This window comes from Pogoniulus pusillus, chromosome 3, assembly GCF_015220805.1.
Source record: "Pogoniulus pusillus isolate bPogPus1 chromosome 3, bPogPus1.pri, whole genome shotgun sequence".
Lineage (NCBI taxonomy): Eukaryota > Metazoa > Chordata > Aves > Piciformes > Lybiidae > Pogoniulus > Pogoniulus pusillus.
This window is the reverse complement of record NC_087266.1, coordinates 22,109,668-22,253,846: the sequence shown is the minus strand read 5'-3', so window position 1 is coordinate 22,253,846 and position 144,179 is coordinate 22,109,668. Positions and strand designations below refer to the sequence as shown.

The 144,179-nt window shown below is 42.5% G+C and overlaps 2 protein-coding genes across 6 annotated transcripts; one reads left to right on the top strand and one right to left on the bottom strand.

The window, feature by feature from the left end:
• Nucleotides 1-29,474: 29,474 nt before the first annotated feature.
• On the bottom strand, nt 29,475-119,483 carry CDK8 (cyclin dependent kinase 8). Of its 5 annotated transcripts, XM_064172266.1 has the most exons (14): nt 119,437-119,483; nt 118,879-118,988; nt 91,402-91,477; nt 79,895-80,005; nt 76,800-76,940; nt 51,365-51,422; nt 48,489-48,620; nt 45,993-46,136; nt 44,028-44,097; nt 42,938-43,010; nt 37,572-37,669; nt 36,152-36,230; nt 35,874-36,032; nt 29,475-30,845 (listed from the first exon to the last, which is right to left on the bottom strand). In XM_064172266.1, exons 3-14 carry the CDS (start codon nt 91,423-91,425, stop codon nt 30,720-30,722), a joined length of 1,215 nt encoding a protein of 404 aa, XP_064028336.1. In that variant the 5' UTR covers nt 91,426-91,477; nt 118,879-118,988; nt 119,437-119,483; the 3' UTR covers nt 29,475-30,719. The 5 variants fall into 5 exon arrangements, with proteins under 5 accessions (XP_064028336.1, XP_064028308.1, XP_064028317.1 ...); XM_064172238.1 differs by lacking the exon at nt 119,437-119,483 and having other exon boundaries at nt 118,879-119,419; XM_064172247.1 differs by lacking the exon at nt 119,437-119,483 and having other exon boundaries at nt 35,874-36,029; nt 118,879-119,419.
• Nucleotides 119,484-130,801: 11,318 nt separating this feature from the next.
• Nucleotides 130,802-136,201, top strand: RNF6 (ring finger protein 6). Its single transcript, XM_064172194.1, has 3 exons — nt 130,802-131,484; nt 132,028-132,135; nt 133,343-136,201. Exons 1-3 carry the CDS (start codon nt 131,292-131,294, stop codon nt 135,052-135,054), a joined length of 2,013 nt encoding a protein of 670 aa, XP_064028264.1. The 5' UTR covers nt 130,802-131,291; the 3' UTR covers nt 135,055-136,201.
• Nucleotides 136,202-144,179: the final 7,978 nt, after the last annotated feature.

Genomic DNA, 144,179 nt, shown 5'->3' with positions numbered 1-144,179 from the left:
GTATTCCATCTCTCAAGGAATGATATAAAGAGAAGAAAGCAAGAAAAAACGGAGACCTGCAATTTAGTGTTTCAAAATGCACTTTTCCGTTCCCGACCTCTGATCTTCTTCCTGATAAAACTGTCTGAAGATGATTTGGATTAAATGGATGGGCTTTACCCAAAGCAATCTGAGGCTTGGCTAAGAGTGTGTAATCTTGTACCAGCCCTGAATGGACTGGGAAAGCATTCCCCTGCCCAACAATAGGCCATTTCTCTGCTACAGAATTTGCACTTTACTGCTTTCGCAGACAAGATATGCATCATCGCTTACCTCTGAGGAGGGATGGGGATGTGCACAGGGAATCACTGAATGGAATCATGCATGCAGGATTCAAAGCAGATAGATTTGCTGTTTCTTTATGCTAAAGGCTGAAGTCTGGCTCTAATTCTGATACTGGTCAAATCCACCTGAGAATCAGATTTGTGAAATCCACAGGGTTTGCTTGTTTGGTTTTTTTTAATACTTATTTTAATTTGCAGTATTGGTCTGACTGACCTTTGCTATCAGTGATGCCTTCCAGAAATGTTAGTGCCACCAAGGGACTCCTGAGGAAGGGGGAGCACTCAGCTCTGCTGCAGAGCTATTATTCACGGAGCACATGTGATTGCTCAGGATCTGTGACACTGTCCTTGGATCCCAGACTATTACTGTACTTGAGAGTTGTGTCAGTACCCAGTGATTAAGCTTTGCCTCTTTTGTGTTCCAGTATGCTTGCTTCTTTTCACCAGCTGAGATACACCTTTCCACTAGAGAAATAATGTTCAGTGTCTCAGTATTTTCTTGTGCTGTGGAAATATATGCTGCTTCCTTTTTGAAGAGTCTCTGTTTTACCCTAAAATATGATTTTACCCCCTGGATTTAGAAACCAACTTTATACTATAGCCTAAACTCTGCTGCTTTATATCCCACATCGTTCTCCTCCCCTCAGTATGATGGGAAAGAGGAAGCCATCAAGACTTGATCACTCATCTACTTCATGGAGAACTGACCCAACCTGGTAGCTGATGGCTTGTACTCTTAAACATGACCTCTGTTGAGCAGATAAAAGGTTTTCTAACTCTAGTAACATATATATATATATATATATATATATATATATATATATATATATATAAAAGAACAGGGCTTCTGGGAGATTGCCTTAGCAGACTCTGCATCACTTGATAAAACAGAAACACAATCTACCTTTTTCATGCCAATCTTTAGCTATATTTAACTGAATATCAGGTTAATAAAGGTTTATGATGTGACATTGTCATTAACCAGAATGAATTCAGACCAGGCAGTCAAGCTGATACAGCATTTGTGAGTGTGGATTTATTTTTCAGAAACTATGTTGTAAAGCTAATGTGACCCTAATGCTGTTAAATATAGAGGGGATAAAACTAGAGAGTAGTTCATAGTTCACACATTCACAGATTACTTTGGGTTGGAAAGAGCCTTCAAAAGTTGTCTTGTTCAATGCCCCCAGAGTGAGCAGAGACACCTCCAGCTAGACCTGGCTGCCCAGGGCCACATCAAGTCCAAAGAAGATGATCAGAGGGCTGGAGCACCTCTGCTTTCAGGACAGGCTACAAGAGCTGGGGCTCTTCAGCCTGGAGAAGAGAAGGCTTCAAGGAAACCTTGTAGTAGCCTTCCAGTATCTGAAGGGGACCTAGAGGAAGTCTGGGGAGGGACTATTTACAAGCTCTTGTAATGACAGGCCGAGGGGTAATGGGTTTAAAGTGGCAGAGGGGAGATTCAAACTAGATGTTAGGAAAGGGCTCTTTACAGTGAGGGTGGTGAGACACTGGAACAGGTTGCCCAGGGAGTTGTGAATATTCCCTCCCTGAAGGTGTTCAAGGCCAGGTTGGATGAGGCCTTGAGCGACCTGTTCCAGTGGGAGGTGTCCCTGCCTGTGATGGGAGGTTGGAACTGGATGATCTTTGAGGTGCCTTTCAACCTAGAAAAAATAAGAAAAAGGAAGAGTCTGACCTTGGATGTCTTCAGGGGCAGTGCCTCAACCACACTCCTGGGCAACCCGTCCCAGTATTTTACCACTCTCATGGTAAGAACTTCCTCAGTATGTTCAAACTAAATTTACCCTGCTCCAGTTTAAAATTGTCGCCCCTCATCCTGTCACTACAAGCCCTTCTAAACAGCCTTCCTGTAGATCCATTTCAGATATTGAATTGTAGCTGAAAGGTCTCCATGGAGCCTTCTATTCTCCAGGCTGAACAGCCCCAATTCTTTCAGCCTGTCTTCATATGAGAGAGGTGCTCCAGTCCTCTGATGATCTTTGTGGCCCTCCTCAGGAGTAAACCTAGCAGAAGTCTTACCCAGACCTTATCTCATGACAATGTACCAGAAGAGTCTGGTGTGTGATTTTATTTTCTTTTTCACTATAATTATTTACATCTTAAAGGCATTTAATAAATACAGCATGCTTTGTTGTGCTTCTGCCATACCCCAAAACAGAACTTTTCTTTTGGTTTCTTCGGGGAGCAGTATCACAGCATCACAGTATCACAGTATCACCAAGGTTGGAAGAGACCTCACAGATCATCAAGTCCAACCCTTTACCACAGAGCTCAAGGCTAGACCATGGCACCAAGTGCCACGTCCAATCTTGCCTTGAACAGCCCCAGGGACGGCGACTCCACCACCTCCCCGGGCAGCCCATTCCAGTGTCCAATGACTCTCTCAGTGAAGAACTTTCTCCTCACCTCCAGCCTAAATTTCCCCTGGCGAGCCTGAGGCTGTGTCCTCTCGTTCTGGTGCTGGCTGCCAGAACAGTGCCTGTAATTTTCAGGGGTTTGTGACACTTGCAGCTGTGTAGGTATAAGGTGTCTCTGGGCAGCAGGGTCTGTTCTGGCAGCCCTTATGTTCTAGCTATTGCCCAGCCTTCTTCAGTTAGCAAGGTGAAAGTGGCAGCAGGGAAGCCCAGAAGCCATCATGGGACTAGTACAAGCAATATGCCTGCTGACTTGACTTTGCATGACTGGTCACATGCAGGCTCCTTCTAGTGACTAGCAAGATGAGAATTCCATCTCCCATGTGAATGCAGACTGCAGATCTAGGATGAGATGTGAGCTCTTGGTGGAACAGACTGACCCCCAGAATGGCAACATGCATACTTCTGGGATTGGGCTGCACGTGGGAGAGGTTTTGGGAGACCTTGCTTCACAAGGCTGCTGACTTGTGGGAGCATGACTGAACATGTGGCATGACTTGATTGTATGGAGCAGTACTTCAGGTTTGCTATTAACAGAGATATCTCTGCCACTACTCCCTAGAGGACAAGAAAGTCTGTAAAAGATATTGTTTCTATTCACTGAGGACAGATTCCCACCAGCATTAAGAGATATCAGCCCTAAGAAAAGCCTTTTCCAGATATTTTCTGAGTCCTTAGGGACCTGATTGTATATCAGGATGAAATCTGCCTCACATCTCTTTGTCGTTTTCCATACCTACAGATTAGCACCTGGCCAGGATCATCTGAGCCCACCTCAAGAGTAAACACAGACACTGCTGGTAAGGCAACCTCATCTACCAGCTAAGAGATAAAGTCAGGTTTCTGTTAGAAGATTGCAAACTAAATTGACAGTAAAGCATAAATACAGTTTTAATCTCAGCCCTGCAACACAATGTGTCTGTTTGCTTAGACTCTTTTACCTAGGACATATCTCTGCCCTCAGATGAAAGGGCTGAAGGTCCCTTCCCATCACCAGAATGTCACCTTCTGCTGTCCAGGAGCAGACCTCTTCCCCAGCATGGAGCTGGTTTATAGACATTAGGACTGGAGCCAGAGGTATAAAGGCAAATGCTCAGGAGTGTAGTTAGAAGCCAGCCTGGAATTAAGAACCACTTTGAGTGTCTACACATCACCTTTGGTCTGGGCTGTCAATGAGACAAGGTGATGGTTTGTTGTCATAAACATTTCCTGTAGCTGATCACACACAAAAAAAGTCACGTGAAGCCCATATGGTTTGTTGCCTGCTTGCAGCTCAGATGCCATATTTCCATCCTTCTCCCTCCAGCAAATGTCACAATCAGCACAACAGAGTTTCTGAAGGTCTTGTTTTCCTCTGATAGCATGAAGCAAAACAAATATCAGTGGGTGATGGCTAGAAAGCTTCACTAGGGAGCAGAATTAATGCAGTTGAATAAACATGGGTTGGCTTTGACACCTCAGGGTGAAATCTCTAGGTCATGTTGGCTGAAAATGCCGTATGAAATGGATCAGGCATCCAGGCCTCAGCTCCCCCTGTTTTCCACCCTCTAAAGTCAGCCTTCATAGGCCAAGCAAGCAGGGAGTATTTCCCTCTGACCCAGTGGGGTTAATGGGCTTTGGGAAAGCACAGAGGAGTGCTGTAGTGTGCGTAAGAGAAGGATGGAGATAACTGTCCTCAGGGAGGACAGAACAGTGGAGAGCAGGCAGACAGGAAGCAGAGCCTTGCTGCAACAATGGTGAGCTTCTGTAGCGCTATGCAACTACCCCCCAGTTCTCTGCAGAGTTGATAGAGAAGAGTAATCGTGTTTTGAAAAAGCTGGTCTTAAAAGACACAATAAATTTCCTGTCTGATAGATACCTCCATGGTAAATGTGTATAAATTCCCTTGGATGACACGCTGCTTGGAGAATTACAGGCTCTGAGTGCCTGGGTAAGTTTTACTGCTTTGATTTCCCTAGGCTGGCTAATGGCTGTGAAATTCCCTCCCAGCTCTTAGTTTGAACACTGCATCCACAATTTAAAAGCACTCTCATGTTTACCCCTATGTTATATAAAGAGGCTGCATGGGCTGTGTGGCATGTTATAGCCCTTGATGCAGCTTGAGGGATACCAAAAAGCCTGATCCATCAGCAAGGGTGTAACCTTAAGTGAATAAATGCACAGGACAGCTTCTCCATCAGAAAACCAGCTTTGAGTGCCAGGAAGAATGAAGTCCTAATTCTGCAAAGATATTATCAGCAGCCACTGCAGCACTTTTGTTTCTATTCATCAGCTCCCTCCTATATCTTTGCCTCTTTTACTACAGCGCTTTCAGTCTGCTGAGAAGCTCCTCGTTTCCCAAATCACGCTCGAGGTACTGTAACCCCTGGATGCACTTGAAAGCAGCTGATTCTGATTTGCCTTTTGCTCTATTATCTCGAATTTCCTCCCTTGACCTCTTGGAGAGATACCATTCAAACACTCTGAAAAGAACTCTGACTTGCTAGTTATATAAACTTTCAAACAAAAGGCATGCATAATTAGATCACCCCATTTCGTGCAGTAGCAGAAGCCTTATTAACAGACAGCAACCCTAGAAAAGAGGCTTTTTCTTAACCAAAGCAAAACAGCAGTGCTCTGAGGCTGTAATGCTGAGAAAACTTGGACAGCACTTATCTTCTGCAATCTTACAGATGACATAATGCTGTCAGTTAATGGACTCCAGAGAGTCTTCTTACTTGGTCTTTGTCTACAAGAAGATTTGAATAAAAACTGTTCTGTCTCTGTCCTGAAATCTCTTTGGGGGACTAATTCTACAATGCATTTGCTATGGAGACAAACTCCCAGCCTGTAAGTTGAGTAAAGTAGCTGTACAGCTAAACAGGGTCATGGAGAGTTTATTCAGCAGAGAGTAACACCTTGGTGTTGCTTTGTCTTAGCCATGGCAATGCACCACACGTTGCACTACAGCAGAGGCTGCACACATTTCACAAAGCGGTGTTAAAGCTCAGGCAACGATGGCCATGGTCCCTTTGTTGTGAGAGAGCTGCTGTTACAGCTAACAAGGGAGCACAAGCTCCAGGCAGATGTTGTTCAGTTACTGCAAAAGCCTGTGACCTGCTCCTCAACATGGGGCTGCCTGACTTCCTGGGATACACTGCCATTGTAGGCACTGAACAGCATCTCTTGATGTTCACAGAGCACTTTTTACCTTTATGACTCTCTACAACGAGACAATATCAAGAGAAGCAGATGCTGTCCACAGGAGATATGGACTCAGTTATTGTCTAGATGACAGCCACAATTTGGAGCTGTGAAAGGCTCAGACAGCTTCATTTAGAAGAATGTCCTCTCCCCATAGGAAATTAGGAGAATGGATTCAAGGAAAAACGTCCTGGGGACCTCAGAAAGAAACACAAAAAGAGAGGAGCTGGTGAGGTTCAATGCCATCTAATACAGGCTCTTACCCAACACTATTGCAATGGTTTGCTCATTTTTTTTTCTCAGGTGTCTGTGGAAAGGGGATATACACATCAAGTGACTATGAGCTAAAGATTTGTAACCTGATTCTGCCAGGTCATGGAGTGCCCAGATTTGTCTAGTTAACTAAATTGAGGAATTGTGTGAGCCATGGGACTAATAAATCCCTGTGTCTGTCTTCCACTTTAAGTATCTACTCTCTAATGAGGGGACAGTTGCTAGTTTTGCATTCAGAAAAGAAGGAAATTCACTCAAAGTGCTGGAAACCACTTAATCTCTGATTTCTGAGATCACCTGGGAGGAGCAGAACTTGCAATCTGCCCCAGGAGCTCCCCTGAGGAGCCAAGGGAAGCCAATGCACTGACTGCAGTAGTGCTGGAGTACCAATAAGGGAGCCTGGAAGCACTGTGATATGGGGATTTTTCCTTCCATCATTTTGTCTGGCCTAGAGCAACCACCAGCTCTTTGTAAAAGTGATTGTGCTTGTGTATAAAGTGTCTAACACAAAGGAATTCTGACCTAGGCAGATGCCACCCTTTGAGAAACTTTCTGACTGGCTGCTCATTCAGCCTCTTTCTCCAATGAAGTACTAGGAGTGGAGCTGCCTTGGTGATGATGGCTCTTAGCTCTAGAGAACAAGTGTTCACAAATCTGACTTCTTGGACATAAAGGGAAAGCAAATTCAGGTCTTTCCTTTGCTGATTTGTTTCCAGCATGATGAAGGAGACCTTCAGAGAGACAGCAACTGTCTGGAGAGTGATCTGATGAGCTGAGCAATTTAACATCGCATTCTGCAAAGGACGTGCGAGTGTCCTGGTAAGCTTCTTCTCTTTGAGAATCTTCCATTATCCTGTCTAGACCCTCCATTTTTAGCAAAATATAGTTATGGTTTCTGTTCCTTTGTCCTGACTTGAGAAAGAGCCAGGGGAAGCTGCTAGTTGCTCTTCCACAGCTCCAGGCATCCTACCTGATGTCCTGTCTGGTGAGTAGTCATTTCTACACCCAGCCAGGAGCTGCTCTGTTCCTGCTCTCTCAGAAGCAAGGGAGCAGCACTGAAGAACTGGTGTGAAAGTCTATCTTGACTGACAAGTCAATGAATTCTGAGCTACTTATCTTACCTGAGAGGTGACCACTTTTGAAAACCAAAGAGCTCGAGGAATACTCGTAGCTAATCTCAGGAGAGATTAGACTCGTCTCATTCTTACCTCAGGGAAAGTGAAAGCTGAGGCCAAGCTGCTGCTGGTTATTTCCATCTGTCCTTCTGCCCTGCTCAGCCTCATTTACTGTTTTCCTTCATTGTTCTTTTTTAAGGTGTAGCAGATGCAATGTGAAGTGGTCTGGGTGACATCATCTTCTCTCTGGCATGCTGCCACTTCCATTATGTCATGTGGGAGCTGCATGGTCTCAGTCTCATGAAGCCCCAGAAGAAATCTCTGAGTTTGTCTTAATCACCTTGAACAATCTTGCCACCAGCTGTGGTACAGCAGTCTCCACTTTGTGCTTCAGTGTGACACCCTCAGAGCTGGGAGAAGGAATCCTTCCCTCTTCTGCCAGTGCTCAGTGTTAAAACTGAAGGGCTGCAATGTTATTGCTGTTTTGTCTCCCACTGTCCAAGATTTACTGACACAAATTCCCTTGAGACAGGAATGTGGAGACCAAACCTATCAGAGACACTTTTCACCCTCTCCTCCCACTCCCATCCTCGAGTGCTTCTCTGCTCCCATCCCTCTCACTGCCGACCACTCTGCTGCCAAGAGACTTTCTTGCTTAGTGTTTGCCCACTGCCTTTCTCTAGCATCTCTTAAGTTCCCTTTGCTCTTTCCTCTCCCCTCAAATGTCTGGCAGCCCTGAACCCTTGCACAGCGGAGATGCTAAGGGGTTTCCACTGTAGTGCCTCATAGCAGTCTGCTCTTCTTCCCTCTGCCAATCTCTGTCATGGCCTGGGAGGCCACCAACACCACACTGAGTCAAGCAGCCAACAGCAAACTCAAGCAATTTTTTTGGTGGCTGTAAGCATTTGCTGTGAGCTTCATGGCACAGAGGGAGCAGTGGCATCCACCCTGTATTGGACAGTTCAGTGTGTTCTCAGTCCACCACAGAAGCTTCTGAACTTGGCCAAATTCAGACCCTTTCCAGCTTCAGAGATGCAAAAACATCTGCAGCTTGAGAGATTGATACAGACTGGAAGATAAAAGATGCTTGATGTAATTCTGCTCCTTAACTTCCTGCAACAAGACTTGAAGAGAAGGAAAAAAAATGTAAAGTGTGACAGGAAGAGGAGGAGGAGGTGAGAAATAGCTCAGCACCTTAATGAAGGCTTTTCAAAATGTCTCACACCTCGTCCCTGAATTTAAGCCTCTTTCAGTAATCAACAGCGAGGAGCAGGTGCCCTTCTTCAAGACAGTGAGGGATGACAGTGCAAGATACTAGCTCTGGTGCTTATTTTTGTGATTGATCTGATATTCCTCTTCTTGTGCTGAAGTTCAAGAAGCATGGTTCAAAAGGTGTAAGTATGCACTTCAGACCTTGGGAAAAGGTCTTCCTTAGAGGAGGAAGAATGATACTGTGACAAAGTTGTTTTTTTTTCTCTTCTGTGGGGCCATTAGAAAGTGGCTGCACAGAGAAGAATGCTTAAAATTGTTTGGTTGGAGGTATATATGCAACCTTTTTTTGTATAACAATGCACTGGAATACCAGAATTTCTCCTCTGGCTGTAGGAGACTTACCTAGACCCACTGTCAACCTCCTGGGATAAGTCCACAGGAAGAACCTCATGCTCCTGAGATCACAGCATCACAGGATGTTAAGGGCTGGAAGGGACCCAAACAGATCATCAAATCCAACAGCCCTGCCAGAGCAGAACCAAAAAATTAATCTCAGGTCACAGAGGGATACATCACAGAATCATAGAATCAACCAGGTTGGAAGAGACCTCCAAGATCATCCAGTCCAACCTAGCACCCCACCCTGTACAATCAACTAAGTGCCTCATCCAGCCTTTTCTTGAACACCTCCAGGGATAGCAACTCCACCACCTCCCTGGGCAGCCCATTCTCTCTGTGAAGAGCTCCCTCTTAATATCAGGCCTACATCTCCCCTGGCACAACTTGAGACTGTGTCCCCTTGTTCTGTTGCTGGTTGCCTGGGAGAAGAGACCAACTCCCACCTGGCTACAGCCTCCCTTCAGGTAGTTGTAGACAGCAGTGAGGTCACCCCTGAGCCTCCTCTTCTCTAGGCTAAACACCCCCAGCTCCCTCAACCTCTCCTCATAGGGTTTGTGTTCCAGGCCCCTCACCAGCTTTGCCGCCCTTCTCCGGACACCTTCCAGCACCTCAACATCTCTCTTGAATTGAGGGGCCCAGAACTGGACACAGTACTCAAGGTGTGGCCTGACCAGTGCTGAGTACAGGGGAAGAATAACCTCCCTCATCCTACTGGCCACACTGTTCCTGATACTGGCCACAGTGCTGTTGGCTCTCTTGGCCACCTGGGCACACTGCTGGCTCATCTTCATCTACTATCCACCAGTACTCCTAGGTCCCTTTCCTCCTGGATGCTTTCTAGCCACTCAGTCCCCAGCCTGTAGCGCTGCTTGGGGTTGTTGTGGCCAAAGTGCAGAACCCTGCACTTGGCCTTGTTAAATCTCATCCCATTGGCCTCTGCCCACCCATGCAGCCTGTCCAGGTCCCTCTGCAGGGCTCTCCTACCTTCCAACAGATCAACACCTGCTCCTAGCTTGGTGTCATCTGCAAACTTACTGATGCTCGACTCAATCCCCTCATACAGATCATCAATAAAGATATTGAACAGGACTGGGCCCAGCACTGATCCTTGGGGAACACCACTAGTGCCTGGCTGCCAACTGGATGTGGCACCATTCACCACCACTCTCTGGGCCTGGCCCTCCAGACAGTTCCTGACCCAGCACAGAGTGAATCTGTCCAAGCCATGAGCTGCCAGCTTGGCTAGGAGCTTGTTGTGGCAGACAGTGTCAAAGGCTTTGCTGAAGTCCAAGTAGACTACATCCACAGCCTGCCCCACACTCACCAGGCAGGTAACCTGATCATAAAAGGAGATCAGGTTGGTGAGACAGGACCTGCCCTTCCTAAACCCATGCTGGCTGGGCCTGATCCCTTGGCCATCCTGTAGGTGCTTTGTGATGGCACTCAAGATGACCTATTCCATGACCTTGCCTGGCACTGAGGTCAGGCTGACAGGTCTGTAGTTTTCTGGTTCCTCCTTACGACCCTTCTTGTGGATGGCATCACATTGGCAGCTTCCAGTCTTCGGGGATCTCTCTGGTGAGCCAGGACTGCTGATAAATGATGGAGAGAGGCCATCCAGTTGGGCCTTGAAAGTCTCCAGAGAAGGAGACTCCACAGCCTCTCTAGGGAGCCTGTTCCAGTGCTCTGGGACCCTTACAGTAAAGAAGTTTCCCTTTGTGTTGAGCTGGAACCTCCTGTGCTGCAGCTTACACTCATTGCTCCTTGTCCTATCCCCGGGAGCAGTGGACAGAGCCTGTCCCCCACCTCCTGATCCCCAGCTCTCAGATATTTATGGCCATTTATTAAATCCCCTCTCCATCTTCTCTTCTCCAGACTGAGCAGCCCCAGGTCCCTCAGCCTCTCCTCCTAAGGCATGTGCTCCAGCCCACTGACCATCCTGGTGGCCCTCCGTTGGCCTCTCTAGAGCAGATCCCTGTCCCTCTATAACTGGGGAGCCCGAAACTGAACGCAGATGAGGGACCTGAGATGTCTGGTTCTTCTTTTCTCTGCCAGACCTCTCTGCCCATCATGGTCCACCGTTTGCACTGGCACTCGCTGCTCAGGACAGGGCTCCGTGTCCCCCAGAAGATCCACAGGGAATCATCTCCCTCTTACGGTGCGATCCCGTACTGCACTTAGGCGCTCCCCGCCGGTCCCAGCGCTTCCCGCGCCAGCGCTCCGCGCCTGGAAGCGCCGAGCAGAGAGGTGGCAGCTCTCCTGCCCGTGGGAGCTGGCAAAAGGGCAAGCAGAAAACATGGCAGCTAAACCATCGCAAGAGTGAGAGGGTCTAAAGCGAGGGAGGAGTGGAAACCAGAAGAGGATGCAACTACTAGTGGAAGAAAATGAGGGCAGGAAGGTGATGACGAAGTTGTTCAGTTTGAGTGAACTAGGAGGCAGTGACTGTCTGCAGCTGTCAAGGACCTGAATTGGTGAGACAGAGCTCCCAGAAGGTTCTTTACACATCAAATCAAAAAGTCTCCCATTGCCCTGAAGCCACGTTGTCTGTGCCCATGCTGGGGCATGCAATCCCTCTTCTGGGAGAAGGATGCCAGAGGTGTGGGTGCCATAGGTCAATTTGTCCATCAGACAGGTGAGCACTAACCCATCCAGACTCAGTGCTAAGCCTGGAGGTGTTGCCTCCACCGCTTTTTCTAGTGTCTTACAAATTCCACACATCCCTCCTCAGCAGAGGTGCTCTGCCCGGTGGTGCTGGCATTAGCTGTAGGGCTGCAGCTGGGAAGCAGGGACTGCAAGAGTTGGGCAGCAGCCTGGCTCTACTCCCTTGTGATCATCACAGCAGACCTTGCAGATCTTCACCTACTGTCTATTCAGGAAAGAAGCTGGCAACCAAACTTGCTGAACCAATTCTTAGAGCCGAGGAAACAAACAGAAAAGAGCACTGGCCTCATCCTTTGAGACATGAGCTGGGAATTGTCCAGGAGTTGCTTCTGAGCAGCGCTGCTGGCTGGTGCCAGACTTCACCGCCTGCTCCTGTGCCTAGTCCTTGCCTGCACATTTTGCTCACAGATTAAATCCCTTTGATGTGACCCACAATCAGTAACAGTGAAAGGGAGCTGCCAAAAGCACTTGGAGACAGGTTTACATTTTAGCCATGCAATCCCAACCTGAAGAGTAGCTGAGTGCTCCAGTGCTGCTCATTTTGTTGAGTTACATCACAGAATCAGAAACTTAGAATGTCTTAGCTTGGAAGGGGCCTTAGAGATCAGCAACTCTAACCTTCCTGCCATGGGCAGGGATGCTTTAACTAGACTCAACTGCTCAAGGCCTTGTCCAACCTGGCCTTGAACACTCCCAGGGAGGAGGCATCCACAACCTTCCTGGGCAGCCTATTCCAGAGTCTTGTCATCCTCATACTGAAGAACTTCTTCCTAAGATCCAGTCTAAATTTACTCTCCCTCAGCTGAAAACCATTCCCTGCCATGTCCTATTGCTAGACACTGTTATGAGAAGTCCCTCTCCAGCCTTCTTGTAGGATCCCTTCAGGTCTTGGAAGGCAGCTATGAGGTCCCCACCAGAGTCTTTTCTTGGGCTGAACAACTCCATCTCCCTCAACCTATCCTCATGGCAGAGGTGTTAATTTTTGCAGTGAGAAGATTCCTGACCTTGCTCAAATCAGCAATAAAGCTAATGGATTTCAAAAGATATTCCAATACAGGTGAGGTCTTCTATTTACAAGTTTCCCCTAAATACTTCCCTTTCTGCAGTTCTCATATAGAATTGTAGAATTGTTTTGGCTGAAAAAGACCTCTAAGATCATCGAGTCCAACTGCCAACCTAACACCACCAGAGGCATTAAACCATGCCTCAAAGTGCCATGTTCACACGTTCCTTGAACATCGCCAGGGACAGTGACTCCACTACCTTCCTGGGCAATCTGTTCCAATGCCTGACCACTCTTTCCATAGTTTTTTTCCTAATATCCAGTCTAAATCATCAGCCCTGGCTCAGTTTCAGGCCATAAAGTAATGACATGAATATATGGGATAGGAGAAGCAGCCTAGCTCCTGAATTCCCACTCACACAGGCAATGGGTTGGAAACAACTTGCTTCCAAACTGCTCAGGGACTTTACTTCTAGTGCTGCCAGGAGAAGCTGCACATGGCTAACCTTACTGCACCAACCATGCTGCTCCATAGGTGAGATCCCTGGATCCAGAGACCCTTTAATCTCCCCAGTGTGAAGGCAGAAAGTAGACGATAGGTGTCAGTAAATCCTGGATCCTCATTTGCAAGGAATTCTCCAGGCTTCCAGTAAAACACCAGCATTCATCGCATGTGTGTTCTGCAGAAGAAAGGGCCCTTGCCACCAACCATTCTCTGCCTGCTTCTCAGATGGAGTTTAAATGGGGCCTCTCACATATTTGGTTTAACAGGGTGCATCTCTAATCACACTCAAATTAAGGGGAAAAAGGCAGGTAGGGAAGAAATAACCTGAGAATGTATCTGCTGTTCTGGAGCAGCAGCCTCTGAATGATGTTACCTACAGATCAAAAGGATGAAAACTGAGATTGTGAAATGGAATGTGTAGTACAGCAAGCACATCTTGAGTCCTCTGTCCAGTTCTGGGCTCCTCAATTCAAGAGAGATGTTGAGATGCTGGAACGTGTCTGGAGAAGGGTGACAAAGCTGGTGAGAGGCCTGGAACACAAACCCTATGAGGAGTCTGAGGGAGCTGGGGGTGTTTAGCCTGGAGAAGAGGAGGCTCAGGGGTGACCTCATTGCTGTCTACAACTACCTGAAGGGAGGCTGTAGCCAGGTGGGGGTTGGTCTCTTCTCCCAGGTGACCAGCAACAGAACAAGGGGACACAGTCTCAAGCTGTGCCAGGGGAGATATAGGCCTGATATTAAGAGAAAGTTCTTCACAGAGAGAGTGATTGGCATTGGAATGGGCTGCCCAGGGAGGTGGTGGAGTTGCCATCCCTGGAGGTGTTCAAGAAAAGCCTGGATGAGGCACTTAGTGCCATGGTCTAGTTGATTGGATAGGGCTGGGTGCTAGGTTGGCCTGGATGATCTTGGAAGTCTCTTCCAACCTGGCTGATTCAATGACTCTAAGCAGTGGTAGAAATGTCCTGCTGAAGTTGTAATTTAACATGGAAAGTACAGGGTGGGGAAAAAGCTTTGCAGACAATACAGGGGATATCTTCTGCTAGGGAAGGTGGTGGTGATGGAGAGGGAGGAAAAATACCTGGAAAGAAATTACCAAATATTTTGGTCATAGTGTCCTGCCACAATTTCAGTGTACCTCATGGAAGGTCCATGTCCCACCTGGAAGGAGCATCTGGACAACTAAGATTTCTTTGTCTGACCCACTCCTCCAAAGTGGACTTGTAACAGGCTGCAGTGATGGGAGCTGTTTGTGGCACACCAGGTACGATCTGTAGCAAGCTGTCCCTCCCAGAGCCTGCTGCTTCGGGCCACGGCAGCAGCCATGTGGCATTGCTTCTGGTCACTGACTGGGTGACATTTTGTTCTGTGTAAATTACAAACGTTAGAAGGGAATGAGCAGTTTGAGATTCATAGAGCCATAAATTGGAAGGCCAGGGGGGCCATTACCATCAGCTGCTCTGACCTCCTCTATAACACCAGCCATAAACCCAGACAGGAACTCCTGCATCCAGCCCGGCAATTTGTGCCTGAGCAGCAATGAATCTGTGAGAGAGACACTCTGTCTTGATTAAAATCCCAATGTGACAGAGAGCTCATAGATCCTGCTTCAGCTCTCCTAAAGGCTAATTACTCTTGCAGAATTCATACCTTATTCGCACTTTGGGTTTGCTGCTCTCTGCCGGGTTCCTTACCCTGCGTTACTCACAAAGCCTCTCTGCAAAAGCCAAACTGGGGGCTTCGTTGTACTCATTGGTGTTTGACCACCGTAGGGCCCATTGCTGGCTGGGGACCAGCTTCATGAATTACCCCAAGTGATGAACAGGATCATAGGATCACCTGCAGGTTTTGGAAACACCAAACTATTCAAGACGTTCATCAAAGGTGTTTTATACAAATGATTCACTGAGCCCTCACCTAAAATCTGTCAGCAGATGCTTATGCACCAAGTAAGGGCATACAAGGAAAGGCAAGAAGGTGAAAGGATTGACCCTGGGCTGATTAAGGAGAAAACTGGGGGGACAAGGTGCCAAGCCTCAGCAGGAACTGAGGAGTGAAAAAAGCTCTCCCTTGCTCCCCTGCAAAAGGCACATTTTAAGAAGTGTGGGTGCTGTGGGAAAGACAAAGAAAAGAGAGTTGAAATGGAGGTGCCAGGTGCCAGGCTGGACTGAAATCTAGAACGATGCTTTCAGCTGCCATGTTGAGAGCTTGCAGGCAAAAAAGACAGCTACCAGTGTCCTGGAGTCCTGTATCCCCCCAATTCCTCTCCCTCTGTGGTTTGAATGGGAGAGGAAAAGGTGGGAACAGAGATGTTCCCCCCCTGCCCTGCAGGCGCGAAGGCGGGGAGCAAGGGGCCCTTCCGGCAGGAGGGGTGCCCGTGCAGTGCCCGCGCTGGAATCGGGCTGGGATTGGCTGTGGTCTGCACGCCTAGGAAGTGGTAACTCTGCTCTTTGTCTAGGGAGGGTATAAATATTGGGGGGGTTCCTGCTCTTGGGGTTCCCGCCTTAGAGTTCTCCCCCTCCTGGATAGATTCTGCAGAAGGAGCCCCTGGTGCTCTGCTCTGAAGGAGGCTTCCCACCTTAAGCACCCTTTATGCAGGCTCAATAGGCCTTAACGACCCTTCCGAAAGAGAGGGAGGGGACAAGCAGTGGGACTGCCCTTCTTTTCAGCCAGCCTGACTCACCTGTGAGTAACTTTGGCTCAGCTTTATTATTAATGGGGGATGCTATTATTTAATAGCTCAGCCTCTTCCAACTTCTGACTTCCAAAATAGTCAAATTACCTACGGTATCCTTGTAGATCTTCTCAACCTAACTGAATCTGCTAAATAAAACTAAATTAATTTCCGTATATAGTTTTGGGGGAGGGTTTTGGGGAAAATAAAATAACTCTGTTTTTATATAAACTCCTGACTCGGCCACATTAATTCCCTGCCTCCACAACAACCAGCTAGCAAGACACCAGAGAGCACAGGAAGGCAGGGCACCGGCTTGTTCCTCCTCATTCACACCAGTGCAAAACCTGACCTCCCATTCCCATGGCAACCCTAACTCAGCTGCATCGAACCGAGGCAGATGAAGGCATAAATTTCACAGCAAAGGCACTCAGCTCAGGCCCTCGGCATGCGTGAGGCAGCTGAGTTGGAGTTGCTGGGGGAATCATAACTTTTTAATCACACTGCATCAAGCGTTTTATTACTCTGCATATTTATAAGGGTTGGTTTATCCAGATCTGCTGAGAGAGAGCCATTTGCCATTTTCACTTTGCCTTTCACAGTATCACAGTATCACAGTATCACCAAGGTTGGAAGAGACCTCACAGATCATCAAGTCCAACCCTTTACCACCTTTCACAGAATCACAGAGTCAATCAGGTTGGAAAAGACCTCTAGGATCATGGAATTCAACCTATCACCTAACCCTTCTAATTAACTGAACCATGGCACTAATTGCCTCAGCCAGTCTCCTTTTAAATACCTCCAGGGACAGTGACTCCACCACCTCCCCAGGCAGCCCATTCCGATGGCAAATCACTCTTTCCATGAAGAAGTTCTTCCTAAACCAGCCTAAACCTGCCCTGGTGCAGTTTGAGACTGTGTCTTCTTGTTCTGTCACGGGGTGCCTGGGAGAAAAGACCAACCCCCACCTGGCTACAACCTTCTTTCAGGTAGTTGTACAGAGCACTAAGGTCTCCCCTGAGCCTGTCCTTCTCCAGGCTAAACATCCCCAGCTCCCTCAGCCTCTCCTCATAGGGTTTGTGTTCCAGGCCTTTCACCAGCTTTGCTGCCCTTCTCTGGACATGTTCCAGCACCTCAACATCTCTCTTGAATTGAGGGGCCCAGAACTGGACACAGTACTCAAGGTGTGGCCTGACCAGTGCTGAGTGCAGGGGCAGAATGACTTCTCTGGTCCTGCTGGCCACACTGTTCCTGATACAGGCCAGGATGCCATTGGCCTTTCTGGCCACCTGGGCACACTGCTGGTTCATGTTCAGTCGGCTGTCAACCCTGAGGTCCTTCTCTGCCTGGCTGCTCTCTTTCATAGTGCTTTAGGTTTTTCCCTTGCTTTGTACTGCACCAGTGTTTGTGCAGGCAATCAGGATGTGTCTGCTGGGGGAAAACAGGGTGCAAAATAGTCACAGTGTGTTTAAGTGCAATAGCAGAGATTACAAAGATACAACGGCAAAGTGCTCAAAGGAGGGAGTTCATTGGGGTGGTAGATCAGTGCTTGATACTGTATGTAAAATTTCTGTTGATTTTGAGTCAAAAGGCAGCTGGGACAAACATTAAGAGGGTCTTTTATATACATGGCAACCACAGGAGAAAAGAAAGCAAACCCAAAACACTCTTTCTGGAAAAGGCTGAGGAACAAATACAACCCAGAAGAGAATTTTCTGCTCCCAGCCTGTACAGCCTTGCTCAAAAACCTGTTTAGAAAGCTTTTGGAAACACATAGACATTGGTCTCTGTTTGAATCAGCTGGAAAAAATATACTTTTCAAAACATTTGGAAAGACACTTAACATGTTGAGGTGCTGGAAGGTGTCCAGAGAAGGGAGACAAAGCTGGTGAGAGGCCTGGAACACAAACCCTATGAGGAGAGGCTGAGGGAGCTGGGGTTGTTTAGCCTGGAGGAGGCTCAGGGGGGACCTCATTGCTGTCTACAACTACAACTGCCTGAAGGGACATTGTAGCCAGGTGGGGGGTGGCCTCTTCTCCTAGGCAACCAGCAATAGAACAAGGGGACACAGTCTCAAGTTGTGCCAGGGAAAGTATATGCTGGATGTTAGGAGGAAGTTCTTCACAGAGAGAGTGATTGGCATTGGAATGGGCTGCCCAGGGAGGTGGTGGAGGCACCGTCCCTGGAGATGTTCAAGAGAAGACTGGATAAGGCACTTGGTGCCATGGTCTAGTTGACTGGCTAGAGCTGGGTGCTAGGTTGGCCTGGCTGATCTTGGAGGTCTCTTCCAACCTGGTTGATTCTATGACCAAAAGAAATCCTTGAAGGTTGTTCTGGGCTCAGAGCTCAGACACGTTTGTTCCTTTGGATTTAGCTGCAGTGCTCCATACACTTTCACTCCACTGGTGAATATATTTGGATTTCTTGCAGAGATGCTTGGTCTTCTGGAGTGGCTGGAGTGGGAGGTGTGGGATGTCGATGTCAGGCATCTCCTCCATTGGCCCTGGAGAGGACCAAGCGAGGTGCTGAGAGGCTGCTTGCCACCCATGCACAGCCAGCAATTTGTCTGCCCTTCTAAAACCTTATGAACAGATGAGGTGTCATTGCCAAGGAAAGTCCCTTCTGACAGGAGCAGGAAACCCAAAAAACTGTCAGCTTCGTGCCACATGCTTTGTAAAATCCCTTCCAGTGCTCCAGTCCTCACAAGCTCCATCCCAGACAAGATGAGCATCTGCCCGTGTCTCAGCCCAGGCTTTTGATGCCAGCCCCATCTGTGGCAGTGATGCATCAGAATAGAAACAAGACCTGTAGTACAACTCCCATCACTGGCTGCTGGGTCTTGGAGAGGGCTGTGGGCACGAGAAACACTGAGGCCTCTGCAGGGGCTGAGAAGAGCTGGTTTGTTTATTCCCATTAAATAAATACTGGGGAGAGAAGGAAGAAACAGGGGCTGGTACCACATGTACCATGGTGGATCACACAAGCTGGGATGCTCCCACTGCACATGTTTGTCCTTTCCTCCATCTGCTCTCCTTTCTGCTCCTGCCAACTCTTGCTACAGCTCCTGAAGCCCTTTTCTGCTCCCTCCAGCAAAGCCCAAGCTCTTGGCACTGGCAGTAGAAGCCATGGCAGCATCAGGAGATGCCCCAGAGGTTCTGACACCTTGGCCACTCTTGTTCCCTCTTCTAATGCTGCTGGCTTGGTGTCTCTCCTCACTCACTTGGCTCTCATACTGATTTCTCAGGTTTTGAAGATTTTGGGCTTTGCCTGTCAGGGCAATCAACAGGCAAATGCATCTCACATCAAAAGGCTGCAGCTGTGCTGGGCAAGCTGCTGTGCTGTGGGACTGGGGGAGATGAGTGCAGCATGTTTCTCTGCATGTGAGTTTGCTGGGCTGCAGCCACAGGGTGACCTTCACATGGTGGGACAGCTGCCCCTGACTGCATGAGACTGCATGTCGTACTGGAGCAGTCACACCTGATCAGACCAAATGTCCATTCAACCCCATGGCTTGTCCCTGCTAGCAGCAGATACCATGGAAGGAGAGACCTCCCACCTCTAGGGAGCCAAAGGACCTCCTGGGCGAGAGTTAATGTCACTGTAGGCAATAGCTTTTAAATTATTTTCCTTTCATGACTTTTTACTGCCATGCTTTGAAGCTGTGGCCAGCACTGACAGCCTCCCATGGCAGAGCTCCATTCTGTAACAAAATGCTCTGTGAAAGCACCTCTCTGTTTTGAAGCTGCTGTCTCCTGCTTTTGCTCCATGTCCCAAGGTGCTGGCTGGGAAAAGGCAGTGAGCAGTCATGGCTTATTTGCTGTCCCCAGGCTTCCTCTGTCACCTCTTCTTTCAGCTGTGCTGAAACCCCTTACCTTTTTCTCTGATATTACAACCTCTCTATACTTTTGACTAACCCTTGTTGAGGGGCAGGGGGGAGCAGAGCATCATGTGGGAGCCCAGCTGCAGGCACACAGTGGCTCACCATAGTGCTATGATGAGTGCTGGGGAGGGAAATGGTCCCCAGAGGGCTTGCCTGCAGGTATGGCATGGCACTGCAAGCCTCAGTGAGGTGTGAGCCTGCAAGCAGCTGCTGCTACTTGCCTCGAGTGCTGGGCAGGAGATTATCAGGGATACATTTCATGGTAAAGCCTCGGAGCTGTGAGTACCCTCCTATCGGTGAAGCGACACAGCGCAGTAGCCTAGTGCACACACAGCCTAATTAGGACACTAATGGGTTTTAATTAATGTCATTCCATAACATCTTTCTGGCTTTATGTTGATGCCAAGACTGAGAGGCCGTTACCTGGCCTGAACTGGCACCTCCAGCTGCCTGCAGTGAGCTGCTGGTGCCAGACTGGCCCACAGCTGTGCCGGCTGCTAGCACCGAGCCAAGGGCAATGCTCACACTTTATCCCAAAGCCTTTTGCATAGTCACTTTTCTTCTTCACACAGCCAGTAACTTTGAACTGCACAAGGTATTTTTAGATCTAGCTTTGAAGTGCTTCAGGTCTGCAATTGGGTAACTCAGCTGCCAGTGCTCTTTACATTAGTTTTACATTTAAGCCAGGCAATTACAGCCCTGGTGGCTATTTAGAGACCATATTTCCTTGTCATGCTGTCATACAGTTTGCACGTGGCATTGTCCATAAAGCAGTGCTTTCTGCACCCAGGTACGTGCCTCAAGGTTTTCCAAAGCAGGTGGACAATAAAGCCCTGGGCTGTCACTCCTCTTTCCCCCTGGCTGTTTGCAAAACTACCTTCCTGTGACCTTTGTAACACCACCTTCTTCCAGGACAACTCAGCACACTCTCCCAGGGACGCTGTCCAGGATGACAGCTCACAATGGATTGCCGCAGGATTCGGGTCATGGACAGAGCATAAGGTGGCATTTTCTCTGTAATGAAAGTCTTTCTCACAGCTTTTTCCTTTCAAAGGAAGAATTCTCCACATCTCACAGAGCCATTTGTACTGGTTTAATGATGCTCAAGACATTTGTCCTGGGTAACAGTTCTGCTTCAGCTCCCTGTTTACTTCAAACCCGCTTATTTATAACATCCTTTCCTCCAGTTCTTGAATCCTTCACCTGCACAAACATCTCCTTTAGATCATCTTTATTGAATACAGTTAAGTGTAGCTCATGGGGTTATTGAATTACAGACATAAACTTACCAAAATGAGATAAATCACTCGCACATTAGCCTCTCTCTATTAAACACATTTCACCCTAAGGCTCTTTCTTCCACTGAGCAGATACTGTATAGCAAGCATTTGAATCCTTGAAGTAGCTATTGCAGGCTTCTCCCCAGGAGAAGGCACACGATGGGAATGCAGCAGCCCTCTCTGAAGGAAACTTTACTGTCTAAAATATTTATCAGAAATAACATCCATGTAGGGCTGGAATAGTAAGAGCTTGAGATGGAGCCTGAGCTATATTTGCTCATATTGGCTTCTCTTTCATGCAGCCCAGTATTAAACAGCCTTGTGTGCTGGCCATCATGAGGTGCCACAGTGCAGTGCCATCACTGGTCCCTGACATCTGCCACTGCCCATCCCACAGCACTGAAGGGGCAATATCCTCCTTCGAGTCTCTTGCCTTGACATGCCCAGCTTTGCCTTCACAAGTCACCACCTGTGAAAGAGGCAGGGTTTTGTCTTTCCAAAACAGCTGAGCTTGATTTGGGGTGGGGTCGGTACTGGGAAACATCAATGCCATCGGAGGTGCAAACAGAGTTCATCTGTGTGATCAGCCCCACTGTGGTGGGGAACAGCACACTCTGGTGCTGCCCAGCCCAAACCATGTCACCTCCTTGCCCATCCTGCAGCACTCTCAGACTCATGCACCTGCAGAGCATCTCCAGACCATTGGTTGACCTTTTTCTCTAGTTTTAATTCTGGTGCTCTGTTTAACTTCCCTTACCATGGCCTCACCTTTAGTAGTTTCACAGTCCACATCACATCCACATATTTATTTCCCTGTCTGGAGGTTTGACAGATATAGAGGGTTTTGGTGGATTTTTTTTCCCTCTTGAAATCACCCTGAGTTGGGAGCCTGAGGGGGTTTATTTGAGAGATCCTGATTCCAAACCACATCTGTCCACTCTAAAGCAGTGATGCCATAAGGTCACTGACTGAGTTGCAGCCCCAGGTTCATGCATGAGGCTAAGGCATAAGATCTCTCCCCACGGAGACATGCAGCATCTTGCCTGCAGGTGTTGGTCTTCTGCAGGGAGAGCAATGCAAACCCACCTCCACTTTTGTGTAGTTCTATGCAGGTACAGAACTTACCAGCAGACACCATGTGGTGCAGCCCAGTTTAGCTCATTAAAAACACTAACCTCTGTGATACCATTTCTTCTCATTCTCAGTGGACTAAATTCCTTTAAAATTATACCAAAAAAAACCCCAAATATGGCTAACAAACTTTAATGTTTGTGGTTTATGTTGATCCATTTTCATTGCCTTCTCTCCAGGTGGAAACTAAAATTCCTCTCAGAGCCACTCTATAACAATTTGACCAGACTTGTCCCTCTCATGTACACATGACCCCACTCCCAGTTTACCAGAGCAGTGGTCTGGTGCCTGTTTAACCAGTTTCCTGGTGACTGTCTCTCACTGCCCACACATCCTGGGTACTGCACACATAGGAATTGGCACAGCAATAAATCCCCGTGGAAGCTGAGAACACAACTGTGGCTTCCAGCACACACTTAGCGTCAAAGCAACACAGCCCACCAGGTGCTCTGGAAGGCAACCATACATCATCAGGTGGTCTCCTCCTTTGGTCTCCCTTTGATCAATTTGATAGGCCTCTGAGTGTCCATGTGCTCTTTAGCTTTTCAGTCAGGGAAAAGGATGTTATCCAGCAGATTAGCTCTTCTGACGGTTGGTCCCTGCAGCACTTCCAGTCATTGCTGGCCCCGGGGTGAAGATCAGCCAGCATGACTCACCAGCACCTCACTGTCCGTGGCTACTGCCTGTCCTCATCCTCTCAGACCCAACCAGCAAAGTCTGTGCCTCCCAGGGAGCTGAAGAAGCGTGTGATTGCAAATGACAGGCTCACCTCCTCACCCAGGGAGCAAGAGATGGATCAGCTCTGATCAAGCAGCTGCTCATCGTCCCCAGGCCCTGCTTGTCTGTCACTCAGGAGGCACAGGCTGCTCTGTCAGAAGTCCCCACAAGGCTCTTACAGCAGAGACTCTAAGGCAACTGGGGGGATTTTCAAACCAGCTGGTTTTGTCTGGCATGCAAATAAATTGCATGGATAACTTAAAATATCTGCATGGCTGCTGGAGCATGTATTAGGAGCTTATACAGGAATTGCTGAGTTCCTGGACCGAGACACCATACTCCTTGCACCTTTTTCTGATCTTCTGAAGGTAAAATGGGGCAGTGCACCAGGGCAAAGCTTCAATCACGTGCAGAGAACGCTTCAGATGCGCCTCAGCTGTAGGTAAGCTGTCTACACTGAAGTGAGCATACCTCAAAGCAGAGAGTCACCATGGTGATCACTCATGGCACCTAAATGCAGAATTTACCCCTAAAGAATCCTTCTCCACAGCTTTCTGGGTATCTCCATATTCTGATCTTCATTTATAGGAGATCTTGGATCCTCACAAGTCCGTGGCACTGGATGGGATCCATCCTAGGGCTGCTGAGAGAGCTGGCAGTTGAGCTGGCCAAGCCACTCTCCATCATTTATCAGCAGTCCTGGCTCACCGGAGAGATCCCCGAAGACTGGAAGCTGCCAATGTGATACCATCCACAAGAAGGGTCAAAAGGAGGAACCAGAAAACTACAGACCTGTCAGCCTGACCTCAGTGCCAGGCAAGGTCATGGAATAGGTCATCTTGGGTGCCATCACAAAGCACCTATGGGATGGCCAAGGGATCAGGCCCAGCCAGCATGGGTTTAGGAAGGGCAGGTCCTGTCTCACCAACCTGATCTCCTTTTATGATCAGGTTACCTGCCTGGTGAATGTGGGGCAGGCTGTGGATGTAGTCTACCTGGGCTTCAGCAAAGCCTTTGACACTGCCTGCCACAAGAAGCTCCTTGCAAAGCTGGCAGCTCATGGCTTGGACAGATTCACTCTGTGCTGGGTCAGGAACTGTCTGGAGGGCCAGACCCAGAGAGTGGTGGTGAATGGTGCCACATCCAGTTGGCAGCCAGGCACTAGTGGTGTTCCCCAAGGATCAGTGCTGGGCCCAGTCCTGTTCAATATCTTTATTGATGACCTGGATGAGGGGATTCAATAAGTTTGCAGATGACACCAAGCTAGGAGCAGGTGTTGATCTGTTGGAAGGTAGGAGAGCCCTGCAGAGGGACCTGGACAGGCTGCATGGGTAGGCAGAGGCCAATGGGATGAGATTTAACAAGGCCAAGTGCAGGGTTCTGCACTTTGGCCACAACAACCCCAAGCAGCACTACAGGCTGGGGACTGAGTGGCTGGAGAGCAGCCAGGAGGAAAGGGACCTGGGGGTACTAATAGACAGTAAGCTGAAGATGAGCCAGCAGTGTGCCCAGGTGGCCAAGAGAGCCAATGGCATCCTGGCCTGCATCAGGAACAGTGTGGCCAGTAGGACAAGGGAGGTTATTCTTCCCCTGTACTCAGCACTGGTCAGGCCACACCTTGAGTGCTGTGTCCAGTTCTGGGCCCCTCAATTTAAGAGAGATGTTGAGGTGCTGGAACGTGTCCAGAGAAGGGTGACAAAGCTGGTGAGGGGCCTGGAACACAAACCCTATGAGGAGAGGCTGAGGGTGAGAAGAGGCTGAGGGAGCTGGGGTTGTTTAGCCTGGAGAAGAGGAGGCTCAGAGGGGACCTCATTGCTGTCTACAACTACCTGAAGGGAGGTTGTAGCCAGGTGGGGTTGGTCTCTTCTCCCAGGCCACCAGCAATAGAACAAGGGGACACAGTCTCAAGTTGTGCTGGGGAAAGTACAGGCTGGATGTTAGGAGGAAGTTCTTGCCAGAGAGAGTGATTGGCATTGGAATGGGCTGCCCAGGGAGGTGGTGGAGTCACCTTCCCTGGAGGTGTTCAAGCAAAGCCTGGCTGAGGCACTTAGTGCCATGGTCTATTTGACTGGCTAGGGCTGGGTGCTAGGTTGGACTGGATGAATCTTGGAGGTCTCTTCCAACCTGGTCGATTCTATGATTCTATTCTATGAACATGGCCAAGGCAGATGTGAAGCATGCCAAACAATCTATTCTATTGTCTTCCCTGTCTTGTTAATAGGAAGAAATGACCAAGGTAAAACTTGGCTGGTGTAGGAAGTCTTAGAGGTCCCTACATATATTTGAGAAAGACTGTAAACAGCAAAATAGTTTTAGTTGAAAAAGCTCATGAATAAGAATTGACCTGTGTGCACTCATGGCTGTGAGTGGCTGTGTACACTCTGCCAGAATCCTGTGGGAAGACCAGCTGCTGGATACTAAAGGGAACTCTCCATAAACTGGGAACACAAATGTAGGATGTGGCCAGATTTTGGGACAGCAAAATGGAGAAGGAATGAGCTCATATTGAGGGCACAAGCATTATTTATACCTCAGAGAGTAAGGCAGTACTTCTTTGCCAACTCATGTAAATGGCTTTGGGAAAGGAGTAACAGGGAGTTCCACAGGCATCTGCTCAGGGCTTTTCAACTCTCATCTCAGCACTCCTCTTAGACAAATCCCTACTTCGTCTCTCCCCTTTCCTCAATTAGCTAGTTGCATTTCTTATGTAGCTGGTGGGGTGGCAGAGGATCTGCTGGGCTTCACTGTGGGTGAAGCACCAGACAAATCCAAAGCTCCCACAAACACTGAACAAAGGCTTGCTTGAGCACATGGCAGCTTTCCCACAGCCCAGGCTGAGGAAATAGAAACATTTCCTGAAAGCGGATGCTGGAAAGACCCTTGGTGCTTCTGTGGGCATGGGCTTATGTGCCAACATGTGCCATGCTGCTTAAATAATAAACACTCCTGCACTGGCCCTTTCTTCATATCCCCTGGCCCAGACGGAGCGCCCAGCCCACCTAAGCAGGACCAGAAATGCAAAGGCATAGTTAAACGCAGTGTGAGGGCCAAGGAAGGACACCCTAATCCTGGCAGGCTGAAAAGCATTTCTCAAGATCTTGTGGTGTGGGAACTTTCAGAGCAGTGATGGAGCTTGTCCAGACTCCCATCCTGGGTTGCAGCTGGTTTGTGTCACCCCAGGGCAATGGCTTCATTAACATCAGTGCTGATGCCAAGCTCTACTGCACAGGATGCCTTTAGCTAAAGACAGTCCTCTGGAGATAGCTTCCTTCTGCCATAAGTGAAGCCAACTGCTAAAATAAAGGCTGCTTAAAATCCTTGAGGAGAGTAACTTATCACAAGAATCCCTGTGGCAGAAGAACCTTTGTTTCTGTTTTGCTTTCAAAGGATAAGCCACTTTTTCTCTACCTCTCCTACTGCTAGAACACAGTTTGCACATCTCATCATTCAGTTGTCTGATGTTATTTCACAAAGTGTTCTCTATCCATAGCTGTGACAAGCAAATTACACTGAATTAAGCTCATCTACCTTATCTCAAGGGACACTGACTACTAAATTGTCTCAGAACAGGCATCCTGAAGCACTGTCATCACTCAGCCTGGAGGGAGATGCTGAGATGGTTGTGCTACCAACAAAAAAAAAAGAAAAAAGAGCTGCTCTTTTCAGAGGTGCAACTAAAGTAGTGTGTAGAGAGCACCCTACTCAGTCCTCCTGCAGAAAATAGGCTCAATTTACAACAGCAACAATACCTAGTCCAAATGGCTGGTCTGCATCTTCACCACTGCCTCAAATAAATCATCTGTCTTCCCTTTCTGATACACAATAACCAGTGTGAGATCCTGCAGACTCCATCCCACTCTATTATCTCACTCAGCAGCAGTCAAACTGCATAACTGTACCCATAACATCATCAACAATGGCCACCCATGAAAAGCAATGATCAAGGCTTGCCTTTTAGTGAAGCCAGGATGAGCTTTGAGGAGATACAACAGGAGCTGCTTTTTGTTCAAAGAGCAATTTTAGAAAGAAATCAATGGATGCTGGGGAACAGCACAAGTAATTTCTTCATATAAAATCTTTTCCTGCAACTGGCTCCAGCCCTTGTTCTCAACTAACTGCCATCTCTGCTGGGGCCTCAACAGCCAACAGCCATAGCAGAAGGTGAAAATGATAAGAACAGCTTTCAAGATGACTTCTGACAGAACTTAAGGCCATTTCATATGACTCTTCCATGCTTCACTCACACTGTTCATGTTTTGTCACCTTGTTTCAGCTGGCAAAGGAGAGTTGATAGCTCTTATAAAATAACACCCTACTGATCAGTCTTACAGCAATGTGCTGCTCCATATTGTAGAGAAATTAGTCTGCTCTCTCCCTCCAACTGCTCTTCCCACTACTAATGCTGGAACTCTTTTTTTGAAATGCATCACTGCAAAAGTTATTTAACTTGGTCTTGCTCAGGTATGTCAAATTCAGAGCTGTCATGAGCTAGGCTTGCCAGAAGTATTAAGGTGAAAATGCAACAGTGTCTTTACCCTCACAATTCAGCTTGTGGCCTGTTTTCAACATAAACCCACTCTAAAAAAAACCAATTTGTCTTTAATCAGAGCACCAAACACAGGCTCCCAGATTCCAGCTATTTCAAATACACTCAGATCACTCCAGATAATTGTTGGTGAAAAATGAAAAGCTTTGAAGTTCTTGAATCTAGTAACAAAAGCTGAGCTAGGTGAGGAAAGAAGCCCAGCTCACACGCTGGCTGCTGCATGCCAAGCTGCCATCTCCCTCAGAGGAATTTGCTAGTCTTCTATCTAAAGTTCTGAGAGAGTTCAGCTTTCTCCCCTTTCCGTAACCCTCATACAAAAAGCCCCCACCAGAGCAAAACAGTGACAGGATTGGGGTTTTTTTTAAACAGTTAGAAAAAGTGATTTAGAGTCTTGCCCTCAGTCTTCCTAAAACCAGTACTCAGGAAAAAAATTGATGCAGAAGACGATTTATGATGAATGACAAGATTAACCTTACCTGCAATAGAACATGCCTCCTCTTGAAGGCATAACAGATTACACCAAGCACTGAAAAATCTTTTCCTTCTGCAGTTCTGGAGAAAGAAACCTCAAATTTCTCCTCCAAAACGACCAGCTGACTTCAACATCAGAATAAACCAAATGTTAAAATTTCACTTCCCTGCAGGACCTCAGTCTGCAATACACCTGCCAAAAATGGAGTAAGAAGGAAATTAATTACTGGGTAGCAGATTAATTAGAACTAGACTGTGATTCAGCTTTGTTATCATTAGTTGATAAGGTGCATCTTCATCTAAAACACCACTTTAATAGAAAAATTAAATCAGAGCACAAAATAATAGCAAGTCTTTTTTGTCTGTTGGATGAATTTCCCTGTGCAAAAACAAAATTAAGCCAGCCTGACACTTTAAGAAAGCACAGAAGGCATCGCAATATACTTGCATCAAGTAAGTTTTGCATTAATATGAATAATATTAACTATTATGCATTAATAACAATTTTAGGCTCCTCACTAAAACCATGTGCTGGAGTGTGTCCAAAGAAAGGCAACTGAGCTGCTGAAGGGTCTCAATCACAAGTCTTATGAGGAGGGGATGACAGAACTAGGGTTGTTTAGCCTGCAGAAAAGGAGGTTGAGAGGAGACCTTATCACTGTCTATAAGTACATGAAAGGAGGATGCAAGCAAGATGGGTGTTTGGTCTCCCCTCCTAACTAAAAAGAGATAGGATGAGCAGAAACCTCTCCCATTTCCAGGGGAGGCCTAAGTTGACTATTAGGAAAAATATCTTCACTCAAGGGGTTGTGAGGCACTGGGAACAGGCTGCCCAGGCAAGTGGTGAGGCTTAAAAACCAAAGAGAGGTGACACTGAGGCACTTGGCAGTGCTAACAGCTGGACTTAATGACATTAAAGGTTTCTTCTAACCTAAATGATTCTGTGATTCTAAGTACACAACAGGGCTAATGCCATTTTACAAAGGCACTGTACTTTTTTTTTCTGCTATCAAACAAAAAAGAAATCTTCTTCATCTTCTGCCCACAGGTATGAGGAAATCCTGTGAAATATTGCTTATCACAGTATCACAGTATCACCAAGGTTGGAAGAGACCTCACAGATCAACAAGTCCAACCCTTTACCACAGAGCTCAAGGCTAGACCATGGCACCAAGTGCCACGTCCAATCCTGCCTTGAACAGCCCCAGGGACGGCGACTCCACCACCTCCCCGGGCAGCCCATTCCAGTGTCCAATGACTCTCTCAGTGAAGAACTTTCTCCTCACCTCCAGCCTAAATTTCCCCTGGTGTAGCTTGAGGCTGTGTCCTCTTGTTCTGGTGCTGGCCACCTGAGAGAAGAGAGCAACCTCCTCCTGGCCACAACCACCCTTCAGGTAGTTGTAGACAGCAATAAGGTCCTACCTGAGCCTCCTCTTCTCCAGGCTAAACAATCCCAGCTCCCTCAGCCTCTCCTTGTAGGGCTGTGCTCAAGGCCTCTCCCCAGCCTCGTCACCCTTCTCTGGACACGCTCAAGCATCTCAATGTCCCTCCTAAACTGGGGGGACCCAGAACTGAACACAGTACTCAAGGGACGCAATCTCATACAGATGTACAATGGGAGAACACAGTGATGCTGCTGATAAAAAAGGAATACAGACAAAGGTTCATATGCAGATTTATGAAAAATAAATTTATTACATAACACCTTGTTTTAACAATGTTTGATTTTTTTTTCCTTTTTAATTCAGAATACTTGTGTCATTCATGTAAAATAGTTTGATACAGTACATCGTATGTAAGTTTTTTCCCCCGTAAATTCTAAGGCTCTCCTAACACCTTTGATCCTCTGCTGTAGGAATGGCACCCCTAAACGACGTGGGAACGTTTAGAACAAAGGATTAAAAATGAACAATGAAAGAAAAACTCAACTGAACGAAATTTAAAATCCACTACACCAAGCTGGTTCTCAAAGAATCGTGAGGAAATATCTGAATGGATGCCGCACCTTTTGAGGAAACATCGTTCATGCTTTTTTAAATCCCAAAGCATGCTCACAAATCATTAACACCAACAGGGAAAAAAAAAACCAGTAAAATAAAACACTGTCTATGACAATCATTTTAGTTTGTTTGCTGAACCAAACATGTTTATATCAATGACAACATACTTACTTTACTATCAAATAGCAGCTTTAATACCAGTCAAGTCATAGATTTAAAAACAAAAGTGAAACCTTGCGTTGAAAATTAATCTTTGGGACTTTTGCAATTGCTGGAAAGGAAAAAAAAAAAAAAAACAACACAAATGTCTTCATGTTGGTAAAACCAAAAATCCTCATTGTAGCAATCATCTCGGTCATAAAACGCTGATCTAGGTGGAAAATGAACCAACCCACAAAAGTCACTAAAAATAAACGTCTATCAAAATTGTCTCGATCGGAGTCATGGTTAGGTTGCTTTTTTGCCATGGTAACATATACTGTATGCTTCAAGTACCAGTTCAAAGATGTTGTGTACTATTGGTCTGATAAAGTTGTTACATCAAGAGAATTCACCACATACGACAACAAAAATGCTTGCCCCTAGCACATTTCACAGCTTCAACTGCTACAGACTGTCACTGAAAATAATAAAATGCATCGGTCAGTCTGAACCATGTCAAGTAAACTATGGAAGTAGCATATCCACAACATAAACTGTGCTAGCACTTTCTTTTCAAGTCTAACCCCAAAAACAGGTACAATTTGGGAGCCACTACTCCGCTCTGTGGAAGGGGGTGGATTGTGGCGGTCGGACAGGTTGGAGGTGTGGTTTTACAGTACATTCTCGTGGCCCAAGCCAGGTTTCCAGGCAGGCAGCTGTGGGGCTGGTCCTGCAGCATTAGCAACAGTGCATTGACATTGTGGGGATGCAGCTCAGTACCGGTGCGTCTGATGTGAGTACTGTGGCGGCTGCTGGGAGGTAGTTGAATATCCCATGCTGCTCTGTGGCTGCGATGTGCTTGGTCCGGGGTTGGGGTACGCAGCATGGGGGTTGGAACGCTGCAGAGGAGTAAAAGCAGACGAAATGCAATCCTTGCTAACAGGTACATCACAAGACAGTTTCACCTACTGATTTACTTCAAGAGGTACAAAGCACTACACCATCTGAAAGCAGCTGCACGTCCAGGTTTCTTTTCACTTACTCTAATTACAGCAGGTGCAGGTATGGACATCAGGAATCCCAGATTAGAAGGAGACAGTTATCCATCCTGTCTCTGTGAAGCTATAACCATCATAGTCAAACCTCCAGTCAACCCCGACAATGACTACAACACACCTGCTGCCACCATTCAAGTGGTCTTCTCCACTTGCTCATTTTGCCTACTGAGAAGGCACGTTAGGGTACAGGTGCAAATTGGTGTATCTTACTGCTGCTGAGCCATTCTGCATTACTCTGGAGATGTTCCTATACGTAGCACATGCTTGCCACCCTTTTGCATAACCACAGATTAAAGCTGGAGAGCTATACAACAGCCACATCCTTCTTAGTGGAACCAGACATTTCAGAAGGAAATGGCCACAGACTGTAGCTTGGGCAGTTCAGGTTGGACATCTGGGCGGGGGGGGGAGTGGAATAGTAAAAAAAAAAAAAATATATATATATATATTTAAATTTGCTGATAGATCAGTATAGTTCTAGAAGAACTTGCACAGAGAGGCTGTGAAGTCTCCATCTGTGGAGGATTTTAGGTTTCAACTGAACAAAGGCACGACTGACCTGACTTAGCATCAACAACAGTCCTGCTTCAAGGGGAATATTGGACTAGATGGTGTCCAGAAGCCCCTTTCAACCAGCATTTGATACAATTATTTGAATGGAGCCTTTATCATTGCAAGAAACTCTGAGCAAACCAGCAACTGCCTACTTCAATTTTAACTTAGAAGTTAGATATTTACATACCACACATTAGAAAGAAAAAAAGGGCTGCATGTGAGATTTTCAGTATAACATATGACTCCTTAATAACGTTTAACATTTCATTAAATGAACACAACTTCAGTACATTACTGTGCTGGTTTACATTCATGTTAAGGTTTACACACAAATATACAGTCTTGCAGCATCTGGAAACTGCTGTGCAACTTCTGAACTCTTGATCTGGCACAATGTATTAGGATTTTTAGGAAAAGGTGCTTCTAGTAAAGGTCTGGAAAGTTTTCTAAGGTGAATAATCCAGGACTAGGGTATTGCTATTGAGACTTGAATATGCAAAACTGTGGCGAAACAACATCCTGAATAAGTAAGATATTCAAACAGCTTTACAGATTTTATAAGTCACAACATAAAATAATAAATAACAACTCCATTTTTTCCTGTCATTCGGCATTTAGAATGGAAGCTGCAATCAGGATGCTGAGATAATGGCAGAAATGGAAAGGCAAACTCTACTTTTTAACTCAGGCTCACAGGACTGAGCTAATTCTCTGGAGTTGCACAGCATAAAGGGGAAGAAATGCCTGGACTAGCACTTAATGCCAGTGGGAACAAAGCAGCACTGCTGAACGGCACCATTAACACAGTGACTGAACTTTTGTGACATTTGCCTTCACTCCTGAGAGACAGACCAAGTCATTCGTCAACAGAAGTGCCACAGCTCTGGGTCACCCTTCTCAACATAACAAATGTACTTCAGAGAGGAAAAGTCCCTGAATGTTTTTCCCCAAGCATGGCTCTTGTATGTGGTAAATACACAAGTTTAACCATTTAAAAACTGACCATTCATGTCAGATGTAAATACTTTCTGCCTCCTGACTCCTAAACCAGACCTTATTTTAAGACAGAGGAAATTAAAAGTCATTGGACTCTTTCATGACACCAGCAAAACACATGGCTTCGGTTTAAGAGCAAACATAAACATCCAATCCCTTCTAAACACTATGAAGCATCCAGAGGGTTAGCATAAGCAAAAGCTCAGAGTAGTGGAATTGCTTCAGTCTGTTTAATCACACTGCCTTTGGAAGTGTCACGTTGCACATTTAAACAAGAAGGCAAGGAAGTCTGTGTGCCATGTGTCTACTATTTTTATGCATGGCAGAAAAGGATGCAAGGTCGACTTGCCCCGCAGAGAATAATTTGACTTCTGAATGGATAGAGAAACTGTCTTTGTGTGCCTTGCCCAGGAGATGGCAATGCTTCTTCACCAGCTTTATGTGGGGAATTTGAGCAAATTAAAAGAAGAACAAAGGAACAGGTGTTTGATTAAAACAAAGCTGTATTGTAATATTTGTTTGCCATCTTCTCAAGTTGCAGGATTAGAAGCAAAAAATGTGAGGAATTTTCTTCAGAGAGACCTGAAACCACCAATCAGCAGTTTTTACTGCCATTGTTCCAGTGCCAGCAAGTTCAGGTTTCCTTCCTTGATTACCATGTTTGGTACCTCAATCAGAACAAGCCTAGCCACTGCCTTCTCGCCAGACCATGGGGCAGGGTGATTGAGGGAGAGAGATGGACTTTTGAAAAACAGCTGTTTTGCCTTGACAGACAGCAAAGAGACTCATCAGGAGCAATAAGAAGATCCTGAATCAGAGAAGTAGCAGTAACAACCTTTTCAAGGCAAAAGTGTTCTGAAATAATGTTTGTGACAAGGGCTGCCTCCAGTTATAATCCCAAGATGGATATTTGAGAGTATGAAAGTTTTAACGAACAAGATACAAAAAGAAAACAAAGTCAACTCCTGCCAAGGCAATTCGAGTCTTCTGACTTCTCAACTAGCAAACCTCTTGTTCACAGTAGCAGAAGCTGAAGTTTGCACAAAATGCCAAGCTGCAGCAGTAAAATGGAGTGAATGGTGTGTAAAAAGGACATGTAAACAGGGCTCCCAGGCACAGTACATGCAAACCCTGCAACCATTGTCTTCAACACGTGACTCAAAATGAGGGGAGGATTAAGAGTTGTGGCTGTACCTGCCTTCTTAAAAATACACAGACAGAACTAAAGTGATAGAGAGAACCAGCTAAAGGGTCAAAACAGTGCTGCACCACTGATTTCTAAATGGAGAGTGTTGAAGCTCCTGTACTGGGGTGCACTGTGATGCACAGACTAAAAGAAAGAGGATGTTAATATTAGAGACACTCCCCACTGCAGCACTAGAGTTAAAACTGACCACCATTTCCAACAGCTCAAAAATTTACATCATTCAAGGAGAATGGCTTGAAAATTTATATGCTATTGATGTCTTGGGATAAGCTGAGCGAAAGCACCTGGGGACTATATGAAAGGTCTCACAATAAAGATCCTGAAATTTACCTTATTTTACATTTTTTTAGTGCTTTCAAGTTTTGGCTGATGCTGGAAGCATAGAGATCTACCTAAGGACGAGGGTAATGCCCTCAGGCAGCCTTTGAAGAGAGTCCCTGTGAAATTTCAAGATGAACTCTGAAATGCAAGATGTCAAAGCGTTTTGGTGTTTATGGAGAAATGCTATCAAACTGTGAAAAGCAGTAGTTTTACTGGCACCACTCTTCAATTCTCCCTAAGTTTTGCTACAGAATACAAGCAACTGGTTTCTAATATTAGGGTCTCAGATTTAGATACTAAACTTTGTATTAATTAAAAATACCACTGGTGATGCCTGAAGTCCTCATCTTTTCATTTCATCCAAGACTCTTTCCAACTGACCTTCTGTACTATGCATTCCATGTGAATTGCAGACTAACATTTCCTCCAGCATGTCTCCTCTTGAGACATTCCACACTCTAAAGCTTCCAAAATCTGCCAGTTCTCTAATTCTACTCTGAAGTCTTCCCTGCTCCCCTTCTCAAATCGTTCATTTACATTAACTAAATCTATGTCTTTCTTAAGGGTACCTAGGCCAAACTGTTGGGAACTGGCTGAAAAATGGGGGGCACGAGCCCCTAGAAGCTTGTACAATCAAGCCTTGGATGTAAGGTCTGAGTATTGGAACTGCAGTAAACCACAGCGCTGTGTGTTAAGAAGCTCAAATGGAATTTGTCCTTGAGCCTTCTGATAAACAGCTTCAGTGGGACTGTGTCCAGATTAGGAGGGAAATAGGAGGAATATGGAAATTCCAATATTTAGGTGTGCTAAACACTATAGCAGTGGCTGCAAGTAGAGAGGATTCTGCATATTCCAATATTTATATATGCACCAAATGCTAGTTAACAGCACCACATTGCATGCTGTGTGCACTCACTTTTCTCACTCTCACTGAAAAGTATGTGCTTTGTAACTTGAAGTCTGATGCTCTCAGTGAAGAACTGGATTGTCTTGCAAAGCTAGCTCATATTGAGTCGTCTCTTGGCTTTCCCGACCCCACACCAAACCACCACACTCCTGTCTTCTCCTGTCTACAGGAGCAATCTCATCCAAGACCACAAATTCAGTTACCATTCCCTGGTACCCAGGGATATTTTTCCGCACCAAACTCTTCTGATATCCTAATGTCTGACCTCAAATGCAGGAAGGATAGAAGTGTTTCACATGTTCCTCAGGACTTTTTTTCCTACACTCCTTATCTTCCTCACAGACTGACCACCATCACCTCACCTGTCTTCAGATCTGTAACACTGGGCTTACACAACCTGGAACCTCCTTTGCTCCTCAAAACAAATTATGACAGCATGTTTGTTACCCCAAATACTACTTTCTCATCCATTTGTAAAATTAAAACTCATGTTCAGACTCTTAGGTCACAGCTTGTTTACTGTAATATCCTTTGTCTCCTACCATTATAGGCTTGTCCAAATAAGGAATGGTATTTTTAGGTCATACAGAGCACAGCACAACAGGCTCCTGGTCTACAGTCAGAATTCTCTAACAAGAAGGTAATAGAATTACTAACTGTAAAAATTTCTGATCCTGTTTTCCTCACTGCTAACCTAAAGACCATCATCATCGTATCAATTAACAGGCAAACCATCAACAAAATACATCTGAAAAAAAACATGTGAAAGATGTCCAAAATACCAGTTAATACAGTGACATTTACAAAATTACTTCTTTTAGCATAAAGAAACACTGCTGTCAAAATTAGATCCAAATACACAACATATGAATAAAACAAATACCTGATAGTCTGAGGTCATAATAAGTCCACCTGAGGTAGTGGTAGGAGGAACAACTCTCACTTTTTTCAGTGGGGGTCCCTGCGTGTGACTGTTGTCTTGGTTCCCTGGATGGCCAGTTCCATTAGTATGGTTATTGCCCTGCTGCTGCTGCTGGTTCTTCTCAATTGTTTAAACACAAAGAAAAATTTCAACTCAAAAGCAGTACAGGAAATAACATGAAAACAGGAAATAGTGTGAAAGCCAGTGAAGCATGATGATACCATTCTTCCAGTACTTACTTTGTCTCCTTTATCATCTGGTTCTTCTTCTGTTAAAAATTCTCGTTTTGGGTAAGGGATTTGACAACCTGCAAAAACACTGCCCCCCAAAAAAGTCTATTTATCACTGTATTAGAACAGAAGAGTTAGACCTGTAAGATTCATACTTTGCCCATGCTAGTTTCAAGTTGCCTGAGCCACAGCCACCTGTAACCACAGGAGTTTTCCCTGTCTTACTTCTGTGCTATTCTAAACTTAGCAAACCTGTTTCAGCTTGATCTGCAATTGCCTTCTACACACTTCCTTAAACTCCTACCAGTTTCTGCTAACCAGTGACCAGTCTGGTGCCTTGAGAGATAGACCAGCTGTCAAATAACTACAAGAGTACAAAGAGCTACCTTGATCTAGTTGCCATGCAGTTTGCAATCTCAAAACTAACTAAAAATAGTCCCGGGAACTCCACTGACAGTAAATGAAAACGCTGGGAACAATTTACAAAACAAGCAGAAATTTCACCTGTGAACTCATATCTTATGGTCCACACAAATTCGGTACTGCTAGCACAAGCTAGTATTTGCCTGCCCTTGATGAGCAGAATGTATTTATAGTAAACTACACCTGTTAGCATTACAGCTTGTTTATTCACAACAAAATGACAACCTGAAGTTGATAAAAAAGCCAAATACTGTCCTAAAAGTAGTTTCTGCAAATCATTCACATGATAACATTAAATCATAGAGACGGGTCAGGACCAATTAAAAGTAACCTAGTAGGTTTCAGTGAAATAATTCCAGTTTTAATTAATTACTCATAAACACAGTCAATAAATTCCTCCCTAAATAATGGTAGATCATACACAGGACATACCTATAACTTTCCTAAAAAAGGGTACAACCATGCTTTCTGGTTATGCATTTGGGAGGGGGCTTAACTCTAAATGAAATCATTCATTGTCCCTGAATTTTCCACCTTTTGTTAATCTCATTCCACAAACAAAAATGAGAAGCATCTACAGAAAATGGATTTAAGTTGTTAAGGACACACAGAGGCACAGAGCTGATTTCCCCCACCCACTGAATTTACAACAAAGGCTCAGACACAAAAATGGAAACTAATTAAATTGTGTCATCTGGCATTTTGGAGCAGAGAAGTAGACCTGCAGGCACTTTGCTGTTGTCTACAAAGATCTGTAGCATGCGTAATCAACCTGTCAGTGAATAACAAGATTAGTGCTGCTGCGACTAATAGGATCAAAGTTCCATAAAGCAAGAGATTAATAAGAATGCTACTTAATTTTAAAACCCACAAAAGGCATTTTAGTGGTTACAGCCTTCTTTGGTTGTTAGTCAGTATTTAGCTCAATGTTCACAAACATTTACAGCAGAGAGAATTTCTAAAGTGCCTCTGGATGCACTGGTACGTTAATAAACCAGCCACTTACTCGGATGTGGGAAGAGGATCTTCTAAGAAATAGGGATCCTGCATAGCCTGTTCTGAGGTAATTCTCTTTATTGGATCCATAGTGAGCAATTTCTGAAGCTGCAAAAAAACAAACAATAAAAATGGTCTGCATTACTGAAAGTGTTTATAGAAACCTCACTGTTCATCCTGAAAGACACAGCTGACACAATATCCAAGACAAAACTACTGTGAGGTATTGTCAAAGGCTGTGATCTTTGAAAGAAATACTAGACTTTCAACCTATTGATTTTGATTTTTAGATCAAAGATCCTACAAGATGTACAGAAACTACTGAGGCAAATAATATTAAATTCACATTTTCCATTCCTAATTTTCATGGGATTAAATTCACCTCTTAATGAAGACCCAGCATCATGAACTATGCTTGAACTAGTTGTCTCCTTTCCCTGGCTATTAAGGGAGCATACACAATCATGAAGCAGACCTTCACAGTGCAGACAGTTAAAAATTATAAAGTACATTTGCTCTCCTCAGCCTTCACTTCTAATAGCATGTTAAAAACACAATAAATATGTAATACCACCATCAATCCAGTTTTGTTTTTCACATCATCAGCACAGACTCACAATGAGTTACTGCAGCTCTCTGACTCTGCATGTAGTCTTTGTAGAATATCAGTTTGAACAGAACAGGTCTTGTTGCTCTCAAAAGCTCAAAAAGCAATCTCAGGAGCCAGAAAAAGGCAAGGGGAAAAAAGTAAGAAAGAACTGCCAACATGCTGAAAAACATCACAGTCAAAAATCACTGCAAATTCTGGCAACGTTTCAGGCAATTAGGTTATGAATTTGCCCATCACATGTTGACAACAAGTGAACAAACTTGGTCATAATCCACAAGCCAGAAAAACAGAAACAAGAAAATTTCAATGATTGTGCAACCTTTATCACACAAGGGATCAAAAATCCTATTTTGCACTCTTGCTCAGGTGACAGCAAAAGTGAATCTTTTATCTGTTATTACAAATATTTTCTGTTTTAAAAACTGTTTGACCAAAAGCTCATCTAACTGAATGACAAAAATGCAGTGAACTCTACATATCAGCAATGAACAGGACAGTCGCAGCAGTTGATATGGACCACTATAACCAACTGAAAGGTGAAGCATCACTCAATCAGCCAAGAGCAGCAGCCACATATTCAACTTCCAGGACATAAACAAATCAGGGAGCGGGGAGGGAGGAGGGAAATAAAAGCAAGCTACAAAAGCAGGAAGAAGCCAGTGCTGTCTCATGTAACACGTTGGTTCTGCATATGAAACGGGGCCATGGTTAACTGAAGTTGGGAAAGGAAAATATTTTGGTTTTGGTACTAATAGTGAATTCTGGATTTACTAATCCTGGAATTACCAATTCTGCCATGTTTCACAATAGTAAATGTAAAGAGTTTATCTGTTATGATGCAGAGAGTAAAAAAGGCAGTGTGACAGCTTGTGGAAGCCTAAAACCTAGAGTATCTCTGGAAGAACTCATACCAACAGATGCACTGTGCTTGTTCACACTGTGGAGGGGTCCAAGGAACTCATCTGCTGTTCAGCCTACCCTCCAACTGAATGCAAACCTAAGGCACCTTCAAGTTCTGACAACCTCAGAACACAGTTTTCAGACTCTGCTCTGGAAAGACCAGAGGTTTTATGTGCAATTTGATTTTCATTCAACTGTTTTAATAGAGCAGCAACTGAGAGGATCCTCTTTGGGCTAACTATTGCTAAACATCACAGTGCTTCCCTTGCAATCTCTACCAATGTGGGGCATACGAAAACATGGGTCATGACTACACTACTAAATACCCTGATTTTGAGCTTGCAGGACACTGATGACATCCAAGTGGCATGAAGCATCCTCTCTATTACAAATTTTGTTGAGAAGACAGGTGGAGGTACAATCTGGAGTGGGAGAGGTAGCATTTGAGCAACATGTTCAGCCAAGAATCCATGCTCAAACTCACCTCCTGGTTCTTTCATTTGGTAACAACAGATATGAACAAGAATGAAGGGGTAGGTAGTGGCCTGAAAAAGGATTGCTCTTTCACTTTGCATTTCAATGTAACAACTGCTTTTCGGTGCAAGTACAAGCATCTTGAACAAAAATTCTGAATACATTCAGACCTTTATCTTCACAGGAGAAGATAAAACACTGCAGCAAGCATATTACGCTATTCTCATAAGTATTCTGTGAATAGTTTCATTCTTCTATTGAAAACAATTTCTAAACTTGTCAGACTGGGAGAGCAGATGAGAAATTTCAGACTGGTTTGCTCAGAGCACTCACTGATTGTAAAAGATGCTAGTTCATGCAGACAAACTCTTTTTATGCTCCACCAAGACATACAGCAAAGCACGGCCTACTCACTCTTCCCTGAGCTTAGTGTTAAGTCAGCAGATCAGATACTGGTGAGAAAGAGAAGTGAGGAGTCAAGGGAGAGGAAAAGCATTTAGGTTACTTAAAGATGAAGTCACTGGCCATGTTATACAGGTTGTCACATGGAAAAGGCTTTTACCTCAGATAGCCTAGGTATGATATAAAAATCTAAGGCAGTTGATCTTAATAGGCAGAACTGAGTGAACTTTCTCAGCTGTTCGACACTAGTAGCAATTAGCCACTTTCAGATTTTGGTAAAATAATATAAGAAAGCTTCATTTTAAGATCCTTAGACTCCAGATATGTTACAAGTCAAATCTGGAGGTGACAAGCAGTATGTTTGCTCTGAAAAAAGATGAGGTTAGAAAGGTAAGTACTGATGCATGCAGTTGCATAATTTTATGGAACATCTGCCTAGGCTGACTGATGAGAAGGATCTGCAAATGTGTGCAATTTGCTATGCTTAAGTGTCCAAGGATGATATTTTATATCCAAACTCCAACCTACATGAAACATTATATTCAACAGATATTTCATGTTCATTGCTTTATCTTTGTTGAATTACTTACATTTTCAGAAATACTATTTAGGCTTTGATAGGAATATAAAGTATTATCTATTTGCTATGTCAAATGTGTTTTAGAAGGCATGTAATGTTAAAGTACACCAGAAGAACAGTTTGGTAAATATGAAACATGCATTTCCAAAGCTCTGTTATAACTGGATACATGGTAAACATTGGTTCATTATGAGCACTTTGGTTCTTTGCATGTCAACACAAACTTTTTATGCATCACATATAAATACACAGAGTGTTCAGCAGCTTCTAATTGCACTTGGACACAAAATCTATCAAAAATACAAAACCTTTACCAGAGTGTACTAGTTTCCTTGCTTATGTAAGTATCATAGACTCACAGAATCATTCAGGCTGGAAAAGAACTCTGGAATCAGTCCAACCACTGACCCTACTCCATGAAGTTCACTCCTAAACCATATCCCCAAGCACCACACCTAAATGACCTTCAAACAGATCTAGGGACGGTGACTCAACCATTTCCCTGGGCAGCCCATTCCAATGTCTGATCTCTCTTTCTATGAAAAAAAATTTCCTAATGTCCAGTCTAAATCTACCCTCTTGCAGTTTGAGGCCACTGCCCCTTGTTCTATTGCTAACTACCTCTCTACAACATCTTTTCAGGTAGTAACTCCAGCATTTCACCAACTTTTAAAACCAGAGAGCAGAGACACTCATAGTAAATGAAGCGTAGCAGTATGGCTGCCCAGTAACTTGATTGAACTGGTTATACTTTTGTGTTTAATCTGAACCTTGAATACACATTCAGTTTTAGACTGGTTGGAGTGTAATACATGTGCTTGGAAACCCCCATTCAAAAATGCTCACACAGTATGCCACAAAAAGAATGTTGCCACAAAACTACTGTGACTGAAAGATAAATACCAGAATTTACATGGAGAAAAACAAAGTAGTGAATAGGAAGAAATATGGCATCTTAAAAATCCACAGGTCTGATCATTAGAGCAGGTACAGCTTCCAATGACTGATGATCCTCAGGCACTCAGGCCTCTTGATCATTTTCCCTTCTTCCAATTCATTTCTTCCATCTCCAAGATCAAAAAGCTTCTTCTCTCTTGCTTGCAGCCCCTCAAATAATGTATTTACCCCATATTCTAGACTGAAAATATTTAATCTGAGTTTAAAACATCAAGATGAGGAGCACATCCATTCAGAGAGACCAGATACACTAAAATTATTTCTTCATACATATATAAAGTTTATTCTAGAGATGAAGAAAAGGTGTAATAGCATAATGTATAATGTAATAGTATAATGTATAACGCAGACTCTTCCAGGACTGAGCAAGTGTGTAAATGAACTGGAGACTTTATTAAAAAAAATAAAGTATATTTATATAATTATGTATATAATAATATTTTCTGTAAGGGTCACAGAACACTGGAACAGGCTCCCCAGAGAGGCTATGGAGTCTCTTTCTCTGGAGACTTTCAAGGCCTGTCTGGATGCATTCCTCTGTGACCTGAGCTAGACTGTAAGGTCCGGCTCTGGCAGGGGAGTTGGACTTGATGATCTCTTTGGGTCCCTTCCCTGACATCCTGTGATCCTATGATGTGTTCTATAAAAACCATAATTGTTGTAAGAGTCCTAGGAATTTTTCTTAAGAAATCTACAAAGGATTAGTGTGATAGGAAGAAACACTAGAATGTTATGAGCTGCATGTTCAAGTCTCAAGTTAATTTTGTTTTAAGATGGAAAGAGTATGTAAATAAAGCAGGCATTCAGGATTTTAAAAAATAAAAAATCAGGCTATTAAAAATATGCAAAGCAGAAAAATGGCTGAGTTGTGGCAACCCTGCAAATATAATTGCAAACTAAATATGACTTAAAGACTTAAAACCTCTGATATACTTGATGTAGAAACTAATCCAGTTAATTACTCTCAATCAGTGTGAGAAGGACACAGAACGTTAGGGGCTGGAAGGAACCTCAAAATATCATCTAGTCCAACCCTCCCCTGCCAGAGCAGGATCACCTGCAACAGATCACACAGGTACACCGAGGTGGGTTTTGAGTATCTCCAGAGAAGGAGACTCCACAATCCCCCCTAGGCAGCCTGTTCCAGTGTTCTATCACCTTCACAGTTCTATGGAACTTCCTATGCCTCAACTTCCACCCATTGCCCCTTGTCCTGTCTTTGGGTGTCACCAAGAAGAGCTTGATTCCATCATTTTGGCATTCACCCTTTCCACACCTACATAGACATTCATAAAGTGGTTTTGTAGTTCTCAGATTGCAGAGTATCAGCTATTCCTAATGTTGTTCATAAAATAAAGTGAGTTAGAGAATACTTGGCACCAAGCCAGCTCTCAACTTGAACACCTGTATCTCATGTGAGGCTTTTGATTTTCTTATGTATGCAAGAACTTACCAAGTGGAATGCCTTACTATCTGGTTTAACTTTATGTTTTTCCATATATTTGATAAGGCTGCAGTTGGTATACCTAAAAAAAGGAAAAAAAATGTGACATTTCCAACATGCAAATTTGAAACAGCAAAGCTCTATCAGTAGCCACAAAACATCAAGAGTATTTTAGTTTCCAATGCTAATCCCCTATGCAGGGAATAAAAATCTACTAACACCAAAGATTGCTTGAAGTCATTCAGACACTGCAGAAATACATTTCCCCCACATGACTGTAAAAACACATCACATCCACACAAAAAGCACATATCAAACCAGGTACAGACACCAAACTATTATCCAGCTATGCCTTTCACCAATTTTACTATTATACAGCTTCATTCTCTATATTTCTAAGGCCAGTGAACATGCAGAGAAATACTTAAGCCCATCATGTTGCTCTAAGGGCATCCACAAATTCACATTTTTTTCAGAGGAGCTAAAAATTAACGTTTCTAAATGGTTAGAGTAGGATGGCAGATGCAAGAGACATATTTAACAGTGCAGCCTCAAATCCCTCAGCACACAAACAAGGCAAGGCTGTAGGGTCTTAAGCGCAGGTATCAGACTGGCAACGTGACAGTAAAACTGAAAGGTGTTCTTTTCCTTAGACTTCACAAGCTATGCTAGACACAAAACCTGACAATTACACCCACTGTTTGCTGGAAACAGTGTAACATTGCCAGATGCCTTTTATGCAGCTATTACAGAAAAACATTTCCAGTACCACAGATTTGGAAACAGCTGTGACAAACTGCGCTCAGCAATCTTCTGAGCTGTGTGGGGTCTTACTGGCATTAACCTGTTTCACACACCTGCCACCCTACCATTTGCAGTCTGTCTCCAGCTACTCTTCTGATTCACACCACCTCAACAGGCCAAGTTCACCATTATGAAACACTTCAGAATTATATTTTTTTTCTTTATACAATATAAGTCCCAGCCATTTTATAGCCCTTGTTTGGAATCTACATAGAAAATGGTGTGAGCTACAAGGAATTGATGGTAGGGAAAAGCAAAACACACTTTCTTAAAGCTCAACTCAAAGCAGACTTACGTGTTTCTCCGGAAATCTTTCATTAAAGTTGAGTGTTCAGGCATCTTTTTTATGTCTTCCCAATCTTTATCTGCAAAATCAATATTTATTAATAATTTTTTTCCTCCCCCCTCCCCAAAGTAAAACAAAGGCTTTCAAAGCATCTCTATAGCCCTGATTTCAGTCTGATTCTCTATCCTTGCAGTTAGTGATTTCTTTGTACACCTTGACTCATATTCCTTCATCACCTCTTCACAATAAATCTTACCAACACCTAAGAGGTTCCAGCTGTGTGCTGATTAACTCAAGAACTTGAAAAATCAGCTGCCAGTTACAGTGAAGATTGCCATACACTCAACAACAACAACAGAGAAAAAAACATGTCAGCCATGGTGCTTGTATCCTTCAGGAATGTCATTTAATTTATTTAGGCACAGTTGTGATCTCAGGACAAGAGTACATGAGACTCCCACAAACACTGTCTAAATTTTCCAATCTCACAGCACTGTCTTTAGTGACAGGAAAATGCCCAGGGACACTGCAAAATTCTGCTGTCTCAACATAAATGTTGTTAGCCAACAGAAGGTTAATAAAAACTAAAATGTGAACACTCAAAGAATATCTCATCTAAACCTCTGTGAGTAGAGAAAGCCTGAAAGGGAATTAAAAATTAAAACCTCAAAATCCCTACCAACACTTAGCCTCCTGAAAAGGCTCTGTGGGCAAGTAGATTGATTGCACTCAAATCCTTACTAGGTCTTAACACAGCTACAGAACACTGGCAGCTTAAAAATTGTAAGTAAATAAAGGCATCGGAGATCAATCATTAAATTATTATTTATTTATTTAAAGATTCTCCTCTTTCCCTATGCTCCATCCCAAAGAAAATTGCCACTTTCAAATACAGCAAGTGGCAATAAAAAAGTGTAGTATTTGCTTTTTATGTAAGCTACACAAAGACAATGTAAAAAACAAATGATGTAAGAAAAGCATAAGAAACAGGTAAAATTCTGGGCTAAAAGCAGAAAAGGAGAATATTGCTTAAAGAAGCACAATTAAAGGGGATGTTCAAGAAAATAAAAGTCCTTAATATGCACTTGCAGGAATCTGACACAGCAGTACAGAATCAATAAAGTACATACAGGACGAAGAAAAGTCAAATGGAAAAATAAGAGCAAATTTCATTAAAAAAATGTAAACCAATCAAACAAACTCTACAAAACTCATGTGATAGGAAGAAGAAAGTCTATCAGAACAGTAAATAGAAATAGTATTAATAGTGAGTGTACAATGGCTGAGAACACAAGCTGTGAGAAAGATGACCAAGAAGTAAAAATACGCACATCTGCGATCACGTGAACACTAGAAGACAAAGCATTAACTGAAAAGATGCAAGGCAGCCTGTAGAAAAGCAAGGAATGAGCAACACTGAGGGGAAAATGCAACAATTTGTAATTTGGTTTGGTTCATGCAACCAGTTCTTTGTTCCAGTTTGGAATAGATATTCCATCCGTATCACAAGCTTTCTATTGGGGAATTAATGAATAGACTGGAAAAAAAACCCACATCCCCTAGCTCCAAAATGTCATGTTTAAATTAGCATGAGTCAAACATCTGTGTAATAATCACTAAATATATAGACTTTTTCCCTTGGTTTCATACTATCATCTGTCACTTTCCAAATCCAAAAATCACTACTGAAGAAACATAGAAATATTCCTTCTGATTTTTAATCACCCTCCACTAAACATGATCTTTTAGAATTATAAGACATTGGTATGTGTATAGGCAAAGATAATCCTACCTTTAACAAAAGGGAAAAAAATACCTAATAGGACTGTTAGGTTCTAGACTGGCAACTCGTGAAATAAAGATTGTGTTTGAACAGCTTTGTTGCTTTGATCAGCTGCCTCCTTCATATGCAAAGAAAGCAATACAGATATCTTTCTTTGAACAGCAATGAAAAACAAAAAGCACAGTGTGTACCTGCAGGAAATCCCATTACATTGAATATTCTGTCCAGCTGGTCATGGTGATAAGGATTACTAGTTTTGATATCTTCTTGTCGACAATGGAATATTGGCTCTGATGTTAGCAGCTCTGCAAATATACACCCTATGGCCCAAATATCTTTAAAAAAGGAGAACAGGGGAAAAAAAATCAAATGAATCTTTCCAAAAAGATCTTGGTGAGGCAGAATGTTAGTTTTTAGCTTACTAAAGATAAGGTCCTTGGCATTGAAAATTTCAAGTTTCTTTTGTAGAAGTGCAACACTTCCTTGACTTCCTTCAGCTATCAATAAAAGTACACAACCCAGTAACCACAAAGGAGCAGAGAGAATATCATACAAGTTTTTGTGGAGTTTTTAAGTGTAGCTACCATTTATTGCTGAGAAAAGTAAGAAAAAAATAACAAAAAAGAAACTATTTGGGTAACTGTCCAAATAAAACACGAATGAAAAGAAGCCAACCAATATTTTATCCATTCACAGCCATACCATCCCCACCAACAGATGTGCCCTTTCTGATCAGCTATTGGGTTTATGAAACACCAAGTGACCCCAAAAATACAAGTTGAAAAGCAGTGACATGGAAATAAGCCAAATGCTACCTATAAAAGCTTGCAGAAAGACAGCAAGAAGAAAATCCATGCTCAAATACCTCACCAACCCGTTACATAATATTCATTAAAAAAAAAAACAACAACAACAACTAAAAGCAGACAAAAGCAACCCAACCAAATCCTTCCAGTTATAACTGCTATGATTCAATCTGCAAAACTGGATAGACTGAATTTTTCCAATTGTCATCGTGATTTTTTCTAGTATATACAAATGCAACTTTTAATTTACATAAAGTAAGGGTACACTGAACCTCGAATGAACAAGAAAAGGTCATGAACAAGGGCAAAAGCAAATGATGCAGAGAGCATAACCCCAGTATTCAGTGTTTGTATACAGTCAGTTTTTATCTATGCTGCAGAAAAATCATGTACTAAAGGCTATGACCATCCATGCAGTTTCACATGCTGAAAGCAGAAGAAAATGCCAGTGAAGGAACATGCAAGCAACAACAAAAATAAGCCATTTAAAGGAACGTAGAAAGAAAGATATTTAATCTGTAAAAGAAATATAGTATTAAAAGAAAAGTAAATGAACACACTGAAGTCACAAACAGAATTTCTGACACAAACTTCAAAAAATAGTGGCCACGGTCTAACGAAAGAACTTCTGGTTACAGAAACAACAGCAACAACATGTATGCCCACAGATAGTCTCTGTTACAAAGTAAGGAGAACATTGCAAGGGAAGTTATTTACCCCAAACCGGTTGCTAGGCTTTAAAACACCTTTTAAACCAAGTCAGCAACAGAAAACATTCCACTCCTCTTCCATACAACCTCTCCTCCTTTCAGGGCAAAGCAGTTCACACCTACTACAGGTGAACATTGCTCCAGTCTGCTACTGGGCTATCCCCTCTGTCCTACACTGGCTCCTGCCATCAGCAATCCCTTGCCCCTGAAATAGCAAGGGCAGAGATTGGCAGAGCTAACTCAAATGTGCCGTGATGAAGCTGTTAAATTCAAGCTGATAAGTATTAAATAAGTGAAGAGGACAGACATTAAGATGATGTAACTAATGCCATCCTTACAGCATCTGCATTCTACCATGTTTGTTTTATTCTGGATATACCTGTCCACCTTACAATCACAGAATCAAGCAGGTTGGAAGAGACTTCCAAGATCATCCAGTCCAACCTAGCACTTTGCAATGTTTTAACTTCACATAAAATTCCCGCCCTCCATTATAACCTAATTTATTTTTGTTTCCTTCCTAATAAGGGAAGTCAAATTTGGTTTCAAACTTCTGTGCATATTCTTCATTTAAAATAAATAAATATAATACAAATGCACTCCAGATTTTTTAAATGCAGCACTAGGATGATGCAGATCTGCACCAGCAAAATTCACCGACCGGACATAAAAACGCAATGCCGACTGACCATATCTCACTACTTCAATTCCCATTCAAGCTTATGCTTTAAGGCTAAAATAGAGCTCATTTTTACACTTCCATTTCAGTGCAGTAAATATATTATCCATTCTGCACATTACATCTATTTATTACACTAGGTAAAAAGGATGGACTCTGTGTCATCGTGATATGAATTCTGCGAGCAGTTCAAAGATGCATCCATAGTTTGTATTGCCTCTAACAGAATTTACAAAGTCTTATGTGAAATCCATATGAACTTAGACTGCATTGAAGGCCACGTGGAGCCAGCACCCAGAAATATTCCACCTCTATATATTGTCAGAAACCACAGTGATCTAAACAATTTGTCAAAGCTCAATATTACCTGAAGAAAACAGTAACGCACCTTTAACTCAGCTGCTGTCCTCAGTACTATTTAATCAACTCTTCAACACTAAAGTACAATCAATACAACAAACCAAAATGGTACATTTTTTCCACTGTACTTACCAATAGCTTTGGTATAATGCCTTGCTCCAAGAAGCAACTCTGGAGCTCGATACCAGAACGTTACAACTACTGGATCCAAGTCTGCTAAAGGCTTCAGAGGTGAATTAAATAATCGGGCAAAGCCCATGTCAGCTGCAAAATTCAAAGAGAGATGCTTTAAAATTTGAGGAAACCCACTTTTTTTTTTTCTTTAAAAAAAAATATATATAAACTGTTCATTTGTTAGCACTACCATCACTGCTAAATAAAATGCAAATGCAGACTGTAGCAGTTAAGAATTGTGTGAGCAGATATTCTTAAAGCTCTCGTAGAAGATACTGGATGTCATGACTCCTAAAGTATATCATTATAAATCATTACTAACATGAGCAATTTAGAGCAAAGACTTAACCATTGTTCTGAAAAAGTGCATCAACTCACTTCTCAGGACACTGGTAAATCCCCATGCATTTTACCTGATATTCTCTGGTAAAATATGCCATTATTACAGGATGGTCTTTTGAGAAGCAGCATTTTAAAAGTGAACTAAATGCAGGTTCCACAAAAGTTAGAATGATTTATAATACATACATGCACATCAGAAAAGCTCCCTTCTCATCAGTTAGCTGTAGCAAGATTTCCTCCACAGAAAAACAGCAGCTAAGCCTCCAGCATCTGCCTCTGTACTATTTTCTGCCAAGATGTATTTCCAGTATCAAGATACAAGTATGAAATAACATTTAGGCTATTGTTTTAAAATTCTGTTTGGGGATATTATATAATTAAAATTTACTTTTTTTTTTTAGAATTGGTGGTATACCAATACAAAAGCTGTCTGATAGACCAAATAGGTGGGCAGACTAAAATATGCACCTTCTCTCATCAAATCACTTTCTGAACCCATCAGTCCCCAAATCCCACGACAGAGTGACTCTGTGGTACAGGGATATGCACATGCTGAGGGCTCAAATGAAACAGGGTAAGTAGCCATTCTGAGGGAAAAGGACCTACAGTTATAGCTCACTGGTTGAGGGAAGACTGCAGTGCAGATATGGGGCTAACTCGACTGCACAATCCCAAATATTTATTTTTCATATGCATTCCTATTTATGATTGTTTTAGTGCATTTAAAGAGAATAATTTTGCAATCTTCTACATTAAAATACCAATCCACTAGTAACTATGTAAAATAAGGAAAATTATTTGCAGAAAGTGAATTTATTACTCAAAATGACACAAAAAGTCTACAAAAATTATTTTAAGTTAAATACCAGTTATGTAATTTTTAGAAAAATTAGTTACACTGAAAAAGTGGAAGCCCTTGGTATGAGTAGAACTTCTGCATTCTTTTCCTGTTGTTGTAATATCTTATTTCCCTAAGGAAAAAAACCCTACATTTTGACAACACACTTAGAAATGCAGGGTCCCCCTCCCTCTTCCCCCACTGGGAATGGATGGCTCAGAGGACTGGTGGTCCCAAATACAGAATCTTTCACCTGCCCATTGACAAAGTCTCACTAAATTTAGTTGTGTATTAAGTTATTCCCAAATTAATTCAAAACTAAAAATTAAGAAATAAATGGGTGGTCTATGTGCAATTACTAGCAAATAGTTGTGTACAGCAAATATCACCACCACAGCTAAAAGCAAATGTGCCCAGGAAATTACCTAGATTCTCAATTTTGGAAGCAACTGCTTTGTGTAGAGTAAGAAAGAGTAAGCAGAAGACATTTTCCCTTCTGCTGTCCATATTGTACCTGTCTTGTATGGAGAAGTCCTCAATCTCTGCTGTCAACTTTAAGCCTCAGATGGGCTTCAAAAACTTTCAAGGTAGGATCTGCACAAGTGCTCAGCCCTGGCTGATTTGCTCTTTGGATTCAAAGAGCAAGGGGAAAACTAGAGCAGCACTGAACGCTTGAAGAACATCCTAGCCTGAATCATTACACTGGCGATTAACAAATGTCATTCAGATAAACAAAACAGTCAGAGTACAAAGCAACAATGCAGAAAAATAATCTCATAAAAGAAAGCCAAAGGGAAGTGAAAAAAAAGATGAACTAGGTTTAGAAAAACCTAGTTTTCAAAAACCTTTCAAACAGGGCCACGTTACTGTAACATATAAGCAGACTGTGCATTAGCAGTCTGCTGTCAAAGCATTGCCACACTAAAGCACAGCCTGGTATAACTTATTACTGTTAGACTACAGTTAATGTTTGTTTATTTATGTATTTAAAACCAACTCAACTTCTACTAATTATCCTCTCACTGCGAGCAGTAACTCCCACCAGGAGATGTTACAATAGTGGGAAATGTGTTATATCCTTCCTACTCTGGCAGACTCTGGGTTGAGTATTTAAAGGTAGTTCTGGATTACTATGTTTTCTGGACTTTAAAGATCCCTTGTGTTGATCTCCAAGGGACCTGTTTGCCCTTTGGAGAACATCTGTGGTAGGCTAAATGCCACCTTTGATTTCATTACAGAAATTTAAGGTTTGCAGCAATGAGTTGTTCCCTATTTAGATTTTATACACAGCAGCAAAATAATGTCATGGCATTACAGGGGTAAATGAAGTAAGTTTTAAAATTCCACTTCTTTCTCCTCCTTTCCCCCTAGCTGGTTGTCTTCTTTATCCCCATATAAAAATCCCCCACCCCACACAAACACCCACTTAAACAAAATATAATGACATTTTCTGTGTATTATTGATAAGGCTACAGCATTTCACAGTCAGAACTGGTGGGGCTAATGTCAAGAAGCCAGTCACTCAAAACAGCATTTAGGCAATGTGCCCAGGGACATACTAGTATTACAGTGACTACTTTAGGTGGTACAACGGCACCTTCAGAACATTCTAACTTAAATGCTACACTGGGACTTATCAAAGATATAAACATACCAATTTTTACTCTTCCTCGCTCAGGACCTTCACCCATAACTAAAATATTAGCAGGTTTCTGTGGAAAAAAAATAAATATACAATACATATACCACGATAAACCTAAACATTAGTCTCTGAAAAGTTAGTTAAGCTTTGTTTTGTCAGTTTTAAACCAACTTTGTTTTAATAAAAATGACAAGTTTCTCTATCACCATAAAGCTGTGCAAGGACCCAGACACAGGCTCTCCCTGACAGCATCTTCCTTTACTCTTTTTGGTGTCTCTGCACTCCAGCAAGATGCTTCCTCACTGACACTCTGGTGTCTGTCCTTAACTGGCAAGAGTTGCAGTTGCTGACCCACCAAGACTTCTACCAAAACCACCCCAGATCTTTTTGGTGAGAGGCAGTACCATTGCTGCCCACCACCTGCACCCCCCAGCACATGGTTGGGAAGTCAGCTCTACAGCATGTTTTGCCCAGGGTTAAAGACACTTGCAGACAATTCACAGGAAAAAAAAACAAACCTGAGTTATAGATTAAACATTACCACATGATTTCAAATTGGAGGCAAAAAATCATCTCAATTATTCCTATTTAGAAGCATATACTAATTCAGATAGCTGCAAACTTGGAAATCATTGCCCTTACTTTATTGTTCTCTCTACCTTCCTTGTCTTTTACTACAGAGGTGAGTTTAAAAAGTGAGATACAGTTCAGCTGGTTATATATCACTCACCACTACTTCATCCTATGTTTTCTGTTATCCTGTTTCTCATAAGCAAATCTGCTCATCTGCAGTCAGAAGATTCCTCAAATGCTAACACTTTATATAAATCAAACCTTCAGTGCTTGTTCTGAGAGGAAACAAACATCAGGAAAACTCACAGCTAATGCTGAAAATGTATGCTAGACTTGTTTTGAAATGAAGTGACTTAGATACTCATTCATACTGAATCCTGTTCAGCTGTGAACTGTGAGAATACACAACTCTTATTTTGCTTCTCCAGTCTAAACTGATCTGAAGGAAAAAGTAATCTGGCAAGACAGACTACCTAAAAGTTAAAATATATCTTAATATTCTAGTATGATTTATGAAACTTTCTCCAGTCTTCCTAAATCTATCAGGCTCTGGTATAAACACATTCAAAAGCAGAAAATACCATAATTTGATACCTACGTAGAAGACATTAATGCCATGTAAAGCAAGGTACAAAAAATAGTAATAATCCAGTACAATATTTCCTCAAGAAACTTAAGTATCACTGCTTAAGAAAGGCTGAAACATGGATTCTTGCAACAGTAAAATTAATATACAAAATACCTAAAAGGAACTTGAGGTGTTTCCTCTCTGCTGTGAGCACGTTAAAGACAGAAGAAAATGTCGTAGCCTAACTCTGATTAAAAGCTAATATACATCACATTGTCTTTCCAACAGCAATAACATACCCAACTTGTACTGCGTTAGCTAAACGATACACAGAAAGACTGGTGTCTGTCCCACACTAACGCCTTCCCCATCGCTGTGGTTGTTTGGGGTTGGAGTTTTTTTTTCCTGAATAAAAGCACACACTCCATGTCAGTACTGCTTTATCATAAAACAACTGCAGCATGTGGGCACACAGCTCACACTGCGTTCCATTTTGGTTGTATCTAGAAACATCCTATGAATAATCAAGCAGCATAAAATCTTTACACTCAGAGGCCATGTCAAAGTTCAAAGCAATTCAAACTGCTAAGAAAGAAAACAATTTCACCCCATAAGTGACTCTATTGCTATGCTGTGACTCAGAGGAAATACTTAAACCTTTCACAAAAGCTCTCTTCAACATATCTGGGGTGTTAATAAGCTACATGCTTAATGAATATTTTTTTGGGTAAACAATACATTCACAGCCACCAAAATTTTTCAGATAAATAACACATTGACCTAAAGCACAATTTCCTCCTCTGCATTTTCACAGGCTGATAACACTCTACAAAAATGCTCACAACATCCTCACAATGTTTCTAACTTAAGATATTTTACTCTCTGGATTTTGACAGGGCCAAGGAGTCATATTCACACAAAGACTCCATTATGCCAGATTAGTAATCAGCAGAGCACTGGGTAACAACTCCTGCCCCCAAAACCTTCTACCCTAAGTACAAACTGGGCAACAGGTTGCAAAAAAAAGTATGAGATGATACTGGTTACCAAAATCAGTAGCAACAGATTGATTCACACTTAAAATATTTTTTTTTCTCTTGGGATTTACAGAAAATATTTTTTAAACACAGGCCATCTAGAAACTCCATAAGGAGCTTCCAGGCCACAAAATAGAAGAACGCTTGATTGATCTGGAATAAGCATTTACAGCAGTTCACCTCTCTCTAGAGTCAAAGGTCCTGCACTGAAATAACCCTGTTTGAAGTAAAAGATTCTTACAACAGAGATATTTATATAGCCACATCACTGTAAAGATAAGTTGTCACAGTTAAAGATTTAATAAATAACTAAATAAATCAGTGGTCTAATTCTGAAGGCTCCCATTCCTAAAAATCATTTCATTAGTAGGCTGCAACAACATCATGAGTTGAAAAACTTTTACACATAAGACCTTTAATCAATGTTTAAATTCAATAGGGGACTATTTACCAGAAATCAATGTAGGGACAGTATTGATGTTCCTACAACATAAGCATTTTGAAGACTCCCTGAGAAACACTCAGCAAAAATCAAAACTCGAGTCCACCATCTGGAGAAAAAACACAACTCCTCTGCTTTGTCTCTTTGTGCAAGTCATTATATACTAAAAATTTATTTGCAATGAAAAATAATCAAGCATTAGAAACAGAAGGGAGAAATCTGAACAAAGTTCAGTTTAATTTGTTAAATTTCAGTTTAATCATCCAGAGAAAATTACAGTTTAAAGTGCTTACTCAAATCATTTGGGCTGAGCAAGTGGAGAAAAAAATTTCAGCAGTTTTTATCTTGTGTCTGAAAATCTACTACTGCAAAACAGCTATCTTCCTTTAGAATCACAAGTGATCAACTTTTAAAAGTCTTGCCTTTTTGTTCTAAAAAGGGCATATTTACTTTTACCATCAAGTGAAATAATTTGTTCTTGCTGGATAAATGCAAATGAGAAAACTGTTATGAACCTAAACCGAATGCAAAGAGTCCTGCACCAATGTACAGCTGAATACTTTGGAGACCAACAAAACAAAATTTCACTGTACAGAATTGTCAGAAGCTTAAGAAAAATTGCCCTTCTCCCATCCCTCAACAGCCCACTTTAGCAGCAAAGGAATAATTCACTCCCATGGAAGAATGGACTTGTGACCATAGTACAGCACTAACTCTTATCTTGTCCTCGATCTGGCTTTGTCAGGCTCTGTATCAGGCTCCTAGACAAACTCTGATCTTGTGCATTTTATCACTACTACTACTATAATAAGAACAAAAGCCTTACTGAAATATTTTTAGATACTTAAAATTTAATCAATATTTGCAAAGTGCAAACAGAAATCCTAAGAATCAGGCTAATTCCAAATAAAGGAGCTAAAACAACACAGATGCTACACCAACAGGTTTGTAGATCCACAAAGAACTTCAGTCACCTTCACCGATCTGCCTAACCTGGCACACAGTACTCCTGGACCATGAAGGCTTTGATAATGAAGGCTACACAATTATCAGGTAGTCCACTCTGTTTTACTCTTCTCTATTTCAGTGGTTTTCCCTTTCCTTTTAACACAACAAATGAAGTTGCCTCTTTTCTCACACACCAGCAGAAAGACTGGACAACTACTGCTTCACCGCAAGGGCTTCTCACACTTCTGAAGTTCTACAAATCTTTTCAGTCCTACCAGCTAGATTAAAAGAACTCTCTTCTGGTCCCTAGTATGCTGTTTATTTATGGATGTATGATCATTCCTGCTGTTCCACTCTAGCTGTTCTTCCTTGGGCCACCTATTCTTTTGATGTGAGTGCTCCAAATTACACACTGATGCTAAACACAGCAGAGGGATAGTCTTACACGCCTTGCACAGCATCTTCTACCCCATACAATCCCAGTATGGTATCTTGTTTTTTTCTCATTGTGATTCATGCTAAAGTTTGAGCTATGTATTCTCTGATACATTTTTTTTCTTATTTTGCAAAATAATTGTTCAGTTTGAACATACACTGCAGTCTCACTCTGCTTCTTAACATACTGAAAATGTCTGCATTCGTTCAAAGAATAAACTCAAGACTTTAGAGATGGTTTGAAAATAAAACACAAACAACATGAAAACTATACCAATCTATGTCTTGATATGATTGTATCCAAAAAAAGGCAACATTCCTGTTGCTCAGAGCAAGCTATTCATAGGAGTGGGAGATGATTACTCATTCAATGTCCACATACTAGACATTTGGAACTCAGGACATACTGTCTTACGCTGCAGGAAAGGCATTCTGCTGCTCTGAGCAACTCCTTCCACTAAGCTTTACAATTCCCCCCCCCCCCCCCCCCCCCCCCCCCTCATTGCTTTGATAAGTACTTCTGGACAGCTTAGCCATTCTGATCTTGGGCATTTATCACTTTTACCATCAAACTAGATCTGTAGGAATTATCACTCCACATTCTTTCCTACTAGTTGGTTTCTGAAATCAGTTTATGAAGGCTGATTTTAACTACACCTATCAATGAGTAACCAAAATTCCTCTGAATTATCTATAGTATAGCATAGATGCTGCCTTCCCTCTACCCCCACTTATTAACAGTTTGCAGCAGTCCCATATATACTTATTAACAGACTCACCTTGTTAAAAAAGTCCATCTTAGTCCATCTTTTATTAAGGCTTTAATATCATCCTAACCAAGTTTTATTGAGATAATCCCATGATTAAGAGTTTGGCTACTGAATCATTACTCAGTAGAGAGTTCAGAGTGATTGGGTAAGTCACACCATTGACTTTGTTAACTAGTAATATTTATGCATCGTTGATGGTTGTGCCACCAATTTTCAAACCATCTGTCTCACTCATTTCTACCTGTGATGAGTCAAGATAATTGAAGAAAGTATAATATTGGCTTTAATTTTTAATAACCAGTGTAACCTTAAAAGAACAATATCAGGTCAAGCACTCACAGTATCACAGTATCACCAAGGTTGGAAAAGACTTCATAGATCTCATCAAGTCCAAATCCACTCTTATCCCTAAATTACTTTGCTTTTGCAATCATGGCCTCAGCAATGATTCCTTGAAGATTTATACTTCAAAGCACTATATTAAATGATACAGGAATGAATTCAATCCCACAATCATAAAAAGAAATTCAAATTCTTCAGCTGTACATTGAGCAAGTGCCTAAGAAGCACAAAACAAGTAAGCGAAAAACATTTTTACGTGAAGTTTGTAACTCAATAACAAATATATATATAAAATTATAAATAAAATCAGATAAAAAAATGTTTTGAAAGGTAACAGTAAGAGCCTGGACAACCACTTCCAGGGGTCTGGTTTGATGAAAAGCTCAACATGAGCTGACAATGTGTGCATGCAGCCCAGACATCTAACCATGTCCTGGGCTGCATGAAGAGAATTGTGGCCAGCAGGACAAGGGGAGTGATTCTCCCCCATTACTCTGCTCTTGTCAGATCCCACCTGGAATACTGTGTGCAGTTCTGGATCCCCCAACACAAGAAAGACATTGAACTGTTGGAGCGGGAGGGCCATGAAGATGATCAGAAGGTTGGAGCAGCTCTGCTGTGAGGACAGGCTACAAAAGCTGGAGCTCTTCAGCCTGGAGAAGAGCAGGCTTTGAGGAGACCTTGTAGTAGCCTTCCAGTATCTAAATGGGGTCTACAGGAAGGCTGAGGAGGGACTATTTACAAGCTCTTGTAATGACTGGACAAGGGGTAATGGGTTTAAACTGGCAGAAGGGAGATTTAGACTAGCTATTAGGATGAAGTTCTTGACAGTGAGGGTGGTGAGACACTGGAACAGGTTGCCCAGGGAGGTTGTGGATGCTGCCTCCCTGGAGGTGTTCAAGGCCAGGTTGAATGAGGCCTTGAGTGATCTGTTCTAGTGGGAGGTGTCCCTGCCTATGGCAGGGGGTTGGAACTAGACAGTTTTTGAGGTCCCTTTGAACCTAAATCATTCTATAACATAATGGTAAAAATCTTAGTATATTGATGTGGTTTAATGGCTTTGCAGTTAGGTAAGAAAAACTATCAAGAGACTAAACCTTCAGCTAGCCTTACAAATTCACACCCCATCTCAGGATCTGTGATCCAACAAAATATTGATGCTTATTAAGGTACATCTGTTTTAGCAATCTTGTTGATCTTCAAGCAATCATGACACACACTGAAACATTTTATTATTACCAAGGAAGAATGCAGCAGAAGCACATTGCTAGGAACTGGAACTGACATTTTCACTTAAAAACAATAATCACACTTTTTCCACTTAGAACAAAACTGGTTACTTCAATGCTCGTGGCAGTTGGAGACTAGCTGCCTTTAAGAAACCACAAAGTTACAGAAGGTCCAGCGTGTCCAGAAGGTGGACAAGAAAGGTATTTTATCCTAATCCCCTGCCTGTTCCTGGGGGCTGATGTAGCCATAGTAACCCCCATAAATCAGAGCACCATGTGATGGGACAGTCGAGGCACAAACCTCATTGCTTTTCTAGCAATAGAATTCCTGAAATGCTCAGGGCAGAGGACCTCAAATATCTTCTCAGTAGTTCTTACTGCATTAACGAATGCCTGGCAGTAGAGTCTCAGAGTAGAAGTGCTCAGCAGCACCTCTACACCCAAGCCCTAGCCCTCTGCTCTAGTGAGGCCACACCTTGAGTACTGTGTTCAGTTTTGGGCAGAGGGATGTGGAGGTGCTGCAACAAGTACAGAAGACGACAACAAAGCTGGTGAAGAGCCTGGAGAATAAATCTTATGAGGAGCAAGTGAGAGAGCTGGGGCTCTTCAGTTTGAAAAAGAGAAGGCTGAGGGGAGAACTCACTGCTGTCTACAACTACCTCAAAGGCTGTTGTGGAGAAGTTGGTACTGGCCTCTGCTCACTGGTTAGTGACAGAATAGGAGGGAATGGCCTCAAGCTGCGGCTGGGTAGGTTTAGACTGAACATTAGAATTCTATGATTAGAATCACAGAATAGAATCATAGAAACAAACAGGTTGGTCTCTTCTCCCAGGCAACCAGCAACAGAACAAGGGGACACAGCCTCAAGTTGTGCCGGGGGAAGTATAGGCTGGATGTTAGGAGGAAGTTCTTGCCAGAGAGAGTGATTGGCATTGGAATGGGTTGCCCAGGGAGGTGGTGGAGTCACCGTCCCTGGAGGTGTTCAAGAAAAGCCTACATGAGGCACTCGGTGCCATGGTCTGGTTGACTGGATAGGACTGGGTGCTAGGTTGGACTGGATGACCTTGGAGGTCTCTTCCAACCTTCTTGTTTCAATGAATTCTATTTCATATGCTCTAGTACTGTTGTGTGTAGTTATGTAGTTGTGAATAGTCTTTCCTTTTAAACTTTCCAATCCTGTGCATGAAGCATTTTAATTTAACCCCTTTTATGTCACTTTAAGATAATGCTAAACAGTGCTCCAGCACAATGAAAGTGTCAGCACAATCATAGTCAAATGACAGTATAAACACTTTTCTGAAGAGAATTTATTTCATTGAATGCAGAGATGTGCATTCACAATTAAACGCAATGAAAATTATCTAATTGATTTGGGGCTTGAAAATAAATTATCAATTAAAGACGAGCACAAACACCAGCGAAAACACCAGCTCCACAGAACTCAACATGTATTAAACATTAAAGCCTTCCTCTTAATTAAAAAAAAAAAACACATGAAAAGCACTGGAAAATTAGGGAAATCTGATTTAATACTTCCTGTTAATTATCTTCTTAAATATCTCATTGCTGTTAAAAAAACAAAAAAACAAGCACCAAAATACAACTCTCATTAGAACCAGAAATTGTTAAGATTACTAGTAACAGCCAAACAAAACAAAAAACCTAAGTTATCAAAGCACAAATGCTCAGAAAAAATAAAAGTACAGACAGTATTTGAATAGGATAGAAGGATGCCATATCTATGCCAGGGAGCCCTTCTGCTAGTTACCATCATGATATTTTATCTCTGTTTCAGCCTGATGAAAGCTGTTGGCCTTACTATTACATTTTTTATGCTCTAAACACACTCCAAGAATTTCTTTCCCTTGCTGTCACTCAATTACTGCCAATTTGGGGCAACGTACACGGCCCGATACGGAGGCTTTCTAACACTTTCATCAGAAGAAAAAAAAATCATTACATTTTTCAGGCCAATTCTCCCACTCCCTAAAAATGAACATCAGGACGATCTGAAGGATGTGACTTCATACTAAACCTCCAAGGAAAAAAGGTGGATATCATAAGCAAAAACATTATTTTAGCAGGAAAAGCTAACATGTCAAATATCAACAAGACATGGAAGGTAGGAGAGCCCTGCAGAGGGACCTGGACAGGCTGCATGGGTGGGCAGAGGCCAATGGGATGAGATTTAACAAGGCCAAGTGCAGGGTTCTGCACTTTGGCCACAACAACCCCAAGCAGCGCTATAGGCTGGGGACTGAGTGGCTGGAGAGCAGTCAGGAGGAAAGGGACCTGGGGGTACCGGTGGATAGTAGGCTGCAGATGAGCCAGCAGTGTGCCCAGGTGGCCAAGAGAGCCAATGGCATCCTGGCCTGCATCAGGAACAGTGTGGCCAGTAGGACAAGGGAGGTTATTCTTCCCCTGTACTCACCACTGGTCAGGCCACACCTTGAGTACTGTGTCCAGTTCTGGGCCCCTCAATTCAAGAAAGATGTTGAGGTGCTGGAAGGTGTCCAGAGAAGGGCAAAGAAGCTGGTGAGGGGCCTGGAGCACAAATCCTATGAGGAGAGGTTGAGGGAGCTGGGCCTGTTTAGCCTGGAGAAGAGGAGGCTCAGGGGTGATCTTATTACTGTCTACAACTACCTGAAGGGACATTGTAGCCAGGTGTGGGGTGGCCTCTTCTCCCAGGCAACCAGCAATAGAACAAGGGGACACAGTTTCAAGTTGTGCCAGGGTAGGTATAGGCTGGATGTTAGGAGGAAGTTCTTCACAGAGAGAGTGATTTCCCATTGGAATGGGCTGCCCAGGGAGGTGGTGGAGGCACCGTCCCTGGGGGTCTTCAAGAAAAGCCTGGATGAGGCACTCAGTGCCATGGTCTAGTTGACTGGATAGGGCTGGGCGATAGGTTGGACTGGATGATCTTGGAGGTCTCTTCCAATCTGGTTGATTCTATGATTCTATGATTCTATCATCCAAAAATGTAATAGCAAACATAATAAATTAAAATAAATAGTCCTGCAGAAATTTATTTCCTCTGGATTTTGCTACATAAAAGATTACTCTGTCCATAGGTCAGGATGGCTTTGGATGCTGTGTACACATCAGAGCAGGATCAAAGGCAAGATGAGAGCATGCACTGAAATGGGTTTTTGGATTTTTTTTTTAGGTGCTGTGCTATTCCAAATCAAATTCCAACTCCTTTTTCAGTTTAGGGTTCTGCCTCACAAGAGAAGACTTTGAACAGGTAATAAACCCACCGAGTACCATTTTAGCTTTCTCATTTTGTTGAAGCGGCTTCCCCAGGCTGCCAGGCATTCGTCTGTGCTGCAATCTTGTAATTTATAACATTTCCACAGAAGAGAACTGCCTTATTTACTCTCTGGTTTGCAGGCACTTGAGGTAGTCCATGTCCCTTTGCTTAACAGCTCTATTTTACGTCTGTTTTTCTTTTAACTATTACTCTGGCTTCCACAGCGCCCTACTTCTACTGAATAACACAGAACTCTTACTGTTCTGGATAAAAATGCCTACACAATTAATAATACCCACATTCCAGTGGTTGTCCAGGCTTTGTTCCTGTTTACCTCCTTTGTACACAGAACACACAATACTTGAAAAAACACCCCAATGGTTAAGTTTTATGTCACTCATGCTCAGAGCAAGTCAGATAAAGTTAGTGTGATGGTTTGGGGGTTACCCCGCCCCCCACACTTTTGAATTTGCCCCAGCTAACTCAGACGGATCCTGGGAATATAGATGAAGCAATTTATTTACAGCTAGCAGAATTTACAAGCAGCTATTTACAATATATACAGTTATATACAATTATATACAGAAATATACAAAGGATAAACAATATGAAAGCACAACTCCCCTCCCAGAAACCTGAGTCCCCAGGAGGGGCTCTCAAACCACCCCAACACCTCCCCCCGGCCCTCTCAACCTTACCCCAGTTCTCAGGAAGAAAAGAGGTGCAGCCAAGAGGTTAGGGAGCAAGGTTAGTAGGAGCAGGGTTAATGAGATGTGACCAGGTCTAAGGCAAAAGCAAGAGTGAGAAACAAAATGGAGAAAAAGTCTTTCTTCTTCCCAGAGTTCTCAGCGTGACTGTGAGAGAAGTAGACACAATTGTTTTTCATTTCACTGCCCGTTATCTAGTTCTTTTACCAAAACATTCCAGCTTGCTTCAAACTAGCACAATCCACCCCTTGTCTACTTCGCTCAGAGTATCGCTGAGAATTATCCAATCTAATCTAAACCAATATTTACACTAAAATAATATATACAAATTCAGATCACACTTCAATCAGATGTAGGTGATTCAAAAGCTCAGAACAGGGACTCCCAGGTGATGTTGGGTTCGTGCTCACGTACTGTAGATTCTATTGTAGATTCTCTCAGTGTTGGGCGCCGATGTTACCTAGAACAGAAAACTCCTAACAGCTTGAATTTAAACTCTCTCAGCTAAGGTTAGATTTCTCTGTGGAATACACTGGATTTCACCATTCTCCTGCATTACCCAGTATGTATGACCAGGACCTTCAGCAGAAACCACCCCTCGGACAGGTTTCCCTTCGCCCGAAGGAGAAAATACCCAAACAGTTTTCCCTAACAGATTCTTCTCACGTACAACAGGAACTTTATCACCGTCTACTGTTTGGACCAAATCTGATTGTGCAGGTCCTGCTCTGTTTACTGAACCTCTACTATTTACCAACCAAGTAGCTTGTGCTAAATGTTTGTCCCAGTTTTTCAGAGTTCCACCCCCCATGGCTTTTAGGGTGGTTTTCAGCAAACCGTTGTAGCGTTCAATCTTCCCTGAAGATGGTGCATAGTAGGGTATGTGATAGATCCATTCAATACCATGCTCTTTGGCCCAGTTTTTCACAAGATTGTTCTTGAAATGAGTACCATTGTCTGACTCAATTCTCTCTGGAGTTCCATGTCTCCACAAGATCTGTCTCTCCAAACCAACAATGGTGTTACGTGCAGTAGCCTGTGGAACTGGATAGGTTTCCAACCATCCAGTGCTGGCTTCTACCATCGTTAGCACATACTGCTTGCCAGAACGAGATCGAGGTAAAGTGATGTAGTCAATCTGCCAGGCTTCTCCATACTTGTACTTTGACCATCTCTCACCATACCATAAGGGCTTGATTCGCTTAGCCTGCTTAATAGCAGCACAGATGTCACAGTCATAGATGACTTGGGTGATAGCGTCCATGGACAAGTCAATTGACCTATCGCGAGCCCATCGGTATGTTCCATCTCTGCCTTGATGTCCAGATGAGTCATGGGCCCACCGAGCTAAGAACAGTTCACCTCGGTGTTTCCAATCAAGGTCAATGTCAAGTTCAGAGTTGGTATCAACTTGAGCAATCTTAGCAGCTTGGTCTGCCTTCTGGTTATGTTTATGTTCCTCAGTAGCTCTGCTCTTAGGCATGTGTGCGTCTACATGCCGCACCTTCACTGGAGTTTTCTCCAGCCGTGCATCAATGTCCTGCCATAGATCAGCACACCAAATAGGCTTTCCTTTCCTCTGCCAACCATTCTTCTTCCAGTCCTTTAGCCAACCCCATAGAGCATTGGCTACCATCCACGAGTCGGTGTAGAGGTAAAGGATAGGCCAATTCTCATGTTCAGCCACATCAAGAGCAAGTTGAACAGCTTTTACCTCAGCGAACTGACTGGATTCTCCTTCTCCATCTTTCGTTTCGGTAACTCTCCTGCTAGGACTCCAAACCGCTGACTTCCATATTCGCTTGTTCCCAACAAGACGACAGGAACCGTCTGTGAACAAAGCATAGTTCTTTTCCTGATCAGAGAGATCACCATAGGGAGGAGCTTCCTCAGCACGAGTTATTTTCTCCTCCGGAGGTTTGGAACAGTCTGTGCCTTCCGGCCAGTTGGTGATCACCTCCACCAGACCAGGTCGGTCAAGATTACCCATTCGTGCTCGCTGGGTTATCAAAGCCATCCATTTAGACCAGGTTGCATCTGTGGCATGATGTGGTGATGAACCTTTGCCCTTGAACATCCAGTTAAGAACTGGCAGTCTAGGAGCTAAAAGCAATTGTGACTCAGTTCCAATCACTTCAGAAGCTGCTTTCACTCCCTCATAGGCTGCTAGAATCTCTTTCTCAGTTGCAGTGTAATTTGTCTCTGAACCTCTGTAACAACGTCCCCAGAAACCAAGTGGACGACCACGTGTCTCATTTGGAGCTCTCTGCCAAAGACTCCAAGTTGGACCATTGTCACTGGCAGCCGTGTACAGAATGTTTTTAATGTCCGGACCAGATCTCACAGGTCCCAGGCCCACTGCATGGACCACTTCTCGCTTGATCTGATCAAAGGCTGCTTGTTGTTCAGGTCCCCACTCAAAATTGTTTCTCTTACGAGTCACATCATGCAGAGGTTTGACAATTTGACTGAAACCAGGAATGTGTAGTCTCCAAAATCCCACCACACCAAGGAAAGAAAGTGTGTCCTTCTTACTGGTGGGAACAGCCATAGTAGAGACTTTGTTGATCACATCCTGAGGAATGTGACGGCGACCATCCTGCCACCGCACTCCCAGAAACTGAATTTCTCTGGCAGGTCCTTTGACCTTGTCTCTCTTAATGGCAAAACCTGCTTGCAACAGAATGTCAATGATTTTGTTACCTTTCTCGAAGACTTCCTTAGCAGTTTGGCCCCACACAATGATGTCGTCGATGTACTGGATGTGCTCTGGAGCTTTACCTTTCTCCAGTGCATTGTGGATGACTGAGTGACAGATGGTTGAGCTGTGTTTCCACCCCTGAGGCAAACGATTGAACTGGTACTGGATTCCTCTCCAGGTGAATGCAAACTGAGGCCTGCACTCCTTTGCTATGGGAATAGAGAAGAAAGCATTAGCAATGTCTATGGTTGCATACCACTTAGCCTCCTTCGATTCCAGCTCGTACTGGAGTTCCAGCATGTCCGGCACAGCTGCACTCATGGGTGGTGTCACCTCGTTGAGGGCACGAAAGTCAACTGTCAGTCTCCAGTCGCCCGTAGGTTTACGCACAGGCCAGATGGGACTGTTGAAAGGTGAATGAGCTTTCTCAATGACAGCCTGACTCTCCAATTGACGAATCAGCTGATGAATGGGCAACAAAGAGTCACGGTTAGTTCTGTACTGCCTATGATGAACAGTTTGAGTTGCAATTGGCACTTCCAGGTCCTCTATGTCATGATGTCCCACAACTGCAGATTCATCAGAAAGTTCAGGTCTAATAGACAATTTCAATTTATCATCCTCAATCTCTACAGATGCTATTCCAAAAGCCCATTTGTGACCCTTAGGATCTTTGAAACAACCTTGTCTCAAAAAGTCAATTCCCAAAATGCAAGGCGCATCAGGACCAGTTACAATAGTATATGTCTTCCACTCTTTACCAGTTAAACTGATCTCAGCCTGTATCTTAGTTAACTCTTGAGATCCACCAGTGATTCCAAAAATAGAAATGGACTCTGTCCCTTTACAATTAGATGGTAATAAAGTACACTGAGCACCTGTGTCAACTAAAGCCCTGTATTTCCGAACTCTTGAACTGCCAGGCCACCTAATGAATACATTCCAATAGATTCGGTTCTCTCCACTATCCCTTTCCTCCTCCTGGCTGGAGGCAGGGCACCCCTAATGCTGAACATGGCATGTAGGGTGTACACAATGATTGGTGGTGTTGTGAGAGGAACTGCAACTGTTGGAACAATTGCAATTGCTCTCAGGAGCTGAAGAAGTGACAGCTACTTTTCTGGCATTACTGCCTCTGTTTCTGCCACTCTGCAGATCCCTGACCCTCTTTGAAAGAGCTGAAGTAGGTTTACCATCCCATTTGTTCATGTTCTCACCGTATGTGTCACGCAGAAGTATCCACAGTGACGCACGTGATTGCTGCTGTCTGGGTGGAATTTGTCTCCTCCTGGGCTGGAATTGCCTTGCAGGAGGTGGGCGTCTGTTCCGGACTGCAGAAACATGCACCCATTCAGATGATGCAGGAATGGTATCTTTTACCAGATTGGAAATTGAGGTTTTAAGGTCCTCCTTCAGTTCTTTCATGGTATTCTCAAAACCATCTTTCATGCCCTTTATTTCAGAAGTCATAGTTTGTATGGCAGAGATTAGACCAGAATGTGACAAGCTGTCCTCTATCTGCCTGAGCTGGTCAGTGAATTCACCAACAGTGAAAGATCTTCCATTATCACTCCTTGCTAGGAATTTACTGGCCAAGATGTTAGCATAGGATGAAGGAGCAAGCTTAATCAGCTTCTTCATGAGACCTGTTCCCAAAGGAATATCGTCAGGCTCATGAGTGCCATGATCTCCATAAAGCACTTCCTTCACAGCAAACTCCTTCAGAAGCTTAATTCCCTGCTCAATGGTGTTCCACTTCTTGGCAGCCCATGGCAAATCATCTCGGGAAGGATATCTCATAGCCACAGCCAACAGAAGGCGTGTCCACAAGCTAACCCTACCAAGAGGACTTGCTAGGTGTTTGTCCACTCCACTCTCCTTAGTGAGTGGTCCCAGCTGCTTGGCAGACTTGTCTCCTACCTGCAGAGCATTAGCACCAATGCCACGGCATCTCACTAGCCAGCTTAAGATTGGCTCACCTGATTCCCTTGTGTATTCCTTCCTAACTTCCCTGACCTCTCTGAGTGGATCCTTGGAGCCTTGGATGTCATCTTCCTCCTCTTCTTCCTGTTGTTCTGGTGGTGCCGGGCCTAACACAATCTTCCTCATAGCATTCCTAAACTCATGGGAACCATCCTCTCTCTTGGCAGCTAACCTCACAGCACTCCTCTCACTTGAGTATTGTTGTCTCAGCACATCTACAAGGTCTCGCAGACTAACTGCCTCCTCTTCCTCCTCTTGCTGCTGATCACCAGAGGTCCCATCTCTTACATCCTCCTGCGAACCACTCTTTGTCTTAGCTTTTGCCTTAGCAGGTGCCAGAAGGGCCTGAGCAGCAACAGACTTGGATGTGTCTGCTGGAGGATTTGAATCTTTAGGAGTCTGACTTGGAGCATTTGTATCCTTAGGGGTCTGACCTGGAGCTTGTGAGTTCAAATCTGCCTTGCTTTTAACAGGAGGATTTTGGTTCTGGTCTGCTGGCTGGGGGTTCAAATTGGCTGAGCTGGTGTCATTAGGATTTGGACTGACTGGGCTAGTGTTACTAGCACTAGTAGTGTTAGCATTAGTGGGATTATTTGCCTGTCCTCCTGGGATGCCTGCCAACCCTGACGTGTTTTGATTGTTGCTAGGAACATTCTGATTTTGGGTACTTGCCTGTCCTCCTGAGGCTCCTACCGAATTCTGCCCGTTTTTGTTTTTGTTTTTGTTATCATTGTTTACGTTAGTGGCAGGAACACTAGCTGTGTTCCCAGCACTTGGAGAAGGAGGGGCAGAGGCTGGCAAGGGGGAAACCGATAACTGTGTTCCCTTGTTTTGCTGTGAAAGAGACTGCTTCTGAGACACAGAATTTTTCCTAGCTCTTACAGAAGCTGGTTTTGAATTTTTCACCAATAATGCCAAAATTAATATGAATATTAAAATCATGAGGCAAATATTAAAAATTGTGAGAAGAAAAACAGTCTTACACGAGCATGTGCCTATACAAACAGTTGGAATTCCTGTCTTAGGCTGAATAACTCTCATTAGAGCCATATTTAAAGCAGAATTTCCATTGATTGTCACATTATTGACCAGAGCTCCTGTAATGTCCTTGGTAATATTCTCAGAGATATTAAAACCAGCATAACCAAGAATAAAATCACCCCAGCTCCAGAACATATCTGAAACCTTAGCTTTAGCCTTATTATAAGCCAGATCAATGAAATAAGCAACAATTTGACCTTTTAACCAACTAAATACCAAGAAAACAAAACCAGACCAGAGCAATGCACCAACCAAATACAATAGCTGCTTGATTAGCTTCATCTTAATTCCCAGAGCTAATTTCCACTCACTGAAATATCTAGCCCCACGTTGGGAAAGCCAATTAAAAATGTGATGGTTTGGGGGTTACCCCGCCCCCCACACTTTTGAATTTGCCCCAGCTAACTCAGACGGATCCTGGGAATATAGATGAAGCAATTTATTTACAGCTAGCAGAATTTACAAGCAGCTATTTACAATATATACAGTTATATACAATTATATACAGAAATATACAAAGGATAAACAATATGAAAGCACAACTCCCCTCCCAGAAACCTGAGTCCCCAGGAGGGGCTCTCAAACCACCCCAACACCTCCCCCCGGCCCTCTCAACCTTACCCCAGTTCTCAGGAAGAAAAGAGGTGCAGCCAAGAGGTTAGGGAGCAAGGTTAGTAGGAGCAGGGTTAATGAGATGTGACCAGGTCTAAGGCAAAAGCAAGAGTGAGAAACAAAATGGAGAAAAAGTCTTTCTTCTTCCCAGAGTTCTCAGCGTGACTGTGAGAGAAGTAGACACAATTGTTTTTCATTTCACTGCCCGTTATCTAGTTCTTTTACCAAAACATTCCAGCTTGCTTCAAACTAGCACAGTTAGGAGTTCATATAGAGCAAGCTTTTATATGGGATAAGTGTGTCCTGTTTATAAGGTGATTTTTTCACAGGCCACTTTGAAGCTGCTCAGTTGGCTGCTTTCTTATCTCTTCAATTTCTCCTCTGTATTGTGAGTATAGATCATTCATACAGATCACTGCATTTCCTTTCTATAGCAGGCTGTTGCCTGTATTTCAAACCATCTATATTCCTACCTTCCACAGTGCTAACTTCACTACAATCCTAACAAGGTATTAAGTACTAAAAAAAAACCCCAAAACAACAATCCTAAGCTGCAAACGGCATCTAAGTGTTTCTAAAATCATACTCCAGGGTTTTTACTAAACCTTACTGCAACATTTTTATTGACTAAGCTTACTTCAAAGGTACATTTATGATCAAAGAACTTCTGGTTCTCCACACCTCTTTCATGTCAAAACAAAAAGGCTGTGTTGATTCTTTTTCTGTCTCAACAGTACATTTTGCTGCCTTCACAATGGGAATTAGATCCAAAGTTTCTAGAATGTCTTTCTTCTATACAAGTCTTACCTCTATTTGCATTTCTGTATCTGCATATGAAAGTTCTCCCAGACAGTTTACTGCCTGGCAATGTACTGAAATGCTAACCTGCAAACAGTGAAGGATTATACCTTACTCTTCCCAGCACCATAATCCAGTATCTTGGATGGCCATCTTGCAATGGCCATCTTGCAAAGCCATTAAGACCCAGCCTAATTAACAAAACAAACAAACAAAAAACCAACCACAAGCTTAAAGCTACAACAGTGAAAGAAATCTAGTATAGTCTGCCCACCAGTTGATGCATTTATAACCCCCAAGTTTCACAGACTTATGGAATGGTTTGGGTTGGAAGGGACCCCAAAGATCATCTATTTCCAAACCCCCTACATTGGGCAGGGACATCTTTCACTAGACCAGGTTGCTAAAGGCCTCATCCAATCTGATCTTGAACACCTTCATGCAGAGGGCATCCATGACCTCCCTGGGCAACCTGTTGCACTGTCTCACCACCTTTTTCTTCCTAATATACAGTCTAAATCTACCCTCCTCAAACTTAAAGCCATTCTGTCTTGAACTGTCACTACAAGACCTTGTAAAAAAATCCCTTCTGAGCTTTCCTGTAGGCTCCTTTCAGGTACTGAAAGGCTGCTACAAGGTCTTCCCAAAGCCTTCTCTTTTTCAGGCTGAACAGTCTCAGTTTCAGCCTGTTCCCATCACAGAGGTGCTCCAGCCCTCTCGTGATCTTCTTGGCCCTCCTTTCAACCCACTCTAATATTTCAATGTCCTTTTTCTGTTGAAGGCACCAAAACTGGATGCAGTACTTCAAGTGGGGTCTCACAAGAGCAATGTAGAGAGAGAATCAACCCCGCTTGTGCTGCTGGTCACACTGTCAATGTAGCCCAGGATACAGATGCCCTTCTGAGAGGCAAGTGCACACCACCAGCTCATACTGATTTTTCAATTAACCAGCACCCCAAATCCTTTTCCTCAGGATGGGTCTCAAGCTACTAATTGTGCAGCTTATATTTGTGCTTGGGATTGCCCTGACTCAAGTATAAGACCTTCAGCCTAGCCAACACTGGACCCAGTACTGACCCTAATTCAGGCAGGACTCCTGCTATTTGAAAGATAAAACCAGTTCTGTGATTACAGAATTGTTTTCTGCTCAAAGGTGGTTACAATTTGATGATCCAATGGAAATACATCTTTCATTTTACAACTAGGCAGCTTCCAGAACTTTTGGGGATATATGACCTTTTTCCTTATGAGAGGAAAATGACACCATGTCATCCCACTCATTATGCTGCTGTCAAAATATACTGCAAAAATTTCCACCTTTGTTGCAAACATTTTGTATTTTACTGCTTTCTCCACGTTGCTCCTTATTCCCTATGTGCTCTTCGACCTTTCACATTCTTTTAACACACCTGCTCCCACTACTCCCCTGTCCCTCAGCTTCTCTATCAATTTGTAATGAGCTGGATTTTAGATTTTGAAAAAGCAGTAAGTTAATTTTTCATAAGAATTCACATGGTTCAGATATATTCACAGAATCACTGAGGTTGGAAGGCAGCACGGGACATCAGCTGCCAACTTGCTGAGGGTGTGTAATGTGTCCCACTGTCCAGGTTCAACAGCACTGAACCAAGTATAAGCCTTTGGGACGCTCCACTAGTGACTAGTGTCCACATGAGCTTCGTGGCACTGATCACAGTCCTCCCAGCCCATGAGTTTGGCCAGTTTTCAATCCACACTGCACTGTTCACTTCACATACCTAGTCTATACTTCAATAATTTGTCTACAAGGATGATATGGAATGCAGTGTTGAAAGCCTTACTCAAGTACACAACACTTACTGCTCTTCCCTAATCCGAGATAGTCATTGAAGGCTTTCAGGTTAGCTAAGCATGACTTCCCCTTCATAAATCCATGCTGACTACTTCCAATCACCTTCATATCTTTCAAATGTTCTGAAATGGCTTCCATGAGAATTTGATCAACCACTTTCCCAGTGATCAAGGCAAGAGTGACTGGCACATAATTTCCCATAACATCCATCCTGCCCTTCTTGAAGACTGGAGTGACATTTGCTTTGCCCCCCCCCTCACACATCTCCTCTGATTGCTATGACCTTTCAAAGAGAGTGGACTCACAATGATGTGCTTATATGAAGCAAATGATTTTATAGATTCCCTTCAGGATTCTCCACAGTGAATTCAAAGAGAAGCTTCCTGGTTTTCTGATTGGAAGGCTGAGGACACTGCAGCAATAGAATCTGTATTTCTAGCTTGAAATCTGCATTTGTACAAAGTTGACAGGCATTAAATCAATCAAGAGCTCGACCAAAGTCATTGCCAACAATAATGTTCAAAAAGAAAGCAAGACAAAAGGATTCTCATTTGCACAGCAGCTTAAGAAAGATAAACAAAATTAAAAATTCACCTGAAACCACAGACAAGAAAAAGGGAAGCTTCTTTGGGGTTTTGGAGTGGATTGGTTTCTTGATTTGGGTTTAAGTCACTGGCATGAGCATCAAATACATAGTCTTCATAGCTGCTTCTTACCATATCTACACCTCAACCACTGTTTTGAAACATTGATCTATGATTATAAAAAGATGCTCAGAAAGGCAGGAGAGGGAGTAGTCATGCTCCCTGTAAGCAGGAGCACTAAAGAACACTAGATAATGTTATTTTACCTATAGAACATTCAGAATTGTAGCAAATACAATTAACAGGAAAGCATGTTATTACAGCCAATGCAAGAAAACAAGGTTCTGGCAGACACATTGTTCTTCTGTGATCCCAGGAAAGCACACTTACATAATGAAAAACACCTTGGAAATGAAAATCTTGGGAAATACAACAGCTGGCAACCAAAACAGTGATTGGGGTATTTGGCTTTTATTCCCTTTTGAAAGCAAATCACTAGCAAGTCATTACAATATCTTTTGGGAAATAATGTCCCTTATCTTTTCATATACTTAAATAGGGTGGAAGACCACCCAGCTTTTAAAACATGCTAGTTTCTTTTTGGTAATGTGCACAGGTTTCCCTACAACTCAATTTTAATTAATTAGGTTCATTGCTTAAAATGACCTCAGTTTTGTAAAGTGCTAGGCCAGGACAAAAAGGTACTCTTCTATTTCTGAAGTAATCCTTAAATACTGAGGGAGACATCCCTGGATTCAAGAGACTTTATGTGAAAAATGGTAAATTGGCAGGGGTAAAAATTACATATACTTAACTTTGTTTAAAGCACATACTTAGTGATTCATAGCCAGAGCCTGGAAAACAACTAAGATACTGTCTATTAAAAACCACCCTGGCAGTGGCTTCTCCTCATGTATTGTTAAAAACATATTTAATGTTCCTGCTAACCCCAAATCTGGCACCAGGTATCCTTGGGAGAACTTCATCTCGCAGAAAGCTACATTTCCACTGTTTTAAAGCTTGTTCACCTGAACACTTACTAAAACCCAGTGCCCATCCCACAGCAAGAGTTTAACTGAGCTGCACGCTGTGGTAGCACTAGCTCACAAATAGTCACACCCACGGTAACACAGTCCCAGACTACCGTGAACATGAGTGTTACTGATAAAGGCTAAAAGATTGTCATTCCTTTGGCAAGAGATAAGAGGAGGGAAATGAGAAGCAGGAATCTAGCACTGTGTAGCTTATTTCCATACCTGGTATACCAAGTGGCAATTCATCTGTTCAGCACCCACTCACACTATGCACAAAAAAATAAGGGAATTCAGACTGAAAATCTGGGTACAAAACATGTTCAGAGTGTCAACAGCACTACTACAAGAGCTGTGAGATACCCTCTGGGTTTTTGGTGTTTGTTTGTGGGTGGTGTTTTGGTTAGGTTTTTTTTTGTTTGTGGTTGGTTTGTTTGATTAGGGTGATGGTGGTAGTAATGCATTGCTGTAGTACACAGACACTTAATTTCAGTGCAAAATCTGTCATTAAACTGGAGACTCATCTTACAGTCACTACACAAAGCCAGTGAAGAGGAACTCCTCTCTGAGCTGAGACTGGATCCATGACCACTACAAACTAGAATTAAGATGCACCTTTAAATGCTAACAGGGCATGGCAGAGAAGTTGCTGTACCAGGCAAAGCTTTATCATGTGCCCATTCCTTGAAATCTTCCAAACACACTGCAAAGCCAATGCTTTCTTTTCTCTTACTGTTCTGATTTCAGATTGATGAAAACAGATCTATGGACAATCTTCTGCTTACAGTAATTTTTAGCGTGGAGTAAGAACTTGGAGTAAAGGCAGAAATACATCATAAAGTAGGAGAACTGCTAGAAAGTCAGCAAAATGCAGTATGTGTCAAGCATGCCTGACAAGAGAGTTCAAAATTATTAAAACTATAATTGATGCATTTTGTGGTGATTACATGAAGTGTCCATATTTCCTTCCTGCTATAGTCAGAGCATGAATAAACAATCTGCTTTTAGGAAATTCAAAAAAACCTGAAGACTATGCAAGTCCAATCAGACTTCTTTTTTAATTGGCATTTATTTGTGAAAACTTTTCCTGGTATGTTTCAAAGACTGTAAAGAGTTAACCCTCCTGGGGTGGTCTGCATGTGACCTCAGGTGTAGCAGTTAGTCCACTTTCACTTCCTGTCTAGACCCCCTATGAAAACAAAGGAACTGCCTTTTTCTCTCCCTCTCTGACCCCCCTGCCAGCAGCACCCTGGTTCCTGTTGCTCCTTTATCATGTGGCCACCCTACCACATGGTGGGACAACCACCTCTTGAAGCTGCCTTGATCCATTGACATCAATCTGGTTGGATTTATATTTTGTATCTTGCTTCCCTTCCCTATAGTATTTTTGTAACTCCCCTTACCTTAAATACTTCTATTTATTGTTAAAGTTTTTCTTTTAACTTCCACATCAAAGCAAGACTATTCTTTGGGTGTTTTACCCTTTTTTACTCTCTACATCTAATTCCTGATCTCTCCAAAGGGAGGAGAGGGGAAGGCATGCTATTACTGTATTTTTCTGTTAAGCTTTGAGCCCCTGGAAGCTTAAACTAGAACCAACACAAAGGCTTATGGAAAAAGCTAGCTACTCAAGCACAGGAGCATTCAAAGATAATAAACACAATCAACACCTCCCTTGCTCTGCTGAAAATGGTGAATTTGCTTTCATGTAAGCAGTAAAACAAAACAACAAAAAAAAAGGAGTTAACTGTTTAAGTAATTACGTTACTGCTAAGACCGCTATTACTTTCCTCTGTAAAAGACAAACCATGACTAGAAAATAACACAACAGACAATAATTGTCTTGCTACAGTTGCTGTTTCATGCAGAACACACTCACTGAAACAGAGTCTTACATGAATTAAGATTCCTCAATTCCATTGTTATGAAGACAAATTTCAGTCCGAATTTAAGTTGTACTGCCTGGCTTGGAGACGCTAGCAAGAAGAGAGTCAGATTTTGTTTCTGACTACAGAAGTCAAGATCTGAAAAAAAACCTCCAAAATATTAATTGTCTACTTAAAACCTAACTTCATTAAGAAATCTTAAAAAATACAAAACTGAAAATCATAAAATTGCACTTAGATGGAATACAATTTCCTTCCCAAGAGATGAGCTTTCTTGCCCTTAAAAAAAAGTCATATCCTATGCAAGAGATGTAGCAAAGAGGAGCTTTTTCTGCCAAAGCACTATATTCTTTAGCTTCCTTACACTCCCCCAACCACCCCCACTCTTAAAATAGCCAGTATACAAAATGAAGGTGAGCATATTACCTAAGCAACTGTGTGTGTTTATCTGTACAGATCTAAACCCAGAAGAACATGCAGAATTACAGCAACACCAATAATTTTAAAGGCACATCAGATAAACAATAAATCTGATGATCCAATAAAGAGTTAAAATTGATGATTTCTCGACCAATATTCCTAAAGGCTAATAATAAAGGTATCTTGGAACAGAAACCCACATCTAAGAACAAGCATTAATCTCAATTATTTTGCTTTCAATCAGCACATACATGCTACTGAAGGCCCAACTTGCAAGCTTAACTTTGCACCAATACTCCCTTGTCTTGCTACGATACAGCACTAGGGAGAATCTTTTCTGTCGCTCAGGTTATTCCCAGAGATCCTGGTAGGAAGAAGAAAGTATCTAACAGATAAAATTCTTTCTTGTCTACTGCATGAAACACAAGCCTTCAAAATTGAGCTCAAACTGAACGGTTTCAAAATGACAAACCAGAAGCTTTCCACAGACGAGGCAGCACAGGCAGTCCCTGCACAGCTTTTATAAGATTCTCACCAACATGGCTTGACAAGGTTCCAGTGGGAAGACCACTCTCTCAGTCTCTGCCTCAAGCTTTTGGTCTTCTCCTCAGATTATCAAGAGATAGCCAATTGTGATGGTGGTTTTTCTGCTGGAAGAAAACTTCATGCTGGACTGAGACCACCAACTCATTTCACATAGGTCAGAAAGCAATATGCTAATAGTTTCTCACAGTTGCCAACTTAAACTGTATTTGAGCTACAGACCTAGATGTGAAAGGCTCTGTAATAAATTACCAATCTCCTGAGCCATCCAGTTAACACCAAGCTATGAAACTGTAGAAAGTAAAGCATTAGACAAATTTAGGCTTTTGGTGACAGGTCATATGTTTTCTGTATGCCTCTTAACAACATACTGAAGAGTAATATTGTAGGCAGAATATTACAGTAAGACTTCACTTATTTTTTCTAAGGAAAGTGTGTCTAAGTTGTAACATGCACTATGCATTTCTACACTGTGTTTTGCTCCAGTATTTCAAGAGTCATGATAAAGCCACAATTCATTTTACTTTCTCCCCTGGTACTTATGCTTTTGTTCCAATTTCAAAAGGAGTAAATTAGAAACAACAGCCATACTATTATTTTAATAAAGGAAAGCATCATTGTGTTTCATCTCTGAAAATGTTATTTATTTATCAAAGCTAAATCTTTTCCCATCAGTTTAAAAAGAGACTGGCACTCTACAAGAGCATTATTGGGCATGAAAATAAACGACAAATAACTAGTCATTGTCTTCATCTCCAGGAACTCTATGAAAGCTATTTCAAAGACAGAAAAGTGGCTCTGGAAGAGTAACAAGGAAGCCAGCCTAACTGCACCAAGCATAGAACAGCACTGGTAATATTGACTCAAGAGAATTAAAGCTCAAACTAATGATACACTCATGCACTAATGAAATTTCAGTAATTAAAAACAGTATACAAAGATAGTGTCACACTTTGATATCTTTTTTTTTCCTTCTTTTTCAACTTACTTCTAAGAATAAGAGCTACAGACAACTGGGTCAGGAGAACAACCCAATTTTCAGATGACAGAACCAGCCCAACCAGCTATGGGCATAGTTCAAACACGTAAGAATTGCTAGATTCACCAATTAATAGTACTTGCTGGTTAAGAAACATTAACTCAGGTTCAAAATGAGCAGCGTATGCTGTAGTTTGGATAAATGTTAGCTTATCAGCAGAATACTTTAAAAATGGCATGGTTATAATCTGAGAGATTACAAATCTTAGGAGAAGATAATGACCTTCAAAAATTACTTTCATAAGTAGGACTGACAATTTTAGGGAGTTCTTACTGTGTTGGGAGTTCTTGATAGCCAATCATCCTCTCCCCCACCTACACACGTGCTGCATATAGTTACTTATCTTCCCTGCAGTGATACTACCACAGGCATTTTCTGTACCTCAACATGCCTGTTATTTAAACAAACACTTTCAAAAATAGTTTCTTTAGTAAAATCAAAGAAAACAGCCATCTGATACACTTTGCTGTCATAAGCATATCAGACCATAGCCAGTTTGTTTTTTTAATTCTCTCTACTAATCAAGGCTGTCTGACTGCAGCATAAAAGTATATATTTATTAATAAATGCCTTTAGCACAAAGATTTCTTTCCCAGCAATTTTCCACCAACAAAAAAAACCCAATCCTTGCCTTCAAATGTCATCCCAGTGCTAAAACCCATCGCAGATCCACTTACCAAATCCCTGTGTAACACCCAGTTAGCATGCAGGTAGTGAATACCATCTAGGATCTGATACAACAGTGACTTCACCATTCCCCGAGGTAACTGAACTGGTTTCTTGTTTGCTTTAGAAGCCCTGTGAAACTTGATTATGTGCTGTAAAGGGGAAAAAGAAATAAAAACAAAGTGTGATATTTTTGATGTATGGCATTACACAAAAAGATAGCCAGCAATTCCTTACACAGATTTTTTTTTCTGAGCTATCATAATTCATTTTCAAAACTGGACATCTGCACCTGAAGTACTAGAAAATTAATACTGCATGAGGTAAAGCAATCACTGTCCCAAGCAAAGGTCTCAAACACTGAATCGGTTGTAGCTGTGGCTTAACTATGGTGGACAGTTAAGCCCTACAGAGCCACTTACAGTGGGACAAGGAATACAAAACCAAATGCAACTGTCAAAGCAAGTTGCCTTGCAGAACACTGATCTTGGAGGTTTCAGGAGCAATTTTATTTGGGGCTTCTCTTTGTTAATATAGGCTGATATCTTGCATATGGCGGTAGTGTTGGACAAGTACATTACCTAATCCTACATCATTTAACTTCTAGCTTTTCTCCTGGAGTAATAATGACACTAAAACTCTGTTGGGAGTTTTAAACACCTAAATTAGAAGCCCTGACTTATTCCTTCTTTATTTAAAGCACAATACTCCAAAACCAAAAGCTATTGACAGAACAAAGCAATAAATCTGTCCACCTGGAAGCCAGCCACCAAGCCAGTTGCAGGAAAAAAGAACACTTTAGCCATTGCAAGTGTACACACAGGCAATGTCATCTAACAACAATGACCGAGTCCAGAAGGGTATGTTGTCTTAGCACTTCAGTCCCAGGTGACACTAACTTCAATAGCACAAGGTGTGTCATGGTCATGGTAACCACTTACATATTTGTCTCCTTTGGAGAGAGAAGTGATTTCTAGAACAAACTTTTTCTGCATTCTATTTTCCGTAACAGTTCATCTTTTTGTGGTCATCGAAACAGCCCTGATCTCATCCATCCTTCTGACACCAAACTTCCCTCACGTGCTCTTACTACATTCCTCAACTTTCATATTCCAGGTGTCGATTACCTCAGACCCCTGTGGGAAATAGCCTTTTCTCTCTTGCTGCAGCTCAGCTCCATACAGCCTGGCCTCCTACGCTGCAAGTGTCACTCTTGGCTTTTGTGGGAGGAAAAGGTAAAAATGGAGCTGTGCAGAGAAGGTGGAAAGGTGACAGCCCCATCAGCAAAGCACCATGAGCATACCATCCCTCAGCCTGAGACACAAGTTTCACCTCCTCTTACCTCCCACTTCCACTGACTTGAACAAAAAATAACATTTGTGTGTAGTGTCCAAGGAAGAAAAAGTACATCATGAGACAAGCAGAAAGATGCAACTTGTTTATTCCTGCTCTAATATACCCTGTGCCTTTTTCCCAGCCTTAAGACCTGTTGTGCCAGATATGCTCAGTGCTGGAGGACTGGTCTGTACTAGCTCTCTGGGGCACAGATCCAGCTCAGCACTGTAGTCTCTTGCATTCAGACACAGCGAACAACCAGGAACTGGTACAGCTGGGAAGGTCTAGAGTTTATACAGGCAAGTAAACACAAAGGTCAAAATGGTCATTTCTAAGTTACATATACACAAGACGATGTTTCATTAACAAAAGCACTTCTGTGCTGATTTTGCTTAAGCATGAAACAAAGTAGAAGGGTGTAAACACAAGGACAAGTCACTACCAATCACAATCATCCAAACACAAAGCCTTGCACCATACTTTAAAACAAAAATACCCCCCACACTCAAACATCCTTAAACTTCTGTAGTTCACCATACCATAACATGGGGGAGCATTAAAAACAAAAAAAAAAGAGAAGAATGTGTTTGTTCTTTTCTCCACATGAAAAAAAACTTTAGTGCAGTTCAAGATTTTTGATTGCTTTTGTACATCAACCTTTCAGCTGTTCTGTAACTCTTTTTCCCTCTAAGTGGATTTTGGTTACAAAATCTCAATATCAACCATCAGAACTTCCAAGACAAATTTAAACAGGAGAAAGTATCTCCAACTCAGCATAGCTGAAGGAGAAATTGACACGTTAGCTCTTAGGAAAACACTGAATTACTCCCAAATATATGGAATATCATTTCCAATAGAAAATAGCTGTACTGTGGTTTGTGCAGTCTGTCTAAACTACCTGCAGAGTAAAAGCCAACTCTCATGACTTGTATAGCAAACGTCAAAATTGCCATCTCATTCCAAATGACAACTTTTTGTCTTCTTTGACCCTTCTTAATGTCTTTTAAGGGTAGTAGTACAATACTTGTTTCATTGAAAGCAGTGCTCAAAATGTATGTCAGATTGGAGGCACACACATACCATTTTTTCCCAGGCAAATCAAAGCTGTATGGTATTACAGCTTCCTGAAAATACTACTTCAACTTTTTTAAAGTAGTCCAACAGATGTTAATCTTGTATATCCTTTTACTCTGATTTAATATTGGTGTCTTCAAACAAGTTTACTTTGTCTCCAATGTTCATATTTTAAATCTGGATCTTCTAATTATGAATAAACACCCTTCCTCCCAAATATAGAAAATCTCAGCAAATAAACTGAGGTAAAAAGCTCTTCCCACTGCAACGTATTCATTAAATCTCTATCATATACACTGATATTATTCTACATGCTGCATGTATTCACAGAAGACATGCCAGGTAACTGAAACTCTAAACTGCCCTATTCAGCCTGTAAGTTGGTCAGTTTTGAAAGGGAATCCACCAGCATAATTACATTTGCCTGCCTCGTACTTTAGCTATAGTGGATGATCATATCTGCATTTATTTTACTAGATTTCTAGCTACTAAGAGCTGAAGGCACGTTTTATCTTCTTAAAGAGGTCACAGATTAACTGTGTAGTGTGCTTACCCAACATTTTCAATTGATTTTCCTTTAGTAGTGAAAATGTTTCCAACAGAGTAAGAAGTTTTAAAACAGTCCATTTTTTTCTGACCTTGTCCCTTTTCTGCAAGCGAAACCCTAAGCCTGACACCTACAAACAATTCACCTTACCCAAAGGTCATGCTCAGCGTAGTCGAAGAGAAGCCACACTTTCCTGTCAGCATGAGAAAGAAACACCTTTTGCAGAGAAATGACATTTGGATGCTTCAGCTCCCGCAGCAACTGCAAAAGAAAGCCCACAACAGTTATAACTACACATCTAGAGCTGTCAAAGGGCTAGAAAGATGAATACTTCAATAGTCTTTGCTACATACTCTACAATACCAACAATAGAAGGCAAAGGCAAAGAAAACAGTACATTTTTTAAAATGAAGGAACCAGTCATTAGTTTGAATCCAAAGCTGAGAGCAAGTCATAACCCCCTTGGGGCATTCACTAAAAGCTGAAATCTGTGTAAACCCCACTAGCATCTAGGATCAAGGCACCACGCAAACAGCCAGCTGTGGCATCTGTCCTTTCCCATAGGCTGCAATCTTCAATAGAGCTATTTGGGCTACCCAATTTTCTCCTGACTCACAATTACCTGAAATCTGTGCATTTTGGTTGCAGTCATTCAGGGCTCAGTGGGATGACTCATTTAGAGCTTGTCAAAGCAGTCAGGCATTGTAAGATCAAATCACCTGATCTACAAGGTCACTACCTACCTACAGAATAAGATCCAACCCCCTCCCACAACAAATACTACACTAGTTACTGCACTCTTCGAAGCCATCTATGAAATAACACTCATTTCAAGAGAAAACTAACCCAGATACACAAAGGAAGTAATTCACTTGTGAGCTTCTGCACTGAAATGATCCACAGCACTAGCAGCAGAGCAAGCACTAGCAAAAGGAACACAGCTAGGAGCAAAATCTTCTTTCAACAGCAGTGAGCTATTAGGCCAGCTCAGCTGCTTTAGCAACTCCAGCTTCAACCTTCAGCAATATGGAAACATAGCTGAGATACAACACAAGAAGTGAACACAGGCACCACCAGTCTGTTTGAGCTGTACTGGTCCTTGTACAATCATACTGCACTCACACAATTACCAAGAATTAAAAACTTTAGCCAAGAAAACTATTGTAATTTTGGCTACCCAAATAGCAGTACCAAACTACTACTGTAATTCTGGCTACTCAAGACAAACTCTCGCCCACTCAAGTATGCCAGAAATTGTGACATTTTTCATTAAAAGTTAGGGTCAGTTTGGTGTTGTTTTGGGAGTTTTTGGGTTGTTTGATTTAGGGGGGGGGGGCAGGAAGAGTGATGTTGGGTTTTTTTTTTTGTTTCTGGGTTGTTGTTGTTGTGTTTGGGTGGGTTTTTGGTTGGTTGAGGGTTCTTTTCATTGCTGTTTTATGGTATTTTTTTAAGCCAAGGGAGATATGAACTATTTGATTACAGAACAAAAAGTTAACATTAGTACTGAAATTAAAATTGTTTTCAGTAAAATATAATTTCTCTGCTACATAATAGAGGAAACAAGAAAAAACATTCTCTCTCTCACTCACTCTCCCTTTTCTTTCTTTCTCTGATTTGTTTGAACCACTCTCTCTTTAATAGTATCATCTTGGTATATGACCTCGTTTGTGTCTTAATTTCACTCACGAGAATATTCAAAAAAGAACTGCATCTCCTTCCCAACCTTCAAATTGAGACAGAGTCAAGCTCTTAATAGCAAATGAAGTATAGAGGGTTTAAGCACACATTGTGCCACTCCCTACAGCAAAGGACTTTCGGTTAAATCAGTGTCAATTCATAGATTAAAATTACACTAACATTTTGCTGAATTGACTGTCCCCAGAAGAGTACACAACAGTTCAGCAGCTAGGTGCCCATATTAAAACTTTACCAGACTTCATGTAGCCTGCTGACACATGTACCAGACACACACTATTTTCCAACAGAAGAGGCAGATATTAGTCAGAGCTATAGAAAATAGTAATTTTCCCATTCATCACCTCCTGTCCCTTTTCAACTCAATCCTACTCCTTATTACCTGGGTAGCATCTATCGCCAACCTCTTCACAGCAAATGCAGTTCCCTGAGAATGCAACACCAAAGCTGGTCCAGAACATGACACAAAAATTAAAACCTCCCAGTAACACAGCAGACTAGTTCTCTTTTTTGTACAGCGTGTGGCCATCCAACGAGACCTGGACAGACTGGAGAGCTGGGCACAGAGGAACTGAATGAGGTTCAACAAGGACAACTGCAGAGTCCTGCACTTGGGAAGGAATAATAAACTGCACCAGTAAAAGCTAGGAGGTGATCTGCTGCAGAGCAGCCATGTGGAGAGGGACCTGGTGGATAAGAAGTTAACCATGGCACAGCAACGTGCCCTTGTGGCCAAGAAGGCCAATGGGATCTTGAGGTGTATTAAGAGAGTATGTCCAGCAGATCAAGGGAGATTCTCCTTCTCCTCTGCCCTGGTGAGACCTCATCTTGAATGCTGTGTTCAGTTTTGGGCTCCCCAGTTTAAGAGGGAGAGGGATCTGCTGAGAAGGGTCTAGTGGAGAGCGACAAGGATGATTAGGGGACTGGAGGGCATGCCTCATGAGGAGAGGCTGAGTGACCTAGGGCTTTTTAGTCTGGAGAAGACTGAGAGGGGATTTAATAAATGATTATAAACATCTGAGGGTTGTCAGGAAAGGAGGAACAGGCCCTGCTCACTTGCTCCCTGTGATAGGACAAGGAGCAATGGGTGTAAGGTGCAGCATAAGAGGTTCCACCTCAACACAAGGGGAAACTTCTTTACTGTAAGGGTCACAGAGCACTGGAACAGGCTCCCCAGAGAGGCTGTGGAGTCTCCTTCTCTGGAGACTTTCAAGGCCTGTCTGAATGCATTCCTCTGTGATCTGTGTTATATAGTATTGTCCTGCTCTGGCAGGGGGGTTGGACTCGATGATCTTCTTGGGTCCCTTCCAACCTCTAATACCCTGTGATCCCGTAATCCTGCAGACAGATTCACAGCATTCCTCTTGGTCTGCTAGAGGACAGGCTGCTCCTCTTGTCTGTTTTCAAATCCAGACAGTAGCAAGGTACAAGGAACTGAGCATGCATTTCCTACAAGCAATACAGCCACGACCAGCCACATGGGTATCAGAGCAACAAGAAAAGCATCTTCTGTGCAGGTACCCACACAAGCACCAACAGTACCCATGCAAAACATGGAACAAAACAACTGACCTGGATCCTGTTTCTCCACTCTGGCAAATCAGATTTAAAGTTCACATACATGGAAATGTATTCAGGTACTCACAGACCCCTCTGACTCTGGTGCAGACCTTCAATCTGTTCAGAAACCAGTCCTGACACCATACCCTTCCATCCAAGTTCCAGCTATGACATCATGTGTCTCCAAATTTCAGTCAGAATTCTAATTGCTGGTTCTGCATGTTTGAGGTTCACAAGCAGGTCAAAGAGATGAACTACCAGGGACAGTTGTGCAAGGTATTCTCCTGACCTACATCTCTCCTATAACCTGTTTCAGTAGATATATAGGACAGACTGTGGTGACCATGTACAGAATTTGGCCAGTCAAGCAAGTTTGTTTGGTTAAAAAGCCTGGTGGATGTGGTCAAAGCCAGAGAGCTACAAGCACCCCAGCAAACAGGACGGCTAATACACATGAGCAAAACCACCAGAATAAAGAAGTGATCACTGCAGTGGTGACAGGTGATCCCTGAATCACTGTCTTGGAAATGCTGAAGTGCCCCAGAACACTCACAATGCAGTGCAACAAATGCAAACGCTGTCTGAGGGGCAGAAAGCTCATGCAGATAACACATTGCAAGGGTTTTAAACAGCATTTGCAGCAACCTCACTCTCCACAAACCAGGCCTCTCTAGCCCACACACCACATACCTTTTCTACCAGAAAACTTCACCCATATCCAGCAGCTGACAGGAGTTCACTGAAGACAAAGAAGACTGCAAGAAACAGTTTGACTTACAGTACAACACCTGCTGCTGATAAGGGTCTTTTGTCCTAGTGATTCTGATATCTAAAATTGCTTCTATCTTATTTCTGTTCTACAGAAGACAAGGAGCAATTACACAAACACATATGCATTTGCCTCTCACCAAACAGCTTCCTTTTCATTTGCACATCACATGTAGCCAGGTGGGGGTTGGCCTCTTCTCCCAGGCAACCAGCAACAGAACAAGGGGACACAGTCTCAAGCTGTGCCGGGGAAAGTATAGGCTGGATGTTAGGAGGAAGTTCTTGCCAGAGAGAGTGATTGGCATTGGGATGGGCTGCCCAGGGAGGTGGTGGAGGCACCGTCCCTGGAGGTCTTCAAGAAAAGACTGGATGAGGCACTTAGTGCCATGGTCTAGTTGACTGGATAGGGCTGGGTGCTAGGTTGGCCTGGATGATCTTGGAGGTCTCTTCCAACCTGTTTGATTCTATGATTCTATGATGGTTAAAAATCAATTCCACAACCAGAAAACCTCCAACCAGTCTTGGTGCTCCTTATAAAGAAGGCCCAACTCAACTTTAAAGAAATAAACCCCATCCAATTATGAAGATACTGATACATCTGTTCTGACCTCAGTGTTACAACTCTGCATTGTTCCTGGCTGGTCTTGCCCTTGCTTTTATAACTATTAAGGCAAACAGGATCTCTAGGTACAAGTCCTGGGCTTGCATTAAGGTTTCTCCAAATGCAGAAATATTCATTCCACAACCATGGGACATCTGAGAGACAGTAAACGAAAGTGTCCAAGCAATGCATAAAAGTTTAAATTGCTTCATGAGCAAGGACAAAGCGGGGTAAGGCAAGATGGATGTTATTAAATCATCAACAGCAGCACGAAGGCAGCCTGGCAAACTGCCACGTGACTACAGCAAATCTGTTCTTGCACAGGGACACTAACAATAATCACCCTTCACATCAAATATCAGCTGAACTCAGCACAAGTCTTTATGAACATGATCTCCTTTCTCTGCAGATATTCCCACATCACCTGCACAGCTCCTCACCACTACAGACGCTTCTCACGAGCCAACATGCTGCATGCCAACAAAGGGAGGTTTTCAAGCTTTACTGCAAATGTCATTCCACCCATGCTTTTGATGCTTGCTACTGCATGCAGGCCACAGGGAATGCAGTCTGCTTAATGTTGCAATACTACCACGTTTACTTATGTCATCAAGCATGGACTCATTAGAGCAACTGGCCAGGTGAGAAAGCCCAGAAAATTTCTTGGATGTCCTGTCTCAGGGCATCAGATATTTTAGGAAAGGCAGCTCCATGCTCTCACTGCCTTCCCCTCAGTGCTACACAACACATTTCCCCCAAAGCTTAGGTCAGTAGGCTGGCTAGGCACAAAGCCATTGGCAACATCAAGCAAAGCATTCACTTAGGCAAAAAATCACTATTGTGTCATCTTGCTAGTTTCATGGCATAAATTCAAAATGTAATCATCATTTCATGCATCAGTTCCACCAACTGATCCAGCAAAACACACATCACATATTAATAGTTGCACTAAGGCTTTAAGATGGAAGACAAGCACATAGGGACTTGACAAAAAGCAGATTGCAATTGATATTAAAAGAAAAGTGATTTCCAGACTAGAAGATGACTAAAAAAGATTGAGGCATCCTGTAACAGGTAAGATGCCAGTGGGACTACCGCTAAAGTAGTGAGACATAACCTCAAATACTATGCACAATTCTGGACAACTTGGGGAAGATTATATTCCAACTGCAGCAGGGCAAAGAAAGCTCAAACCTACACCTAGGGGAAGGGAGAGCCTACTGCACAATGGGAAACCAACATACCAAGCCAAAATCCTCATAGCCTGCCAAAACAAAGCCAGTGCAAGAAACAGCATCTCTCTCTAGAATGAATGCAGGAGAGAAGAGCTATTCCAATGGATGGACAACACTAAGTACTAATGGGTATGAAGTAGCCATGGTTCATTCTGGCTTTAAAGGATGAATAACAGTTATGGAATCATTACTAGAATGAGAATCAGGAACTGCTTTCAGAGATTTTTCTTTTCCTTGTAAGTTTAACCAGGTAAATTTTTGAAGGCACATTTGACTTGTCTGCAAGAGCACACCATGACAACTTGAGAGGTGGCACCCAATTCTATGCTCTTAATTTTATTTCAATTGTTTCAACTACTATTCTTCACTTCCTATTATACACAGGAGCTCTACTCAGGTACTTCAAATTATTTAAACTAAAATCAATTTTTCATTACAGTTCTTAAATCCCAAGATGCTCAGCTGCTATAGCACAGATCCAAAGTCTGTTTGTTTCAGTGGAAATACGACTTTACATTTTCATACTCTAAGTCATCTGACTTGACAGTGCTGAAAAAGAACAAAATGCCTACTGTTTTCCTTTCAAAAGTGTTCAAATGAAAGCTTACAAAGGCAACATTAAAGTTACAATGCTGCTCACCCTATAAATTTATTCTGAAGCTGATATATTTTTCAAGTTCCAGTTCTTCAGACATACAACTGCATCAAACTGATGCCTTATTTTGTTCTCTTCTTTTTACTGCTGAAGTTCTAAATGTTGGAGGGGGGCAGGGAGGGACAGGGCAGGAGGAGAAAAGCCTGACACCACAAAATGTCAAGGGAAAAGAAAAACATAGGTCAATTATCAGTAGCACTGTATATGTCCAAACACATTTAGTATGTTAGAAGACGTGTTATTAAGGGCTCTCTGAAAGTAAGGAGGTTAACAAAGAATCCAGATGAGACAGACACAGGATGTCAGGCTTAATCAAATTCTGTTGTTCACAGAAAACATTATGATTCTTAAAGATTCCAATTGCTAACATTCAATCAATAGCTTTGTCCCACTTTGACAGAACTAAAACAGGTACACAGCTTGATGAAGCACTTATCAGTCACAACTATGTTGTATATATCATACTACTATTAAAGCATTTGAAAGTCATTAGACTTGCCAAAGATGTCAAATCAAACCTCTGTCTTCTCCAATACCTTGTCACATTTCACTACATGAAAAGATTGCTAAGAAACCATTACTTCTGATATTAGCATAGCAGTCATCTAAATCACAGAATGTCAAGGGCTGGAAGAGACCTAGAAAGATCACCTAGTCCAACGCCCCTGCAGAGCAGGATCATCTATATGATAACACATAAGAACATGACCAGGCAGGTTTTGAATATCTCTAGAGGAAGACTCCACAACTCGTGTGTGAATTCTGTGTTTGGTTATGGGGGAAAATGCTTTCCCTGTGAGTGTGGAAGGCACATGATGATAGTCACCAGAACCTGAGTAACCTACACCCAAATATTGTTCCTTACTGCATAGTCGGTACAGGATCTTTTCTGGCTTGCTCACTGGAACAGTCATTTGTTCCTTACCAGGGGAAGAAGTTCAAGAGGAAAAATACTGGAGTCATCCCATTTCAGCTTCTGCCCCCCAGGGTCCCTCCAGCTGCTGCATTCTGAATCAGAGTCCTTGTTCACTCTCGTAACAGTTCTGAAAGAGCCCTTAAGCCCTTCAATTCCATTGGGTGTTCTTGTCACCCAAGACATGAAAGCCCCAAGGTATGCAGAGGACCAATTCACTTTTACAGCAGCTTGCCTCACCAAGGTCAGCTCAGCCAAGACCACTATAGTCAATGGCAGCTCCTTTGGGCACAGGCCTGCTTCTAACTCTTTTTTTCCCCCTCAGTCAACTGTCAGCCCAGAAGCTGAAAGCCTGGGTGATGGACTAGTTGCAGAGGTGACCAGGACTGCTACGGAGGCCTTCTTTTTTAGGTATGAGCAGCAGTCATCCATCAGCTAGCTTTGTGCTTACTCTCACACTGCTTGAGCATCATCATGCCTGCTCCCTGCAAACCCAGCCAAGTTCCTGATGGAAGAACTGTGCTGATCCCTGAATCTCCTGCCCAGGAAAATGAAATCAGTATTCTCTTCTGTTAACAGACATGTGAGTATTAGATCCAAGTCACCCTTGCAAGGTTCCTAACACTTCCCATGCCTCAGGCAACAATGCAACCAAAGGATGATTCTACTCAGCTTGTTCACATCACAGAAAACAAACTGTTCATTCTCTCTTTAATGAAGATGAACTTCCTCATCCTACAGACATGCTATCATTAGATCCAAACAGGACATCACCTTTGTGATGACAACCTGCACTTCTTATGAAATGACAAATGTCTGGGGATGCTCAAATGTCTCCAAAGCAAACCTAAAAAGTGGGAATGATCAGAGAAAACATTTGCTTCTTGTTCTGTAGTTTTCTCTTCCAACTCCAACAGACTCAAGGCTATTCTAACTTGTACAATCTGACTATGGTATTTAAAGGGCACCATGCAGACAGGATACAACCTGAGTACAGCTATATTCATCCCAGCTCCATTTTGTCCCATTCAGCATTTCCATGATTGAGTCATAGACTCATTCAAAACCACTATGCGATAATTTAACATTCAAACAAGGTTTCCAGGGATCATTCTGTAAACCAAATCAGGCACCAAAGAACCAAAGCTACATAGAAGCAAAAAGTAAACAAAACACCAAAACAACACCGAAAAAAACCCCAACCCACAAAACCAAAATCAACAAGCTGGTAACTGAAATAAACAAAAAATGCCACATACAAAACACCAAACCAAAACAACCAAGCAACTTCTCACTAGCCAAAAGATGCATAGGCAGGCACTGAAGCACTTGCAAATCTGCTAAAGCTGAACGAAAAACACGACATCAGCAAGAAAAGTCTCAGAAAGTTACACAACTACTTAAAACCCTAAGCTTCCTATATAGGAAACTGCCCAACCAAAAAAGAAAAAAGAAGACACTATTTTAGATCTGGACAACCACTCCAGCTTCTTACAGCCTTGAAGAATTATCCTGGTTTGAGGACTGTAAACCAGTGTTTGCCGCACTACTCCAGATGGATGGGCTTTAACGACTTTCTTCCTTGTGATTAAATCAGAGGACAAAGAATCGAGTGTCTGTGCTTCTACTCTTTTTTTTCCTCCCTTTTACACACAAATCTTCTCACCACTCCATCTTTCTGCTCTCTCTTCTAATACACTTTTATCTCTCAGTATGATGATTGTGTAGTTTTTTTAAGTGCCTACTTAAATACTCAGAAGTGGAAGCTCAGACCACAAAAAGAATCCCAGAATCCCATGTAGTACAGACATCAGCAGAGAACAAGGGATGAGCAGCCAAACCTTAAAGTTCTGGAAGGGGGAAAACTCACAATTGCCTACCAAGGTGGATCAGTGGAGGAAGTAAGTAACAATGTAACACTACAATTATCTTGATATTAAAAAACAATACTATGCACAATAATTGCTAAATACTACTAGTTAAACAGTTTACATTAAAATAATTGGGGGAAAAAGCATTCTTATTTGATCAGAGTAGGAAGTTAGGTAGATTTTTGAACATGAGGTCTAAGTTCTCACATTGCAGGAAGTACAGGAAAATCAAGGAAGTCTTTCATATATATATATATATATATATAAGGGTTGAACTCTCCCGTAACTGAGTCACTGTTTCGACTGAGGTCTCTGACCTAGTTTCAAGCCTTTCCCTGCAATTGATATATTGATACATTACAATAATTTAGTTTTTTTTCTGAAGAGTTGATGCTCTTCTTCCAATCAGGTGTCTGCAACAAACAGAAGTTTAGGAGTGCAGCTATGGGTGTTTATAAAGTCATTGAACATTCTGAAACTAGAGTTAGCAGAGAAGGGGAGGGGTTAGTTTCACTGAGACTCTTTCCAGAGTCACATAGTAAAATATGTATGTATATACCTTGTAACAAAAACCAAGTCATCTTAGTAGTTCTTAACACCACAATGCTCGTAAAAATGCATTAAAGTAGTCCAGAATAGATCATACCAAACTCCAGCATTGAGCCTTATTTTAATTATGACAACAAACAATTTTCAACGGATGTACAGATGACATTTTAGGGTTCAACACTGCTGATTAGCTCAGTGATGTTTTAATATATGCATTATACATACATAACCAATACAAACAGCATGGCTATTATCCTCAATTTGACCTATCTCCATAGTAAGGTTCCATTTTTTCCCTTTTACTAATTTATAGGACAGTTGGAGAATTCTATGTAATGAAATTAAGATGAATACCACATTTCAGGGGAAAAAAAATCTCCTGTTAACTTCAAAAGGCAGCGACAAAAGAACAGTAAAGAGATTCAAAACCACAGTGAATTCAGCTGCAGGTAAAGTCAACCACAGCATCAGCAGTTGCAAGTCTGGAAGCACAACTGGAAACCAAGTCAGCAATGGCTCAAGATACACTGCTTCAGTTTACTACGTCCATCTCCATACACCTGCCTCTGGGCTACATTACTACATCCATCTCTGTACGCCTGCCTCTGGGCTACACTTCTCTCCTTGCTCTTGATGTCTGCTTTCTTGGCATCTCTCACACCTTCAGTGTGTTTCCTTCCTTTTCCCACTAATTCTGTCCCACATGGGTTCTGCATTGTATTGCTATTTTCTTCAAAGGGTGTATACAGCAATAGCTCAGAGCAAGGAGAAAGCTCCCCTTCTTGCTTCCCTGCTACTACTGTTTGGGATTGCGCACACCGCTCTTCGAGTCATGCAATGCAGCCACATCACTCCTGAGTTAGGGTCATAACCAGAACAGGAACCAGAACAAAGACACCTCCCTAATACCAGCCAAGCCCCTTCTGCCAAGTGGATGTCTGTGATGACAGGGAGGCTAAGCTTATAATGGGCTTTTTTTCCCACTTCATTCAGTTCAAGAAATCACAATTTTAAAATCACAAATATAACTGGAAGTTGAGAAATTAGGAAAGCCTACAACTCAGTTCAATCAATAAAAACGAAATTACTGTAGATGTAGCTTTAGACTCTTGAGGAATGTGGATTGAAAATATTCACTTTCCCTCAGCCACTTGTTACAGGCATTTCCTTTTAGTAAGAGTTTTCAGCTGCAACATTACAAAGTACAATAAATGCCAGCAGCACTGTAGTAGAATATACAACAGTTAAACCTCAAACCACCAATTTTTCCTTGCAAGCTTCTTCCAAACCATAACTACACCACATTATTCACCAGTTTAACAACATGCAGCACAGAAATATAAACCTGAATAGCCTAAGAAAATGTTTGACTAATATTCAGGGATGTACTACAGCCTCCAAGGCAACAACACGGCAGTTTAGTTAGAAGTCTTCCCTTAAAGAGAAAATAGAATGCTTTAATCATTATGAGCCAATAAGAACTAATCTCATTAGGAAAACAACTGAAGCACTAATGCAAAAGTCAGATCAAGCATGTAGTGTAAGCCACTGACTGTAATCATGTTTTTAAACTACTGCATTTAGAAGTTAATCTGCCCTAAGGTATGCAGTAAATTGTCACTTAAACCAATTCATTTTTAGACAGCAAAGCTAACAGGTACAGAGTCTTCCGTGTTTATTTTATACTTCTATGATAAAAATGTAGCAACCATAGTAGAACATCGTAATGCAGCAAACAAAAACCATTATGCATTCAAATTAATACTCTTAACAAGGCTGCTTGCTAGTAGAAAGAACTATTGTTACTTACTGCTATTTCTCTGCACGCAGACATAGAAATTCCAGTACCTTCTATTTGCTTTAAAGCGTAATCTTTATCATCTTTCCTGTGAAAGAAGAAAGGAAATTGTTTTAATTGCACCATGAATTCAAAGTGAACTCATCACCATCATTCAGAAGACAGTTTAATTAATGCAATTCATGTAAATAACTGGGTATCATAATTACATAATTAATATAATTAGTACAATTCCTACATCTTATTTTCTTTGGATTTTTTTACTAGCTTCATGTCTGGGTATCCAGCTAAATCATAAGCTAACCACACCACCATGATAAAGCTGAAAAGTACATTTCCTCTCAGTAAATAAATAGGGATTTTTAAAAACAGTGATCAGAATTTCATAGAATCATAGAATAGTAGGGGTTGAGAGTGACCTCTGGGCATAATCTAGTCCAATGCCCCTGCCAATGCAGAATCATTCAGGGCAGGCCACACAGGAGCGTACCCAGACAAGTACTGAAAGTCTCAAAAGAACGAGACTCCATAATCTCTCTGGGCAGTTTCAGTGCTCCATTGCTCTTGCAGCAAGGAAGTTTCTCTTATTAAGGAGAAAAGAAAATTGACATTCAGGGTAACTCCTGCTAGGGCTACATCTTCCACAAATGTATTACTCTGGGACACAGTCTCCCCTGTATTTTAACAGATTGAGTAGCCCAGAAGTAGCATCCTAGTAACAGCTTATCTTTCAACCCAAAAAAGTGCCCTAACACGTTTTTCACAAAAATAAGTGCCCTAAAATTTTGTTTCCAAACTAATAAAGCTACCAAGATTAATTAAGAAAAAAAAAATACCAAGGAATCTGTGTAATCTGGAGAATTCATAGAATTGTTTGTCCAGCTGTTAAATGTGTGTAACGCTTCAAAACACCACCACCACCACCTCTTTAGCCAGTGTGCACCTCACTTTACTTAAAATGAATGCCTATTAGAAACTCCAAAAGCAATATGAAGAAGAGATACACTGTAGTAAGGGACACTGAACTCTTGTCCATCCTCAAAGAGCTCAGACTTTGAACAGATTGAGTGCTTGGCTGTCCTTTTTGTGGGCTGGCATCCACAGAATCCACTCCTAGGGGATGGAGCACTTAACAGTATTGCCTTCAATGTTAGGAGCACTTGTATGGCCCCAAATATTCAGGTTATGAATTAATAAGAATCCTTATTGATTTTTCATGAATCCAGCTTTCATTGGATTTCATTTTTTTAACTAAAAAAAAAAAACCCCAAAACACACAGCTCAAACACCCTACAGGCAAATAAAACAAACTGTAGTCAAGCATTTAAAACATATGCACTTGTTTCCTCCTGCTTTCACTAAATATTTGCAAGGTGTTGAATTGCGGCATTGCTACCTGAAACACACTTTCCCCTATTCATCACTAACCACTTAATCCTTCAAATCATAATGTCCTGTCCAAGAGATTCTTCATGGGGTTTAAAGACTACCCACTGTCAGCAACAATCTTTCAAAACAGGAAAAAGAAGTAGTGGGAGACTAATGGACAAATTCTGAACACACTTAATGAGAAGGAAGAACAAAACAGCAAGTGGGCGAGAGCAGATTTCAATAAGAGGGCAATTACATGGATTCAGTAAGATAAAAGGGAGGAAAAGATACAAGATTTGACAAACACGAAAAGAGAGGTAGGAAGAATAACAACAGTAGGCGTTAAAAAGCTTCTACATAATAAAATCCTAAAAATTCCCAGTCTGGAAGACAATGAGCCTATGCTGAGCACAAACACACAGCCAAAACAAGATGTCAGCACAGACCAATTTCATATTTCTCACCCAAGAGCAAAACAAGTTGCATAAAGCCTGAAAGCAAGAAACCATTATGGTATTAAGCACATAATTAAACTGTGCAACTCATAATAACACTGTACTGAAGGGATGAGAAGTATAATTTGATTTGAAATCTGTTCACGCCAATTTATGGTGGATAGGAGAGTTATGGACCACTCAGCATCTATTGAATATAACCCAAATTTGTCTTCCAGGCACAGAGATCTCCTATGCTGCTGATATCAAAAGATAGAGACACTTTGTCAGCAAAGAATCATTTTACCCTCTATCTGCCTTAGCTGGCAATGGCTCACAGCAGTTACTAGATACAAAGATGAGGCAGAATGGATTGGACTACAGGTCACTGTCAGTGCCTCATGCGCTCATTTACTTATTTTTTGAGGTGTTTGGAAAGATGCCCATTTCAAGAGACAGGCTAGCACACAACTGCTACAGTTACAAGCATTGCCACTGACAGAATATGGAGCAAAACAGGGTCACACTAAAAGTTACTCTCACCACTTAACTGTTTAGACTTCAAGGCACGGGAAGGAGACCTTCAGTCTAAGTAGTGCCACCACACAAGAGGTATTATTACAAGCATTTTTTCTATGATGAACTCTGCTTTACATGTAGGATTACACTACTATTTTTAATAGGTCAAAAAGATGCCAAATTAAGTCTGCACCACAATTCCCCATACCAGATGGTAGACTTTCACTGGAGATTTTAAAAAATAATTAAAAAGGGGCAAAACATAACTTCGGCTGTTTGCTTGAACAAAACTGTAAGAACACACTATCACTTGTGTGTGCTCTCTTACAATCAGTGCTGTGATGCTGACATTTGACAAGGTGCTTCAAGAACATACTATTTAATCATCATCATCACAGAATCATCATAGAATCAACCAGGTTGGAAGAGACCTCCAAGATCATCCAGTCCAACCTAGCACCCAGCCCTATCCAATGAACTAGACCATGGCACTAAGTGCCTCATCCAGGCTTTTCTTGAAAACCTCCAGGGACAGTGCCTCCATCACCTCCCTGGGCAGCCCATTCCAATGGCAAATCAAGTAGCAGATGAGATAAGAAGTCTCTGAAAACTAGTTTTCTTGCTTTAAAAGGCAGTTAAAGACCTGAAATACAGATATTCCATGTTTACCTTGCTCTGCCCTTACAGCAACACAGGACTGTGGGCAATTAACCACTCACACATTTGCTCTGCCCAGTTGCTGCGTACAAGCAGAGAACATGAGCACGTTGCAAAGCTTTAGTATTCGAATGTCTTTTATTTCTACCTTTTATTTAGAAACATATTTTAGGCATAAATACGTTTAAGAAGCAGGAGAAAATATCTTACACATGGAGGAAAAAAAAAGGCTTATTATATAAAAGGCAGTTTAAGAAAAAATAAATCAGCTCCAGTGTTATTTCATCTCATGCATCACATCTGGCACAAATGCATTGACAAGATACTATGTAGTATATCCTTTACTCAGATCACTACATCAGCTTAAAATTCAACTGACTGGCCTTCCAATATCTGAAGGGGGCCTACAAGAAAGCTGGTGAGGGACTTTTTAATATGTAGGGTAGTGATAGGACTAGGGGGAATGCATCCAAGCTAGAGAAGAGTAGATTTAGATCAGACGTCAGGACTAAGTTCTTCACCATAAGGGTGGTGAGACACCGGAAGAGGTTGCCCAGGAAGGTGGGGGAAGCCCCATCCCTGGGTGTTTTTAAGGCCAAGTGGAATATGGCTCTGGGTAACCTGATATAGTGGAAAGTGCCCCTGCCCATGGCAGGGGAGTTGGAACTAGATAATCCTTGAGGTGCCTTCCAACCCTGACAATTCCATGATTCTGTAAGACAGCAGAATAAAGTACTGAAACCTTGAAATCCATAGTAACAGACCTAAAATTACATAACAGATTAAAAAAAAACAAACAAAAAAACAAAAACAAAAACAAAAACAAACTCTAATTCAGAATGAACTGGTCACAATTTAAGACTATTTTTGTCTGTATAAGCAAGCAAATATACAACTTGAATGCAGTTAAACATCTGAGGGAAATAGGCTCTACAGACTTTCAGTTACCACAGGGAATTATAAATGCAGCATCTCTTCTACAGAAAAATTCTAAGGAATCTCTTAATTGTTTATGGTTCTTATTCTCTAGAGAATACAAAAATCCTGATAATTGAAAGAGAAGCCTAGCAATAAGACAGGTGGTTGGATTTTTTCAATCCCACCCTTGAGAATTCCATTAACATCAACAGTAGTAAAAGTAACACTTCCTGACTAAGCACAACTGGCATACTGTTGCTGGAGTGATTCAGCCTCAATGCTACTAAAAGTTATGTGAACGCATTAAACACAACATTTTAACTTCACTAGTCAAACAGAAACTTGTGCTGTAGAGCATGTTAGCTTTGAACAACTTACCAAGATGAACACCTAGCATCTCAACCCCTCAACTCTACAAACGGTAGCACATCATAACTACTAGCAGCAAAACACAGCAAACTTTCATACACGCAAAGGAGACAGGTAAAGCAAAAGATACTAAACCCTTAGTACCTACCAAAATGTCTAGCAAGGAAATAACTAATCTGATGGCTTATTATAGTTTACTTATATCAGAACAGCATTCAACAGAAAAGATTTATACATGGAGTTAAGTAAGTGGGATGCCACAATTTTTTTTTTGGTCCCTCCACTTAAATTGCAGCAAAACATAACAAATATACAGACATACTCCACATGTAGATTTGAGATGGAAGAACACAGCAAAACACATAGCTAAAAGTTAGACCATTTAGGAGATCTAGCATTCTCACATTATGACATCATCCCCATCTCCTCCCCTGAATCACAGCAGTGTTTTTTGGCTTTGTTTTTCAATCAAAATTTCAAATACACGACAAATCACCCGAGACACACATAACATCCAGTTAGGTCTACCTGAAGAAACAGCAATTCAGTTCTTCAGAAGCTGAAAGACTGCACACCTTTATACTAAATGCCAATGCTACAAACATTTAAGACACCAAAACAGCATGCCATTTTCTAGAAAGTGCTTTAAGGGCAGACTGGCATCCATTCAAATGCCAACTTGGGAAGAACAGAATTACCCACATTTCCTCTTCCAACATCCCATTCATGGCACCAAATGGTCTTGCCAGAGGAAAATCTTTGTACCAGGGCTGGTTTTTTTTGTTGTTTTTTTTTTTAATTTTGCATCTTTCAACTACCAACCCAGAAAACAGATGTGGTGGTAAACCAAGTGACAATGGACACAAAAAAGATTCTCAGTGATTTCTTGTTGCTGGCTTTCACACCACAGTCCATAGGCACAGCCGCCACATTCCCAAGGTTACTGGCACATTCTCAGTAAAATACAGCAGAAGGATAACACATTAGGGATGACTTCAACAGACTGGGGACACACACACACAAGACCATGTGAACAGATGCAGTGCATTCAAGGGTTCTTAAGAGAGCTGGCAAATGTCATTACAAAGCCACTTCATCATCTGCAAAAGGTCAGGGGGATCATGGCAGATTCCTGACAATTAGAAAAGGGCAAATATCAAGACTCTCTTTGGGAAGGGCAAAAAGGTTCAATGATATTATAAGCCAAACAGTCTAACCTCAGTTCTTGAAAAGGTTATGTAGTGAACCCTCCTGGGAAGCTATTTTCAGGCCCATGAAGAAAAAGTAGTGACTGCAAACATCTGGCAAGGATTTTCTAAGGATGAGCAGTGCCTTACCAGCTTGATTGTCTTAAACAGTAAGAGCATTCATTCTATGGACAATGGGAAAGCACTGGATGTTACCTCGGCCTTAGCAAATTTTGCTACATGATCACAGCATACTCATAGCCAAATTAGAGAGCTTGGACAACTAAACTAACTGAACAGATGACAAATCAATAGGACTGTCAGACTTGGTTGTAATCAATGGTAAAAATCCAACAGGCTGACAGTCATTAGTGCATCCCTGAGGGCACACATCAGAGCTAACATAACATCTTTACTTACAAATGGACAAGAGAATGGAAGGCATCCTCAACAAATCCACAGATGCTGCTAAATTGGGTGCAATGGCTGATGCACCAAGGAACAGAGTTGGGGACAGGAAGCAACCAACTAACTATTTTTTCTGCCTTGACTGTGTATGCAGCTTTTGCTTTACTTACTAAATTTTTACCTCAACCCATGAGCTTTTCACTGCTAACCCTTTCAGTTGCCTCTCTTGTCCCACTTCTGTCAGCAGCTGTGTGGGACTGAGCTGCCTGCGGGTGTTAAGCCTCAACAAGCACACCCAGCATAGAGAGCCTTCATAGGTGGAAAATGCACCAAATTAAGTTTACTCAGTTTTATAGGCACAGTCCAAGTGGCCAAGATTGAAAAAAAAATTAATTTGGAAAACAAGTTGATGTATGAAACTCAGTTTTTACTCCTGCATACATTTACATGTGCAAAGCTGGAGGGCTATACCTGTGCAGGAGGAGATATTACAATTCTGTGAGGCTAGAGGCTAACAGCTAAATAGGAAAAGATGATGTAAATCAGCAGAAAATACATTCTACATTAAAAGCTGGTACTAACAACTTGGTACAAAGCCTACAAAATAGCACTAAAAGCACCTAGATTCCCAGAAAACACATTTTAGGTCAAAACTTCTGACAAAACTAGTTAGCACACACAATAAGCCTGATTGCTGACCCTGTGTCTTCAGGTAAATCTTAAATAAAGAGCAACACCTTATAAAATCATTCTCTAAAAATAAAATCCAACCCAACAGTGATGCAATGATAGCCACTTCACCTTCTCATAATTCCATTTTTACAGAACCTGCTGGGTTTCAGACATTGAAATATCTTACAGTTACATTGACAAAAAATGCTGAAAACTAACAGTAAAATTTTGCACATTAACTTGCCCTGAGTCAATGGTTTACTGCTGGATATAAACCCAAAACACCTTCCCCAGACAGATTCCTGCCCTTTGTGCTAGAGTCCAAGCATTCTTTTTCAGATAGAGATGAGTCTGTTCAGAAAGTGGAAAAGTATTCCCAGTTTTTTGCTTGGCACACTTTCTGCCACATGACTGAATTCAAACGGTCTGCTGGATGCTCAGATGGGCACTGGAATTCTCTGAAGGCATAAGCACAACTCTTTCTGTCCATATTCAGGATGTATACAGTTTATCTTCTACCTAGTACTTTCTTCCTACATCAGCTTGATGCAGTACACTCACCTTTGCCAAAATGCTGCAGGTGAGTGCTACAACAACACAATTCTGGTAACTGGAGAAACTCACCATAGCTCAAAAAAACATACTTTCTGAAAATATGAAAACAGTATAAACCAGAATTATGGCCTTCACTTAAAGGTCCTTGAGGGTAACCTTAAAGTTATTTTACTTGGGCTGATGCTCTAAGCATTAAATACATATATAAACTCCAAAAAGAGATTGTTCTAAAAAATATTTAATTGTCCAAGGGCCAATTGTGAGTTTTGCTTTGCTAGCAAACAAAAGAATTTCAGTTATATTGGCTAAAACAAGTTGGATGAATCAGAAGCAGCTCAAATTACTGCTTTGTTTGACTGAACTTAAAAATGCATTGAAAAATAAGGTAGTCTTGTAACATGTATTAAGCTTACAGAAAATAGGTTAACAATATCTTCTCTATTATAAACTGCCTCCTGCACAACCAAAGCGTGACTATTTTTAAAAGTTCAGATTTACTCAAGCCCAGGGTATTTAAATGTATTTACAAGCAGCTTAAAGTTTATCCCATGATAGGTTCTAGCCTGTTCCTTTCAGAAAAGAAATCTGCCAAAAAACAGATAAAATTCCAGATTCTGTCATGAAAGCCTCTTACGTGTTAATGAATGAGAAAGGATCACAAATAATGCAACCGAGTCAGGAAATCTGGGAGTCTGAGCTCCTTTATCATGGATTTCAGCTATAAAGAGCAGTTCACAACTACTCTTCTCCCCTGGACAAAGCCCAAAGACTCTCCAGGAAGAGGGGAAGAGAATAAAGAACAATTGGTACAAGTTGATCTGCAGGTGAAGATAAACAGAGTTCATAGTGTGTGCCTATATATTTGCAATCGCCAGTAGAAGCAGCACCTACAGCTCACTCTCATGCAGATGTTGGCATCACTATGAGCTTTACAGTGTTGCATACCTGTAACAGTGCTCGCTCCCAAAGGGGAAGTTCCACTGCTGTACAGGTATGGAAACAGTTTAAGTGCTATCAACTTCTTCTCTAACTTCAAACATGAGATACGAAAGAAAAATACGAGTGAAAAAATGCATGGAAGCACACTTGTAAAATCTAGGATCAGTTATTGCTGAACGGAGAGCCTGCAAACAATGCAGCAGCCCTGCTCTGTCAGAGCATCACACAACCACCAGCAGAGCTGCACTGGCACACAGCTTTACAGATGAGTCAAGACAGCGGTTGGGAAGAGGAAGCAGCCAGCATAATCCCCTGCCAAAATCACCAACCACTTTGTGAGTCAGTGCTGGCCCACATCTATACTACAGCAGCACAAAACTTGAGGAGCTGCTGTCTTCTCCAACAGGTACAGTTCCAAGGGCGTTTTCTCACTTTCATAGGGGCTGCTGATGTGCAGAGGCTCCCAGAAGATACTGGCATCTAACTAATATCAGAAACACTAGTCACATCTTCACTGGTTTCAGAGAGGGGAGCGGGAGGGAGCAGGAGGGGAGCAGAGGGGAGGGGAGCAGGAGGGGAGGGGAGCAGGAGCGGAGGGGAGCAGGAGCGGAGGGGAGCAGGAGCGGAGGGGAGCAGGGGCGGAGGGGAGCAGGGGCGGAGGGGAGCAGGGGCGGAGGGGAGCAGGAGGGGAGGCGAGCAGGAGCGGAGGGGAGCAGGAGGGAAGGGGAGCAGGAGCGGAGGGGAGCAGGAGCGGAGGGGAGCAGGAGGGGAGGGGAGCAGGAGGGGAGGGGAGCAGGAGGGGAGGGGAGCAGGAGGGGAGGGGAGCAGGAGGGGAGGGGAGCAGGAGGGAAGGGGAGCAGGAGGGAAGGGGAGCAGGAGGGAAGGGGAGCAGGAGCGGAGGAGAGCAGGAGGGAAGGGGAGCAGGAGGGGAGGGGAGCAGGAGGGGAGGGGAGCAGGAGGGGAGGGGAGCAGGAGAGAAGGGGAGCAGGAGGGAGGAAGGTAGGTCAGGCATCACATCCTCCTTACCTTTAGGTTCCTTTTACTTTGTATTTAAACAGTGCAAGAACTACAAGTTAACAGTACAGCAGAAACCTAGAAAGTCAAATTTTAATGGCACTTTAAGACAGTAGATCTGGATGAGACGAAGCAGATGTGTCGGTAGGAAAGCACCACCACATCCTTGTCCTACTCTTGCTTCACTTTTTAAAGATCTGCTAGAGTTAAGGGTCAAAGACAGCTAGACAGACCTTCCATATGATCCAGAGCAACTGCTCCCAGTAATTTATGAAGGCATGCCACAGACTATAGCTACACCAATCCAAGTTTCAGTCAATGGGCTGTACAATACCACTAAGTTTTGGTGAGCCTAAGGAAGTGTTTGCATAGTCCTACCATTACATTTAAATAAATTGCAGAAGTTGACAGAAACTTCATCTTTAATTTTAATTACCCTACTGTTCTCTTGTCTCTCTTTGTCCCAGAAAGGTAACAAAAAATATATTATCTCAATGCTAGACAATAACTATCTTCAAATTTGTCAGTATTTTCCAGATTAAAATTTAACTTAAAGAAGGACCAACAGCAAGATCATATTTAGATGTAAACTCCAAATAATGTAGCATAATAAAAGTAAATGCTGATCTCTAAGACATTCCAACAAATACATATATGATGTACAACAAACCATGCAGGTAGAATGCAGCATATTCAGAAGCAGAAAAAAGACAGTTTGTGCTCTTTATTGTTGCTATTAACCTCCCTTCTCAGAAAGTCATTACATCCTGAAAGAGAAGTAATGCTCCAGCATGACCAAGTAATGCTAACTTCTGTGTATGCTGAAGTAAGTAAGGTTTAGATTGGGCATGCTTTACAACAAAAAGAAACAAAACTCTTGACAAAAGGATAGATTACAAAGAACAGTTTGTGACAAAAGCACATTTCATGGACTTGGATGTAAATTTACAAGATCTCCTGTGAAACTCACTAAAATGTTAATGCAGAGGAATTATTACAGAAGAAGACCATAGAATCAACCAGGTTGGAAGAGACCTCCAAGATCAGCCAGTCCAACCTAGCCTATCAACTAGATCATGGCACCAAGTGCCTCAGACAGCATTTTCTTGAACACCTCCAGGGACGGTGACTCCACCACCTCCCTGGGCAGCCCATTCCAATGCCAATCACTCTCTCTGGCAAGAACTTCCTCCTAACATCCAGCCTATACTTCCCCTGGCACAACTTGAGACTGTGTCCCCTTGTTCTACTGGTGGTTGCCTGGCAAAAGAGACCAACCCCCACCTGGCTACAACCTCCCTTCAGGTAGTTGTAGACAGCAATGAGGTCACCCCTGAGCCTCCTCTTCTCCAGGCTAACCAATCCCAGCTCCCTCAGCCTCTCCTCATAGGGTTTGTGTCCCAAGCCTCTCACCAGCTTTGTTGCCCTTCTCTGGACATGTTTCAGCACCTCAACATCTCTCTCGAATTGAGGGGCCCAGAACTGGACACAGTACTCAAGGTGTGGCCTGACCAGTGCTGAGTACAGGGGCATAAGGACTTCCCTGGTCCTGTTGGCCACATTGTCAGGATGCCATTGGCTTTCCTGGCCACACTGCTGGCTCATGTTCAGCTACTATCTACCAGAATCTCCAAGTCCCCTTCTGCCTAGCTGCTCTCCAGCCACTCTGTTCCCAGCCTGCAGTACTGCTTGGGGCTAACAGAAACTGAATTTGCTTAGGATCTAACACAAGCATTCATACTTTATCCATCCTCCAATACAGAACATAACAAGATTGCTGTTCTGGACAGCATCATTATTCTTATCAGATACTAAGGCTTATGCCATGAATATTTTCTACTTCAAAACAAATCCTTCCATAATCAGACCTTTTTGTGGTTAAAGAAAGGTCATTTCCACAGCTGGAGGAAAAACCATCAACAGCAAGCCAATATACACTAAAGCTTTTGAGCCAGCTGATAGTATGTGGTGAATGGCAATTACTAATTCACTTTATTCCTTTTGTTCTTTTTCTTTTTTTTTTTTAATTTTAATTAGCACCTTTTGCCACAACAGGCAGTTTGGCAAGAAGTTAAAAGCAAGCAAGTACGTTCAGCGATACACTGTACATGTGGTTCGTCTGATGTAAGAATTTGCTGCTGTCAAAAGAAAAGCCTTTTCTTGTCATCTTTCACTTGCTGCTCACTTATGCCAGCTCTGATCTGTGCCACACTCCTCTGTGATATGATTCACCTCCTGCATTCATAAATGCAATTTCCTTCTTTTTCCCTAGGTTACAAAGTCTGTTAGTCTACAGCAGGGTACAAGAAGCATCAAAACCAGCATTAAAATACGTAGCAAGAGCAAAAGACAATGAAGGAACGGGTAGAGAAGAAACGAAGGAGAGAAAGCAAGATGCTGCTTGCCTTCACTCCTTGCTTTCTAGTGGTAAAGAAACCACAGAGAGAATGGCTGACCATAATTTAAGTAAATAAAAGAAGTCAACCTCTCACCTAGCCCTGCAATTAACTCCAGCACAAAAGTTCCCCAGAAGAAAGAATCCCTGGGATTTAGTTATTTTCTCCTCCCTCATCCCACAAAATTGTCATTTGGCAACCAGTCTAAAAACTATGTTTTAAAACCACACAACAACAAAGACTGTTTTCATGAGGAGACCAGTCAATGGGCAGCAATATCCCACTCAGGATTCAAAGCTCCATGCTGCTTTAATAATAGACAGGGCAGTCCCACCAGTCCTTTCACATAATGCCATACAAAAGATATGTATGCAAATTCTCTATAAAGGTAAAGATTGCTCAATTTTATTTGATCTTTCCTCTTTCTCTCAAGTAATCTCAATATTTGCACTATTTCAGAAAGCACAAGCTACATAAAGACACCTCAGCATTTCAAAGCATCTGTTCTGAAAAGCTAACAAGAAGGACTAAAGAGCTGGTCTAAACTTCAGAAAACCATTATTTCATTAGGTAACTTCTACTTTTGGAACATTTTTCTTCAGTAGTCAAATCTGTGACATGATTTGGTTTATATGGCAGGAACAATGCATGTGTCGCTTTCAAAACACTTTCATGATGAGAAGACAATTTTAAGTCACAGAGTTGCCTGACAGTCAGAAGCACACTACTATAGGCACTGCAGGTTCACAGAGGATATTTTCTTCTTGAATAGTCCTCATGTTTAATAAATCCATCCAGTCACTGAATAACTGTTTCCTATCTTCTCAGTGGCACTCGGGATTCTAGAGACTTTCCGTGTGCCTCATTCTCGCAGACAGAAGTGTGCATGTCTATGGGAATGACTCAAGTTTCCAGACACTGCTCCACATTCAAGTACCCTTGTTAGCCCTCCTTAGGTCTATTACACCCTGGCTGGGATGAAAAGATTGGAAGTGCCTGCAATACCGAGCGTAGGACTTACAGCAACAATGAGAATGTGTTTTGCACTCCACTCCGTTGCGGCTAAGTCTTGCGATTCCCACTGCGCTTTAGCAATCACTTGCACCGAGTTGGCACTCCCACAAAACCATCATCAGAAACTTCCATATCTTTTTCTTATAGAATAATAGATTCAGAGGCTATTGTTGGCTGAGTAAAGAATGGACCATTTTCCCATACATATCACTTCACATCATTGGAAGTATGATATATTAGAGGAGGACTGTGATACTGAGGGCTAAGCCTTCACAATCAGTCCTTGCCTTCACTATCCCAGGTAACGCTTATCAGCAAAGCCATTTACCAATGATTTCTGACAAGTGATTTCCAAACAAAACTTCTGAGCAACAGATTCCCAAGAGGTATCACTACAGATCTCTCATCAGTAATTTATGTCTCTAACTAGCTTCTCTATCCAGAGAAGGACCATCTCTATGTTCAGCTTAAGTCTTTGAAAGGGGACTTTATGCAGTTCCTTTTGGAAATACAGATTACATCAACTATATTGCCTTAACCTGTACATTAACTCCATCACAGGATTTTAGTAGTCCTAGGAGGCATTAAATGTGTTCAGCTCTCTCCTCTTGGTTCAGCTTACTAGTTAGTAGTTTGCACATTAGAAAGGAACAAACCTTAAACTGGAAAGCAGCAGCAGTGACTGCACTGGATTATACTTTCTGGTAAGTAAATTGCTTATTTCATTTTTTTTAACTCCTTCAAATGTGGAAGCATCTCATCTTGATGAGTGACTACTCTACCATTTGTTCTCAAGGCCACTTCCCTGAACACTGCAATTTAAGACATTCTGTAATACATTTCTTTGCTTCCAATTGTTTACATTCTTTCATAATGCACAGATGAAACTAATGCCTTTCTCTTGACGTCCTTCACCTGAACAGTCCTTTCATAGGTCAGTGGAACCCTGGTTCTACAGATAGCACTGTAATACTGATGCACCAGAGAACAGAACATTAATTTCATAACAATCTCAAGTAGTTTCTCAAGGTTGGGAGACCTTGTGTATGGTTTTGAGGTCTTACATAGGGAGAGGTTGCTAGGGATGCTCTCACTCTAGTCTTACACTTAGCATCCCACCACTTACCTTCTATTTCTATAGCCATCACCATAGAAGACTTAATTTTACAAACACATCCTCACCCCAAAGGGTTTCCCTTACTCTATTATTTCACCACCATTTTTGTAACTGATGGTTTTACAGAGTATCTTGAGGAGCCATACATACTCGTTGAGAGCCCAGCCACGCTTCAAAAATGGCTCCTAAACAGCTTGCAACTTTTCACCTTCTTGGCTCTCTTTTATCCTTAAGAAGCTGTTCTCCTCCCACCATCACTCCACTTTTTATTATTTCAACTAAAGTTAAGCACGACTGAAGTAGATTTTTCAAACATGTATGGATTCAGAATCCCTCCAAGAGAAAAGAACAAACTATGTTTGTCACAGGCAGGCTCAAACTGTTGTCTGAATCCTACTGTAGGCCAAGTCTTGAGTAGATTCTCCTGTTTGATGATTCACTAAGTAGCTCTTCTCTGTCCTGAACTTTTGTCTTCAAAAAAATCACAGAACCTTAGTGGTTGGAAGGGACCTCCAGAGGTCAAATCCAACCTCCCTGCCAAGTCAGGATCACCTAGGGTAGATCGCTCAGAAACACATCCAGGTGGGTTTTGAAAGTCTCTAGAGGAGACTCCACAACCTCTCTAGGCAGCCTGTTCCAGTGCACGCTCACTGTAAAGAAGTTTCTCCTCATGTTGAAGTGAAACCTTCTACTTTCCGATTTGTAGCCATTGCTCCTTCTCTTACTGCTGCTGACCACTGAAAAGAGACTGGCCCCATCCACTTGACACCCACCCCTCAGATATTTATTTGTATACATTGCTCAGATCTCCTCTGTCTTCTTTTTTCCAGACTACACAGCCCCAGGTTTCTCTGTCTCTCTTCACAGGGGAGATGCTCAAGTCTCCCAGTCATCCTGGTGGCTGGACTCTTTACAGCAGGTCCCTGCCTCTCCTGAACGGGGGAGTCTAAAATTTAACACAGTATTACAGGTCTGGTCTCACTAGGGCAGAGTAGGGGGAGAGAAGAACCACCCTAGACCTGCCGGCCACTTTTCCTGATGCACCCCAGGATGGCATTGACTGTCTTGGCCACTAGGGCACACTGCTATCCCACAGAGAACTCTGTCCACCAGGACTCACATCCCTTCCTGATAACAGCATCCACCTAAACAAAATGAGGCTAGCAAGCCGCTCACTGCTGTATTTTCTGCTTTGCAGCCTCACTGATCTCACACGGTCAGGCAGATGGAAACGCAATCCTAATGCTATTTCCCCCCACCTTACATGCACCTGGAATTCTACCCATGGAGCTTTCAGTGTTGCAATAGCTCCTCTTATTTTGAGTCCTTCCGTATCTGACACTCATCTGGCAGAGTCATATAAGCTTCCAGTCGAGCTTTTACAGAATTGAACTAACAGTGAACGGCAGTGTTAGCACATTTAATTGTGAGGGGTGGTTTTGTTCAACCCTGCTTAAACAGGATTGACGTTCATCCCAAAAAAGAAAAAGAGTTTGAATGCCAAGCAGTTCAAGTACAAAAACATCGAGAAGATTCAAATTACATTTGGGGACAAATTTGCTGCCTTCCTGTCTTGAAGTCTGCTCAGGCAGAGCTTGAGCATGCTCCACTTGCTTTTGTTACTCTCCATGCCTTACACAGTAGTTCTGTGGGAAAAAAAACAGTTGATGAAACCTGACTTTCCAAGGCTTCGTTGTGGGATTATCCAGTGTCTGAATGCAAACTGTAATTGAAAGTACACCTGCAACAACACTCCCCCTCACAGGGCAAGGCTATGCCTCTCCCAGAAAGCATATCTTTGGCAGAAGCACAAGGTAGAATCAGGGTTTTGCTGCAATTTGTATTCCAAGTTCTGAGTCGCACGTATTATTCACAGTAATGAATTGAGTCTTCTATTTTAGCGCAACTCTCAAGTGTCCTTTATTCAAATGTCAACATCTTGTATGCAAGGTGTTACAAGCACACAGCTTTCAGAGTAAAACAGGCAGATTGTTTCAGTGACCTTTAGCTGTGTTCTTCCCCGTTAGCAAAATGTGCATTTTTTCAAGACTAATTTTAATTTTGGATGGTTAGGCTATCATCTGTAGTTGAGAAAAATCACTATGTTCTCTTGAACATTTTGTCCTTTAGAGAAAATATCTGCAGCTTTAATCTTGGCTTATAGTTCTTTCCTGCAAATTCTAAACCCAAGATGTTTTGCCATACTACCACTTAAAATCAAGGTAGTTAAGACAGTTGAACAGAAACTGCTGTCTAAGCAGCAGTATTTGCACAAATATTGCCTGTAATTTTACCAGAGCTCTTTTGTATCTCAGCCTTCACAGGCTTAAGTCAGTCTTTCACTAGGACAGGCAACAGGGCAAAATCTGTACAATTGTCTGTAAAAAAGTCACAGTATTAAGTTGTCCATCCAGCACCTTTCTTACATAAGCCACAGGCTTCACATGCTTCTGTGCAAAATCGATCTGTTTACTCAAATAGCTATTTCTCAAATGAGGAATGTGCAATAAACAAAACCCAGCAACTGGGTTGCAAGTGGCCTTGTACCTAACAAAAAATTGTAGCTATGAATAAAGCTATGCTGTAATCCCAAAAGTGCTATTATGGGGGCTTGACAAGGTCTCAGAAACCATTTGTTGAGTCTCAGAGGACACAAGAGAGAACAGCAGGCCAGCCAGCCAGAACACAAAACCCTCTTGAATGGTTATCAGCCTGCGAGTAGCAGTAACATGCAGCATTACTTGCCAAGCTCTCAAAGCAAAGATGGGGGTAGTGGGAGGGAGAAAAGCATGAGTTAGAGCACTGATGGGATGAAACCTGAATGTGAAACTTCATTCCCATTCACACAGAACCTGCTCTGCTCTACACTCAATGCTTTACAGTGGAAGGACATCAGAAAGCAAGCAAGCTTTCTATTAGCAGCAATGTTCAGCATCTTTATGTTCCCGACCCAGCTTTATTACTTTACTTGAATGAACAGACAAATTTCATCTGCACTGAACCTTAAACAGCATTTCAAAGACTTAAATTAACAGAGTAGGGTGACCTGATTAACATCGTCTACAAAGTCAGAATCCACAATTCCAAGTATTTTATAATATAACAAACTAGACTGCTGGTTTGCTTTGTTAATACTTTAAACAAATGTAAAAGAGAGAGCAAATTATGTATTGATTAAACAATCTTCATGGGCCTACTTAGTTTTCAAAATGAGAATTTTCAATGAGGCCTGATATTCTTTTAGCCTGGGCCCTTCTGCCATGGCCACTTCCTTAGCATTGACTCTAAGATCTGGCAGCTCCTCTTCCCCCAGCACATTCAGACAGCACAACATCTTTACCTCAGATCTGACCTGATCAAATCTTAAGATTATTCATGGCAGTAGACTGGCAGAAGACATGGAGATTATTACTTTTGCACAACACATTATTTGCCTCGTTCTATGACACAGCCCTGCCCTAGCTGTGAGTATGCTTCCAGTACGAATTGGCATTTAGTGGATAAATAACACAATAAAGCAAAGTGTCTTTGTGAGAAGGAAAAAAAAAACAACTATTAAATCAGGTTTCTTAAATGCCATTGCTCATGCAACTACTGTGTAAGCTACAAAAAAATACAACCAGAACTAGTACAGCCTGCATGACCTGCAGATATCAAGACTGTCTTTAATTTCCCAGTACCTCAAAAGCAGCTAGTATCTCACAGAGAGAGTGATTGGCATTGGAATGGGCTGCCCAGGGAGGTGGTGGAGGCACCATCCCTGGAGGTGTTCAAGAAAAGACTGGATGAGGCACTTGGTGCCATGGTCTAGTTGACTGGATAGGGCTGGGTGATAGGTTGGACTGGCTGATCTTGGAGGTCTCTTCCAACCTGGTTGATTCTATGATTCTCAGATCTCTTCAGAGAAAGGCTCTGTATAGACACACAACTGTTTGGAGTTTAATAGTTTCAGAAGAACAAAGGTTATCAGTAGGTGTAGCGACAAGATTAATATTCTTATTTTCTCCTTTCTGGTCAAGACATTTCTGATGGTTTTGCAGAAATGCCTGAACGCTGTATTTTCCACAGAACAGTCACCACACGCAGACATCACAAACAACACTTTTTTTAATATCAGTAAAAAGGTTCAGGAACACATCTAGATAGTCATCTACTACAGGTTATTCTTTTCGAATCTGCCAAAGCCAGAAAAGGTCCTGTGCAAGCATGGAAGATGTCAGAGTCTCATTACACCCACCCCTAAACCCACCTAAAATCTGCTTTCAACCTGTTTGCTGAAGAACAGTGCTACTGCACCACAAATTACCTGCGCTGTGTATACTTAACTTTTGCTAAGTAGTTTGCTTCAAATGCACAAAGTAAGAGTCAGCTTTTAATGACACTGTTTGATTCCTGCTCTCAGATGTAATGCACTTCCTCCAGGCCACATCTACTAGGGCTTTTCCATAATTTCTATATGGATCCCCAAATCTTAGTGCTGGAAACAAAAACTGCAACATCAGTCCTCTGAGCCCAGGAGACCTCCAGAACTCAGTTTCCTGACTCGTCTCCTCTCTCCCTACTCATTCCCTGAGACAGAAATACAATTCCACTCTATGCTCATCACTGATTTCAGTCCCAGAAAAGTTTCCAACTTTGCAGTGTCTCTCTGTGTGTCCAGAGTGCTTGGAAACATGAACAAGGATCCACCGTGGTAGTCCACACCTTAGCCTAGCTGGACAGAAAGGTGCTTTCTGTCACGGAGGGGGATTCCCAGTACCTACGCCTGTTTGGCAGAGGGGAGAAATTAATTAATGTGAGAGGATATTTATAAATATATATATATATTTATTAAACTCCAATATTTTCAACTCTCGCCACCCCCAACCACTGAACTTTAATATTAAATTGTTCTGTACACGATTATGAAGACATTATGGGAATATGTATCTACAGAAACTTATTAACAACTAGCAAACATTCAAACTATATACAGAGAGTTTTCCCCACGGCTTATTGCCACTTGGGGTCTTACACTATTTGCCCAGCAAAGCTGAGCTGAAAGCTGCTCTCTGCTTCATGGCAGAGGTAACAGAAATTACAGAGGCATCTACTCACAACTCTTATCAATCACCCTCTGGGGCTGCGTCAGCCTGTGCCTAGTGTCCAATTCTTCAGGGTCTCTGCCTATGGACTTTGAGGCTGGAATCCTCCAGCGTCAGGGGAATTGGCAGTCTGACCTGATGCTGCTGGATCCTGCTGGCTGCTCTCTCCAGGGGTATGCAGGCAGGACCTTCAGGTGCAGAGGCAGAATTCCATGCAGTCTGAGCACGGGTCCAACGCTAGCTAAAGGCAGGCATAAAGCTGCAAGGCAGTACGCAGGCAGGCAAGCAAGCATGTGGCAGAGCCGCAAGTAACGTGGGGAAGGCTGCACGTGAGCCTGTGCACCCCTACTTATTAAATGTGGGCTGAGAGTCAATGGGCTCATTGGCCACTCAAATGACCAATAAGGTTGGCAGTCAGTCAAAGCTTACCACACTAGGCAAAACCCACAGGCCTGGATTCCAAATATGGGAATCACATGGGCCCAGCACCAGGCAGGCCTGACCTGGGTGTGTGGGGACTTACACAATCAGGTGTCCTGGGCAGCTGACTTTATGGCCCTGGTCTGTTGTGCCTTTTTGTGCTTGTTTACCCCTGGTGCAGGCAGTGAGACATGTCCAGGCAGAGCAGGCATAAATAAGCCTCCACAACACTTTCTCATGCATACACTGCATGAACCCTGCAGGGCCTCACAGCCACTTCTACCTCTCTCTCACTTGCCCACAAGAAGTTTAGTTTCAGGTTCATCTGCTCTTCTCGAGCAACAGACAGCCTATAGCATCCACCACTTTCTTCATCATGCCCACCTGCATTTTCTGCACTGTCATCCCTGCAGCACACAGCATTGCTTCTAGCATGCCAACAGACACCTTGGCATCTATGGATAGCTCATATTTCTCTCTCACCACTACCATTTATTTCTAGTGTATAATGTCACCCCAAATCCACTTTTTAGACGCTAATGATGACTATGTGCAGTCTTCATGTGGATGGGCAAGGGAATAGACCATTCTCTTCTGCCCTGAAGCTCACTCTGAGTTTTTCACAAGTTTGTGGTTATAAACAAGATCTAAATCCCCACATGATCTATTCCTCATAGTGACTGAAAAAATGCAACATGATAGCTTCTGGCATGTTGCAGTAGTCCATAAAAAAAGCTCTTGCTTACTGGAAAGTACATGCATGAAAGCCCATTTCCACCACATACAAGATGGAACAATTAAAACAAACTCTCCTCTACAGCTTGTTTTCAGTCTTGATATTCTGCAGTCATGTATGCTCACCAACCACTTTCATTTTATTCTATTCATATTCAGTTACATATTAGCTTAATATGTCCAAAAGCTAGGATGGCATTAGGGTTGACACAGCATATAGGTAGATCTCCTGCTTCCTCATAAATTTAAAGGGGAAAAGGACCATTTAGGAAACTCAGTTTGCCAGTTTTATTGCAAATATTGATACTTTTTTTTTCAACTCTACAAACAGAAGACACTACCAGACCACTCCGTTATTTACGACCCTCCCTCCACTCACCCCCAATCAGCATACTCTCTAGGAGCATCACTGCAACTAACTTCTGCTGCTTCCAAGGCAGCCATGAAAGGGAGTTAGAAAAGTCCACCTATCGCTGCTATCATGAACTCTCGCAGGAAAATTCTGATAAATATCACACTTTGAAACGAAAGGATTATCCCCTGGATTTAAAACCAAAGCCAAGATTGAAAGGCAGGCGAGCAGCAAAAAATATAGGCATGGCAAACATTTACCAAGTAAACAGTAAAGGCTGAGGAGAGCACTCATTTTGTCTGCAGAGAACAAAAAAGATCCTGTGAATCGCATGAGATGTCTCCTTTCAGGGCTGGAGCCCAGTATTTCTGCTAAAAAAAGAAAGGATACCAGTTGCCAGTTGTTAGGACTAATACGATTCTGCTTTCCAGTTCTCACTAAACCAAGTGTAATGTTTAAATTCAAACAAAAAGAAAGATCAAAGGAGACTGCATCCTCCTGCATCTGGAGTTGCAATTAAGAGCATCAACCACATCAGAGGTGGGAAGGCACCACCCATGTCGGTGGCCTGAGCACTACCTCACATGCTCAGTTCATCTAATTACAGCAGCCCAGTCTCCATCCCACTACCACAACTCAAGGTCCATAGCAAAAAGAAAGAATTCTCTTCCCAAGAATGTTGTCAGGGAAAACAAAAAGCAGTATGTTTAGAAGATGCTGCTACACAAACATCTGCAACTTATGTCCTACTTCTGATTGTTCCCACTACTTGCCCATGGAAAATCATTTTGGTGGAATATGGAAACACGTTGATCTTAACTGGCTATTCCAAGTAATTTACTTTAACCATCATTTCTGGCACACTGCTGAATGGCTTGTAAGTTAAAAACAGCAAGCCAGATTTTCATTACATTTTGATAGTCGCACACCACCACCTCCTCCCTGGAGGTGTTCAAGGCCAGGCTGGATGAGCCCTCAAGCAATCTGATCTAGTGAAGGGTGTCCCTAACAATGCCAAAGGCATTGGAACTAGATGATTTTCAAGATCCCTTCCAACCCAACCATTATATGAATCTATAACAATTCCCTTTTCCTGCCAAAATGGACACATCTGGACTGGAACCTGGACATCACCACCATGTTGGCTACTGTTGCATGCAACTGGAGTACAACTCTGCAATACACAAACTTGAGTCATTGCACCTTTGTCACGTCTCCACTGTCATTTCCCAATTTCAGCGTAACTGAAAACCTCTTCTTAAAAAGCAGTCCACACATCTATGCTGTTTTGCAGTTGGTCTTTATTTTTAAATACAAAAAATAATCAGAAATACTTAGAGAGAAATCAAAGAATATCCAAGAGCTAAACATACTACTTAACCATCATTTGGCCAAAAGCAACATTCCCCAATAATGTACATGTTCTCCACAATTAGCACCCTCCAAAACTATCATGTTTCCCCATGAGAACACAAGTACAGCAGTACACACCCTTGTTATTTACATACATTATTCAAATTAATAAATCTAGAATATAAAGCAGATACAAATCTTGGGTGTTTTGCAACAGTATTCTCATACTCTTCCTTCCCTGCACTTGTCAAATGCTTCAAGTAGGAATGAAACACCTCACCTTTGCCTCAGGCTATGAAAAATAAATCAACACATCTGTGACAAGATAACAAAAGATCACACCAAATAAAGTCCAGGAGCCACAGGAGGACTCGCTGAACTGCATGCACTTAAAAACCTACAAAGCTTGGATACACCTAACCACATTAGAAGGGAAGGAAGCAGCTGGAGAAAAACAGTTTATGAGTGGTTTACCAGAAAAATTAAGGAGCGCAAGACTTCATGCAATACAGCATGCATACCACATTATGGAGATATAATTAGACCTTTCTAACTGCTATGGTAATGGATCCAAGAAAGACTCAGGGCATATAATTTTAAAAGATAATACCACATACTACCTAAATAAAGTTTGTGGCATTTTGAAATTCCACACAGTGTTAACAGGAGCCAGAAGCCAAAAGCTTGTATGCTGACTCTGGCTCTCACCTCATGTCTATTAAACACAGAAGACAAGGCTTGTCTTACAGTGAAAATAAACAGCACAGACCTCATGATACAACTCCTGCGAAAGCTTGAAACAGAACTGATCAAGAAGCTGTTAAGTCAGACCTGTTCTTTTGCTTCTTGACAAGATTTCTCATTGGACTCATCATCTCTATCTGTGACACTCACAAACTCAACATCTCGCTAACAATCAGTTTGATGTAAGCATTGACAAAAACAAATGCACACAAATAAAATTAATCTGATAGCAACCTTAAAAAGGGTCAAGTGTTTTAAAAAAGCACCAAAAAAACCCACCCAGAGCCTAAAATTCCTTAAGTAAACAAAGATGTACACTTCTGCACGCACTGCAGAACTTGACCTGACCTCCAACAGAGCAGCCTAGATTTTAGAGCAGAAGAGCACTTAATTGTTACAATAGTTAATCAGAAGCAACAGGGTTTCATAACATTACATACACGAAGCTCTTGATGTATCTTCTTCTTTTGACAACAGGTTATGCAGTTTATCTATGCTGCATCAAAACATTTCCTTATCATTCAAGACCACATCCTCCTCTGAAACAAGAATAGCACCAGCATCTTACACACGACCCAAACCACTCATTAAGGCATAGCATGTCTAACTCAGATACAATTTTTTTTTTCACCCCAAGTGAAATACTCCAGATCTCTTCAATTTCTCTTTACAGGAAAGTCTCTGAGAAAAGGATATGGCAAGATGGTGATGACTAAGAAACAGAGAGTATAATATACCATGAGACATGGGGCTGCCCAGGGAGGTGGTGGAGTCACCATCCCTGAAGGTGTTCAAGAAAAGCCTGGCTGAGGCACTTAGTGCCATGGTCTAGTTGACTGGCTAGGGTTGGGTGCTAGGTTGGACTGGATGATCTTGGACGTCTCTTCCAACCTGGTTGATTCATTGATTAAGCAAACCAGTAGTTTCCTGGACATCCACTCGTTTTCCACCGTTCTGTTTGTCACACAAGTCACATAGACCTTCAAGGTAAAAATGTGGATATAGATTTGATTGCTTGGAGCCTTCACGAACCAGTCGAGCACATATATGTATTTTCATTGTTTCAATTACAATGTGTCAGTTTGCCCAAATGAAAATAATTTGTCCCTCCACCTACACCAATACTTACAACACAGAACTACAATAGCTGCCATTAAAAAAAAAACAATAAAAAGGTCTGTACTTGTGGTTGGAATCTACATCACCTCTCAGTTCCTGACAGTGACTAGAGAGGGCACTGACTGACTCATTGCTGGTTCCCCACCTGTGCTTAAGTCTCTTTCTGAGAGATTAAGAAAAGCTGCCAATAAAGCGCTGGGGGATGTTAATAGAGTTTAAAATCTTCAGTTATGTCATTCTTTTGTTGTTGTAATTAAGAAGTTAGATATTTTCAATAGTTTCTCATTCTCTTGCAAACCACATTCAATAAACAAGCAAAACCAGTATGTGGAAACACAACAAATTGCCACTGCAACAGCCAGCCTTGCTGCTCCACAGAACAAGCTTTACTCTCAGATATAACAGGAGAGTGGACAAAAGAAAGTGCAAAATCAATCCCATTAAAAGTGAGTACTGCTTAGCCATCAGTACATCAGCAGCACACACTGTCAGCTCCAGCAGACCTTGTATCTGGTGTGCTGCACCAGCTGAGTGACTGAGCTTGCACAAGCAGCCTCTAGTGTACCGACACCTCAGTCTGCCTGTATCTGACACTTGGTTCCTACTGAGCTGTGAAGATGCTTTATCAGTCAATTAAGAATGATATTTTTAAAAATCAAATCTGCATTTTAGCCCAACACAGTGAAAACTGATGGCATACTTTCCAAGTCCAGCATAACTCCAATAGGTAGGTTTAACATCTGGATTGAGCAATGTTCCTGAGGAAGCAACCAAATGGCACACAACACAGCTTTTACACAGGAAATAATGAACATTTTCTACACAAAAAAACCCACAAACACACACAACCCAACCTATCATACCACCACTAGAGGTGAGCAAGTCTATCTGAAAACTGATGTTGAACATGCCATGTGTCTGCCATTCGAGCCAACTGTACTCTTATACACCTTTCGGCTATAAATTCACAGCTTGTTCTAGAAGCCACTGCAGATACTGCATTGATAAAAAGATAGCACCTTTACATTAAAAAAAAGCCACCAAACCAAAGAAACATACCAACAACAAACCCCTCACTCAAACAGAAGATTCAGCCACAGAGACCACGGAGTTAAAAATAAGAGGGACTAAAACAAAAAATTAAGAAGAGAAAGCAATTTTGCTGCAGGCAATGCACCAGGTAGAGCTCAGCTGTAATGTTTAACATTGTTACTCAGATGATCTGATGTTCTGCTGGGTCAAGATTGGCAGCAAGTATGTAAGACACAACTGTGATACCTGATGATTCCCTAAGATACACCAGACAAGACCCCAACTCTGACTTTAAGGCAGAAGACACTGCAGGGATGGCTTGGTTTCTTTGTTGGAGAGAGCATGAACGCTTGGTTACACCCTTACCAGGTTACTAAAGCACATCACACAGAATATCTCTTTCATTCACTAGGATTCTCACTCTATAAAGCTTCCTGGAAGACTGTCCTCCAAAACATTCTTGTGTCGTTTTAACAGCATACAATTAATTTCCTACAATTAAGACAACGCAGATGCCATCCAGCTTTGAATTGCTATTCTGCACCTCAGAGGCAGCTGTAAAAGCAGCTTAAAAAGGTGAAGATTGCAGTCATACCACTAAACACACTAACTCCTAATACTTTTATACTAGATTTTTTATTACCAAGAGCTTTTGAACATACATTTGCACAAAGTGAAGTATCAAAGTTCATTATTTCTGTGTTTCTTCTGTTCATCAGACATCCATTTGTTGGAGATATCATTTCAGAAAAGGCTGCACAAATATTTTTTAATAAAACCTTTGAAGTCTGGGAGTCCATTCTTCAGAGTACTCCAAATATCATGAGGTATATTAATAGACTTAGGAGATACATATTAGACTCATGTAATGAACTCAGCTTTTTACTTATACCTTCAAGGAGAAAAATGTGAAAATTAACTGAAAGCAAAGAATTTCACATATAAAGAAAGTCTGAACTGTATAAATACTATGAACTACTGAAAAGCAGTTTGTTCATCCATCAGTATGTGCCAACTGGAGAACACAGAAACAATGCAAGGATGTTTTTATTCAAAATTTGTATCTAACAATATACTAACATTGAGCTGCTTCATAGAAGCCCCACTACAAGACACAACATCCATCCACATATTACTACAGCTTCAGGAAAACTAAATGCAATTATTTATTTGGTTTTGCAATTTAATTGATTCGTTTGAATATGAGGATGCAAATGGAACCTTGAATTTCAACCCAAAATTCATATAAGCTATAACCACATATCATAAGTTACAGACGTTTCTGTTTTACTCGTTTTAGTGACGGTCCAAGGGCAATTACACAGTATCTTTAAAAGAGGGCTTTTGGAAAACTCAAAGAGCAAATGAAATGCCCCTTGCATTTCTGCAAAGGCAAGGGAAAGGAAGCACTGAATGAACAATAAGGCAAAAAAGGGGAAGACAATATACAGTGTTCACCTTTGCTTTCCAAACTCCAATCAAATACCATACCTTGCTTTCCACCCCCACCAAGAGGAGAGAGGATTTAAAAGCATACATGCTCAAGAACCAAACGGAAATTGTACCTTAAATCTCCTTTGAGCAACCATCCATTTTTAAAGCACTCTGTTCCGTTTTTCTGACATTTCTCAGAATGCCACTACGGCCAGCAGCTCTCAACACACCCTCCCAAACACTATCAAGCAGACTGATGATTTCACCAAAACTGTGTTTGAATATGTACTTCCTCAGTGCCACATGTTGAATTCTCTACACGCTGCTGCGGTCCAACATGCCGAACAGCCCTTCACAGAACCTAACATGGCCATTGGAAATGTAGTCATTTCTTTCACTACATCCATCTACTTTTCATATTAAGGGTCTTTCTATTGGCTCTAAAACCACAGCTGTTTGTACTAGCAATATTAGTACCTGTTAGTAAAGAGACTTTCGTGTCCAAAACAGTTTTTTTTCTTCTGGAAGAGGAAGGGGAATAAATCAGGCAAGATAAGAATTCCTGCTATGAAGGATCCGAATGTACAATTTGAGAAGTAGTTATCTGACTCAGCATGCTGAAGTAACTGTGCCATAATTAATATCAGCATGTTTAGAACAGACAAGGTAAAGTGTCAGTAGTCCCAGTACAACTCTTTTGTCGGTAATGGTTAAAGCATTTCAAGAATTAAAGCTTACGTAAACAGAATCAGAACATGCCTCAGCCGTAACTGCACACAACCTGCTTTAAAAGTTGGTTTTATTCATCAAACACAAAAATAATACCCAAGCTTTTAAAATGCACATTACTTAGGACCTGTTACAAGAACAACCCGTCCCTCTCTTGCTTCTTCTCCTCCCTACTTCCTATTGTTCTGCTGTTCAGCAAGTGATGCCATGTCATGGACGAGGGAAACCTAAATGACAGCATGCTAGATCTTTCTTTAAAACATTTATGCCCAGAAATTAATTTACTCGTGCCTGTACCACCAACTGGTCAAATATAAAGCTCTTTTAAGGCATTCCAAGGCCCCCAAAAGACCATCAGACTTTGGTTCTCAAAGCAGCCAGTAAGAATACCCAAAATGGTGACTAGAAGTAATAAATCAGACAAAAAAGCATCATTAAAGAAAAGAATCAAACCCTATTCTATGAAGCTGATGGTCAGGCTAAACATTCTAAGGGGCTCATCATTCATTCGTAATGAAAGCTCCTTAAGTGTTTTCCTCAATTACATTTCTTTTCCTCCAAAATCGACCCCTATCGAACACAGACTCCAGTATTACGCTGAGGGGATGGGAACTCTCAGATTAAAACACGCTCAGAGTGAGCTACGGGAAGCCAAGCACAGTCTGGGCAGCGAAACACTGGGATTAACCGGGCAGAAGCCGCGGCTCCGAGAGGGAGAGGATAAAGCAGGGCCGGAGCAAGGGCGGCATTAACGCGGGGAGACAGGGGAACACACAACCTCGCAGGGCAGGAGACGGCGGGCGCCAGACAGGGCGGCCGGGGCAGGCAACGGGGGCTGGGGGTCGGGAGGGGACGGCGGGAAGAAGCCGCCGACGAGTTTCCTCGGGGGGGCCGGGGAAGCCCAGCTCCTCACTCACCCGTCCTTCCGTTTGGCTTTGTAGACGTGCCCGTAGGTGCCCCTGCCCACCTTGCAGCCCTCGTACTCGAAGAGGTCTTCTACCCGCTCACGCTCTCCAGTCAGCTTCACCTTGAAGTCATAGTCCATCTTCAGCTGCCGCCTTGAGCCGCGCCGCGCCGAGCCGCCCCCGACAACCGCGCACCCCGCCGCGCCCCACCCCGCCGCGACCGGGCGGCAGCAGCAGCAGCAGCACCAGGAGGAGGAGAAGGAGGAGGAGGCCCCCGAGCCGCCCCGCGGACCATCCAGGGACGGGCAGACGGGCGGCGGCAGGGCTGCTCCCTTCCCTCCCGAGCCCCGTTCTCCGGCTGCTCCCTCCCCGCCCCGCCAGCTAGCGGTACAACAGCCGGTCTCCCAGGCGGATTACGGCGGCCGCGCCTGGACGCACTGCCGCAAAGAAACGTCGCAAACCGCGGGCACCTCCCCGACCCCGGGCGCGGGCGCGGCGGGCAGCACACCACGTGGAAGGCGGCGGGCTGCGACCTCCGCCAGAGCGCCGCCTCCGCCCGGCCCGGCATACCTTCCGGGCACCGCGGCACGCTGGAAGGTGTAGTTCAAGCCACCGGGAGGCGTGGAGCGCGGCGCTCCGCGATACGTGCCGGGAGCTGTCCGCGCAGGGCACGCCGGGAGTTGTAGTCTTCAGCCTGCGAGGCGACGCTTTAGCTGCTGGGAGTCGTGGTTCCCGGCCAGGCAGGCAGCCTGCGAGGCGACGCGTTAGCTGCTGGGAGTCGTGGTTCCCGGCCAGGCAGGCAGCCTGCGAGGCGACGCGTTAGCTGCCGGGAGTCGTGGTTCCCGGCCAGGCAGGCAGCCTGCGAGGCGACGCGTTAGCTGCCGGGAGTCGTGGTTCCCGGCCAGGCAGGCAGCCTGCGAGGCGACGCGTTAGCTGCCGGGAGCCGTGGTTCCCGGCCAGGCAGGCAGCCTGCGAGGCGACGCGTTAGCTGCCGGGAGTCGTGGTTCCCGGCCAGGCAGGCAGCCTGCGAGGCGACGCGTTAGCTGCCGGGAGTCGTGGTTCCCGGCCAGGCAGGCAGCCTGCGAGGCGACGCGTTAGCTGCCGGGAGTCGTGGTTCCCGGCCAGGCAGGCAGCCTGCGAGGCGACGCGTTAGCTGCCGGGAGTTGGGGTTCCCAGCCAGGCAGGCAGTCGGTCGTGGCAAGGCCAGACGCAGCCGTGGCTGCAGGGCCCAACCTGGGGTAACAGGACTAATGGGTTGCACAGCTGTGGCTGCAGGGCCCAACCTGGGGTAACAGGACTAACGGGCTGCACACGTGGTTATTCCCTAGAGCAGGCTTCTTTCGCTGGACGGCCTGTACTCGTGCAACGCAGGGCCCTCACCCATGGCTTGCACTGGGTCAGCCCCTAGGCTGAGCGGCTGGAGCCGCAGTCAGCTGCCACAAGCTCCTGTTGTGGTTATGGTCAATATTACAGTCCTTAGTGCGCTCTCGACTAGAGCAGGCAGACGGTAAAAGGTCCTTGTCTGTTCTATCTGCCAGGCCACCTGTTAGCATTGTTATAAATAAAGTAATTCCACGACTTTAGATGTAGATACAGATATCACATAGCTGCAGAGGCAAATCAGGATCACAGCACCAGGTATTTGATGCAAAAGATGTTATGTTTAGCAAGTCTCTTGTGTTTGACCAGTAACCAGGCACTTCTCAGCTGCTCTCCTTGGCCAACGGAGTCATAGTTACTAACACAACAGAAAGGCAGATGGTCATTTTTGAGAATAGAGAGTTTGTAAATAAACAAAAGCTATAGCAATCTTTCTAATTTCAGTCTAGCTTTTGGTGATTTTAGTAATCATGCACATATGCTTCACATTTCATCTCAGAAATGCAGTGTGGGGAAGTAAGTGGGCACTCAAATCTGTATGAGACAAACTATCATAGAATGTGTGGGCTCCTGAAAGAAAAAAAAACAACATGTGCTGGAACTGTCTGAAATAATCTCCATTCCAATCTACAAATCTCAATTTTCATTTACACATTGAAGTTGATTCCAGAAAATTGGAAACAGGGGCATGCCAGCCTCCTGAGCTACCATCACTCAGTTGGACTGATGTCGGATGCCCACAGCAGCACCGTTGTATGTTGCTATGTAGTTGTTAGGGATATTGTATATGTTAGATAAAGCAATTCGGTAGGTGTTACAAAAATATGTACAATTGAGAGAAACAACAACAATAAATTTTATTTGCCCAGCAACTCAAATTATATAAGCCAATCCTGCTTAGCAATTCTCTATGCCAGTCAACCTGAAACAGCTCAGGGCAGCTCAACACCCTATAAAGATCAAATTATCTGGAAGATGCATCCATCTCGTAAAATTCATCCACCTCAGCCCAAAGCAGAACAGCACAACTCTGTTTTCAAGGATGCTTGGCTTTGGGGGCTTCCAGGGATGGCAGGGACCAAGCTTGCATAGCCAAACTCACCATGTGCAGCACCTCCTGCCTGCTGAAAACCCACAGTCTTGCCAGCAAGGATGAGGGATGCAGAAATAATCACTCTTTTGTAACTTTGTACTCTTCTTGGCACTGTTAATCACTCCTCCATGGATGCAATAAATATCCAAACGCCTTCACACAGATCCAGCTATTGCATGGTAATGGATTCATTTAGTCATTTAGTCTGTCCTGACCTGCAGGGTATGGACGAAAATCTATGTCTGCATATGAAGAAAAGAGGGCATGAGTGAAAAGAAGCAAAACAAAACAGGACTTGTTTTCTGAGGATGTGTGCTATGTTTTACATGTTTACATGAACTATTCGGAAAGAATTCCATGCTTTGACAAATAAATACTGCAATGTCAAAACCACAACAGAAGTAACTTTTCTTCCCTTTCAGACTTTGGTCCTTCTGCAAGAATGTTTCCGAGTCTGCTTTTCTGCAACTGTTTCTTTCATTAGTTTTTCATACCATTTGGATTAGATGCCTTCCAGATTGAGCTGTACATGGGCTGCTACCCCACACAGTTTTGACTTCAGTTACTTGTATTGCAAACAACCTGCAGTTTTACCAATTCAGATGGATGGCCCTCAAGTCATAAGAGACTGGAAACAGAAAGCACACCTTGATGTTTTTAAAGATCACAGAATCAACCAGGTTGGAAGAGACCTCCGAGATCATTCAGTCCAACCTATCCCTCAGCCCTATCCAGTCAACTAGACCATGGCACTAAGTGCCTCAGCCAGGCTTTTCTTGAACACCTCCAGGGATGGCAACTCCACCACCTCCCTGGGCAGCCCATTCCAATGCCAATCACTCTCTCTGGCAACAACTTCTTCCTAACATCCAGCCTATACTTTCCCCGGCACAACTTGAGACTGTGTCCCCTTGTTCTATTGCTGGTTGCCTAAGATGAAAAGTGACATCAGGCATTTCAAGTTAACTTTAACTTTGTTTCATGGAAAACTGCATACTTTTTGTGCTTTATTAAAAAAAAAAATCTGTGAGGATATAACTTCAAGGGGAAAATAATTTTATTATCCATTTTTAAAAAGAAAACATGACTAGGCCTTAATCTGCTATTCTTGAATCTCAGGTCCCCACAGTGGCTTTTTAAACTGATAGAATTTCTTCTCTCTGCTTGTTTTGTATCCACTCCTTTCATATTGTCACAGAAAATCAGTTAAAAATTTATATGCTTAATAAGTCCTTCTGAATTTGTCTTTTTGGAGCCTTTCTCTTTCTCTTTTCTTCCCCTAACATCCATGGTTCTCTTTATCCTATCTTTATTTCCCAAGTTTGTGTTATTTCTGATGTTTTCTGTACAAACACACACTTTTGACATTTTTTGTTTGAAATCACCACACGTTTGAAGAAAACCCAAGTTCTCCATAGGAAAGCATCTGTTTACATGTTAGCACTGCTAGTGTGCAGGGGGTTGGAGACAAGTATTAAAGCAAGATGTATCCTGAGAGGAAAGCAGTCAAGCAAGGCTCATATCATTAGACATCTCTGAATACAGGGAGTCATGTGGCAGGTGAAAGCCCTAGATCGTTTGTGAGATGGATGGCTTGTGGACCTGAATCTGTATAGGTACAGCACCACATGAAGCAGCTTCTGTGCCCAAGCTGGAGTAACAGTCCCAGATGGAAAGCTTTGTTATATGCACATTTGCACACTAACAGCCACAGAGTTAGTAGTAGCACCACTTTGTGAAGCAGAACTTACAGGTGGGGAATGTACATCAAGCCACTTGCTTCATATTTTGCAGTTTTCATAAACAGAGTGGGGAAAGTACAGAGAAGTATATCCTTGAAGTTTTCACTTTCTCATCTTTGTGTTTTGTAAGTGGATAACCTCAATCACAAGCCCATGCCATTAGAATGGCCACTTGCTCCACTTAGTAATTTGCCAAATTTGAACATACTTTTGATTTTTGGAGAATTTTTCATGTATCTGTAGCAACCTGCTATAAGTTTTTTATATCCTCGAAGGGAGATTTTTTTTTAGAAGGCCTACTATGGTGTTCCCAGCTTGTTATTGAGTAAAAAAGGCCAGTCTTGCTAAGTGCTGTACATCTTCTGCCTTTGCTTAGACCAAGGAAAGCTGAAGGTAAAAGAATGAAGTTGATTTGGTTAGGAAGTGTTGAGTGTAAAGAAATCCAATCATACTTGCTCAGTTTGAGTATTTTCCAACCTTGTACATGCAGATGACCCGAATAAAGCAACTAAGTTGCAACTGGTTCTACAAATAGTTTTGTATGCAAAGCAATGTCTACTGGTTTTCAGTTTAAATTTTGCATATAACTGTACTTTACAGTAAAGTTGATCAACAATTTGTACTTTACAGTAAAGTTGATCAAACCAGTGATGTGCATGATGTAACAAGATGTCCTAGATTCTGCAGGAGTGAAAGTTACTAATAAATATTTTTTCAGATCCAGATGCTGTAGAGCAGGAGAGTCATTCTTGTAGACAGCAGAACATCTGTTTGCCAGACTCAGGACCACCTACAGTAACTATGACCATGACTGGTTTATGTTTGCAAAAATGCCAGAGAATCAGTTCTCCAGAGTCTCAACAGACATTGACCTGAATTCAGCCTATGAACTCCTGGTTACTTTTGTTATTTGAAAAGATTGCTGAGGGGAAATAACCCATGAGAGATAATATTATTTTATTATTCTGTATTATTTCAGTAAACAGAATCAGAAATATTCAGGTTGAAAGAGGCTTCTTGATGTTACCTAGTTCAATATCCTGCTCAAAATAGGGCTACTATTAAATTCAAGTTGCTTAAGGCTTTGTCCACCCAGGTGATGAAAAACTCTGTTAAGGCAAATTCCATGGCCTCACTAGATTTCACTGTCCTCAGGAGTAATTTTTTTGTCCTTCTTCAGGTTCTGTCATCTCAGTAACTTCCTTGCTGGTACTGTCAGCTGTGGTGCTCACAGCCTCTCTCACAGGACGAGTGTTTCAGACCATGATTGTCTCAGTGCTTTCTGCTGAACTCACTGAACTTTATAAAAAAATTTCCATTATCAGGATTGTTCTATTGGAGACTCCCAAACTGGGCACTGTGTTCCACATGCAGGCAAAAAACAGCCACACAGAGGGAAATAATCACTTCCAATCACTTTGCAATAACCCCTTAATGGTGTTCGTCTTGACAGGGGCCTGTTAGTTTTCATCCCAGCTAGGGAGTCATCTGACCCCTGTTTAGCCACTGCTCACCAGGACCTCCCACCCTTTCCTGCAGGAACAGTTAGTGCTGTCTCAGAGGGCTGGTCACTCCTAGATGCTGAACTTTGCATTTGTCCTTACTGAACCTTAAGAAGTTTATGATGGCTTACTCCTCCAGTCTGTCCAGCATATCAACTCAGTGCCACCATTTTGGTGTCATCTGCATGTCCTTAGATCCTACTAAACAGATTATGAGGTTCTGTCTTACTTATATAATACCAAGTAATAAAATATAATGAAGTTACTTTCTAAAGAGCTTAAGTAACAAATTAAAACCAGGGTTACAGACTCTCTGTTAATTATAAAGCATAGTCATTGCCTGAGGTTTGCTGCCCTCCATAGGTTATTGTTATTATAGTTCTATGGAAACTCTTGCAACAGTGCAGTAATACTATTCTGGGAAAGATCTAGTCATTATTTTGTATAATCAACAGAGCATAAAATAAACAAATACTTTACTTAGTTACAATATATTGCTTTGAAACACCAGCATGAACACTTCATGATCACAAAATTCTTCATGGAGGGACAAGTCAGTGACTTCATCATGGAAATAAGGATTTATTTATCTAGGTAAAACATAACCTTCATCTGGGTGAGTAGTCTATACATGGGCTTGGGCTTCAAACCAGAGAAATTGTTGTGCTTGACTGTGGAATAATGATTACTGAAAACTGACTCTAAGAGGAAAGGATTTTTAATATAGCACACAAAATAACTGCAGGTGAAAAGAGTTTTCAAGGGACTCAGACAATATTTTATAAACTTAGACTTTTCTTTTTAAAGTAAAATATTAATCTTTATGGAAGACATATTTTAATTGCTCCAGGCAGAGGAAATGATAATGCAATACTAATCATTCATACTTTGGTAAGGAACATGAATAACAATGAAGGTTCCAATTTTTTGAGTACAGGGAGCAGGAGGAAGTAGTCCTTGGTCTAGACTTATCACTAACAATGTGTTTCAACCTTTAGTTTGCATCATGTACTGGAACAAAAGGAGCATAATCTAACACAAAACCTAAACGTAACACTTGTGTAAACCTTTTTATCAGCCAGAATAAAGTTCTGGGTTGCGAAGTATTCAATGGAGGTTCTCTTCCTGAAGACCAGCCTTGAGCCCTTCCTGTCACCTCATTTCTGAGTGAGGCTTTGTCTTTGCATCAAGACCAGTTGCACAAATATTTCTGCAAGTAGTTTGAATAGAAGTATGAGTAGTTTGGATATTGTAAGGATCAGGTGCTTTTACACAGTGAAAGCGTCTTGTAAAATCCTCTACTTTTTCTGATTCAAAGAGTTTAAGACTCGAAACGTGCTCCTCTCTCACAGCCTGCCAACTGCCACCGTGCTGAAGCAAACTGCAGAAGCAGCTCATAAAGGGAAGCTTGTGGGTGCTATCAGTACATCAGCAATTACTATCTGTGAAATTCCTAAAAGGGTTTGTGCTTTGTGTGAAAAACTTCTAAGACTCTGCAAATTGAAATTGCTAAAATCACAGCTTGAAACAATAGTTCCTGTGATGACACTGAGCAATTAATGGTTTCTTTTAGAAAACAGAGAAGGTGAAAGGAGATTCCTGCAGAAACTAAACAGAAAGTAAGGAAAGGCACAGTGATGAAAAGCAGGAGATGCACTCCAGTTAAATATTAAGTCAGGTCTAGAAAGAAGAAAGCAGAGAAAGTGATTGTTATCATATCCCTTATGCAATGTATCATTAAAGTACCGAACAAGTATCACAGAGTATCAGTGGTTGGAAGAGACCTCAAAAGATTATCTAGTCCAAGTCCCCTGCCAGAGCAGGGTCACTGTACCAGATCACACAGGACCGCTCCAAGTGGGTCTTGGTATCTCCAAAAAGGCAGACTCCACAGCCTCCCTGGGCAGCCTGTTCCAGTGTTCTGTCACCCTCACAGTGAAAAAAATCCTCCTCGTGTTTACGTGAAATTTCCTATGCCTCAACTTCCACATTAATGAGAACACCTCTCAGTCTCCTTTTCTCCAAGCTAAAGTGCTCCAGCTCCCTCAGTCACTCCTCGTAAGAGAGATGTTCAATTCCCTAAATCATCTTTGTGGCTCTGCTTTGGACTCTCAAGCAACTCACTGTGAAATCCTGTGTACCTGTATCTGCCCTTACTGTTACGACTTACACTCACCAAGGCGGGGATAAACACCTGAGTTTCGACCCGAGACAACGTCCAAAACGCGTTTAAACAGAAAGAGAGCTCTGCAGAGCGGCAAGCCAGCCAAAACAACACCCCAGGAACCCGAAGCTGTAACGAAACTACAGAGGGAGAGCGCACAGGGCATCAAGCAGGCTGCCGGGAAGCCGCGGCAGAACCAGCCCGAGCGGATGCAAATAAGAAGGGTCAAGGAAGCCCCTGGCCCTTCCCGTTTTCTTTAAAACCTTCGCATTCGCTGCTCCGCAGCACCCTCAGCTTCCGAGCGACCAAGCCCCACAGCCCGCCACCGGCAGCCACCGGCAGCCACCGGCAGCCCTCGGCCCGCGCCGCGCCGCGCCCCGCCCCGCCGCCGGTGCGCGCATGTCCGGGAAGGGCGGGGCTTGCCGCAGGGGCCGGACTCGCGCGCTCGGAACCTGCGCTGGCGGCTGCCGGTAGCCGCCCGGACTGCAATCGGGGCTGGAGTGCGTCGGTGGCACACATAGGGGTCGGTTTCGTTCCGGTGTAGGCGGTGGCGGTTTGTGCCGCCGGGTGGGAAGGGGACCGGGGACTGAAATGGATCCCTTGGTCGGCGGCGCGGACAGCAGGCAGGGACGGTTTTTTGAGTCTCCCCCGGCTGCGTTCTCGGCAGTCTTCCCGAAGCAGGCGGTTGCATGGGCGCCCTCCCGGCTTGTCGCAACGGGTGGTGGCGGTCCCCGGCGGGCAGGGGAGACGCGGGTACGGGCAGCTCTGGAGGGAGTCGGTTCTTCGGGTTAGTGACGGGGCTCGGCCGGGCAGCTGGGGAGGAGAGAAGCGGGAGGACTTGAGCTGCTTTGCCCTACTCTGCTGTGATTGGTCGATAGCCGCAAACTGCTCAGATAATTGGGTGGGAGCCCTGTCAGTCACGCCCCAGGCGTCTGGCAACAGGCGCTGCTCGGGGCGGCGGGGGCGGCGAGGCCGGCGGTTCTCGGCTTCACCCCGGGCGAGCCCGCGGCTCCTCGTCCGTGGCCCCATTTCGGCCAGTGGTCTTCTCTAGGGGTGGGTCGGAGAGCGTAAAGCCGTCGCGGGTCTGGGATATGTAGGCCCTGCTGCCGGCCCTGGGGAGCAAGTGAGCCGCCCCAGACCTTGGCCTGTGAATCGCTTTGGGTGTCCTGCGGCCTCTTTTAAAATTACCTTAGTATCCTTCCTTTGTGTTTCCTTCCCCTCGACCTCCAGGCTCTGGAGGTTTTCTGGGTGTGGGTCCCCCCTCCCAAATTCTGTGAGATCATCTAGCCTGGAGGCTGCAATGTGACAGAAATGCTAACTAGCCCTGTCACTCTGGGAGGCTGCCTCATCTAAACTCCGTAGTCGTTTTGCTTGCAACCAGGTGATTGTCTTTCAGAAAATGAGTACTTAATGGAATCGGGGATAGCAATTCACGGAAAAGGGCCAATGCCTAAGAGCGTGAGCTATGTATTGCTCAGCTAGAACTGAGTGCAAGTCTTTCACGAGTAGGCCAATGTAACTATCCATTCAGAAGTAAAGGAGTTAATACTTTATGAAAAATTACAGATAATTTAGATAAACTGTTGGCGTCTGGTCCCTCTTTCTTTCTGAGGGGCCTGGAGCACAAATCCTATGAGGAGAGGCTGAGGGAGCTGGGCCTGTTTAGCCTGGAGTAAGAGGAGGCTCAGGGGTGATCTTATTACTGTCTACAGCTACCTGAAGGGGCATTGTAGCCAGGTGTGGGGTGGCCTCTTCTCCCAGGCAACCAGCAATAGAACAAGGGGACACAGTCTCAAGCTGTGCCAGGGTAGGTATAGGCTGGATATTAGGAAGAAGTTCTTCACAGAGAGAGTGATTTCCCATTGGAATAGGCTGCCCAGGGAGGTGGTGGAGGCACTGTCCCTGGGGGTCTTCAAGAAAAGCCTGGATGAGGCACTTAGTGCCATGGTCTAGTTGACTGGCTAGGGCTGGGTGCTAGGTTGGACTGGATGATCTTGGAGGTCTCTTCCAACCTGGTTGATTCTATGATTCTATGAAGAAGAGTAAATCTGACTCATAACTGGATTTCAGTTTTTACATCTTGGTAGTTAATACTCTTCAGCTTTTCAATACTGTGAAATATTTAATGTGCCAAAGTACATAATTTTGATGCAGTTAATAGCCTTCAACTTTTACTACTCTGAAACATTTTAAGTGCCAGAGTACTTAGTTTTGATGGCGCTGGATAAATATGGATAGTAGTTGACATCCATGCAGTTATGTTAAACAGATGGGGTAACCGAACACTTTACACTTCTTACTGTTTCTAAGTGAGTCATTTAAAGAGTGTGACTAATCATCCTACTATACAGTTGTCAACAAAACTAATTTTTTTCCTACCACCCACAAAGTCTGAGGAAGAGTTTTCCAGACTTTTTGTGGATGAGGAAAAAAAATCCAACAAACCTCTTTTGAGCAACAGTTTAATTTTAAAGGGATTACATGTGATCGAGCTTTTGTCTTAAGGATGTGTGTGTAACTTTTTCTCCCTAGCAATGTAGTGATATACCAAGAAAGTCAGTTAGCTTACTGCAGTCATTGCTGGGCAGGCAGAAACAATTAGTTGTTTCAGGGCTATCACCTAAATGACGACCTTGCATGTAACTAAATGAATTTTGTCTATCCTCTTTTCTCACTTTTCCTGTGTCAAGTTGTAAGTCATCTAGGATACAGACCCTTCAGGTTTCATGCAGTGTGGGTTGGGTATTTTCATGGTAATAATGAAGTGCTAACTATCGTAGGGAGGGCGGGAATTGCATTTGTTTCGAGGAAGCCAGGGTTTTCTGGTCAAAGAGCTGTCTGAGAAATCTGTAGAGAAAACTGGTGTGAGAAGTGACCTGATTTGAATATAGTCCTTGTGGGAAATGTAAGACAGAAGTTAGCTACAGCTTGTGAAGCAGAGCTAGAAACGAGACAGTAAATTTAAACTCCCCCCCAGTATTGTTAAGAGAAGGAAATGTCTCGAAGAGGAGATACTCGGGTTTAATTGCCTTTATGTTAATTGTGTTAAAGAGCTGCGAGGGAAGTGTTAAATACATCAAAATGATGTACGGGACACAGGAGGTATATGAGTTAGGACTGATGGAGAAGAAATGTTTAGAAGTGCAATTATCTACAGGGTGGGAGGAGGAGTAGCATATGGGGTGGAAAATGAGGAGACCAAGGATGCATCAGAATGGATCTCACAAAGAACATAAGCAAGGTATATTAAATGTATGCCAGCTTCTGCTGTTGGCAAATACATTTTCTAATTCTTGGTATCTGTTGGCAGTTTTACTCTTTATTGAATGTGTGTCTAACAGTTAGTTGGTTCAGTCTGTTATCTCATCACCTTTCCTGTGAACGCTAATTACACTCAGTGTGTTGAGAATGCTGTTTTGTGTTTCCCACTAATTCATACTTGAAGTGACTTATATATGTTTCCGAACTGACAAAAAGAAGGAAAAAAGGCAGTATTTACCCGTTAATTTCTTCTTCACATGCAAGCATAATGGTGTCTTATGGTAGATGTTTTTCAGCCTAGTGACCTCCTCTTCAGAGATGTCTTCTGTCAGATGTCTATCTCAATGAGTATTACAGATGGCTTATGTTAACAGGAAGCTCAACTGTAAGGAATGCACTTTCTCTTCTTCCAAATGGAATTTTGAAGAACAGAGTTTTCTTTAGAAAATAGAAAATTTGCAGAGTGGTGTGAGAGCTGATTGGCCCAAGATTGAGTCCTAACCAGAGAGAGGTGGTAATAGCACAGGAATCAACAAAGACAGTGCCTCTTTCTCGTGCTGGAAGGTTATTTGTGCCTTCTAATAGCATGGTCCCACTGGTTAGTAGTTGGAAAGCGATAAGAAGCTGTGGGTGAAGTATGCCTTTTCTCTTAAATTTTAGGAACTTCTGGTTCCTAATCCTTGGATCAGAGAATGCAAAGAATATATACAAGTAATCTAAGAATGTCAAAATAGTCAGTTCCACTAAAAATAATATGTAGACTTTGTGCTCTGCAAGGGGTAGTACTGATGGAGATATTAATGCAATTTTACCTGCTCCTTAGTGAAAGGTAGTCTTCTCTAAAGCAATAGTTGTAGTTCTCAGAAGTCCACAGTGGTTAACTACAGTCCAATAATTAGAACAATGTTTTGAATGACATTTTCACTTCTAAAATACTCTATGCTGCCATTGTTTTTTTACTTGGGGGAAGGGAAATTGATTTTATACTACTTAGCTTAAAAAAAAGTAAAGCTTGTTATTGTTCTTTTATTTTAAAGTTGCTGTTAACAACTGGTATGTTCTTTCAGTGAGTGAAGGGAACTTTTTTGTGAGCTAAAATCAAAATACTTGCATAATAAACTACACTTGAGAGCATGGAGTTTGGTTCACCTTAATCATCTAGTTATTAGTAAATTGAGTGAAAGTGCTGGGAACTCTTTTCTCTAAGTTAGGTAAATTCTTACTGTAATTACTATGCAGTCTGACCTCCTGGTGTTTTTTCAGAATGACCTGGCATTATCATTATGGATCGTTCTCGGCATCGTGCAGGAAATGGCAATGAGCAGGCATCTTCACAAGAGCGTAGCCACGGTGAAGATGAGAGACAACGACAGCTGGAGCGCCTCAGTAGGGAGGAGGCCTATTACCAGTTCATTAACGAACTCAATGAAGAAGACTACAGGTTAATGAGAGACCGCAACCTGCTTGGCACTCCTGGTAAGATGCAGCTATCTCCAGTAGAAATGATGTAGTATAAAGTATTGTTACTGCTGTCAAGCATTGCATGTATGACTCAAGTAGCCCGACTCCTGTGGCTTTGTGGAGAAGGAAAAAACCCTCTCTTTCCATTCAAAATTAATGATATCCAGTAAAAGTTAACAACTTAAAAACTGAAGCTGGAATAAAAATACATTTTTCAAATGCAACCTCTCCCTAGACAGGTAATATCTAAACCCAAATAATTAACTTCGTGTACACTGAAGTATATCTGTTTGTACGTGTAAATTTTGAGGGGCCTCTGAGTTGTTATTGGAAGTTGGTATGCTCTTGACACACCTCCTCTGCTTCACTCCAGCACCTACTTACTCTATTATACCTGTAAAACAACCTTCCATTAGTGCTCTTTCATTTTGGGTTTTATCAGTTTTGCCCTCTTTTTGAAGATTTTCATTCAAGGTAGGACATATTATTTATGCATTACTGTGTTGAATCAAAATAGTGCATTTTCTATTGGAATTATCAAAATGTATGTTTTTTCAGGAGAAATAACAGCAGAAGAGTTACAGCAACGCTTGGAGGGGGCTAAGGAGCGTCTGGCATCACAAGCCGATAGAGATAACAGAGAAGGTGAAGGTAGAGCTGTTGGAGGTAAAAATTCTTCATATACATACTGATATGAATTGTATGTGATGCATAAATGTTGTTCTGTATGAAATTTGAGAGATGCTGATAGATTTCAGTACTGGCCCCTTCAAGTTTTCTGGTTTTCATTGTATCCCTGTGGATTGTTTTAAAATTAAGAGATATTTCTTAATGATATGAAAGTAAATTTGAAATACTTAATGAAAACTGTTTTGTGTTAACTACAAGTTACTTTCTCTTGTTTTCCTGGTCTCTTTTTTATAGTAAATTTAATAGTACAAAAATAATTGCCATTGTTCTGATTATTAAAAGGTTTGTCATGTTTTAGAGAAGCTGGAACATAAAAGTTAATTGGGATATAGTTAATCTTTCTGCTATGTTAGTGCTTTTTGTCATTTCATTTTAACTTGGGTAAATGGAGTAGGGCTTGTATCATATTTACTGTTTGTCTTTACTTGTCCATCTATATTGGCTTAATCGTTTGGTCAGTTCTGGTCAGATTTAGGAGGAGAATAAGTAACTTAGAAACAAAGGTAACAGAATTCTTACAGGTTTCATCAAAGTAAGGAGATGGAGTAGGGAGCTTAATATGCTCCCTTCAAGGGAAAAGCTTCACTGATCATTCCCACTGACTTGCTTTATGCACACAGCACTAACAACAACAATTGCACCTGTTCGTGAGCTTATAGTTGGGGGATATTTGGGAACACAGGTGTGATATAGTAGTAGGAAGAGTGTATCTGCACAAAAGGAATAAATCTGTTGAAACTGTGCATTGCTTAGATGCGGTGTAGAAGACATTTCCTTAGAATTTTCCTCTTCTTCTGAGAAACATTATCATACTACTTTATGAAAATTAGTTGAGTAGGATGCCCTGAAATTGATAGCTTAAGTGTGGAATAGATCCTGGACAACTACAGCTAAATTGGCACTAACTAAATCTGAACACGTTTTTGGAGGAGGCCATGTGGGCGTATTCATTTTTCTGTGTATCTGCTACCAAGACAAAATTTCTATCTTGAAATAATAAGGGTTTCTGATGGTTTTGCATACAGTGTATTTTCAGCAAAATTAGGGTAGCATAGCAAGGTAGCTCTCCTGCTGTTGTATTGTTTCTGAAGTCAGGACTCCGCAAGCATAGAGAATCCGGAGTGCACCATAATGTTCTGAGTATATAGTTGTATGAACATTTGCAATTCTTTGTTTTGCTCAGATCCTGATGTTCTTGGAGAAAACTCAAATGGTGACTCTTTGCTTGAATGGCTGAACACTTTTCGTCGCACAGGAAATGCCACTCGCAGTGGACAGAGCGGAAACCAAACCTGGAGAGCTGTGAGTCGAACAAATCCCAACAGTGGGGAGTTTCGATTTAGTCTTGAAATCAACATAAATCACGAACATAACAGTTTTGAAAACACTGGTGAGGACTATGTGGGTGTAGATAGTAGCACAACCTACTCAGAAAGAAGACCTCGAAGAGCTGTCAGTCCAGTAACCATACAAACAAGGAGCAGGACTGCAAGAGAGGCAAATAGTGCCACTTCAAGCATTGCAAGGACCAGGTCTCTAAGGAGTACCATGGCACAAAGCTCTGAAACAGCCTCTCACCCCATCTCAGGGAGGCTCAGGAGTAGGAGGGAGTTGACAGGCCGTTCTGCAGCTGCTGGTGAGCAAAGAGAAACTCCAGAAAGAGGTAACTCTACAGGAGGCAGAAGAGGAAGAGGTAGAGCTAGAACTAATGTTCGGATGAGTACAAACCAAAGACTAGAAATTTTGCGGCTGAGGTCTACTTTAAATGGTCGAAGTCGCTCTCCACTGCGAAGGCAAGGTGGTGCTGCTCGTTCTGATGAACGTGGGCAGAGGCGGGATAGAAATTCACAGCGAGTTAACAGAAGTAGAAGACAAACAGCTCGGCATCCTCCACAGCTTGCTGAAGAACAAGCAAGAGATAACACCCAGACTACTCAGCCTTCCAGTGTAGCCCCATCCTTGGGAATAACTTTGGAAGAGGAAGAATCTAGCAGGCCAGTAACTGCTGTTAGAAGGCATCCAACAATTACATTAGATCTTCAGGTGAGACGAATTCGTCCTGGAGAAAACAGAATTCGAGACAGTATTGCCAGTAGAACTCGTTCTAGAGTAGGAAGGGCAGAAAACACAGTTACCTTTGAAAGTGACAGTGGAGGATTTCGGCGGACGATATCGCGGTCAGAGCGTGCAGGCATTCGGACCTATGTTAGCACTATAAGGATACCTCTTCGTCGGATATCAGAAAGTGGGCTTGGTGAACCTTCGTCAGTGGCTCTTCGATCAATCCTTAGACAAATTATGACAGGCTTTGGAGAATTGAGTCTGTTAATGGAAACTGAATCTAACTCCGAAGTGCAGAGGGGTGGTCATCGCTTACCGGATGTACAGTCAGAGCAGAATAACTCCAGTTCAGCAAACAATAGCAGTGATCCAAGAGAGGTTTCATCTAGAAATGGCCATGTGGTAGAAGGCAGCAGGGCAACAAATGGACGGAATGATACTCGACGTTACAGTCGCAATAATGAACACCACCAAGATAACAGACAGTCTCAAGAAGCTAACAACCTAGTGGAAAATGGAACGCTGCCCATACTCCGACTCGCCCACTTCTTCCTGCTGAATGAGGATGATGATGATGACCGTTTGAGAGGTTTAACCAAAGAGCAGATTGACAATCTTTCCACTCGGAACTATGGGGATATTCACACTGAAAATGAAATAAGTAAAACCTGTAGTGTTTGCATTAATGAGTATGTAGCAGGGAATAAGCTAAGGCAATTACCCTGCATGCATGAGTTTCACATTCATTGTATTGATCGCTGGCTTTCTGAAAACTCCACTTGCCCAATTTGCCGGCAGCCTGTGTTGGGCTCTAATGCCACAGACAATGGCTAGAACTGCTTGTACTCTTCTGTACTCAAGGATTTGCTTCTGCTCTATTTATGATGAGCCAGACAGAATTAATTGACTTACACAGGGATCCATTTGTGTGAGGAGTTTTGTTAAATTTCTTTAAAAAGAATAGGAAACTTGTCTAAATCTAGCAATGTAAATACTATTTTTCTCCAGGTGCAGATCTAGGAGTACACATAGAACCAAATGATTTCGGTAAAGTTTATATTTTTTTAGGTAATTTTGTTATGCTAAGCACTTTTGTAAATACAGAAATGCAATAGTTAATCAGACCTGCTTAATGTATGTTTTTGGTTTTTTTTAACAGTGTAATGGACTCACTTTATTTAGATTACAAATTGTTTCACACAGACCCAGCACTGTGTTGAAAAATTTGTGTCTAAATAGCCATTCATTAGTTTTTTTGTTCTAAGAACAATTTATTTTAAGGAATTTCTTGCTGAATGTGTTGGCTAAAGATATTTAAGTTACTTGAAGTGCTCTTTTTTAATAAACTATCTATTTTGTTTTGTTAACATAGAAATATCCTTTCAAAAAACTTGGCAGTTTGGTTCTATTAAAAAAAAGCCTATTTTTTGCATGTGGTTTTACACAATGCTTTATGCTGATGAGTTCATATTCAAAAGCAGATGGGTTAGTGACATTATAAAATGTACATAATTAAATGCTGTCTTTGACAATCTCTGTCTTTTCAATGCAGACAGCCATCAAATCAATAATCCCAAGATGTGTCTTACTGAATGTGATATTTGCTCAAAGTCTAAATGAGCACTGAAGAAGCCTTTTTTAACTCTTCCAAGTTACTCAGTTGATATTCGTAGGTTTTTAACTGCCTTAGTTAAAAGAGGGAAATACTTCCTTGACCATTATGTTGTCTACAATATGCATGATTTATGCATCCTACTCACTAAAAAACAATAAAGAAACCTGAAGTCTTGAAAGGTTTTTGTACAGAAGTTTAAGGTACGCATACAGTAATAGTCCTCTTAATACATGTCTGAGAACCAAATGGCAAGAGACACTAAAAAGGACAAAATAAACTTCCCTTAAAATCCCCTGGTTACTGTGTAATTAGACATTAAACTTTATACCAATAACTTATGAAGAAATAAAGTTGCAAAGTAAATAACTGAGGCTTTGTGTGAGTTACTGTTCAGCCATATGCTGTAGATGGGTAAGAAGGTTTATAATTGTCTATATTCAGTTTTCACTTAATCCCTTCCCTGTTTGTCCCATAGCTGTGCATTTATATTTCAACTGTGTGTGCTGTATGGTAGATAAAAGGCAAAAAGCACTCTTCAGGTTTCTAGAAGTAAGCTGAGAGTTACAGAGCTCATCTAAGCAACAAGCATCTCAGTCCCTAGAGAAAGGCAGAATTGTGCAGTACTTCCATATGTGTTTTATTCTAAGCAGTAGAAAGAATTCTTAAACTGATGAAGTCATATTGACTTTCTTTGCCTACAGATGGCAATGACAAATGTTCTCATGTGCCAGGTGCTTCAGTTAAAACATCTGCTCATTACATTCTTGAAGGGAAACTCAAATCTTGTGTTAAACTATTCTATGTCTACTTCAGCTTTGCAAGTGGAAAAACTTGTTTCAAAAGAAGTGCTGATTTTTATTCCTAAAAGTAGTCCTAAGAAATACTCTTGTGAGAGTTAGATGAGTTAAAGGATATTATTAAGATCTCTTCTGATGTGATTTGGACTGCTGATTATTGTGAACATTGTTGACAGCTTTCTGGAGTGCCTCCTTAGCCATATTAAAGAGAGTAAATTTAAATATGATTATCAGCTACCTTAATTTTTACATTATTTCTTCCTGTTACCTCCTGATCTTAAACAGTGTAGAAATACATGGGTACCTTCTGTTGCTACCTCATCTCCTTATGGTTACTTTATTTTTGAAAGCTGCCTGACTCAAGTGCCACATTTGTAGAACTGTGCCTGTGGCTCACCATTGCCTTGCTGGGTGGTTCTTTCAAGGTCAATTTTAACATAAATCCTTACTTTAGGAGATATTTTTTTCTTTGTACTGCATTTTTTTAAAACTATCTGGAATCCTGCTGAACTGCTACACTAAGGCACCGGAGGTAAAGGGAGATTCCTTGTGCCTTTCATTCAAATGAGATTTTGCTGTGTAAGAGTTGGAGCACAGTTTCACAGTTCAAGAGAAGATGCTCTGTGACAGGGCATGTGCACCTGAGCTGCAGTGGAGGAGTATCCAAGAGTAGAGTAAGAGCTTTTTGTAGGAGTCATAGGCTGTTGGACAGGAAGCAAAGTCTCCCATGCTATGTTTCTGTCCTGCATGTGACCTGTCAAGTGTTTTTCCTCCACTGGAGGGGCAAGTCAGTTATTCCTCAACCCACCTAACGAGTTGTGTTGACAGGAGCAATTAAATCTCAGTGGTTAGGTTTGGTCCTGGCTTCTGTTACTATGTTCTACTCACATGCCCCAAATACTCTTACCTTGTCAGCAGCTTGGAGGTTTCATGATCTAATAGCCATATGTGTTTCAGAGGTTTGTTTTTCTCTTTGCATTTCTTATCACTTCTCAAACCCCATCTTGAGTACAACCCTGTCTGTGCAGCTGCCCATTGCAGAGTTAAACCATTTGGGGTTCTTTTAGTACTTTTTAATATTTTTTTTAGCATCTTAGGTCATCTCTGTAATTCCTGCTTTTCATTTCATGTGGTTAGTTCTTATTGCTATAAGAATAAAAATATAAACTGCAAAGTATGTATTACCATGTATTTGTGTACCTGCTCTGCTGTGGAAAGCTGCCTGCTCAGAGAAAGTGCATCACAGTGATGAGATCTGGCTGTTCCCAGGTGTGCTGAGAAGGTGGCCTAACCTGGATCAAACTCTCCACCCCACTCATGTGACAGGGAGGCAGTGAGGAACCAGTGCTATGGAGGAATGCAGAAGGCTTTGGTAAGGTAGCTGGTAGCAACTCACGGGAGCTATTCTGAAGGAGAGGGATGATTTTTAGCAGCTCTGAAGCCTGAGTTTAGGTGCAAAACCAATGGAAGCGTGATGTGGAACAGGCTGACAATTGCAGAATTGCATTGTGATGCTCTCAGGAGAATCTTGAAGGCTTTTATTTTGATGAAGTAGATAGTAACAGGGTGAGTGTGTCCATTCGTGTACTATTTAGCTCCTAAGAGTGAAGAGGAAACTGTTGTGTAGTCTGGGAGGTTGATGGAGGAGTGAGAGAAACTAGCACCAGGTACTAGGCCCAGTTGGCCAGCGAGTTGGTCCAGCTCTTGTATTTCCTCATCTCTTTCTTAGAAACCCAGTGCAAGATTAGTGCCTAGTTTCAGTTTAGTCTCAGAGATAAATACCTCAAATTTTGGTTGTATGCTCTCTAGTTGTAGGTGAGTAAATGGCTGGATGGGGCAATTGGAGGTTTGGGGTTTTTTTTGTAGTTCTTTGATCTGGAAGTACCAGAACGAGCTTTGGCCACAAGAAGCTTTCAGGATATGTAGTCTGTTCAACTCAAGCCTTTATTAGCCAGAGTTTGCACAACAGAAGGCATAAACATAATACAGATGGAGGAAAGCCACTACTAAAATATCCAGCAAGTGCAGGTTACAGCGGCAGCCAAGGTCATGATGGCAGTGCAGAGGTGTAGTCAGGTGATAAGTAGGTGAGGTACCACTCACCATGGTGTGACGTCTTCACTGTACTCAGTGTTGGCATGATTAAAACAGGGAAGGGGAGGTGCATCTCTGCCTGTGATAGTAGCTGTTTCATTTGCTGAGCAGACAGCTTGATTGCTACCAGTTCAGAATGAACCGAAGCGACAGCAAACCTCTTCCAGCATGAGCTGAGACTGTTCACTCATCACTTAGCAGGCTTACATGGAGCAAGTCTGGAGTTTTTGTGTCTGTGATAGCAGCCCAAAGGAGATTGCTTCCAACTGCATGAAACTCTGGATGGCCAGAGTTTGTTTATGAAGCCTGTCTTATTGTGAGGGTTCAAATACAGGGAAGATCTTGAAGCTTATATAAAATAACTAATAACATTTATTGGATACAAAGGGTTTGAACGCTTATAATTACAGTCAAGGGAATAAGGTGCTCTGAGGTTGGAATAATGAACCTCTTCAAACAAAGCCAGATCACTACTGGTGCATAGAGTAAGGCGAAAGACAGCTAAGCACATCTGTGCAGAAATGAAATGTTACCCAAATGTTACTGCAGTTTCAATAGATGAAGCTGTGGCATGCGAGAATGAAGGTTGCCTGTGACACCTGAGGTCAGCTTTCCTGTGCTTCTCCATGTTGATATTCTCTCTCCCTGAAAATGGGATCTCTCAGAGCACTGAGTGGGTCAGGTTCACTTACTGAGCTGCTAGCAAACTTCCTTGGTTTATGTTATAGGCCTTGGAGTCTTTTTTGTACTCTGCATGTAAATTATTATATTTAAGGGAAGTATCTCCTTCACAAGTTACTTCATATTGTTCAAGTAGGTAATTTTCTCAAAACCTTTGTGAGAGAATTATCTGCTTAGTACTTAGAAGTTTTACTTCTCATTGCTTAAAAAAAAAGGCATCTGTTCCTCTGACTGAGGCATTTAATAAGGTGTAGCTTGCATGAACATAATTGTATGGCATGAAAGCAATCTCAAAATAAATGTTAAACAGCATTAGGTGCCTAAACTAGAGGAAATATCCACACCATTAGACGTTTATAAGCATTCATAAGAGCCACTCTGTGTTTTCCACACTAAACAGTCCCAGGTATCTCAGCCTCTCCTTGGATGAGAGATGCACTAGTCCTATAATGATCCTTGTAGCCCTCATTTGGACCCTCTCCAGTAATTCCTGTCTCTCTTGAACTGAGCAGCCCCAGAACTGGACACAGTACTCCATGTCTGACCTCACAGGAGTAGAGGGGGAGGAGAACCTCTCTTGACCTGCTGGCCACACTTAATGCACTCCAGAACACCACTGGCCTTCTTGGCCACAAGAACACGCTGCTATCTCATAGCTAACTTTTTGTCCACTAAGACTTAGAAGCCATTCTCCACAGACCTGCTTTCCAGCAGGTCAACCTCTAACTTGTACTAATTCAGCACCTCTGTGGTGCACAGCTATTGATAGTGGCATCAGGATAGTTGTATCTGTGGAAGAAATGACAAGTTAAATTACTTTTCTTAAGAAAAAAATATTTCTATGGCAATAAATGGCAAATTGTAGGCAGAAATTTTAAAAATAACTATTACAATTGAAATCTCAATCTCAGGTCAGCTGGCAGCACTAATCCAGAGCCTCTCTAGAAAGCCTTAATGCAGAAAATGACCCTGAGAGCTGGATTGACAAGGCCCTTGAAAAAATGTGGAGAACTATCAGATTAAGTTAATAGGTTTTTCCATTTCTTGTGTGTGTGATGCTATCAGTGACTTTATAGCTGCTGTGGTCCTGTATGACACCCTAATAGTCTTTTCTTTAATAATGCATGATGTGGAAATGGATTCTTGTGTTACCAAATAACTGCAAACTAAGCAGAAGTGTTTTAATTTCATTCCATTCCTCAGACTTTTTTCAACTTCCTTTCCATATTCATTAGTTGGTTTTGTACACCTGTAACCATTTCCAAGCTCCTTCATCTTAGGAAACAACTATTTCTGCAAATCACTTTCCTCTGGCACTGCCAGAATGTTCATGTGAATCATATATACCTGTCTAGAAAGGGGAAGAGATTAAGGATAATGTAAGTGTGACTGGTCCTGGGTTTCAGTCTCAGGGTTTGCTGAACATCGACTGTCTCAGAATAGCTCCAAAATCAATATAAGGGCATCAAAGTAGCTTTGTGTTTCTATAGGTTTGTGATGTAGTTATACCATAACAGAATCAGAATCACAGAACATATCTGCATCAGAGACCTTCAAGATCATGCAGTCCAACCTTCAGTACAGCACTGAAGGCTCAACACTAAATCATGTTGCTAAGCACCAGGTCCACATGCTGCATAAACATCTCCAGGAATGGTGACTCCAGTACTGCCTTGGGCAAACTATTCCAATGTCTGATAACCCTTTCAGTGAATAAATATTTCCTTATCAATGTTCTCACCAGGACAATAGAGACAGCGGTGTGATAGCTCACACAAGTGGGTGCTGCAATGAATAGATACTGTCTTTTTAGGACAACAGCCCATGTTGGTGATAGGGAGATGTAGCTCCCCATGTATGAAAGCAGCAGGAATACACAAACTCTTGTGAATCAAAAGCCAGCCAAGAGCCTACATGTCGTGACTAGTGGACTGACCAACATGATTGTGGAGGTTTGGGTGTTCCCCCCCACACACACACTTTAGAAATCACCCAGACTAGACTCAGCCATCTCTGGAAATATGAATGAAGCTTATTATTTACAGCTGGCACAATATACAAGCAGATATTTACAGTATATACAGTTATAGACAGAAATATACAAGATAAAAGGTAATACAGCAAGACAACTCCCCTCCCAGAAACCTGAGTCCCCAGGAGGGGCTCTCAACCACCCCTTCACCTTCCCCCTACCCCTCTCAACCTTACCCCAGTCCCAAGGAAGAATGGAGGTTTGGCCAGAGGTTAGGAAGCAAAGTGAGTTAGTCCAAAATGGAGGGTGAGGTTAGAGAGATGCAGCTCAGCCAGCAGCCCAAGTGAGAGTGATGCTGAGTGTGTTATCTATGTTTTGATTTATGTTTTTATACATCTCAGTAAGCCTATGAGGAAAGTAGACATCACCATTGTTTTCCTTTCACAGCCTGTAATCAAGTTCTCACCACAACATTCTAGCCTGCTTCAAACTAGCACAATGATTGATATTGTAGTAGGCATCTGCTATAGATCACCTGATCAAGAAAAGAAAGTAGATCGTCATGTTCATAGGCCCTGGTCCTCATATGGGACTTGTAACCACCCTGACATCTGTCTGGAAGAGTCATGCTGTGGGGCTCGAACACCCCAGGCTATTTCTGGATTACCACTTCACAAGGAGAGCAAGCATTCTTGACAGTTTCCTCCACCTATCGGCATTTAAGGACTACTGCTTTCAATGTACACCCCAGAAAAGAGATGCTGACGTCTAAGTTGATTGAGGAGCTGTAGAATTTACCAGTTCCTGAAGAGGAACTGACACTCCTTTTGAGTGCACTGACCATACATCAGTGTAGCCTGCAGGATTTTAAGGGAGAGGGGGCAAATGACAGAAAACCCCACATTTTTGTTGTCCATTCATACACCGTGGTTGTAACTATGGGCCTGTGCATACTACCCACTTCAGTCAGAGCAGCATGCACAACAAAAGAAATGGGCACACTTACAGTTAGTGTAGTGCTTGGAGGTGAGTCTTCAAAATTAAACCTGTCATTTGTCCTCCTGAGATGCTGTGCAGCAGATCTGATTCAGTCTGTACGCAGAAGCCATCAATAACAGGCGAGTACTGCCCAAGATCCTGCAGCCTTCCCTCAGCCTGCTCTCATTGACATCAGGAACGGGGTTAGCCCACCTTTTGGAAGCACTTCAAATCAAGATTTCTCCCATTCCATTTCTTTTTCTGCTCTTGGACTGGACCTTGCCTAGTTTACATGACAGCTGGAGCAGATGCACCAAATACCAGATCAGTGTAAGCTGCTTCGTGGCATTCACATCTTTCAGAAGGTGTTTATCCCACCACTAAATTTTCCTTAAGTGTAGTGTAAATTGCCTGAAGTGCAAAACTGAAAACATACACCAAATAAAACAAAATAAACACGGCTTTGGTTTTCTTCTATAGGTTGAATGCCTATAATGGGGTATGTGGGATCATGCCACATCTTTATTTTAAGCAGTTGTTTATAAAGACCTAAATGCAAACACTTATAACCTACAGATGAGGTTCTTAGGACACCCTCAGTTAAGTGGGACAAATATAGTGTATCATTTACTTCTACTTCCAAGGAGAGCACTTTAATTTTTACCTTGGACCTTTCTGTCTCATCTTTAGTATCAAGCCTTCATCTAGGCTGGTTCCATTATAATGCATTTCCTTATACAACGCTGATTCTACTGAACATTTGACATACCTTACACAGCCTGTGAGCTATTTTTGCAGTCCAGACACGTTTGAGCTACATTAATAATGGCTCATCCCTTTGCTTCAAGCATGTGTGCTCAGGAAAGCATATTGTGTAGCTATTTTAAAACAGAGGTCTTGCCCTTCTCTGAGTGAATAATGTGTGAGTAGAGAACTTGGCTTGCCAGAACTATTCCTTTCACTGATGCTTAAGCACATTTTGTGTGCAGTTTATTCCATTCGTTCAATGTTAACTGTGTACGTCCAAACTCCGAAAGAACAAGGAAGGCCAGTATGTGTTTGAGCATCCAGCTAGTGTATGGTCAATGCACATGTGTAGTATCCAAGTTAACCTGAAAAGGCATACAGCAAGAGTAAAAGAATCATATTATTCCTTGTCTGTCATTGTAGGTTATGTCTCCTGTGTCCATACATAATACAGATATACATGAACTGAATTCTGTAAGAAAAAGCATATCACATGCAGAATCATACACAGAATTAACCAGGTTGGAAATGACCTTTGAGATCAAGTTCAACCTATTACCTAACACCATCAAATCAACTAAACCATGGCACTAAGTGCCTTGTCCAGTCCTTCCAGGGACTGTGACTCAACCACCTCCCTGGGCAGCCCATTCCAATGGAAAATCACTCTTTCTGTGAAGAGTTTTTTTCCTAACATCCTGCTCCCTGGTGCAGCTTGAGACTGTGTCCTCTTGTTCTGTCACTGGGTGCCTGGGAGAAGAGACCAACCCCCACCTGGCTACAGCCTCTTTTCAGGTAGAGAGCCATAAAGTCTCCCCTGAGCCTCCTCTTCTCCAGGCTAAACAACCCCAGCTCCCTCAGCTGCTCCTCATAGGGCTTGTGCTCCAGAACCCTCACCAGCCAGGAAAAAATATAAGCACTACAGTGTCATGATTAAGTTAGAACTATTGCATATCTTGATTCATGTCTTTCTGTTGAATTACTCTGCTGTTGTATAGGCACTACAGTTGAAGGCCATCCCTAATATCATGACAGTGGAGACCTTTTTCCAATTGAGACTGTTTAAATTCTATTT

Coding starts and splice junctions, on each gene's coding strand:
- CDK8 (XM_064172238.1), bottom strand. CDS start 119,006: ATGGACTATGACTTCAAGGTGAAGCTGACTGGAGAGCGTGAGCGGGTA. Junction 91,478..118,878: donor AAAGCCAAACGGAAGGACGG/GTGAGTGAGGAG, acceptor CTTCTTTCACAG/GAAAGATGATAAAGATTACG. Junction 76,941..79,894: donor ACGCTGAGCATGACCTTTGG/GTAAGGTGAATT, acceptor TCCCCTTTACAG/CACATAATCAAGTTTCACAG.
- RNF6 (XM_064172194.1), top strand. CDS start 131,292: ATGGATCGTTCTCGGCATCGTGCAGGAAATGGCAATGAGCAGGCATCT. Junction 131,485..132,027: donor CAACCTGCTTGGCACTCCTG/GTAAGATGCAGC, acceptor ATGTTTTTTCAG/GAGAAATAACAGCAGAAGAG. Junction 132,136..133,342: donor TGAAGGTAGAGCTGTTGGAG/GTAAAAATTCTT, acceptor TGTTTTGCTCAG/ATCCTGATGTTCTTGGAGAA.